At 47.6% G+C, this 123,128-nt stretch overlaps 3 protein-coding genes across 12 annotated transcripts in view; 2 read left to right on the top strand and 1 right to left on the bottom strand.

The window, feature by feature from the left end:
• Positions 1–4,365: 4,365 nt before the first annotated feature.
• Positions 4,366–27,934, bottom strand: CCDC77 (coiled-coil domain containing 77). 3 transcript variants are annotated; one of them, XM_075602346.1, is made up of 12 exons: positions 27,842–27,934; positions 22,435–22,486; positions 21,871–22,090; positions 21,493–21,635; positions 17,317–17,413; positions 15,818–15,890; positions 15,073–15,161; positions 10,339–10,487; positions 9,812–10,058; positions 9,387–9,512; positions 5,922–6,074; positions 4,366–4,700 (listed from the first exon to the last, which is right to left on the bottom strand). In XM_075602346.1, the coding sequence occupies exons 2-12, from the start codon at positions 22,470–22,472 to the stop codon at positions 4,554–4,556; spliced, it is 1,482 nt and encodes a 493-aa protein (XP_075458461.1). In that variant the 5' UTR covers positions 22,473–22,486; positions 27,842–27,934; the 3' UTR covers positions 4,366–4,553. The 3 variants fall into 3 exon arrangements, with proteins under 3 accessions (XP_075458461.1, XP_075458463.1, XP_075458462.1); XM_075602348.1 differs by lacking the exon at positions 27,842–27,934 and adding an exon at positions 27,776–27,815; XM_075602347.1 differs by lacking the exon at positions 27,842–27,934 and adding an exon at positions 27,378–27,429.
• A 4,230-nt stretch (positions 27,935–32,164) lies between these two features.
• Positions 32,165–73,183, top strand: KDM5A (lysine demethylase 5A). Of its 4 annotated transcripts, none has more exons than XM_075602340.1 (29): positions 32,165–33,233; positions 38,234–38,311; positions 39,955–40,077; positions 41,019–41,189; positions 41,810–41,941; positions 42,051–42,156; positions 45,175–45,263; positions 45,353–45,511; positions 46,576–46,695; positions 46,809–46,955; positions 48,345–48,503; positions 50,855–51,036; positions 51,614–51,776; positions 52,165–52,284; positions 53,197–53,391; positions 53,887–54,068; positions 55,895–56,019; positions 56,139–56,289; positions 56,787–56,904; positions 58,139–58,494; positions 60,914–61,052; positions 61,319–61,498; positions 61,781–61,933; positions 64,023–64,574; positions 65,718–65,861; positions 66,529–66,688; positions 67,374–67,603; positions 68,727–69,137; positions 71,789–73,183. In XM_075602340.1, exons 1-29 carry the CDS (start codon positions 33,087–33,089, stop codon positions 72,008–72,010), a joined length of 5,214 nt encoding a protein of 1,737 aa, XP_075458455.1. In that variant the 5' UTR covers positions 32,165–33,086; the 3' UTR covers positions 72,011–73,183. The 4 variants fall into 4 exon arrangements, with proteins under 4 accessions (XP_075458455.1, XP_075458456.1, XP_075458457.1 ...); XM_075602341.1 differs by having other exon boundaries at positions 32,166–33,233; positions 67,374–67,594; positions 71,789–73,173; XM_075602342.1 differs by lacking the exon at positions 46,809–46,955 and having other exon boundaries at positions 32,166–33,233; positions 71,789–73,174.
• Positions 73,184–120,962: 47,779 nt separating this feature from the next.
• The window catches only part of LOC142496048 (sodium- and chloride-dependent GABA transporter 2-like), a 31,356-nt gene continuing 29,190 nt past the window's right edge, over positions 120,963–123,128 (top strand). The window contains exons 1-3 of one of the 5 annotated variants that reach the window (XM_075602335.1): positions 120,963–121,271; positions 121,398–121,446; positions 121,724–121,939. In XM_075602335.1, the coding sequence (XP_075458450.1) occupies positions 121,729–121,939 (211 nt within the window). In that variant the 5' untranslated portion in view covers positions 120,963–121,271; positions 121,398–121,446; positions 121,724–121,728. Of the gene's footprint in view, positions 121,272–121,397; positions 121,447–121,723; positions 121,940–123,128 lie in introns of those variants that run through there. The other 4 variants (XM_075602337.1, XM_075602336.1, XM_075602334.1 and 1 more) reach the window with 4 other exon arrangements.

Genomic DNA, 123,128 nt, shown 5'->3' with positions numbered 1-123,128 from the left:
TCATGACGTCACGTAGCATCCCATTGCCATGGCAACGCAGCATCATATGACGCCGCACAGCCATGTTTAATGCAGTTGGAGGGGGAATTGCACAAGAATACCGGAGACGCCGCCACCACACTCTACTGCCGCCACCCGGAGATTGATGGGTTATACCGGTAGCAAGGACCCGGAGTCTCCGGGTCAAACCTGCTCCCAAGTCGCAGCTCTCCATGTTTCCAAACTTACGGTAAACATTTATTTTGTTGGTATAAAAAAGGTATCAATCTCCCAGATCTAACACCTTAAACGTGTGATGCTAGGAGGCGAGGCACTGCCCCTGTGTGGAAGATTTGTTTGTCAAATGTTTTCAGGCCAGCTTCAGGGATTGCTCCTTTACGACCCTGGAGGTAAAGTATCCACATCGCAACGCTGTGTAGTCTGACTTTCTCCGCCAGGCAGCACAGAGCTGTTTCTCCATGCGGATTACAAAGAGACTTATTAGAAAAGCACTCCTATCTTATGGTTCTCAGATAAGGTTCTTCCCCACTTGAGAAGGGACGAGCAGCCATATTCATTTAGTTTTTAGGCTCAGAGGAATAAAAAAACGAGCAGGGGAAAAAAAAACCCAGCAACAAAACTAGGCGGTGAAAACAGGTCCCGTATAATACAGTATGGGGCAGGCAGTGCAGCTCTCTGCAGGTTGCCGACCACCAGCTGCTGCCTCTGTCCCTCACTATCCTGGCGGGGGGTGCTGGTCGGGCCTCTTGGTGCTGCTGGGCCCAACGTCTCCCCAGCTGCTTGCCTGTACTATCCGAAGCCGGGATCTCATACCAGTGCATGTCACAATTTCCGGCGCGAGGCGACATCACAGAGTCCTGGCGTGGCACAGTACAGGAGAGAGGCAGGCAAGCAGCTGGGGAGACATCGGGCCCAGTGGCAACAAGAGACCTGACCAGCCCCCCACCCTCCCCAGGGGGTAGTGTGTGTATTTGGGGGGGTACTGTGTATTTGTAAAGAACACTGTTTTGCACAGAAAAATTATGGGAAAATAAATAAATAAAATGGACTTATTGTGAGATACATGTTATTCCCCCACGTTTTGCCGTTTGTTAATGCTTATACAGTATATACCTATTAGTGGGTACAGTATATTTGTGCGTTTGTGGGGATGTAATATTCATGGTTGTGTAGTGGCTCTCGGAATATTTTGGAGAAAGAGGGAGAGGTTGCAGACCCCTGGTATGGGGAGACATCTCTAACAAACAATAATCATGCAGGGGATTGAAACGAGGTGATCCCCCTTTGAAGGCAGTGCCTGGAAACGAGGTGATCCCCCTTTGGAGGCAGTGCCTGGAAACTAGGTGATCCTCCTTTGGAGACAGTGCCTGAAACGAGGTGATCCCCTTTGGAGGCAGTGCCTGGAAACGAGGTGATCCCCCTTTGGAGGCAGTGCCTGGAAACGAGGTGATCCCCCTTTGGAGGCAGTGCCTGGAAACGAGGTGATCCCCCTTTGGAGGCAGTGCCTGGAAACGAGGTGATCCCCCTTTGAAGGCAGTGCCTGGAAACGAGGTGATCCCCCTTTGGAGACAGTGCCTGGAAACGAGGTGATCCCCCTTTGGAGACAGTGCCTGGAAACGAGGTGATCCCCCTTTGAACGCAGTGCCTGGAAACGAGGTGATCCCCCTTTGAAGGCAGAGCCTGGACCATTACTGGGTGAAATAAAATGAAACCATTTAGAGGCTTCGGCACAGACTCAGGACGCCAATTTCTGGGAAATTATTCAGTGTCTTCAACAAATTATCTTAATAACAAACATTAAAGCCTTAATAAGCATCGCACTGTAGCCTCTTTGTTAGAGTAGCGTGCAGTGTATCACATTTAATTGCTGAATCCTGGCAGCTAAAGGGGTTACAGAGATCCCCACCTTTAACCCCTTCAGAGACAGAAGGTACCTTTGGAGCTAGATGCTCTGGCAGGTAGAGTTTGATTCATCCGTTTGTGACCCAATCTTGCACATTTGTTGCCTTATTTAGCATACATCCGCCAGATTTTCAGTGATCCCTTCCCAGATGGCCGAGGCTCTCCCGAGATATCCGTCGGGTGTATAAAATGGCTGCCTGTCTCAGGCATGAGACGAAGAATAGACTGGGAGGAAGAAGTATTTATACAGAAGAGAAACAGCTGGTGCTGCAATATCCTCGTCACAGATACAGGACCTGCAGGCTCATTATCAATTCCACTCAAAGGCCCAGGGACTCATTTACCTCTTATAAAAGACAGGTCTCTAATATTAACCCTTCACAGGCAGCAGTACCTGCAGTGTATCGCTCTGCACAGTGCTGCAGGCACCACAAGCAGCACAGGAGTAATGGTGCATTCAATCAGCTCCCTACATTATAAAGAGTTTTATGTTTAACTAGCTGATATACCCGGCGTTGCCCGGAATTTACCCCCCTTCACAGGTGGGTGTGTCCCCCCCTCCTTCACAGCTGCGGTCTCCCCTCCCTGCACCCCACATGACAGTCCAACCCCCTGTACCCATCACTGTCCACCCCCTGCACCCCACATCACTCGCCACCCCCCTGCACCTCACTTCACTCGTCACTCCCCTGCACCCCACATCTGTCTCTCCCCCACCTGCACCTCACATTATTCCTCCCCCTGAACCGCACATCATTCCCCCCCCCCATGCATGACCCCCTGGTCCTCGCTAGCAGCGGTTTCAGATGTCCCTCTCCTCGAAATGTAAGGTAAGGGATTCAGGGAGGAGAGGAACTCCGTGGTGTGGGGGGGCCGGCCCCGTCCTCCATCTGCGGCCGTAGTGCAGCATGGAGCGATCGGTGGCCGGGCAGGAGCAAGAGAGGGCCGGGACTCCAGTTGGTCTCCAGCGTGGCGCCACCCCTGCCCCCCACACCGCTGTCTGCAAGCGGGGAAGCCAGGGGGAGAGTGTGCTCGGTAGGAGCGTCTGTTAGTGTTGTGACCGGGGGGAGGGGGTTTGTGGTGGGGGAGAGGTGAGGCTGCGGCCATTTGGAGCGCACATAACATAAGTGCGTAGGTAATGTGCGCAGCGCACATGTCAGTTGGTGTTGCGGCCATTTGGAGCGCACATGTGAGTTGGTGTTGCGGGCATTTAATAAAACAATTATTAAGTGCGTAGGTAAAGCTAGCGGTGATGATTTAATGCGGGAAGTAGTGAATAATTTAGTACTTGAGCGGAGCACATGTCAGTTGGTGTTGCGGCCATTTTATAAAACAATTATTAAGTGCGTAGGTAAAGCTGGCGGTTATGATTTAAAGTGTTTACACAGGATGGAGAAAGTGGGCATATTAATATGTAAAGTGTGTGCTGTGTGTATGATGGGATGAGAGTGAGTGTGTGTGAACATATACAAAAAGGGGAATGTTAAATATGTCAAGTGTGTGTTGTGTGTGTATGATGGGATGACAGTGAGTGTGTGGTGTGTGTATGATGGGATGACAGTGAGTGTGTTGTGTGTGTATAATGGGATGACAGTGACTGTGTGTGTAACGGGAATTTAAAAGTGGGCATATTAATATGTAGGAAGGGGAATTTAAAAGTGGGCATATTAATATGTAGGAAGGGGAATTTGAAAGTGGGCATATTAATATGTAAAGTGTGTGTGTGAAACAGGACATATTGTGTGTGTGTGTGTGTGTACACACAGGGGTGAGAGTGTGAGATTAAGTTACCAAGGACTCTGCAGTGAGTGTGTGGTGTGTGTATGATGGGATGACAGTGAGTGTGTTGTGTGTGTATGATGGGATGACAGTGACTGTGTGTGTAACGGCAATTTAAAAGTGGCCATATTTTTGAAAGTGGGCATATTAATATGTAAAGTGTGTGTGTGTGTGTGTGTGTGTACACACACAGGGGTGAGAGTAACTTAGCAAGGACTCTGCAGGGCTTCTTTGGGGGTATGCGGTCAGTGCAAGTGTGTGACAGTGAAGTAGGTGTGTGTCAGTGATGTCAGTGTAAGTTTTGGCCAATGACAGCCGTGTGGGCGGTGTGTGTCACCGTGGGGCGTACCTCTTGGGCAATGACAGTCGGGCTGGGCACGGACCAATCACATTCACCGCAGCTAGTACCAACCTTTGATTTTATATATTAAGATAAGATCAGCAGGCTGTGTGCACAAGCTGTGTTCCGCACCCCCCCCCTCCCCCCTCACTCTAGTGTCTGCAGTGAGCGCCCCCCTCCCACTAAAGTTTCTTCTTTGATGACTGACAGAACTAAATAAAGGAGCAGTGCAGCTTGTTAGGATAGTATGGGTGAGGAGGAAGGTATGTGGGCTGACATCTTATGTGTGACCACCCAATTTGTCACATTTGCTGTTTTTTTTATTGACTTTTGTACAAATTAGAGATGGAGCAGAGTCAATTTCATAATTTAACCTTTAGCAACAATGCACCTTAACCCCTTCACAGCCAGAGCTGCACTAACCACTGCACTTCTCGATGCGTTGCAGGTACCTCAGGCAGCAAAGGGTTAACCCATTCACAGCCAGGGACAGCTCCCCAATTAATCCCGTCACAGCTGCAGTGTTCCTCCCTCATCCTATCCTCAGCTCGGTCTCCAGCCCATAGATTTTCGCCTTCAGCGTGCGCAGCTCCCCCTGGATTTTGTGTGTCCGTGCGTTCCCCTGCCGCACCGCACTCAGAATTGCAAGGTCCTGGTCGGGTCCGATGTTCAACGTGACCTGGGGGACGGGGAAGAGAGAGAAAACGGGACATGAGGAGGCTTGGGACACGCATGTACCAAATGAACCCTTCCTCACACTCAGCATAGCCAAACTGAACCCATTAGGCCTCGCTCAGACAGGCTGCTACGTCCATGCGCGCATCTGCCGCGCGCTCCTGCAGCCCAGCGATCTGCGCACAAACGGCAGGAGTTGCGGCGTGTGCATAACGAACACGTCACAGAGCTGGTTCGCCTTTATTAGCTGAACCAGCTCACGTGACGCCACTGCAGCCCCAAATTTCAATTTGGGTTGTGGCGGCAAAAGGTCGCAGCGTCAACACTGTAGTTTGCTGCCACAAGCACTTTCTAGCATGACAACTGTCATCCACTAGACTCAAAGAGTGACGATCGTGCGCACGTCGCAACGCGGCCTGTCTGAGCGAGGACTTAGGCCTCCATCCAGCGTCAATTGTATTCCCAGCAATGTGTGACGGTACCACAAGTTTGTATTTACAAACCACTCTATTTAGAGATTCCTTTAAGTCTCACCCCTCTATCTACAATACAAATATTGCTTATATCTTTTGAACATTCAGTCCAAACATCTGTCATAAATATACTGCTGCCCCCTATAATTTAACCAACTTGGGGGGTAATTTACTCCATCCTCCCCGCGGGACAAACCATCATGCCAAGCACATGGAAAACACCATATACAGTCCATGAGATCGTTTTCTTGATTTTGCCCCCGGTTTTGCAGCAGGGGGAATTCAGAAAGAAACCTCTTTGTTGGAGAAGTCTTTCAAAGAAAGATCTTTATCCTGTCTATGCCGGTTATTTTGTTTCATTAAAGCATCCATTTGCGCTGCTCAATATCTCATTATTAAAAAAGTATATATCTAGGATTCTTTGGTTAAATTGAGGGGGTGGTCTAAGTGTGGAACACCTACTGCGTGAGGTATGCCCTCTTCTGGGAATTTAAAATGGCCTTTAACAGGAAGCTGCGAGTGAGTCACTTCGACCCATTGGATCATGTTTGGCTCTGGTGACAGGGACTGGGGAGGGAGCGGCTCTTATTGGCACAGCAGCAGTGATACACTGGGAGATCTCCCGGTTAGGATTCTACCCCCTTCAGAAAAAAACAGGTGGTTCAATTAAGGAGACTGGCTTTAAAACCCCCAAACCATGACCAAGTGCCAGGAATCCTATCCCCGTGGTACTGCCCACGTGGCCTCCTCACCTTGAACAGCTGCTTCTCCACGTCTTTCAGCCGCTGCCGCAGGTGCTTGATGTCCGTTTTAAAGCCCTCCACCTCCATGCTGCGTCGTTTCTCCAGGGCCTCGTAACGCTTCGTCATCAGCTGCAGGCGCTTCGCTACCTTGTCGGAACGTTCCTGAAGAAGTAACTGTGTGTTACGAAACGCGTTGGTGTGTCATTGCTCATTTCCTGTGCCCGTTTGTTGCTGAGAGCACCCTGTTCGTTTCCCCCTGTCCCGTGACAGCCCTTGCTGCTGTGTGTATTCTGTGCCGCCCCGTGTACTGTGTGCTATAGCGCAGCGGTGCGCAAACTGTGGGGCGTGACCCCCAGGGGGGGCGCGAGACTGCCAACGGGGGGCGCGGGGTTTACAGAGGCCCCGCGCGCTTCCCGAAGGCACTTAAATTAAGTGCCGGGGGAGCTGCAGGGCCTCTGTAAACCTAACTTACCGTGGCTCCGGCGGCTTCCTCCCTGCGGTGCCATGGCAACGCGGCGTCAAAATTACGCTGCGAGGTCATGTGACGTCACGTTGCTATGGCAACGTGACGTCATTACGCCGGAGCGCGGGTAAGTTGGGGTTGGGGGGGGCGCGGGAGCGAGGGGACAGCCGTCAGGGGGACGCAGGGAAAAAAGTTTGCGCCCCCCTGCTATAGCGGATGCTTCCCTGCAGTGGAGGAGTGGTCCGTGACGTCATCAGCGGGCGCTCCACGAGGAGAAGCGGTGTGCGAGTGGCGTTCGGCTGTGTTGGCACTAACGGAGGCTGCTACACACTGGTGTGGGACTTGTTCCTCGGGACTTTGCACTACGGACAGACCAACCTACCACCCTGAGACGGAGTGTTCGGATTCTACATGCATAGAGGAACCACCTGTCGGGATAGATGACTGCTGGCCCACTGCTCCCCAAGATTGAGTAAAGAGTGCCGTCTCCAGCCGTCTTCTTGTGTGGTAGACCCACTAACCCACTGCTTGTTTGTATTTACTCTGATGTACGCAGAACTTATTACCCTTTAGTAAAATTCACTTTTTAAATTATACTTCACTATGTGCGTTGTGCGCCTCGTTCTTTTGTTTTCTCACATACATGAAGAGTCTGCTATATTATAGCCATGGCATCATAAAAGGACCCGCGCCACAATCAAGATCGCTCTGTAGCACCAGATAGGTGATATATTGTATCATGTGGATCCCCGCGTATATAGGATTAAGCAACTCACTTGCTTGGTACGCAAGGGTATGTATAAGGCAGAGGATAGATAGATCTATCTATGTAGCAGAATATAATGGCCACACAGAGTAAAGCCAAATAGGTGCGGATATTAGTTATGTGCCATCTACAAATCAATAAGAGGACGCAACGCAAATGGTTGCTCCTACGCTGGTCAGATATATAGCCTGTCAACAGAAAGATGTACTTTCCTGAGCTGTCGGCTCTACTGCGGCCCTGGGTAGTGAACAGTCATCGCTATACAACCGTTTGTGCCGACTTCCTGGTTCCGCCGTCTCAATCGTAGACGTCTGTGTGATGACGTCATAAAAGTCAGACAAACGTTTCGCGTGTCATAGCCACGCTTCTTCAGGGAGGAGGAATCAGTGGCTACTGATTTATCTTATAACTGTTTTAACATCAAGCAAAGCAAGGGGATGAACCATGTCTTAAGCATGTCCTGCACACAATCATACCAGAATTAGCCTATGATTGACAGCGGGGTGCGTCAGTTATGGCAGCAACAACGCCATTTAAACAGGCATCTGGATCCCCCTGCTTGCCCATCCCCGACGAAGCTCCGTGAAACGCGTAGGGCATAGTGACACGATCACAGCACTCCACAAAGTATTGGCTGGGAGAAAGCCTGTCCGAGTACTTAGGGCAGAGATCCGTGGATCAGCTACGATTACCTGCATACTTATTTATCAGCAATAGACAAATATAGGCAGCCAGCTAGAGCGGCATTAATTCAGGCTCTGGGAGGTTACACTCCTACTATTGGTTTAGCCACATTACTCCTACCCCATCAGAATTGCAGGGGGTTGTGAGCGCTAAGAGGGTTAAATGATTTCGTTGCGCTGTGATTTCATTCGTGACAATTAATCACTGCCTCAGGCAGCTCCACTTCCCAACCAGCGACCCAGCAGCCGGCTATAGCGGTTCTCATCTATAGATTGAGACACTGTATACACATGGGGTATGTGTGTTGCTGAATATCTAGCTCTATAGACCAATTACCCTTGCATGCCATTTTTGTCAAATCAATTAGGCACCAGTTATCTGCAGTGATTTCACAGAACTATTAAGGTGCTATTATTACTCTATCCGCATGGATCTATGACTACTATATCCACACACTATACATCTACTATTCATAGTCATTGGGTAACACTGCTCACAGGCACATTCATCTGCCTTTTCACTTATATGTGTCAACCAATACAGTTATCTATTGTATGATATATAGCTGATCCCAGATATGAGTGTTTATGTAAGTTTTGTTACAAATCTGAGTAAAGCTTACAAGGTTATCGCTATTGCTAGCGCGCGCACGCACACACACACACACACACACACACACACACACACACACACACACACACACACACACACACACACTTTTGAAGATCTGCGACTACGGTCATGGGATTTTCTACTTATCCTAACTCTGTGCAGAATGTCCAAATCCCCGAGGCCGGTTCCATGCATCTCACAGAATCCAACCTCTTTCCTCCTACCCCCTTTATCTGCAAGAAGCTGGAGAATGGCAGTAGTCTGAAGCTCTTGTGTGAAAGGGAGGGGGGGGGGGGGGGTGTCAGGGGTGTGACTCAGGAAATTAAATGCACCTCCCTCCTTCCCCTTGCAGCCTCACTTCTAGGGATGGTGCAACGAGCACACCCTTCTGTTACATAATAACCAAGTTGCTTCACACTTATTAACTTTAACCCCTCTTTTGCCTGAGGTCTCTGAAAAAATTAAAAAAAAACCCGTCACAGCCAAAACCGGGTGCGAAAGGGTTTAAAACGAGACCTCAGGGCTGCCCCCGGTTATTAATAATCTGTCTGGAAAGCAGAGGCACGTCGAGATCTAGGCCCAGGTATACCAAGCAGGGAAATGCTAGCAGACGCTTACGGCGCAGTCACTTGGCATAGCACCGCTTACTAAACATGGCTCCAAGTGTCACAACGTGAACTGTTCAACAACACGCGTGACATGTTGAGACGGACGCACAGGATGTAGTGACATGCACAGGGTGGGGACACGGTCATGGAGACTGTCAGGACACCTACTAGGTGGTAAATAGGGTGCTATTCTGGATATAACAACATCCCAGGAATGCTGTGAGCTGTACATATGTATCTATATATCTATCTCTATAGACAGCCACACGTAATATTTTGCCCAGGGCGGGCGGTGCTCTCTGCTGTGTTGTTTTTTTTATATTTCCGCCGGCATTTCTCACCTTGAAGATTTCTCGGCCCACGTCTCCCTCCTCGCGGATCCGCCCCAGCTCGTCCTCCAGCGCCACGCACTGCTCCCGGTACATGTCAGACAAGCGGTGAGCCTGGGCCAGCTGCTCAGACAGGGACTGGTGGGGGGGGGGGGGTGGAGGAGAGCGAGAGAGGGTTACAAGGACAGAGGGGGGGGGTGGGGGGGGAAGATAGTGTGCTGCCTCGTCCTTTTTTCAATGTATCCTACAATTTGAGAAACTAACTCGGTGAACCATAGGTCCGTGTTACTCAGGAGTGTGCGAGACACTTGGAGACAGATACAGAAAAGGACCCACAATGCAGTGTGTTGTAGGAGATGCAGAGTTTTCTGACCTGCTCCTGTACATTTACAGAGGGGACACGGAGAGAGGGGGGGGGAGGGAAGATGGGAAATCACCTTCACTTCTTCGCCGCGCGACGTTCGGGCTTCTCTCTCTGCCTGCGAGAGGCGCAGCATCTCCAGCTCGTGTACTCTCTCTCGCTCCGGCTCCCGGCTCGGGGTCAGCTGGTCTCGGCACCGGTCCAGGTCCTGCAGGAGCCGGTCCTTCTCTGCCATCCAAGACTTCTCGTTGGCTCGGCCCTCGAACTTCAGCTGCAGGAAGTCTCTGGTGCTCTCATACAGCAGGTTCTGAGTCTTGTTCAACCTGCGAGGGGCAAAGCACGTGAACTCCCTTACACCAGAGAGGGGAGGGAAGGAAGGAAGGAAGAGGGGGGTATGGGAGGGAAGGAAAGGAAGAAGAAGGGGGGGGGGGAGAAAGGGAAGGAAGGAAGAGGGAAGAAAGAGGAAGGGGGGAGGAAGGTGGGGGAGAGAAGGAAGAGTGACCTCCCTGGCATCAGGGGGGGAGGGGTAAGAGGGAGTGGGCAGAGTGACCCCCTTGGCACCAGGCGGGGGGGTTGGGGTGGCACACAGAAAGCCAGACTCACTTTTCAGTCAGCGTTTTGATTTTATCCTGGTCCCTCTGATGCTGCACCTGAGCTTCCTCCATCCGAATCCTTCGGTCGTCCAGCAGAGACTCCACCTGTTCCTTGGACAGACGTGTCTGCTCTTCCAGCTGGGCCTGCAGTGCCTCCACCTGGCGAGAGGAGTGAGAAGCAGTGAGAGGAGCACGGACCTCGTGGTGAGGGGGGAGATGCACAGTCCTGGTTATTATACTCAGGACAGACGCAGGAGCGTCCCCTGGAAACATAGCGCTGAATGATTTGATCTTCTTGACTGGGCACAGTCTGGACAGGAAGAGCTAAAAATTAGTATTGGTACTGTGCCAAACGTTAAAAATAATCAGATAGATAAAAAAGCTCTACTGACCAAATACAATGATGGATATTGTGGTGCTCTAGATTTATGCAGTCTTCAGGATTACAAAGCAGAAAGGGAGAGGCCCAAACAAATCATCAAATACCAAATAAGTAAATATGGGAAGGACGTTGATCCAGGGAGAAATCTGATTAATTTGGAGTCGGGAAGGAATTTATTTTTCCCTTATGAGAAAGCATTGGATTATGGAGTTTTTTGATTGAAGTCCTCTGGACCAAAATACTGTACATACAAATATAGGATAAAGTATCTGTCCTCTACATTTACTATTAGTTGAACTTAATGGACATAGGTCTTTTTTCCAACCTCGTCTACTATACGACTATGTAACCATTATTTATTTGTAAAGCGCCAGCATATTCCACAACGCAGTAAATTGGGGACAGAGGTTTGATCATTACGTAAACAGAATGACATATCAAATAAGGCCACACAAGTACAGAAGGGAATGAGTTCCCTGCCTGTTAGAGTTTAAAATCTAGAAGGAATGAGGGACAATGTTGAAATAAAAAGGTTTGGGGGTGGGGATGTTAGGAGGTGTTACATAGCGTGGAGATTGGTCCAGCCGCACAGCTAGTCCCAAATAGAGAGAGTTTGGGGGGTGGGTGTGAGAAGTATGCCAGATTATGGAGGAGTCTGATGGTACGCGATAGGGTATTCCAGAAAGGGAGCAGAACGGGCAAAGACTTGTAGGCGGGAGTGAGAGGAGATAAGGGAGGAAAGGCGGATGTCGTGGGCAGAACGTAGGGGGCGTTTAGGTATATATAGGGGGATGAGGGCAGAGATGTAAGGGGGGCAGTGTCGTTGAAAACTTTGCAAGTCAGAGTTAGTGTTTAAAATGTTATTCTATTTATCAAATGTTTTACAGTACCAGGAATTATAGGCTAAAGCAGTAAAAATCAGGGCATTATTGAAAACCCTGCACTCTGATTGGATAATGCCCGGAATTTTAACCAATCAGTAATGCCCGGAATTTAAGCAGCAGAATGTGTAGTTTTCAATGTGTTTATTTGCAGCCAATCAGCTTTCAGAACAGCTGAGACAGGGCAGGGGATTCGTCAGATTGAAGTAACAGCTCTGAGACAGGGCAGGGGATTGGGAGGGGGGGGGGGGGAGTCTGCAAAGTAGTAAGTGGCTGTCTGCAGTTTTTGTGGCTGCAGTTTGTGTGTGAGTGTGTCAGTAGCAGTGTGTGTGTGTGCTGTGCTGTTGTATATTTGTGTAGAGGTGCTCTGTGTGTGTATAGAGCTCCACTGTGTGTGTGTCAGTAGCAGTGTTTATGGGTGTAGCATGTGTGTGTAGAAGTAGTTTGTGTGTGTGTGTATAGAGGTGCAGTGTTGTGTGTGTGTGTGTGTAGAGGTGGTGTGTGTAGAGGTGCTGTGTATAGAGGTGCAGTGTTGTGTGTGGGGTGTGTGTAGAGGTGCTGTGTTGTGTGTAGAGGTGGGGGGAGTGCAAAGTTTAGTAAGTGGCTGCAGTGTGTGTGTTGTGTTGTATGTGTAGCAACAGTTTGTGTGTGTAGAGCTGATGTATGTGTGTATAGAGCTCCAGTGTGTGTGTGTGTGTGTGTGTCAGTAGCAGTGTTTATGGGTGTAGCATGTGTGTGTAGAGCTGCTGTGTTGTGTGTGTGTAGAGCTGCTGTGTTGTGTGTGTAGGAGGTGCCGTGTTGTGTGCCTAGAGCTCCAGTGTGTGTGTGTAGAGCTGCTGTGTGTGTGTGTATACACACAGAGGGGCGGCAGTGTGTGATATAGATATCTGCAGTGTAAGTGTATGTAGAGGTGGTTTCATGTATTTACCATTTTATTTTAATAAAACAATCTATTTAAACTATACAAAAGTGTCTATTATTTATGAAAAAAGTCTACATTTAGCCTATAATAGTAATAATCCCCGAAGAACAGGGCATTACTGGCCAATAATGCCCTGGCTGGGTTAAAGTCCCTCGGCTTCGCCTCGGGCCTTCAACTCTTCCAGCCAGGGCATTATTGGCCAGTAATGCCCTGTTCTTCGGGGATTACTTAAGTAATACATCTCGTTTTCAAGTATGTCCTGGGCACAGAGTTATGATGACAGATACATGGTTACATTAAGTGAGCAGGGTTATACATTATATACAAGACATTGCATGCAGTTAGAGATAATATATACACACACACACACACACACACACACGATTAAAATGTGAGACAGCTTGAGTTATGAAAGAACATTCATATTGCATATAGGAAGACAGTGTAGGGATATGCATAGTGGAGCAGCAGAAGTGGAGCGGTGAGTGAAGTAGATGAGTCTTGCAGCAACATTTTGGATTAATTCGAGTTGGGACAGGTGGACAATGGGAATGCCCGATAGGAGAAGGTGCAGTAGTCAAGGCAGGACAAGATAAGCGAGTGAATTAGGATTCTAGTTGCATACACTCCCATCGATCTGTAGATGAAGTACTCCTAACAGTTCCCAGAATCTCCCTGACTTCCTTTGGGAAGCTCTGTTAGCCACGCTGCTCCCACTCTGGAAGAGTCTGCCTCGAACAGTTCGAAAGGCCCCCTCTCTAGGAATCTACAAAAACAGGCTCAAGACCTACCTGTTTCCCTAGGCATTTAACCAATGAACCCCAACAACTGTCAGTGCTCTTCACTCTCTGATCCAGGGAGACACCCTGGGCTGATGTAGAGAGAACACTGCACTTATTGCTCTGATCCACGAAGCTGCCACGCTGGGTCGCTGATGAGACCACACTGTACATGGACTTTCCACCCCCGCCAGAAAGCAGCTGGGTTCCAAACTTTGCTACGCCTGACTTGTGTGTTATGGTTGATAAGGGGCTTAGCCCTCCAACTTAAAGATAGTGTAAACACTGTTATAGTCAGCGCTCCACCTGTTTATTTCTGCTCCTTTAAGCTGCAAACAAATAGTATTTATGTTGTTAAAGCTTCGGCTACTAAAAGCCTATATTATTTCCCCCTAAAATACATCTGTTTTAAACCTCTGCACGCATCTCCTACATTGGCAAATAGGTGTGGAGGGTTAGGCTGCGGGCATGGTCAGCGCTTGGCCACTGACCCGCGCTCACGCTTGCCAGTGAGCCCCTGTAGCCGCAATGAGAGCGGCTTTAGCAGGGGCTTCCGCAAGCGTAGCAGACATTTTTTAGTTTACGCGCTGAGGGGAGCGGAGGGCCGAACACGTGAGAAGTTCGCCCAATGAGGGCAACCCAGCTCTGTAACGTCCCTGGCCCGCCCCCCAGACGGCGCGCATAGTAAGGCCAGGGAAGGCGCGCATAGTAAGGCCAGGGAAAGCACCCGCTTTCCCTCAGCCTCCACACGGCTGGAGTCACTGTGGACTCAGCCTTAGAGGACAGAGATAGAATGAGTGAAGAGAAGTAGGTTTGCTTGGCAAGGGAAAGGGCTGTTATAGGACGAGACTATTCATTTATAGTGGAGAAAATCTGCTTTAGAGCGGACTTTCCTCCAGCAACGTCCCGCAGCATGCGAGCACTTTCTGATGTAGCAGCTATAGTGTGTGTACACCACCTTTGTGGCTTAAACTGTCCGGCGACGTGTGGTGGCAGGAACGGTCTTTTCCAAGGTTGATGAAAGTGTAGTGTCTTAGGCCGAGTCCATGGTCAACGCTTATCCCGTGCTGACGCTCGTCAGTGAGCCCCTGCAGCCGCAATGAGAGCGGTTTAAGCAAGGGCTCGCGCACGCTTCCGCAGGCGTAGCTCTTAATTTTTTTTCTCGTTTCGGCGCTCACAGAGCGCAGGGCCGGTCACGCGAGCGGTTCGCCCAATGAGGGCGAACCAGCTCCGTGACGTCACTGGCCCGCCCCCCGACGGCGAGCGAACTAAGGCCAGGGAAAGCACCCGCTTTCCCTCAGCGCGCCTCCGCACGGCTGGAGTCACCATGGACTCAGCCTTAGAGAGGTTGCTAGGTCTGGGCAGGAAAGGGGAGGAGATGGGACAGAAGAGAGAGGACAGGTTCTAAAAACTTTGAAAATTGGAGGGGTTCTGGGGCATGTAGGTTTCTGTAGGTGTGTACGGAAGTAGGTGTTGGAGGGTAGAATGAGAACATTTTAGGAGGTGGTGATCAGACAGAGGGAATAGAGTAAGAGTTACAATAAGATGTGATACTGTATAAGAAAAAAAATTGGTACCCTGTACCATCACAATTCCACCACTGGTGTCAGCCCATGCCTGCACCTTCAAGCAGAGCATCAAATGTAAACAGAGTTCCTACACGCGACACTGGCCTTGTGTGGAAACTCCACCTCAGACCGGATGGACGCAAAGTCTTAATGTAATCAAGGGAATAAACACGGTCCACTTCAGTGACCCGCAGGGCGGCAGGACCCCTCACCTGCAGCATGAGTGTTTGGGTATCCGTCTGCTCTGCGATTCCCACCGAGTCTTCCTTCCCAGCGGATTTTGATGAGCTGCGTTTACCGCCTATGGGTAGAGATAGGCGTAACTGATCACACAAGACAGATCTGTAAATACCATGTCAACAGGCACTCGGGGGAGTTACCCGTTGTATAATACCACTCGGATTGAAGGTACCACCTCTCCTAATCGAATTCACATTCAGTTTTTTTTTTTTTTTACTGATCAAGCTTTACCAAAAGCATTTTTCGTGCCATCTACCGTTATTCTCTCCTTTTATTCTTGTGCTGCATCCCCCACAAGAGAAGTCTACTCATAAATAGGCTTCTAACCACTCTCGAAACAGCTGCTGATTTTGTGTTTAAGAATGAAGGTAAAATTAGGATTTCAGACAGGAGATGTGAAATAACAATGCTCTACAATTCTTTAAAAAAAATAAAGGCCTATTAAAATCTGGGATTGCTTAAAAAGCTGCTACACTGTCGTGGTGCAATGTATGGTGCATTTGATTGATTTCAGGCCATTTCGGCTGGAGCAGGGGGATATGGATGCTCCGGGTAAAGTTGACGGTGTCAAACCAACACACGCAGAAATACAGTCACACCATGCTGTCTCTGACCTCTCACACTGGAGAGGCAAATAGTTGGGGGTTTACAGGTGATTGCCGATAGAATGAGCCGGCTCCCACGTGGGGCGGGGGGACAGTGTCAGAGCTGCCTCACCTGCCCTGGCCGTGCGCTGCTCTCTCCTCTCATACGGATCACTGGCTCGGACAGTGCGCTGGGGTATGGTGACCTGTCAGGGACAGAAAGCGGAGGATTAAGGGAAAACAGAATACAAAACCACAAGAAGGAAAAAAAGGAGGTGCACTGCTAGCCTGTCAGTGAAAACTAAAACAATCATTACAAAACCAATTTAAAATCAGAAAACACACACAGAACCAATCCAAACTCCGACGCGTTTCATACCACGCAAGAGGCTAGCAATGCACCGTGTTTTCTGATTTTATTAAATTCGTTTTCTAAAGATTGCGTTCAGTTTCCACGGACGGGCCAGCAGTGAGCCACTTTTTCCCTTATCTCTTGTGATTTCATTCTGGCTGGAGCACGCTTCCTGGTATACCGGCATTCAGCAGTGAGTTACTCTGACACGGCGTCTCCCTGCGAGTAAATTGGTACCCGTTCCGCGTGTGACATCAGGGCATTATGGGGGTCGCGGGGTCAGTGGTTTTTTTCCTCACCGGGCGTCTCACTTATCAGCGAGTGCTCCGGTCTGGCTACTTTCCCTTCCCTGCTATACTCACCCCACAACCTGTATCATTGTCCTCATGTACATTGGGCTCCGCATTTTCCTATACTTAATCAGCTTTGACATATATCTATGCTTTGCCGTATATCTATGCAATTATAGCCTTTATACACTTTATATAGTGTTGTATTCAATTTTTGGCCTGTTTATTTTTAGGCCAGGAGATGAATTGAAGCCATTTATAGAAACGGTCCATTCCTTCTTGTGATCTGACCATTTTCTGTTATGATCTGCCCTATGGTCTGTGACAAGTCCCATGCAGCAGAACAATAAGACACTACAGGTGTGGGTTACCATGTGTGGCCATAAAAATAAAGATTGCAGAATGCTTAACCCCTTCAATGCCAGTCTCCAGACAGTGGCTCATTAAGTCAAGAATGAAAAAAGTACTTGGGAGAGATTCCACAAGTAAAACATATGAGACTGTTTGACAGCCGTTTAGGAGAATGACTGAATTATGCACGAGATCTGCTGTAAGCAACTATGATCCCTAATAATTATAGTAAGAGGCAATTTAATAGTTAACCACATTAACTTCTATTTAAGTGAACTTGCTTTGCATTGTCAGCTGTGCGTTGCCCCCCCTTGAGATGCATTGCAGTAGATGGTCAAACGCACAAGTCCCGTCCAGGATTTTCAAAGAGGTTTCAATAAAACAGACACCAACGGAGCAGCCCCTCCCAGCCCCCGAACGTACCCTCCCCGGCTGTGCACACTGCCCCAACGTGCCTTCTGCCTCACATGGTCCTCTCACCACAGCACTTAGATTGTAAGCTCTTCAGGGCAGGCATTCCCTTCTTCATGGCTGATGTTCAGCTCTAGATCACCTCCCTCATTATCTGTGCAAATACAGAACATTCCCATCTGACCGCAGGTTGCACCCACTCACGCCGGCGCAGCCTGCACCCCTCACCTTGTTTGGGGGTTCCTTGTGGAAGTACGTTATTTCTCCATTGCCGGTTCCGACCAGAGCCAGGAGCTGCTGTACCTTCTTTCTATCCTCCAGCTCCCTGAGACAGCAGAGAGAACCATAAGATCCCAGCTCCCTCTCACTGGTGCCAGGTCAGCAACGCAGCGCCCTGCCACAATCTTGGCCCATCGGTGTCAGCCAGATGGGAGCACGGGGGAGTCAGGACTTACCTGGCACACAAATGATCGTTTATTACAATCTATTTAGCCCTTTCCTTGCATCAACTGTACCCTCTTTTCAACGGTGAAATAATCCTTGAACCCGGTTTAGATTGCAAGCGCTTTAGCAAGGAACTCTTCTTTTCAGGAGTTACTTGTACTTGGTGTGGCGATGTCCAAACGGTATCTATATTTAGATTGCAAGCTCTTCAGAGCATGATGGTCCTCCCTGTAAAACTGCCGCTCCTGTATTATACATTGTTTCATGATCATATTAGAGAGAGGCAGAAGGGCCTCCAATGGAGAAATACATTTAAAAATGCATTAACAACGCACTAACAAACAGGGAAAGCACAGCTGACAATTATATTCTGTTGATTTTTTTTTAAATTATTCATGGGGATGTGGGAGTCTTCACAGATCCGGAGGGATAATGTATACCAGGGGTAGCCAACTACAGTCCTCAAGAGCTACCAACAGGCCAGGTTTGCAGTATATCCCTGCTTCAGCACAGTTGGCTCAGTCAAAAACTGCACCACCTGTGCTGAAGCAGGGGTATCCTTAAAACCTGACCTGTTGGTGGCCCTTGAAGACTGGAGTTGGCCACCCCTGCTGTGTACCTTCCTAATATTGTCAGGTGACGTTGTTACACAGAGGACATATTACTGTGGATTAGGAAAGGCAGTGGGGAGGCGTTCTGTGGTTTTCCTTATCCGCATACCAATCATAAAAAACAAAACTTTTAGTCAAATAAGCAGGTTACTGAATTTTCATATCCGCTTCATGTTACCGCCAAAAATATTTTTGGGACCAAAAGAGGGGTGGACGCCAATAGTTATTTAATGGCAAGTAACCCTCCCTCCAAGATGTAACTTTCCACGTGCTCAAATCTACAGGTACAAAACAGAATTGTTCAGATGCAAAAATACGTTTTTAGTAAGGGGTCACTATGAATGTGCATAGAATGAGAAAAGTAGATGAGGCTGATAAGAAGGATAGAAGGAATAGTTAAAATCTAAGGTATTGGTAAAAAAAAACATTGGAATATTTGACCATGTGACCCCACCCTGAGAAACACTGATCATGGATTTCCCTACAACCGTTTTCAGGAGATCGAACGACATGAAATACGTTCTCTGCCTCACTATGCTGGAAGAACCGTTAAGGAGTCAGCAAAAGTGGCTGGGATTAAAACCACTGGGGATGCTTGAAACGGGACGTATGCAAGGTGTGTGAATGTATGGATACACGCAAGGAGGACAGAACAGGCTCTTCTGTTACAGTTCTCAGGAAACCATTTGAAATCAACTGGAAAAGCAGGTTTGTGGCTTACTTCCAGCTCTAGTATGTTGGCAGAACTAAGATGCCTTAAATGTTAGAATACTGGAGAATATAAATATCATCACAAGGGGATGTGTGCTGCAGTCTCAGGACATAAAACCAATCCTAGGAAACTGAAATTCACAGTATTGACGGGAAGAGAGACTACGCGGAGGTGACAGGTTGGTAGCGTTGTGTATACTGGTACTAATCTATGCAATCTTGATGTGTGCAGCAGTGGTCAGATACAATATGCTCAATAGCTGCATTAGCACTCTCTGCTTTACCATACTTGGAACATATCATATTTTCGTAGATTCATCATATTGTAGTCTGTACTACGTGCAGGGTTTATTTTGGATTTATTGCAACCTTATTACGGAATGAAAGGGTTTTAATGTACCTATTCATGTAGACTGCACTGTGGCTCCGGATACAAGCTATAATTGCTACAATACATCTAGGGACATATGGCAAGCTGCTTTTACTACACTGTAGCTAGCCTAGGTTGAATAAGTGTATATACATACACAACCAGCCTAAGGCCGAGTCCATAGAAGGACAGGCCGTGCTGAGCCGTGCGGACGCTCAGCGCTGAGCCCCTGCATCCTCAATGAGGATGCCTTGAGAGGGGGCTCACGCGAGCGTCCGCAGGCGTGCTGACGAGTTGGAGTTTTCAGCCGAGCGCCAAGCTGTTTTTCAGCGCGCTGTCGGCTGAAAACCTCCAATCACAGCACAGCAGTGTCAACGTCACGGCGCCGTGACGTCAACGTCAGTGCGTCGCGGGCGATTGGCCCAGCGACGTCACTGCCCCTCCTCCAACCACCTCCCCCCGGCTCCGATCGCGCCCACTGGCTCGCCTGTATGGGCATGAAATCGCGGAGATTTCAGCAGGCGAGCCTCAGCGTCAGCGCGGCTCGGATCTCCTCACCCCTCTATGGCCCGGGCCTAACTAGTGTTGCACTTTGATACAAGTACCGTGATCTATGAGGCTTATATACTATATACTGACGATTTTAGTCGCTGTATATAAGTGTGTATTACAACTAAACATATATAGATCCAGCTATTGTATTGTATGTCTTTATTTATATAGCGCCATTAATGTACATAGCGCTTCCCTGTAGTAATACATGGGGTAATCAAATAAATAACATAATATAAATAACAGATCATGGGAATAAGTGCTTTAGACATAAAAGTAACATTAAGGAAGAGGAGTCCCTGCCCCGAGGAGCTTACAGTCTAATTGGTAGGTAGGGAGAACGTACAGAGAAAGTAGGAGGGAGTTCTGGTAAGTGCGTCTGCAGGGGGCCAAGCTTTATGTATCGTGTTTAGAATATCCACAGTGCTATTCATATGCTTCATTAAGCAAGTGTGTCTTAAGGTGGGTCTTAAAGGTGGATAGAGAGGGTGCAAGTCGGGTACTGAGGGGAAGGGCATTCCAGAGGTGTGGGGCAGTCAGTGAAAAAGGTTTAAGGCGGGAGAGGGCTTTAGATACAAAGGGGGTAGAAAGAAGACATCCTTGAGAAGAACGCAAGAGTCTGGATGGTGCATAACGAGAAATTAGGGCAGAGATGTAAGGAGGGGCAGAAGAGTGTAAAGCTTTAAAAAAGTGAGGAGAAGAATGGAGTGTGAGATGCAGGATTTGATCGGAAGCCAGGAGAGGGATTTCATGAGGGGAGATGCTGAGACAGATCTAGGAAAGAGTAGAGTGATTCTGGCAGCAGCGTTTAGGATAGATTGTAGGGGAGACAGGTGAGAGGCAGGAAGGCCGGACACTATCCAATTATCTGCATTTAGAGAATATTATACTCCCACTGGACCGCAATAGTGGTGAACATACAACCCAAGGACAGAGAGAGGAGGGTAATATCTAGCTATTTGGCTCAAATATTGATATCTAGAGACCAGTTATCCCTCCTTTCCTTACCTCCCTCGTGTGGATAATTTTAAATATTTTAAACAATATGTGATAATTTTTTTTGTTTTACCTTACTTCCTATACCTTGTTTTGGTTTAATTATTTGGCTTTTTGGCCACTAAAAGTGTTTTCAAACATTGGTAGCAATGAGTGCAATTAATGGAGTTCTTTGAGCCTCTCTCTGGGTTCTATCTCCATTGCACCTGCTCCCTTAACACAGGACAGACACAATTACATAGGAGAGCAGTCCTTTTCACCTGTTTTTATTTATAAAGCACCAACATATTCCGCAGCGCAGTACAATGGGGGACACAGAGTGACCTACAAATAAGGACAGACAAGCGCAAACAGATGCAGACGGTAATGAGGTTCCCTGATCCTGAGAGCTGACACTCTAGAGGGAATAAGGGGCAATGTTGAAACAAAAAGGTAAAGTGGCGGCTCTTTGTTGGGATGTAGTATACATCAGGTTGGAGTATGGTCCAGCCACACAGCTGATCCCATTAAAGTTTGAGGGTGCGGATGTTAGGGGGTGTTAGATAGCGTTTGCTTTAAACGCACAGCTGGGGGGTGGATGTTAGGAGAGTGCCAGATAGGCTTCCTTAAAGAGGCGAGTTTTGCGGATGTTTTGAATGTCGGAGAGCTTTGATATTTCCCTTCTATCCTATACAGTGCTGTGTTTTTGTTCTATTAGAGAGCAGTGTGCCTCCCGCTCACCTGATCTTGAGTCGGTCATTCTCGGAGTACAGCCTCAGCACGTGTTCGCGCTCCTGGAACAGATAGACTTGCATATCGCTCAGCGCCTTCTGCAGCTCCGCTATCTCCTCCTCGCGCTGACGCATCTCCCACTGCAGCTTGTGCTGTGACAGGGAAACACAGGGGATGCGACGTGAGCAACCATGCAGGTTTGGGGGGACTCATAGGGGATGTGACGTATAAGCAGCAATGCAGGGTTTGGGGACACAGGAGCTGTGACATGTGAGCAGCCATGCAGGGCTTGGGGGCATGTGCACACACACACACACACACACACACCAATCCCCCATGCGTGCGCGCACACACACGCTGACCCTCCCTGTACGTGTGCACACGCACCTGCTCCTCGTACGTGGCTTTGTATTGCTCCAGCCTCTTCAGCAGATCCTCATGTTCCTCGTCAAACTCGGCGATCTTCCTTCGGTAATACTCCAGCAGCTCCCGGGACGGGCGCAGGAACGCCAGGCGCTCGGTAATCGGAGGCAGCGGGGTGGAGTCCCCCCGCTGCGGAGTGTGGCTGGAGCACACGGACAAATCCTGCGAGGAGGGCGGTCTGTACCTGACAGGAGAGGGGGAGGCTGTGAGGTCAGAGGGGTGTGACTGATACCGAAGGGTCCAAAACACCCCCAAAATTAAACTTTACTACAGGACCAGCCCCCCCACCCCCCTCCCCGAATATGACTCATGATGAAAGTAATCCCCATCGGAGGCCCTTTAAAGCAGGTTTTCAGTTCAGTATTTGTTTCAAAAGCCAACAACATGTTCCAGACAAGGGGTTAGAATGTGGGAGTGCTCCCCTGTATACACACTTGGTTTCACAAGAGCACACCTCTCTCTCTGTATGGTTCCTCGGCTCTGCTCCTCACAATCCCCAAGAATATGTTCATGTATTGGGTGACTCACCTGCCCGCCCGCGGGTCAATGCGCCGTGAGCCGTCCATCTCTCTGGTCCCCTCTGGAAAAAACACGATAAAGGACGTTACCCGGATGGGGGAGAGAAGAAAAAAAAACACAACACACACCACGGGCTCATGTACATAAATACCGCTGCTCGCTGCCCGCACCTGTACATACAGTCTGTACGTTGCCCGCGCAACCTCACCCTGTGCATACCGTCTCTCTGTACACGGCATGTGCCTGCATATACTCTCTCTGTACGCCGCACGTGCCGTCTCTCTGTACGCTGCACATACCTTTATATAATGTCTTTGTGGGCTGCACGTACCTGCACATACCGTCTCTCTGTACGCTGCGCGTGCCTGTATATAATGTCACTCTGTTCGCTGCGCGTGCCTGTATATGATGTCACTCTGTACGCTGCGCGTGCCTGTATATAATGTCACTCTGTACGCTGCGCGTGCCTGTATATAATGTCACTCTGTACGCTAGACGTGCCTGTATATTATGTCACTCTGTACGCTAGACGTGCCTGTATATAATGTCACTCTGTACGCTAGACGTGCCTGTATATAATGTCACTCTGTACGCTAGACGTGCCTGTATATAATGTCACTCTGTACGCTAGACGTGCCTGTATATAATGTCACTCTGTACGCTAGACGTGCCTGTATATAATGTCACTCTGTACGCTAGACGTGCCTGTATATTATGTCACTCTGTACGCTAGACGTGCCTGTATATAATGTCACTCTGTACGCTAGACGTGCCTGTATATAATGTCACTCTGTACGCTAGACGTGCCTGTATATTATGTCACTCTGTACGCTAGACGTGCCTGTATATAATGTCACTCTGTACGCTAGACGTGCCTGTATATAATGTCACTCTGTACGCTAGACGTGCCTGTATATTATGTCTCCGTGGGGGCAGTGGATATTCAAAGTTGAGTGCAAATAGCCGCACGGCTATTCGCACTCAGTAGGAAATGAAATGGAAAAAAAAAAAGACAGAACACTCCCCTATTGACATTCTATACCCCCTGCATCTGTAATCAGCGCGGTTTTAGGCTGAGTCCCCAGTCAGCACTGTGGCACGCGCCCGGCGGGGGGGCGGCGCATGCACAGCGCTAGACCGCGATCTGCGGTCTGAGGGGAGAGAGAACATTTGCGACGGGAGGGGGCGTGGCGGTAGGTTTGCAGGGGCGTGGCCATGACGTCCCGCGGCTGGTTCACCCTCTGGCTGAACCGGCGGGGGCGTGGCCACGCCTCCGTCACAAATGCCAATCTCAAACTCCCCTGCCTGCCTGAAAACCTGTCGCGCACCGCTGGGGAAAGGTGCGCGACAAGGTAGGGACTGGGACCGGAGGAACTGGGTGGGCGGGACTTGATCGCACAGACTGATCACATGCGCTGTAGTAAGTGGGACCGCAGCCTTAGGAGCCGCTTCCGCATGCGTGCGGAGTCGTGTGGAAATGCAGGCGACAGGCAAGTTGAAATATACGCGCTGAGGGGAGCGGAGGAGCGGTCACGTGACAGCAAACATCCAATGGGGATGAGGGACTAGCCCCGCCTCCCGCCCCACCTCCGCCACACCTTCGCCCCGCCCCCAAAGCGCGTTCACTGCCTCACCTGTCAGGCCACAAAAAAGCACCAGCTTCTGCAGGCGAGGCAGAGCAGGAGCGCGGCCCGAGGCACCATGCCCGAGTCCTCAGGCATGGTCATCGCTTAGGCGCTGACCCGAGCTGAGGCGCGCTGCTGCTCGGCACTGAGCCCCTGCAGCCGCAATGAGAGCGGCTTTAGCAGGGGCTCACGCACGCTTCCGCACGCCTGCGGAAGCGTGTCTTAAGAAATCTTTAGTTTCTTAGCTTGCCAGAGCGCAGGGCCGGTCACGTGAGCGGTCCGCCGAATGAGGGAGAACCAGATCTGTGACGTCATTGGCCCGCACACGGACGGCGCGCGCTCTAAGGCCAGGGAAAGCATCGCTTTCCCTCAGCCTCAGCGCGCCTCTGCACAGCTTTAGTCTCTATGGACTAAGCCTTAGGCTGCGGCCTGAGAGGGCGCGTGGCGTGCTGGCACACGAGCGCTGCGCCCTGCTCGGCCGTACAATTTGTGGCTAGGTGCACGCTCATCTGGGGGCGCGGCCACAACGGCACTGAGTTGGTTCGCCCTCATTAGGTGAACCGCTGACGTGACGCGCTTGGAGGCGGCAAATTCAATTTTGCTTGCTCTGCAAGCGTCTCAAGCCCCGATGCTCACCCTGGCCAGACACATAAGGCCTCGGCCAGGGTTCCTGCTAGCGTGCGGAGGCGCACTGAGGCTCAGGGAAAGGGGGTGCTTTCCCTGGCCTTAGACAGCGCGCTGTCCGGGGGCGTGTCGGCGGTCGGGCCAGTGACGTCACGGAGCTGGTTCGCCCTCATTCGGCGTACCGCTCACGTGACCGGACCTGCGCGCCGGCAAGCGGGGAAATTTTACATTTCCCTAAGACTTCCGCAAGCGCGCGGAAGCGTAGGCGAGCCCCTACTAAAGCCGCTTTCATTGCGGCTGTAGGGGCTCAGTGCCGAGCGGAAGCGCGCCTCCGCCCGCAAGCACTAAACGTGGACGCGGCCTTATGCATAATGATGTATACCAATTATAAACTGGGTTACGATATATGTGCTGTACACCATTGATCTAAATCAGGGCCACCAACCGCGGGGGAGAAAGGGTACAGGCATCCCTGGCCCCCGTGGGTCAGGGGGACCCGGCTGCCCGGGCCCCCTGCGCGGCCGGGCGCCTGTTAATTAAAAAAAAAAATAAGAAATCGCTGCAAAAAAAATTGCGGTGTCTCCCTGTGGTAGCGCCGGAAGTAGTCTGGGTTAAGCTTCCGGCACGCCGGCGTCAGAGGGAGCCCCGTATCGCGTGGGAGCTGCAACTGCTGTGACCCCCCCCCCCCCCCATCGGGCCAGCATCGGCCCCACCCCCGCAGCACACTGGTGCGCGCGTGAGTAGTGGCGTGATGCCTGCAGCGGGGCTGGCGGCAACTGCTGTGACCAGCCACCCCTCCCCCCGCTGCACCGCCACACCCCCCCCCTCTGCACTGCCACCCCTCCCCCGCTGCACCGCCACACCCCCCCCCTCTGCACCGCCACCCCTCCCCCCTGCATGACAGGGCTGTCCCGTCACCCACGCAGCCGCGGGAAACCCCCGTACCGCCGCAGCATTGTTCCCCGACCCCCAGTACCGCCGCCACCACCCTCACGCCGCGCCGCGCCTCCCCCTGCTGGTAAGTCTGATTTTTGGGGGTCATTGGGAGAACCGCCGGTGGGGGCGTGGCCACGCCTTCGTCGCAAGTTTTAATATCAATTTCATTGTGTTTAAAAAATCTTGCAGCACGCCGTGGCTGCACCTTCAGCGTGAAGGTGCGTACTGGGCCCTTCCCCATTGAGGGGCGGTGCTTAAGCGCACGCCGAGCCGTGCGCTGTGGCAGCGACTGGGACCGCAGCCTACCTAAGCGGTTCACCTAATGAGGGCGAACCAGCTCAGTGCCGTTGTGGCCGCGCCCCCAGATGCGCGTGCACCTAGCCACAAATTGCACGGCCGAGTAGGGCGCAGCGCTCGTGTGCCAGCACGCCACGCTCCCTCCCAGGCCGCAGCCTACGGAATCGGGCATGGTGCCTCGGCTGCGCTCCTGCTCTGCCTCGCCTGAAGAAGCTGGTGCTTTTTTGTGGCCTGACAGGTGAGGCAGTGAGCGCGCTTTGGGGGCGGGGCAAAGGTGTGGCTAGTCCCTCATTCCCATTGGATGTTTGCTGTCACGTGACCGCTCCTCCGCTCCCCTCAGCGCGTATATTTAAACTTGCCTGTCGCCTGCATTTCCACGAACTACTACAGCGCACGTCTGTGCGATCAAGCCCCGCCCACCCAGTTCCTACCTTGTCGCGCACCTTTCCCCAGTGGTGCGCAACAGGATTTCAGGCAGGCAGGGGAGTTTGAGATTGGCATTTGCGACGGAGGCGTGGCCATGCCCCCGCCGGCGGTTCAGCCAGAGGGTGAACCAGCCGCGGGACGTCATGGCCACGCCCCCGCAAACCTACCGCCACGCCCCCTCCCGTCGCAAACATTCTCCCCTCAGACCGCAGTCTAGCGCTGTGCATGCGCCGCCCCCCCGCCGGGCGCGTGTCACAGTGCTGACTGGGGACTCAGCCTAAAGCCGCGCTGATTACAGATGCAGGGGGTATAGAATGTCAATAGGGGAGTGTTCTGTCTTTTTTTTTCATTTCCTATTGAGTGCGAATAGCCGAGCTGCTATGAACACTGTAATGTCAGTAGGCTGCTATGCCTTTATTCACTACAAAAGCATAAGAAAGTCTTTATAGCTCAATGGTTATGCTCCAGGCCATTAACAGAGTGGACCAGGGTTCGATTCCTGGCTTGGATGTTTATTTTTTCTCCATTTTATTTCCTGCTGACTGCGAATAGCTGTGCGGCTATTTGCACTCAACTTTGAATATCCACTGCCCTCTGTGGGCTGCACGTACCTGTATAGTCTCTCTGTACGCTGTGCATATCTGTATATAATGTCTCTCTGAATTCAGTGGGTTTATATCCGCGGGTCTGCAGTCTCTCTGTGCGCTGCACGTACCTCTATATAATGTCTCTCTGTGCGCTGCACGTACCTGTATATAATGTCTCTCTGTGCGCTGCACGTACCTGTATATAATGTCTCTCTGTGCGCTGCACGTACCTGTATGTCTGTCTGTGCACTGCATGTACCTGTATATAATGTCTCTCTGTATGCTGCACGTGCCTGTATATAATGTCTCTCTGTGCGCTGCACGTACCTGTATATGTCTCTCTGCGCGCTGCATGTGCCTGTATATGTCTCTCTGCGCGCTGCACGTGCCTGTATATAATGTCTCTCTGCGCGCTGCACGTGCCTGTATATAATGTCTCTCTGCGCGCTGCACGTACCTGTATATAATGTCTCTGTGCGCTGCACGTGCCTGTATATGTCTCTCTGTGCGCTGCACGTGCCTGTATATGTCTCTCTGCGCGCTGCACGTACCTGTATATAATGTCTCTGTGCGCTGCATGTGCCTGTATATAATGTCTCTCTGTGCGCTGCACGTACCTGTATATAATGTCTCTCTGTGCGCTGCACGTACCTGTATATAATGTCTCTCTGTATGCTGCACGTACCTGTATATAATGTCTCTCTGTGCGCTGCACGTACCTGTATATAATGTCTCTCTGTATGCTGCACGTGCCTGTATATAATGTCTCTCTGTGCGCTGCACGTACCTGTATATAATGTCTCTCTGTGCGCTGCATGTACCTGTATATAATGTCTCTCTGTGCGCTGCACGTACCTGTATATAATGTCTCTGTGCGCTGCACGTGCCTGTATATAATGTCTCTCTGTGCGCTGCACGTACCTGTATATAGAGTCTCTCTATATTCAGCGGGTCTGCAGGCGCCAACTCGTCCCCAACTGTAAAACCGAATAGCCCGCCCTCAGCCAATCACAGAGCCCGCCTCCCCCCATCCGCAGCCAATCACAGAGCCCGCCTCCCCCATCCGCAGCCAATCACAGAGCCCGCCTCCCCCATCCGCAGCCAATCACAGAGCTCGCGTCCTCCATCCTCAGCCAATCACAGAGCCCGCCCTCCCGTCCGCAGCCAATCACAGAGCTCGCGTCCTCCATCCTCAGCCAATCACAGAGCCCGCCCCCTCCCGTCCGCAACCAATTACAGAGCCCGCCTTCTCCATCCTCAGCCAATCATAGAGACCGCTTCCACCGCCCTCAGCAAATCAGAACTCGCCTCCCCCCTCCTCAGCCAATCATCGATCTTTTTTTTGTAGACATCCACTGCACGCTGGGAATTGTAGTCTCCTGCGATGTCCTCCTTTCGTCCTATTGGCTGTGTGCAATAAATAGGTCACATGACACAATGTATGTCCACACTCTTTATTACAGATATATACCCAGGTGTATATTTCCGTACTGCACCTAATACAGATCCAACTGTAATTACATTACATTGATATAAATGTACATCATATATGTTATACTGGGTTATTATTGTCAGCTGCATGGACTGTCTTCGGGAGTAGGGTTGCAGATATAGGATTTGATATTCTGGGGAACTCGGGAAGTGAGACCTGGCTCTTATTATTATTATAATAATAATAATATAATTATAATAATATTATTATTATTAAACCAAGAAACGTCATATAGTGATTATAAAATGATAAGGAAATGGTCTGGATACTGACCCCGAAGGAAAGGAGTGAGTCTCACTCATTAGAAGGTAGTCTCATTAATAAGGAGTGAGTCTCACTCAGGAGGTAGTCTCATTAATAAAGAGCGAGTCTCGCTCAGTAGAAGGTAGTCTCATTAATAAAGAGCGAGTCTCGCTCAGTAGAAGGTAGTCTCATTAATAAAGAGCGAGTCTCGCTCAGTAGAAGGTAGTCTCATTAATAGAGAGACAAGTAAATTATTATGCACAAATATCAATGTATAGATGTATTTGTGTATAGCTATATGCATATGAGATAGCAGGTGACAAGTTCCATGTCACCTGCTGTAATTAGTTATAGGTTCCGAGCTTCAACCAATGGGAGACAGCCGTGCAGCAACACTGTATAATAGGTATAATCACTGGGCCATTGCTGAGCTGCACAAAACATTAGGAGCCGGATGTACTAAGCAGTGCTAAGACCCACACAACCTCCAGTGACGTCATATGAGTCTTATCAGAAATATAATGTAACAATAAAAACAAAACATGCCTAACACCTTCCTAAGGCTGCGCTTACAGTGCCAGCGACGTGACGTTGCGGCAAACCAAATGCATTGCCACCGTCGTGTGCGCTTATAGTAAGCGTGGCGCGACGGATTGATCGCTGGAAGTAATCTCTATTTGATTTTCCAGCGACCGTCGCATGACCGTAGCGTCGCCGGCACTATAAGCGTAGCCTTAGGCTGCGCTTATGGTGCTGGCAACGCGACCGATGACGTCGCCCGTCGCCACCAGCGAAAGTTGCAATTTGATTTTTAGCGACGTCGCTGGCAACAAGGCGAGTGACGTCACTAAAGAGGGTGAGCCGCGCAATCTGATTGGTTTAGAGAGTCACATGTGGCAACTGTCTAAAAAAAAATCAAATTTACACGGTTTCCAAATTTTTAGTCGCTGCGTCGCCGTCGCGCTTACTATAAGTGCTTGCGACGGAGTCAATGGATTTGTTTCGGAGCGACGTCGTGTCGCCAGGCACTATAAGCGCAGCCTAGAGCTGTGTTCAGTGTGGCTGCTACGCGACGTGCGCGTCCGTCGCAATTTCAGGTTGTTCGGTGGGAGTGTTCAAACTGAAAACTCGACCGGTGGCAAAGTGCAGCGCTGACGCAATGATATTTGGGGCTGCAGTGCGTCACGTGAGCTGGTTCAGCGAACCAGCTCCGTGATACGTTCGCCCCACCCACCGCCACGCCGGCAAACGCCGCGGCCCGACTCCTGCAGCCTGAACACAGATCGCTGGGCTGCAGGAGCACACGGAGGAGGCGCGCACGGACGCTCGCGTCCGTAGCAGCCACCCTGAACTCGGCCTAAGGTCCCTCTCACACAGCTACACGGCGCGCGTCACTGATGCATGGTGGCCAATGGTAGTGTTCAGTATTGAAACTTCCATTGGCTGCAAAGTGCGGCGTCGACGCTGCTGCAGTCGTGGGTGTCTTTTCAAACTGTGATCTCCGGCTGCAGCAGCGTGACGTCAATTTCAGCAGCCAATCAATGTCCAGACGTTTACATTGATTGGCTGCTTAAATTGACCAGACTCTGCATTACCGGGCAGTGAAATCGGAGGGTAGGAATTTTATTTTTGCCCCAATAAACGTGTGAATTTGTGTCATGTTTAAGCCTATCAGGGACAAATTCTCATGTCCTAAAATAATTGTTGACGCTCTATCTTTGGGCCAGGGTGTAAATGGCTTTTAATGACTGCAGCTGCTGGCTGGAAAATGTCAATGGAATTGGCTAATTCGGAGCCCCTGAAATGTTCTTAGCTTCCCATTGCCTAATGTATCTAGTAAAAATATATATTTGGGGTGGGGGGCTTGGGAGACTGGGTTAAATATACACACCACGTTATTATTTGGGGTTCATGTTATAGTTAAAATAGATGCATGGAAATGACACTCAAAAAACCTGTATAGGAGCAGACAAGCTTTTGGGGGGGGCCCTAAGGGCTCGCTCAGAGAGACCGCTATATCCGCGTGCTTGCGTTCGCGCCTCTGCCGCACACTCATGCAGCCCAGCGATCTCTGCTCAAACTGCAGGAGTTGGGTCGTGGTCTTTGGGGGCGTGGCGTGGGGCGTAACACACGTCACGGAGCTGGTTCGCCTTTATTGGCTGAACCGGCTCACGTCACGCGACAGTAGCACGAAATTTCAATTTTGGTTGTGGCGGAAAAATGTCGCAGCGACAACGCTGCACTTTGCCGCCGGTGGAGTTTTCAGTTTGAAAACTCTGACTGAACCCAAAATTGCAACGGACATGCGCGCGCGCACATAAGCGCGCGCTTATCCGTCGCAACGCGGCCTGTCTGAGTGAGGCCTAAGGCCTTGTTCAGGGCGCCAGAGGCAGGAGTTGGAGGGCGGGCGTTCGCGTGTGCGAGCGGCAGTCTGCTGGGCGATGCGTGCACATCATCCCCAGCATACTTTTTCAGGATTGAGGAGGCGGGGCTACAGACAGCAGCTTAGGTATCGGTGTTGCTGTCTTGAGCCAGCGTCAACTCCGTACTTCGGAGACAGGGCAGCTGCTACCCTGACAACCAAAAATCACTTTAAATACATTGTGTCGGACGGCCGCCCGCACGTAAGCACGCCCTCCCTCCGAAGCCAGCACCCTGAACGAGGCCTCAGGCAGCTGCCCTGTCTCCGAAGTACGGAGTTGACGCTGGCTAGTTTCAATAAACAAAAAATTCGTTTTTTGAAGCTGCAGCAGCGTCACTGGGACCGCGGCAGCCAATTAAATCATTCTTGAGAATGATTTCAAGACTGCAGCCTCGATCCCTAACCTGCCGTCTGTAGCCCCGCCCCCTCCTCAACTCCTGAAAAAGTCTGCTGGGAGGATGAACACACATCGCCCAGCAGACTGCCGCCCTCCCTCCCGAACGCCCTCCCTCCAACTCCTGCCTCTGGCACCCTGAACGAGGCCTAAGGCTGAGTTCAGGGTGGCTGCAAGTTCGGGTTGTTCGGTGGGAGTGTTCAAAACTGAAAACTCCACCGGTGGCAAAGTGCAGCGTTGACGCTGCTACACTTTACCGCTACAAACCGAAATGATACAGCGAACCAGCTCCGTGACACGTTTGCCCCGACTTCTGCAGCCTGGGCACAGATCGCCGGGCTGCAGGAGCACGCGGGGGAGGCGTGCACGGACGCAAGCGTCCGTAGCAGCCACCCTGAACGTGGCTTAAGGCTGCGCTTATAGTGCCAGCGACGCGACGGTGACATCAGCCTGTGGCTGCTGGAAAAATCAATATGAGATGATTTCCAGCGATCGACCAAGCCGCCGCGCTTACTATAAGCGTACACGACGGCGGCGGCTATGCATTTGTTTTGGTGCGACGTCGTGTCGCTGTCACTATAAGCACAGTCTAGTGATAACAATGATGTATCCCCCCTCCTCCTTCTCAACACAGCGCCCCCTAGTGTACGAACTGCGGCTCTTTAAACCCCATCACTATAGTGGCAGGCGGAGGGTCACATACAGCGGTTGTCGCCGGCCAGCATGGGACTCCCCTTCTCCCGGTGCTTCCCCCTTCTACCGGTGCTGCCTCCTCCCCAGGTGCACTGCTCCCGTCTCCCGGGGCTCACTCACGGACCTTGCCGCCGGCGCACTACTTGTCCCGGGTCGCGGAGGGATATGTAGTTCCGGTTTTCCTGTGAGCAGTGCCTGTGACCCCAACTTCCGGCCGGAGACTAAACACAGCGGTGTCCGGTGACATAGAGAGACCCCCCTCTTCCCGGGACCGGAACTGACACCAGCGACGGACCAGGAACTGACGGGGAACCCGGAGACCGAGGATAAACCTGGGACCGAACTCACAGACCTGTGGGGAACCTGGAACCGGAGCCTGAGAACCCGGACCCTGGAACCGGCGGAGAACCCGGACCCTAAAACTGGGCAGGCAGCTCGGGCCTGTGAGGAGCGAGAGCTGTCCGGGAAGGGGTGGACATGGGGACAGCATCCGGACAGTGACATACAGAGGAGATTAATGTCCCTGGAGGTGTGAGTGGGGCACTGTCATACTGTGTGTGACACAGGGCCCACGGTGTGACAGGGTGAGAGGCCCACGGTGTGACAGGGTGAGGGGCCTGCGGTGTGACAGGGTGAGGGGCCTATGTTGTGACAGGGTGAGGGGCCTGCGGTGTGTCACAGGGCCCATGGTGTGACAGGGTGAGGGGGACCGCGGTGTGACAGGGTGAGGTGACCACGGTGTGACATGGTGAGGGGCCCACAGTGTGACAGGGTGAGGGGGACTGCGGTGACACTGCTGGAAGGGGACCCCTGTGAGCATTGCCTAGTGATACCCCTGACCTGGATGGAGGGGTCAGTGAGCTGCGAGACCCCTTGAGCTTACTCCGGATCAACGGCCACATATTAACTTTGCGGCCTCGACATGGCCACTTACACAGAGTTTGTCCCCCCCCCGGAGTGCCCAGTGTTTGAGCCCAGCTGGGAGGAGTTCTCGGATCCGCTGGGATTTATTGGACGCATTCGACCCATTGCAGAAAGATCGGGAATATGCAAAATCCGGCCCCCCAAGGTGAGGTGGTTATAGGGACTGGTTGCACTGCTTGGATATTAATCCGCTTCATCACACCCTGCAAGACATGTTACACGTGTGGCCCTCTGGCCGTGCTGCCCACGCGTGTGGCTCTGCGGGCTGGGCTGATGTAGCGGAGTTGGATCGGGGATCTACCCGATATTAATTGCTCCTCGGATCACACTACCATGTTTACGAAGTGGTGCTAGTCTGTAAGACACCTGGTGCAGGAAGACAAGGGAATGTGCCGCATGGTATCTCCCGGTAACGGAGGGTGTTAGTAAATAGCATTTCTTTTAGTAAATATAACCGTAAATGTCCAGTCTGTCCCAGAATATTTTGTACCGGCGGATAATATGCTCTTAAAATTATTCTGAGCTAGATTTGATTTATTTTCTTTGAACCCCAAATTATGCTCTAAGGAAAACAAAATGAACCATTGCAAACAGATATTACTGCAATGGAAAGAAACGGAGGCCTTGGGGACATATTTACTATGTGTTGCTAAGCCATAAAACGCTTACGGCCCCTTCAGGTGAATTGAGGGGTCTTAAGGCATAGCCATGTTTAGTACGTTTGGCCCTTAGTGTTTGCAGCATAACAAATGACCGTAACAAAAATGTTGTTTGGATGATGGGTTCGTTCGCTCTGAGTCACTCTTTAAGACATGCAATTATAAACAGAGAGAAATAGCGATTGGCTGACACAATAAAACATACAGAAATGAGGGCAATGGATACTAACAGATTTAAATGGGTTAAAGAAATTCAAAAATAGCATATGTAAGAAGAAGAATGTAAAGCAGGGGCGGCCAACTCCAGTCCTCAAGGGCCACCAACAGATCAGGTTTTCAGGATATCCCTGCTTCAGCACAGGCGGCTCAATCAGTGGCCGCCCCTGATGTAAAGCATACATAGTATTTCATTGAGGGGGGGGATATGATTTCTTCTGGTTGGCTTTAAGATTTTTTATCCACTAGCTAATCATTACATAAAACAATTAAATAGGAAAGTAATATTCGAGTTTTACGCAAACAAGAAACCTAATTTGTAAATAGGCAGCTTAATAAAACTGACCATGATTAGCGGGCAGTCACATGTAGGAGGAAATTTAGCTGATGACAGTGACGTGTTTAACAAGTTAAATGTTGCTAAATTAAGCCTCGTCCAGGGTTATTGCTTGCTGGCGGAGGCGCGCTTCCGCTCAGCACTGAGCCCCTACAGTCGCAATTAGAGCGGAAGCGTAGGTCTTAGGAAAATATTACATTTTCCCGCTTGCCGGAGCGTAGGGCCGGTTACGTGAGCGGTTCGCCCAATGAGGTGACGTGACGTCACTGGCCCGCCCGGATTAAACATGGACGAGGCCGTTTCAAGAAGAGAAAAAAAGTATAAGTATTTGAAAATTATTTGTTAACTTAACATCTCCATGGTAAACAAAAGCTTTGGTTGTGTTTTTTTTATCTAATATCTTTTGGTGATCACACCTGAAAACTGCATGTAAATTGGAAGTTTTGCTCTCTTTTGTTTACAGAGTAATTATGAAGCTGCCATTGGTCAGATTAACAGAAGCAGTGGATCTGCTGCACTCGGTTATCCCGAGAGACGCAAAAAACATATTAATTTCGCAAAAGATACAAATGAGTAAAACAGAGATATTTTAGGGGAGCTTTTCACGGAGCTGATTGCCCTGAGAAGCTGTTCCTGGGGCTGACCTCTTTCAAGCAGATAACAGAACCACAAGGACTGAGCCTTAAACCCACGTTTTAATATACTGTAAAAATGCCTTCCCAGCTTCATTCAAACGGTCTGGGACTAAAATAGTGTCCAGCATGGGGAAGCCCTGCAACTTCCTATGCTGATGCTAATACATAAGCAAATGCCCTTATTCAATATACCAGGGGTAGCCAACTCCAGTCCTCAAGGTCCACCAACAGGTCAGGTTTTAAGGATATCCCTGCTTCAGCACAGCTCAATCGGACTGAGCCACCTGTGCTGAAGCAGGGATATCCTGGAAACCTGACCTGTTGGTGGCCCTTGAGTACTGGAGTTGGCCACCCCTAGCATATTGAATAAAGGCATTTGCTTCTGTATTGGCATGGTCATAGGAATTGGCAGGGCTAATGATGGAAGTGCTATTTGAAAGTAGTGGCACTGTGTGGATTGTAGGATTGTGCGTATTGTAGGATTGTGCATTTTGCACAGAGTTACAGTACAGAGGATGTTCCCTGCATGGAACCTCATTTTCCAACTTTTTCTTGTACGTTTTCTTGGAGTCAGGGCCATGTTTACTAAGCCCTACTATTCCATAAGATCGTTTCCGATGCCAGAAAACACCTTCTGGTCCATTTATTTAAATTCACTTGAATGGGCCATGATCTGTCCAGCCAGCTATGCTCTTAAACATGCAGATCATATGTAAATGCCTATAAATAATAATGGTAAGTAGGCCTGACACAGGCATCTCTGACATCTGCTGCCTTTGTGCAGTTTTTTTTGTTTTTATCCCGTTACAATTGTGCCCCTTTCTAGACTGTTTTTTCCTATTCTTGTGGGATTGTTACACAGTCCTGAGAGGCTTTCTATCCAGCTAGTGCTGGGTGAGAGGACACAAGTACATCTTGATAGAGAAGATGTTTCATGACTGTTTTAATTTAATTAAAGCTACAGTATATTTCTCTATATATGCACTTCAATGCCTGAGGGGCGGACAGTGAAGGAGTGACGTTGAGGGTTAAACCATGTTGGAACGGCACCTTTTGTGTTTTGTATCCGTCTTCTTTTAGAGGCAGTACAGCAGGTGTGGGCAACTACATTCATCAAGGGCCACCAACAGGTCAGGTTTTCATTATATCCCTGCCTCTATCTCTTACTGAGCCACCTGTGCTGAGGCACATTTGCCAGAGAAAGCAGCAATCACACATTACCAGAGCTCGGCAAATCCCAAATACAGCCAGCCAATTACACACATGGGCATAGTTTCACTGTGATTTCACCATCAGAGGAGCGAACACCTGTCCTACTTAGCAGCATTTATAGTGGGTGCAGTTAAGTAATAGACGTCAGACCTGGTAAACATTCTGTCATTTTTAAAGGTTGTTTTATAAATTTAAGATGTGTTTTAAAAAAAAAAAGGTTTGCAAGCTTCGACATGCTGAAGAAGACTGAAACCTGAGTATTTTCCTATATATACAACTCTCATGTACTTCTAATGCAACCTGCAGCAAACATGCAAATTGTGTTCCAAATGTGTAAATAAGAAAAGGACAATAAATATCACAGAATATACATAGTAACTTCTCCTGTATGTCCCCGAAACTGAGGAAAAAGGTGCAGCGGCCGGTACAAAGATACAGTGAGCAGGATTGAGTAAAAACAAATATGCATTCTAATATTTATTTTTATATTATAAGTAAATGACGATTTAAGGGGCCTCATGAACATGTATTTTTTCTAAGTGGATTTCACAATGAATATATAAAATGACGAGGGGATGTATGTAGGCAGGTGGTGTGAGACACTAAATCTCCTCGTTAGTGATGGTAAACGGCCTAATGCGGGGAACACTGGTGTGGCCCTTTCTCCTTCCACCTGAATTAAAAGCTACAATTCGGCACTTGCATTTTAAACGGAGCTATGTAACTCGCACTGTAACAGCCCTACACATGTCTACAAAAACAAAATAGTGGTAAGTGATAATACAACATTCATAGAGGCAGGAGGGCGCCTCGCGTCTTTCTGCAGAGAGATGGCCACAGCACTGCCCAGTTACAATATGTCATGTAAGAAGTTAGAAAGGTAGCTGCATACAGAAGTGCCTCTTATACAGGGCATATTACAGAGCCATCCAAGGGAGGAGGTAGTTGGGAATTTTCACCCCTGCAACCTGTAATTTTCCTTTTCTCCGAAGAGTTTAGTTTCAGCAACATGTGTGTTCGGTTCCTACCTGTGCAGAGCGATGGCAGAAAGGTATATTGCTGTTATTACAGGACAACCTGAGACTCCTTCCAAGGTCCTGTAGCAATGCTGGAAGTGAGCATGTTTTGGTGTTAGTGAGTCAAAATTAGAGGTATATGCGCCACACCAAAATGAGGTAAAAAGATAGTTACCGGTGCTCCTGATTCCAAGGAAAACCTGTGAGTAATCCAAAGTATATCCAGTTTAAGAGATGAATCAAGGCACTTTGGTTTTTGTAAAGCAAGTTTAAGACTTTGAGCCATGAGAACACAGCTCTCATGGCTCAATAAAGTCTAACACTTGCTTTACAAAAACCGAAGTGCCTTGATTAATCTCTTAAATTGGTGTTTGTGAAGACACCCAGCCTTGTAACATCTTCTCTGTCATTTTATTACAGCTTTTCCATAGTTTGAGATGTAAATGCAGGGGAAAATTCACAATAACAAATCTGATTATATTTAAACATAGGCCTGGTCACTAAGCTGTGATATGGGGTATCTCGCCCGGTCCGGGGGTTACTGCTATTCACGGCACTACTGCCAGATCAGGGAGTCGGACCCGTACCGCGACTTAGTGATTCCTGGCCATACAGTTTTGTTTGGAAATTCAAGTAGGTATATCCCCCCCCCCCCCACCCCCAAGCCACTGTGATCGGGCTGAAGTGCAACGCATTGGCAGACGTTTTTGAGTCGGTAAATAAATAAAATGTACCATCACGGAGTTCCCCGCTGGTAATGCATAGGAGACATTTGAATCTCCATCAGTATTACTCCGAAACAGGAAACTACGGGATAATTTCTCAGGTCATCTATACTGAAGGTTCCACTGTTTTAAGGAGATTATCATGAAAACCTCGCAAACGGCATAAAAATTATTATGCCGATTTTTTTACATTTTTTTTTTTTTTTTTTTTTTTTACGCCATCTGCCTTCTAGTTTTAAAACACGATGCTATAAATATAAACTAGGGACTTGGTATCTCTGTTTTGGGTGTGCATCCTGTGACTGCTGCGCGGCACGTTTTCACTGTCTCCTCTTCCTCTCTCAGGACTGGCAGCCCCCCTTCGCCTGCGATGTGAAAAGCTTTCGGTTCACCCCTCGGGTGCAGCGGCTCAATGAACTGGAGGTGACGTCTTTACTGCTATAATGCGCTCCGTTCCTATGCTGAAATAAACAGGAATTCTCTAACCGCCTTTTCGGACGTTTTCCTCGTTGAGATCTTCCCTGTTTTTCCCTTGGGTTTTATTACAGATTCACCTTTATGCTGGTTACAGAAAGGCTATATTATTATCACCCTTCCATAAATAATTGTCATAGATATGAACAATACAATAATTACATATGTAAGGAGAGCTTTTCTTAGATGAAATTATAGTGTACACAGCTTTCCAAACCTCATATTTTTCTTCAAATGTACTGTCACGATACACCTGCAGCGGGTCTCTTCTGGAGGCCGCGACACTTCAAGGAGAAATCTGCAAGGTTTGGAAAGCTCTGTATGCCTCAATTTCATCTTATTCCAACCTCGCAGTTCTCCAGGATCAAATTGAAGCATTAGAGCTGGTCATGCCATTACCCTCGAGCTGTAATGGGATCTGCATGTTTTACCTTGTCCTCCTTTATTTCCCATGGCCTAACGTTCCGCAGTGTTCCATTCCGGAGCAGCCTGCTCACCCTGCAGAGTGTTGCATTGCATGCCTTCTATTTACTGAAGGGGATAATATCACTTGTGTTGTTGCCATGTGTTCAGTATCATGTGGTGATGGGCAGATCCCACGGGATCAGCTGACTGAGCACCAATCGGGGCAGGTTAGCCTTCTCCCATATCACCAGAGGCTCCTCTCGCCAGCTTCCTGTTCTCCATACAGCGGGGTTACATGGTGTTCATATTCCAAGGTGCCATGCGTCTGTCACGTGCAAATTCTTCAAACGTGTTTTCTACAAACAAAACATTGTAAATATTTATAGCCCTGATGTCCGCTGGGGCTGGTAGCAGCTGAGATACAAAGTACAGTACATCTTTGTCTTGTGTACTCACTTCTGTTGCTGCAGCACTTTTCCAAGCTTTTTCAACAACTCCTTACTTTTTTTCCCCTGTTTTGCAGACGTGTCTGTATATGTGCACACTCTTGGCCACTTTTAAATTGGCTGCCGTTTCTTAAATAAATATATAAGATTCTTTGGCCACTATTCACTAAAGGCTGCAATGCTTTAGCACGCCCCAACTCCCATTCAAATGAATGAGTTTTAGATGGGCTAATGCTTGGCACCCTTCAGTGTACATGGGCCTATGAAAGGAAACAGCATGCATTTTAAACCTTGTCAAGAGCATGAACATTTATTAGCCAATATACCCCCAAGAAGCACCCCCTCAAATATTGTAATCTATCATATAGTGTGTCTCTATCAATATATATCTATCTAATCACGCAGAATCAGGTTGCAAGGGATGGACATCGAACATGATATTCATTTGAAGCATGAATCATGGACTTTATTTAATACACTTTATGCTCAAATGAATACAGTGGTGATGTATATTGTCTATAAACTTTTTTTCATGCACACACCTCTATAGGTGGGTTTACATTTTTGCGATATAGTGCTGTGTGTATCCTATCTATCTCATACATAAATGTATAGGTAGATATCGATCACCCCATTGCTTTGGCAGCACCCGTACCTGTACATGTATGTTCAGGACTGGCTCCGTTTTGCATGATCCCTCCCCCTGTATGTGCTGACTGCTGCCCTTCATGTACCGTTCAGGCAATGACCAGAGTGAAACTGGACTTCCTGGATCAGCTGGCAAAGTTCTGGGAGCTGCAAGGATCCACACTGAGGATCCCAGTGGTGGATCGGAAACTCCTGGATGTGTTTGCGCTGAGCAAGGTGCGAGTCTGAGAGGCCTGGCACGGCTGAGGTAGTGCATAGTGGGTGCCTTATTGCTAGAGTGATATACCTTCAGCTGACAATGTTGTAGGACTCTGGTAGCGAGGGTGTATACAGGTTTATAGTCACAAGCAGAGCATTGAAGGCCTCTGGTGGAAAAGGAATTTGCAGAATATTGGTTGAAGTGTTCATTATGTAAGACTTTTAGTTCTGTTAAAGAACTGTGTTTATCATACCACCAATTTAGAAAGAGGAGGGGAACACAAAATCCTTTAGACTGCTTAGACCAAGGGTGCTCTATGCCAATCCTCAAGCCCCCACAACAGGTTTTCAGGATATCCCTGCTTCAGCACAGGTGGCTCAATCAGAGGCTCGGTCAAAGACGGCCTGTGGTTGAACCACCTGTGCTGAAGACGGGACTGATTGAGCCACCTGTGCTGTAGCTGGGATATCCTGAAAATCTGACCTGTTGGGGGGCTTGAGGACTGGAGTTGAGCACCCCTGGTCTAGATTATGGGACTCTGAGGCCATGCAGTGATTACCATTGTTTGTGAATTGGACTAAAACTCATTACTTTCAGTGTGCAAATTTTGTACACAATTGAGCAACCGAGCACTGCTCTGCAGCTCAATCAGCCAAAAGTTAACTAATGCTGCCACCCTAAATACCCAGCAGAAAAGTTAAATACAATATCATTGCGATTACACGTTTTCTTTAATATTCCCAGTGACACAGGTAATCGGTGTGTTTTAGCTTTTATGGTAAATATGCTTTCATACATGCTACATGCATGAAATAGAGGAGATGTGTACATGGAAGTGCTTGTGGTCACGTGCTCTTGCCTGGCACTCTGACCAGAGAGGGTATCTGTATAGAGGAAGGGATCTGCAGAGCTCTCTGAGTCGGCTTCTTTTGGACACGTTTCTCTGCTTTTCACCCAGGTGGTTTCCAGCGAAGGAGGTTTTGAGATTGTTACCAAAGAAAAAAAGTGGTCCAAGGTGGGGACCCGCCTCGGGTACATGCCAGGGAAGGGCACGGGGTCACTACTGAAAACCCACTATGACCGCATCCTTTACCCCTACGAATTGTTCCAGTCTGGCGTCAGCCTTATGGTGAGCAAACGCAGCGAGCATAAAATAGTGACTGTGTGTGGAAAGATCGGACAGTGATGGCAAATGTGCAGTGAGAAACATTTCTCGCGTCAGTGTTGGACAGGGGATGGGGATGTGACGTAAACCGATCAGGATTTTACCAGTGTTTCCCCTTGCAGTGAGATTCCAGTAAATATCAATAAGAAGTTGTCGGCCCCTGCATATCACTAGTGCAGGGAGTGTGAGTGATGTCTGTGATATGAAATGGATCTCGCACACCATAAGCCTGCAGCTCTGGCCCGATAAGTCTGTCGGTTACATCTTCCTAGGAATTCAGTGTACAAATAGTGAGCGAGTCAATTTCCGACTCTCCCTCAAAGTATCCTTGGCTTCGATAAGCTGGCTCGTAATAGTCAGCAAATCAGGTTATGAGCGAGTGGCCTAGACTGCGCTCACTGACAGTGTGAGGAGGGTCTGAAGATGCCTGCGTTTTCCTCCTAGTGGGTATGTCACCACGTCTTCCAGCTGCAAGGAATAACGAAGCGTCAACTCCACCTGCAAGACTTATGAGTACGAATGTGCCCAGCGTTTGCACAGTTTCTTTACTCTGTAACCCCGTATATTCATTTGTGACCCCTCAGGGCATCCAGAAGCCAAGCTTAAAAGTTGAGGAGAAGGTGGAAGTGACAGAGCCCTGTGAGGACCCCAATGAGTCTGTGGCGAGTGAGAGGACAAACACCCCTCTGAAGAGAACGCGGCGTGCCAAGTCCGAGGTATGAGTTTTGTCTTCTACCCGCCAGACTTTGGGTCTCTGCTAGAATGCAGTGTGACGACCTTAGGTGTGTGTATGTATATATTACTTAACAGCTTTCTGTTTCTTAGCCGGAGACCTTGGAGATTAGTAAGAGCCCGGATCTGAAGAAGCTGCAGCTATTCGGAGCAGCTCCCAGAGTGATTACTGTTTCAGACGGTGTTAAAGACAGAGCTGGTGAGAGCAGGATGGGAGCTCCGATTCCTGGGGCATTGAGACACTGAGCTCAGTGGTGTTTTTAAACAGAGTGCAGGAGATGGACACCTTATATTATATTGTCTTCTATAAAATGCGGACGCATTGTACTGCATAGCGCGCAGGTGACGGACGCATTGTACAGCATAGCGAGCTGGAGACGGACGCGTTGCATTCTACAGCATAGCAAGCAGGAGGCGGACGCGTTGCATTGTACAGCATAGCAAGCAGGAGACGGACGTGTTGCATTCTACAGCATAGCGCGCAGGAGGCGGACGCGTTGCATTGTACAGCATAGCAAGCAGGAGACGGACGTGTTGCATTCTACAGTATAGCGCGCAGGAGGCGGATGCGTTGCATTGTACAGCATAGCGCGCAGGAGGCGGACGCGTTGCATTGTACAGCATAGCAAGCAGGAGACGGACGCGTTGCATTGTACAGCATAGTGTGCAGGAGGCGGACGCGTTGCATTGTACAGCATAGTGTGCAGGAGGCGGACGCGTTGCATTGTACAGCATAGCGCGCAGGAGGCGGACGCGTTGCATTGTACAGCATAGCAAGCAGGAGACGGACGCGTTGCATTGTACAGCATAGTGTGCAGGAGGCGGACGCGTTGCATTGTACAGCATAGTGTGCAGGAGGCGGACGCGTTGCATTGTACAGCATAGCAAGCAGGAGACGGACGCGTTGCATTGTACAGCATAGCAAGCAGGAGACGGACGCGTTGCATTGTACAGCATAGCAAGCAGGAGACGGACGCGTTGCATTGTACAGCATAGCGAGCTGGAGACGGACGCGTTGCATTGTACAGCATAGCAAGCAGGAGACGGACGCGTTGCATTCTACAGTATAGCGCGCAGGAGGCGGACGCGTTGCATTGTACAGCATAGCAAGCAGGAGACGGACGTGTTGCATTCTACAGCATAGCGCGCAGGAGGCGGACGCGTTGCATTGTACAGCATAGCAAGCAGGAGACGGACGCGTTGCATTCTACAGTATAGCGCGCAGGAGGCGGACGCATTGCATTGTACAGCATAGCGAGCTGGAGACGGACGCGTTGCATTGTACAGCATAGCAAGCAGGAGACGGACGCGTTGCATTGTACAGCATAGCAAGCAGGAGGCGGACGCGTTGCATTGTACAGCATAGCAAGCAGGAGACGGACGTGTTGCATTCTACAGCATAGCGCGCAGGAGGCGGACGCGTTGCATTGTACAGCATAGCAAGCAGGAGACGGACGCGTTGCATTCTACAGTATAGCGCGCAGGAGGCGGACGCATTGCATTGTACAGCATAGCGAGCTGGAGACGGACGCGTTGCATTGTACAGCATAGCAAGCAGGAGGCGGACGCGTTGCATTGTACAGCATAGCAAGCAGGAGACGGACGCGTTGCATTCTACAGCATAGCGCGCAGGAGGCGGACGCGTTGCATTGTACAGCATAGCGCGCAGGAGACGGACGCGTTGCATTCTACAGCATAGCGCGCAGGAGGCGGACGCGTTGCATTGTACAGCATAGCGCGCAGGAGGCGGACGCGTTGCATTGTACAGCATAGCGCACAGGAGGCGGACGCGTTGCATTCTACAGCATAGCGCGCAGGAGGCGGACGCGTTGCATTGTACAGCATAGCAAGCAGGAGACGGACGTGTTGCATTCTACAGCATAGCACGCAGGAGGCGGACGCGTTGCATTGTACAGCATAGCAAGCAGGAGACGGACGCGTTGCATTCTACAGTATAGCGTGCAGGAGGCGGACGCGTTGCATTCTACAGTATAGCGTGCAGGAGGCGGACGCGTTGCATTCTACAGTATAGCGTGCAGGAGGCGGACGCGTTGCATTGTACAGCATAGCGTGCAGGAGTCGGACGCATTGTACAGCATAGTCCGCAGGAGACGGACGCGTGGCATTGTACAGCATAGCGCGCAGGAGACGGACGCATTGCATTGTACAGCATAGCGCGCAGGAGACGGACGCATTGCATTGTACAGCATAGCGTGCAGTCTGACGCATTACATTGTACAGCATAGCGTGCAGGAGTTGGACGCATTGCATTGTACAGCATAGCGTGCAGGAGACGGACGCATTGTACAGCATAGCGCGCAGGCGACGGACGCGTTGCATTGTACAGCATAGCGCCCAGGAGGACACGTTGTACAGCATAGTGCGCAGGAGACGGACACTTAGGCTGTGTTGTATATTCCCTACATTGTACCAATCGGGGGAGGCGCCAGACTCCATAAACTGAAAACCATTAACTACTTCACTGTTAGAAGATCCCACAATGCATTGTTTTGTATACAGATACGTTGTTTTGTAATGTGTTGCAGAGCTAACTGGCATCTAAGAAATATATTTACTTTATTTTTTATATATGGTGCTGACATACGCTGTTCTGCATGTGAAGACAGAGGTTTCCTTCCACATTGAGTTTGCAATACAATTTTGGCATTTGGTACTGGGAGATAGAGGGACTTTCCCAACATCACACGGAGCTGACACTAGAACGTAAACCTAATTCACGAGACGGATGGTCCCACAATGCCACTGCTGTCAGTATGCAAAGTTATTTCTAGACTTACAAACCGAATTTACAGCATATCCTGTAGAGTAATACCTGTTGTAAATTGCTCTACACGGACACTTGATCACTGGCTGAAGACTTTACAATCTTACCCGAGGCACGGGGAGATGTTGTGTCGTCAAGGTGGAATTGAGTTCAGAAAGGGTGGTCTCTTATTTCAGAGACGTGTCTGTTCCCTCCCCCCATATCACTTACTTTGCACTCTTGAGGAGGCTCCCATTGTAACCACAACCAAGAATGTCTTATCTTTATATTCCTGGAGCTCTTCTTGTCCACTATTTCGTTCTTGGGAACATCTGCCTGCTGTCGCTCAATTCTTATTAGTCCTATATGCTGGGCATGTCGGTCTGTTCCACACACACCTTTGAATATCTGGCCCATGTGATTCTTGACACCAGGTCTGTGTTCCCCTTTCAGATGAAGTTTGCAGGAAGCGGAGAAGCTACAAGCTGGAAGCGTTTGGCATGCAGATGAGGCAGCGGAAAGGGGCTCTTTCTGTCAGCTTTGTAAGTGTCCTGGATCCAGACGAGCCTACCAAAGTCATTGAATTGCGAGACTGCAGGTTGAACCTCCCATCCCGTTCTCATCACTTCAGGTTGACCTGTACATCTGCCTGTTCTGTGGCCGTGGTGACAGTGAGGACAGACTGCTACTGTGTGACGGGTGTGATGACAGCTACCACACTTTCTGCCTTATACCACCCCTCTCAGAGGTACCCAAGGGAGACTGGAGGTGCCCCAAATGTATAGCTGAGGTAACTTCTATACCGTCCGTCCATAGATCAATGTTTACATGCACTGTATCCTTCATGTAATTGGGAGAGCACACGTGGGATCAGCGTTCAGGCCCTCTGCACCTTTTTCTCATATCTCCAGGTCTGGACCATTCCTCCCAGTTCCACAAGACAGGAGAGAGTTGTTCACCCAGAACCACATTATGAATAAGAAATGTAACACTATTATATGACTTTCACTGCAACTTTGTTTTGAAATGTCCCGGTCATGACACCACTAGAGTTGTATGCCTTTAACACATAGCCCTCTTATCACACTAGATTGTCTTCCGTTGATGTGATTAAGGGTGATCTGCTGGCATGGGAAGCAGGTGTGTGATGGAAGATTCAGACTTCTGTTGTAACGAGTCTGTTTAAGATCAAAGCATTCCCCTCCCTGTCATTACATAAAGTTCCTGCCGCCTATCTGTGCTGCTTATTGCAGGAATCTGCTAGTCTTTATATTCACTATTGGTTCCTTATTGTCTTTGTATTGTACACGTGCCACTTTTTTTTGACATCGTCGGACTCCAGCTTCTCTAGTTCAATGGTTCCGAAAAGGAGGTTTCTGAGGTTTCTCCAAGGGGTTTGCCAAAATAAATATGTAATGCCGGATCCCAGGCAGTATAGGGGAGACTGCACACATAGTAAGGCCCCAAACTGCACCTTAGTGGGCGCTATAGCGGTCAATTACAAGAGGAGCTTCCAAAGTCATTCCCCACAATGCATTCACAGCGGTATTGTGGGACGTGACTTTGGAAGCTCCCGCAGTGAGTGACCGTTATACCCCCATGCTGTTTACATACACTGATGTGCAGTTTGGAGCCTTATTAAGTGTGTTCCCCCCACGAGCTCAGGACATGATACTGCCTGGGGTCAGTCACACAGTTGTGTTGGCAATAATCTAATCTAGCTATAAGATTTTATTAATTAAGGGTTCACGGAACAAATATTTTCTAGAAGGAGGGGAGCAATGTAAATAAGGTTGGGAACCGCCGCACTAGTTGTTCCGTTACCCAAACCAGCAGTTTCCTCTCTCCCTGTAGGAATGCAGTAAGCCCCGCGAGGCGTTTGGGTTTGAGCAGGCGGTGAGGGAGTACACGCTGCAGAGCTTCGGAGAGATGGCAGATCACTTCAAGTCCGATTACTTCAACATGCCTGTACATGTGAGTCCTGCGTGTGCGAGGCGGCATCGCCCCGGAAGCTCGCGTGTTATCGTGTCTGTGTCTCCAACCACAGAGTGACCGTGACACGGACAAACCGGCTTTGTGTTCCATAGATTCTGCCACATGGTGGCACAGAAGAGTCTCACCCACCTCATGGGGACACAATGACCCTGCACCAAAAGGGACCCCTTACAATCCGATGCGGCCCTCCCATCGCAGGGCGACATAGAGGCAGAAGTGACTTATATTCAGATAGAAATGTATTTGCACCTTATGAAACGGTTGAAATGTTTTCTCTGAGTCTGTATTATTTTCTGGTAAAGCCCCTTATTGCTTATTTATTACTCTTCCGGATAATTTACTAGCATCTGCCCATCAATAATAATCCCCTTTTTTATTTTATTTTTTTTAAATTGCAAAATTACTTTACCTTTTTCTCTTTTCATCCAGGTTACAGGAGAGATTCTCTAGTAGTTTTGCAGTCTCTGTAAAGTGCTACATATAACTAGCAGCGCTATACAAGAACAAACAAACTATAATTATTATTTAAAAAAAAAAAAAAAAATAGACATGTATATTATTCTCTTCTTGACCTGCCCTGATCTCTGTAACGTCTGCATGGCTTTAACAGTCACAGATGTTTCTCCGATATAAGCCACAAACTAAACCTTCTAAAAAGCTTTGTATATTTGTATAGTCTTTAATATTTTGTGTTATTTTTTTTGTTTCTTTGTTTACTGGGCTTGGGTATTTTATGCTATTAATGGCCATATATTTATTAAGCAGTGCTTCATAAAATCCCTTTCCGCGCCAGAAGTCACCTTCTAGCCTATTCAAGTGAATGAGCCGTAAGGCGTCTTCTGTCACTGGCAGGTGTCTTATAGAGTAGCACTACTTGTTGAATATCCCCTTAAAGTAGCACTCCAGGCAACAGTATGTGTTTAAAAAGAAAGAGGTTTAAAGCAGGGGGTCTCTGGAGCTGAACCGAGCTGAATTAACCTCTGCGACCCCCTGCTTTTCAAGATGCTTATCTCCGAAGGTGCTGCCGGTATCTCTGCGCAGTTTAAAGCTCCCACATCGCTTGGGCCAACAGGTCCGTGGGGCCTTTAAACCGCCATATTGTGAACCCAGCCAGGGCTCCTGCCAGCAGCACCCACGGAGGTGTCTCAGGAAGCAGGGGGTCCCCGGAGCTGAAATCAATGCGGTTCTGCTCAGGAGACCCCCTACTTTATTAAAAAATTTAAATAAAAAACAGACCAAAAAGTGTCGCCAGGAGAGCATCTTTTTAGTCCATTATTGACTAAGTCAATAGCAAGATCCAGCTCCAATGCCTCTTCTTGGTGCTATAGTTAATCCCGGCCATCATATCCTAAATGATCAAACAACTTGTAATGTATGTGTGAAGTGGCTGAGACTTTCAATTAGGTGTACCTCCATTGTGTCTCAGTAAGAGGGACTTCACCTTTAATCGCTTTGCATTGTAACAAAGCATAGGTGTATTCCGTCATCGGCCTAGCATGGCAAAGCAGTAAATAACACGTGGGACAGTATAGCAGCACGGGGGGTCCTGTCGGGCAGGGATAGTGTTCAAGCCAGTCTGGTCCAAGCATAGCGATGTGCCCTGAGATCACTCCCCCTGTGTGCCCCAGATGGTGCCCACGGAGCTGGTGGAGAAGGAGTTCTGGCGCCTGGTGTGCACCATTGAAGAGGACGTGATTGTGGAGTACGGGGCGGACATCTCGTCTCGGGATTTCGGGAGCGGGTTCCCGGTGCTAGATGGACGGCGGAAGCTGACAGCGGATGAGGAGGTGAGGGGGGAGGAGTGTGAGCCCTGAGCCCACTGTCGGACGCTAGATCTTCTGAGAAGGTGGCACTGAGACGTAACACCAAGGTCAAGTGCAGGATATGGCGCGAACTACGTAGCTTGCGCCTAATCAAGCACTAGGACGCCAACGCGTGCACATGCGCTACAGGGAGAGTGGCGCTTCGTAATACAAACAAGTTTATTTTGCAAGTGCGACACCGGAAGGTGGAGGAAGCACGGAAGCTAGCGCGTTCCACTATGAACGTGGCCTTATATCTCTACAATATTTAACAATATTTAAACAACAAAAAAATAATAGCTACGGAGCTAAACTTAGAGCAATCAGCTACTTCTATTCAATTACTGTTACAGTAACTGTCTTAATTATTACACACACGAGAACTGGATAGGGTACTACTGCCCAACTGCTTAATACAGCATAATACAGAGAAATCAAAGGAACACACACACCCCATACTTGCAGCAGACTTGATGCTTTTATTTCTCGATGTTTTGTCTACTCAGCCGTAGCATCAAGTTTGTTGCAAGTATGGTGTGTCTGTTCCTTTTTAATTTCTCTATATAAATTCTTGTCTGGGACACTGGATTTAGGCATATCATCTACGTTATTTGTTTGGCTAATTACGGCAGCATAATAACTTGGCAAACCTAAGAAGAGCTGAGCTAACAATTTGGATGATTAATGTCCATTTGTGATATGTCCTAGAAATGTAAAGAAGCAAAAATCCGCCGCACTCGCTCCTTTTCCATGTATTGTGCGTTTTTGCTACTATACATTTCTAGGACTGGTTGGTGATCCTTGTACTTCTGCTTGCACCCCATACTAAGCTAAGTATTTACTATCTCGCACAATAGTGTGCACCAGGGACCTGTTTTATTTTTTTAATGTATGTATGTGTGTTGTTTTTCTCGCCCCCCCCAAGTTGTCAGTTAGCTACATTTAACCTAATTAACATGCCGCTGTCATTCGTTCACTTTTGTTCCAGACAGGCCTGCCCCATTAAATCTGTACTCTTTTAAAAATGGCACAAACGGCAGTATTGCCCCTGGTTTATCATGGTGATTTCATGCTGCCTTCCAGCACGATGCAAATACCTTTTTTTTTATGGTACAATTACCTGGGTTTTGGGGGCTAGCTGCTCCCGCTGGTCATAATAGAAATGGAATGCATGTCTCAGCAGAGATTCACTGACCCCAAGACACACACTGATGATGTTTAACATACGGAACATATGTAGCCGACACAGCTATTCCATTCTGAGAACAAGTATTCCAATCCTAAACTTTCCGTATGGTAACGATTTCTCCAGTGTACACACTCTGTATCCGCCAACCACCCTCTCTCCACAGCTTTAAGAAAAACCTTACAGGCAACCCAAGTGGGCCATTTCTTTTTGCGAATGTTCTTTTTTTTGTTTTGAACATAGGATTGAAGCAGGGGACCTCCGGAGCTGAACCCCGTTAGTTTCATCTCCGGGGACCCATTGCTTCTTGCCTCCGTAGGGGTAGCCACTTTCCGAGTACCTGCAGGCCAATAGGAAGCTGTGATGTCATCCAGTGCAGCTTCCTATTGGCCCGTGTGACGCTGGAGCTTTAAACTTGCACGAGATACCGGAGCCCCCTTTCGGAGGTAAGTATCTCTGTAAGCGGGGGGTCCCCGGAGCTGAAACTAAGGGGGTTCAGCTTTTGAGACCGCTCCCCCCTGCTTCAATCCTACAGTATGTTACAAATAAAAAAATAAAACTGCTAAAAAATGACCCGTTCTGATTGTTCCTTTAAACCCCCCCCCCCCTCTTAAATGAAGCATTCCAATAGCCTGGACTCCTATCTACTGTCCCACACCCACAGTCTTTCATACCAAGCAATGTGGCCAAGCACTGCATTTATTCCCTTAACGGCTGTCTCTGTAAGTTTCCCATCATACCACTTCGATTGTAAGCTCTCCGGTGCAGGGATTTTCTTTCCTGACTTTGTTGCACTTCTTGTACTATAATTCCCTTTACTGTATTATCTCTTTTTGTAAAGCGCTGAGAACACTGTGAGCGTTATATAAATAAAGATGCATGCATGCATACAATATTGATTAGCTCACCAGGTAGCTCCCAATTTTAAAGACTAAAAACCCCATAGAAAGACTCCCCTCTGCAGGCAAGATAATAACCTAGCAAGAAACGATGCTTTTCTGTGGTACATGCTGTACTCTCTCCCATTCCTAAACTGGGTTAAAATATATACCTGCGACCTGCACTGAGGGTCTCGGTGAGCATCCTGTGTGCGCGGATTTGGTTTCTCACCACAGGGGGCAGCAGATAACAGAGCGTCTCTGTCTCGTAGGATTACGCGCACAGCGGCTGGAACCTCAACAACATGCCAGTGCTGGAGCAGTCCGTGCTCACCCACATCAACGTCAACATCTCGGGCATGAAGGTGCCCTGGCTCTACGTGGGCATGTGCTTCTCATCCTTCTGCTGGCACATTGAGGACCACTGGAGCTACTCCATCAACTACCTGCACTGGTACGGCGCCGGCGCCTGTCTGGGTCTCTAAAGATTAATGACTTCGTGCTAAAAAGGAACCTTGCCTTACTGTTTTAATCTCTTCTAAAACGTTACTGGTCTGCTGTGATTCTTTCCTTATAGTTCTTTTCTTTATTCATTAAAAGGCTGGTATTGAATGATGCATATTAATGAATTCTAAGAAGTATATAAAAAGACAATTTTGTTTCAGAAGAATGCTTTTTTTTTTTTTTTTTTTAATGCTTTAAAATACCGAGACTGGTATATTTAGTGATGTACCAAGGAGCATATGAAATGATTCATTATTTTATAGCGCTGCTGCTCTGTTTATAGTAGAATAATATAGCCAGCAATCAATCTCAAACCCAGGTTCCCACACAGCAGTCGCTGACTTTACGCTTCATTGGGGGACCTTCCTCCTCAAAATGATCTTTTTATACCTTTTTTTTTGTTTCTAGACACATTTTGACCTCGTGGCTGTCAGACTCCTGCAGCAGATGCAGTGCATTAATGTGTTGCCTTCCTCTGTCTGGCTCGTCCTGCGGGTTTAATGGTATTGCTTTTCCCCTGGTGTTAGGGGCGAGCCGAAGACGTGGTACGGGGTTCCCTCCCATGCGGCCGAGCAGCTGGAGAACGTGATGAGGGAGCTGGCTCCAGAGCTGTTTGAGACGCAGCCAGATCTCTTGCACCAGCTGGTCACGATCATGAACCCGAATGTGCTGATGGACCATGGCGTGCCTGTGAGTACAAGTTAATGGCTTTGCAATGGAAGGCAAACAGAGCTATCAGCGATTGGGATCAATCCAAGTGGGAGGGGAGTGTTGGCAGAGCCGTGCATAGAACAACCTTCCATAGAGTCTGAATGCTGATGTCGGACTCATGCTGAGTGATGGAAAGCCGGCTATAAGATGTTACGAGAAGAGGCAGTAGTAAGTGAGATTGGATACGGCTTGCATTAAAATGTGACCGTCTGTGACAGGCGGCCCACGGTTGCCGATACCTGTGTATGTAGATCTGCTCCTGTGCTATGGTCCAGCGAGATGCAAGTGACCTTCACACCCACGGGTGTGCGACAAGGGAATGTTAAACAATGATGTTCTGACATTGACTCCTATTTACTGTCTGCAGGTCTACAGGACCAACCAGTGTGCCGGAGAGTTCGTGGTGACCTTCCCGCGCGCGTATCACTCCGGATTCAACCAGGGCTACAACTTTGCGGAAGCGGTGAATTTCTGCACTGCAGACTGGGTATGAGGGATGCTACTTCCCGACTACACTATCCTGTGTGCACAGTGCCACGAGAGAAGGAGCTGCGTGTGTATGAAGCTGAAATAATGCCTGTTATATGTTCTAATTAATGCACAAATCCAGAATATCCGTCTATATCAGCTGTCCCCAACCTTTTCGACACCAGGGACCGGTTTCGTGGAAGACAATTTTTCCACGGACCGGGGGAGATGGTTTTGGGATGATTCAAGCGCATTACATTTATTGCGCACTTTATTTCTATTGTTATTACATTGTAATATATAATGAAATAATTATACGACTCGCCATAATGCAGAATCGGTGGGAGCCCTGAGCTTGTTTTCCTTCATTTTGGCTAGGGTTAGCTTGTGGGCTTAGCCAAACTGTGACTGGGACAAGTGCGCAGTGCGGGAAAGAGGCGCGGACTAAAATAAGTGTCGGGTTCTGACTTCTCATAAGGAGTGCGCAACCCAGATCCCTCGCATGCGCAGTTTCCCGTGGGGTTCGCACTCCTATGAGAATCTAATGCCGCCGCTGATCTGACAAGAGGCGGGAATGGGAGAGATGGGGAGTGACTGTAAATACAGATGAAGCTTCGCTCGCTCGCCCACCGCTCACCTCCTGCTGCGCGGCCCTTTCCTAACAGGCCACGGACCGGTACTGGTACGCTCACTGCTGGGCAAGTTCTGGAGTGTGTTGTATTTAACCAGTCTGTTTTTTTTTTTTTATAGCTATTTTTAGGAACATAGGGTGGTGATCGTAAAGTAAATTTTCCCCATTCTATTAACTCCTTTGTTGCCAGAGAAGATCCAATAAGTGTGTGTGTGTGTGTGTTAGAGGAGGATCTTGCGGCCGGTGTGGCAGAAATGACTTGGCGCTCTCCTGTGACAGATCTCTCCCGTCTCTTTGCAGCTACCCATGGGCCGTCAGTGTGTAAATCATTACCGCCGACTGAGACGTCACTGCGTCTTCTCCCACGAGGAGCTCATATTCAAGATGGCGGCCGACCCGGAGTGCCTGGACGTGGGACTGGCGGCCGTAGTGTGCAAGGAAATGACCGTCATGATCGAGGAGGAGACACGGCTGCGGGAGTCGGTCATACAACTGGTGAGGAATAGTGCGTGTGTCAAATAAATCAAGCAGACATTGTTACGTGTCTGTACACATCTGTACACCGCGCTCCGCAGGAGATTTGTGTTGTGACACAACACTTATGTCCGATCAAGGGCACTATAAATGATTTGTTAACTTTGGGGGAGGGGGGGAGAGAAAGCTGCAGTATGTGTCCAGACAAGTAACCGTAACTGTGATTGTCTCTGCGGACAGCAGGTGGGGTGGTTTTGGTGGGATGTGGTTGGTAAAAGTTGCAGCAGTTTGCCATACTATAGAAATGCTTCTGATAAAGCCCCCTTAGCTTCTTGCCCTGTCCAGGGGGTGCTCTGTGCTCCTGGCCCATCCACAACACTTTTCACTCTTGCTGTATTTTTCCAAGGAGTTCTGGGGGTCTCCTCACACGTGCTCTCTGTTTCTGGGGGGGTCTGGGGGTCTCCTTACTCTTGCTGTCTGTTTCGGGGGTCTCCTCACTCTTGCTGTCTGTTTCAGGGGGTGCTGCAGTCAGAGGAGGAGGTGTTTGAGCTGGTCCCAGATGACGAGAGGCAGTGCACTTCCTGCAGAACCACCTGCTTTCTCTCTGCACTCACCTGTTCCTGCGACGCAGAAAGGCTCGTGTGCCTCCACCACCCGGGGGAACTGTGCCCCTGCCCCATGCAGAACAAGTGTCTCAGGTAGTCACACACCTCACACAATCAAGCCAGTTACACCCCAACTATGAAACAAGCAAGTGTGCAATAGTGATGTAACATAACGTGTGTCAGCACATACATACAACTAAGCTGCTGCACCTAATACCCACTATAAAGGCTGTCATAGAGCTGCAGTGTGTCCTAGAATTGTTCAGAAGCAAAGTTACAGACAGCGTAAAGCAGCAGAACGTGGGTTTATTTTTAATCTGTTTGAAGCAGGGGGTTTCTGGAGCTGAACTGCATTAATTTCGGCTCCGGGGACACCCTGCTTCCCGAGATACTTATCTCCGTAGTGGGCGCCGGTAGCAGCTCCGCGGGTTTAAATGTCCTGGTTGTGCCGGCCAATAGGAATCCGCAAGGGATGATGTTTCGGCTTCCTGTTGGCCCGTGGAACATGTAAGCCACCATTTCGATAGCCCCACAAAGCCCAGCTGGTGCTGCTACCGGCACCCCCTACGGAGGTATGTATCTCTGGAAACAGGAGCTGAAATGAACACGGTTCGGCTCAGGAGACACCCTGTTTCAAACCTATAATTGTATGCAGGATTGCTACCTTAAATAGACCACACAGTCTACTTACTGGCTCTTCATGAATGTAATAAGTGGGTTTTATCGTATTTTGGTGACAAAAATGACATGATCTTTCTGCACCGGGGTAACCCTGGCCGGTGAGTTCGGCTTAGAACAGACCCCCAGGTACAAGCAGATTTCCCTACATCTGGCTTGTTCTGAGCGGTTCCCACCTGCTTGATGCTGCTACAGAGATGCACGGACTGGCCACCGGTTTCTCATCCTTTTTTAGTTTGTTTTCATCCGCATAAAGATCTGCACATGGGGTGGCCAACTCCAGTGCCTCATTCTGACTGACCTAGCTGTGCTGAAGCAGGGATATGCCTAATTGCTGCCCTATTGGTGGCCCTTGAAGATTGGAGTTGGCCACGCCAGATCTACAAATATGTAGCCCCTCTTTGGGGGGGGGGGAAGCTGCTTAGCTCGATATCCATATCTTAACCCTTTCTCTGCTGGAAGGGCTGGCAAAGCTTCAATTGAAAAATCTTAAAATAAATGAAATTGCGGGGTTGCTAATTTTAAACCGTTTCAACTCCTGCTCAGTCTCCAGTTTAACATGACTTGTGGACCCTGCAGTTTTCTTACAATATATATATAGATATAGATATATAGATATATATATAGAACATAAAACACAGACAGAGCTCAGTGCACGTCCAGTGAAACTCATACACGGTACAGTGCCTAAATATATATGTATAAATAAAATAAAAGCTCTTTTGTAAATACAAAGTCTTCAGATTGTAACTACGCCACTGCAGGGGCTTACAACAATTTGGCCAAAATGTTAAACTAAAAGACCATTTTATTTAATAGATATTTATACATATATATTTAGGCACTGTACCGTGTATGAGTTTCACTGGACGTGCGCTGAGCTCTGTCTGTATTTTATGTTCTGTCTCTGGTTTTAAATATATATTGCCATGCTCAGTAGCACTACTCTGTGACACTCATATGCTTTTATATATATATATATATATATATATATATATATATATATATATATATATATATATATATTGTGGTTATTTTTGGGGTTCAATAGGAGCTTGTTAGGTGTCCAGTATGTTTTTTAATATATATATACACACGACATCAAGGGACAGCACGCAGGGGACCGAAACGTCGGTTTTTGTGTCTTGTATCAAATATAGAAAATTCATAATTTACTTACCTGCGTGCTGTCCCTTTATAATGTTTTTTTTTTTTTTTTTTACTTGCATCTCTCCCTCCAGGTACCGGTACTCCCTGGAAGATCTCCCCTCCTTGCTGCACGGGGTAAAGTCACGGGCGCAGTCTTATGATACATGGGTCAGTCGGGCGACAGAAGCACTGTCTGCCAGTCTCAACCACAAGAAAGGTGCCTCCCCCTGTTTAGGTTACACCGTGTAAGAGCACCGGCCTTCTGTGTGTCTGGTTTTTGGGGGATCGCGATGTGACACGTTTTCCACACCCCCTTTTCCCCCCCCCTCTCGGCAGACGTCATCGAGCTGAAAGTCATGCTGGAGGATGCTGAGGACAGGAAGTACCCCGAGAATGAGCTGTACCGCCGGCTCCGTGACGCAGTGAAGGAGGCGGATACCTGCGCGTCCGTTGCACAGCTGCTGCTCGCCAAGAAGCAGAAACACAGGTAAGATCCCTACAAGCCGTGTGATCTCTGACAGATCCTTTCACCTCCCTGCACCGCCCTTACCTTTGGGACTTGGGTGACCATGATGTTGTTTCTTTCTCCACTCTCGCCTCAGAAATGTGCTGCTTAAGATTCCACCCCCAGACATGGCTGCACAGACTCCTAGTGTAAATGGGAAGCACTATGGTGGTAAAAGGGAACTGTATAGTCCAGTGTTTACCAATTAAAAGCCGGCACAGTGAGTCCGGTAGGCGTAACCCCAGGGACTGCTCCACGGCACCCCAGGGTTCCGCGAAACCCCATTCGGGAAACGCTGGTAAAGTCTATAGTTGCTATTCTGCACAGAGCTGTTTGTTGCCATTACCAGTTCCCCTCTTGCTCACTGGGCCCCTGAGCCACTTTTTCTGCAGAGTGATCTCTCCTTACAGATAAAAGTTAGAGGGGGCGGGACTGCCTCTTTGGTTCCTGTAGCTTGTCACACTCCTGGTGTTTTGCAGCCGGCTGAGCCCAGAGTGTGGGAAGACTCGCACCAAACTCACCATGGAGGAGCTGAAGGCCTTCGTGCAGCAGCTGTTCAGCCTGCCCTGCATCATCAATCAGGCGCGGCAGGTTAAGGTGGGCATCCTCGTTGCTCTGTGTAGTTGTTATATATTTATATATACACATACACACAAAGAGTTGCTCAAGTTATAGTTATTAATATTCATATTATAGTATTTAAACCACATCTCAAAACTGATGATCGTAATCGTTCCAAAATCCGTAAGAATTGATACAGCTTATTTCGTCTTTAAAAAAAAAAAAAAAAAAGATTGCAATAAAGTATTAGTTCCCAATTCATGAAGTCCATCAAAGTGATCTCCAAGTTCATATAGTTCTCACCAGCGCTGTGTACAGACACACACAGACACACACAGACACACACAGACACACACAGACACACACAGACACACACAGACACACACAGACACACACAGACACACAGACACACACACACAGACACACACACACAGACACACACACAGACACACACACAGACACACACACAGACACAGACACAGACACACACACAGACACACACACACAGACACACACACACACAGACACACACACACACAGACACACACACACAGACACACACACACACAGACACACACACACACAGACACACACACACACAGACACACACACACACAGACACACACACACACAGACACACACACACACAGACACACACAGACACACACAGACACACACAGACACACACAGACACACACACAGACACACACACAGACACACACACAGACACACACACAGACACACACACAGACAGACACACACACAGACACACACACACACAGACACACACACACACAGACACACACAGACACACACAGACACACACAGACACACACAGACACACACACACAGACACAGACACAGACACACACACACACACACAGACACAGACACACAGACACAGACACACACACACACACACACACACAGACACACACACACACAGAGACACACACACACACACAGACACACACACACACACAGACACACACACACACACACAGACACAGACACACACACACAGACACAGACACACACACAGACACACACACACACTCCGAAGCTTTCCCATCGCTTTTGTATTGCAAGATTAAATAAGCTTTATTCATTTTAACAGACTTTTCGAATTAGTGTCGTTATCATACTTGAGACGTGCCTTGTGTGTATTTATATCTATATCCGCATTTTAACGTGGAATTGATGTAAAGTCTAAATGTTTATTTTGGGTTAATTCTTTATTTCCCTTCTCCCTGTCTGCGCTCCCCCTTAGAACCTGCTGGACGATGTCGAGGAGTTCCATGAGCGTTCTCAGGATGCCATGTCTGACGAGATCCCAGACTCCAGCAAGTTGCAAGCCCTGATAGACCTGGGCACTAGCCTGTACGTGGAGCTCCCGGAGCTGCCGCGGTTAAAGCAGGAGCTGCTGCAGGCCCGCTGGCTGGATGACGTGCGCCTGACTCTGTCGGACCCGCACAGGGTCACCCTGGACGTGATGAAGAAGCTGATAGACTCCGGGGTGGGACTAGCCCCGCATCACGCCGTGGAGAAAGCGATGGCAGAGCTGCAGGAGCTTCTCACTGTGTCTGAGCGGTGGGAGGAGAAGGCCAAGGCGTGTCTGCAAGCCAGGTAAATATCCTCTCTGTGCCTCAGTGTTCTAACTGTAAATTATGCCACATTGGGGGTGGGAATGTGACAAAGCAAGATAAAGTCTCTATTTACAAACTGCTCTGGCACTTATGTCTTGCTGCATTAAGTGTAGTTCAGAGATCCTCCTGTGATGTTCTTGAAACTGGCATATAATATTGAATCTACAAAAACGTAAGGGCACAGTTTTAACATCTGTTAAAAATACAGGTGACTGGTCTCGGCGCAAACCATCCACGCCATTCTACAAGTCTACAAGACATGACTGCCTGAGCGTCCTCCATGTGCGTCAAATATTTATACGTCATCAATGACAACTTTATTGAACACACATAGTTGCCAAATTGAACATGTTCACCAAAAAAGCTCAAATAATTTATTTGTTAAATAGTTTTGTTTTTAATCCATTATTTTGGGGTAACCAATGTAGAAAAACACTCCACTTGCATTCTGCATTGTGGCCATAAACACCGAATGCTCCCAGTGTCTGTAACCAATGTATTTCCCTACATCATAAATATTGGATATAAACCTCCCCAACAAGTCAGGTTTTCAGGATATCCCAGCTTCAGCACAGGTGGCTCAATCAGTCCCTGCTTCAGCACAGGTGGCTCAATCAGAGGCTTAGCCTTTGACCAACACGACCTCTTCAAAAAGGACGTATCTGTACATAAATAACAAAAGGTGTAGAACAGTTGATGAGTGTGTGGGAAACCCCCTTCCTGTTATAGGGTGATAATGATCTGTGCAGGTAAAACTAAGCACTATAACTGCCCTGAAGGGCACCACCTAGCCAGGATTTGCACATGGTGCTATTGTATAACTAAGTATATTACGAACACTATTCCCCTTTTTTATGTAAATCTAGGAGGTTTTTTTTATTTTTAAATTTGACAAGTTTCTTCATTTTGCATTTTTTTTAAAAAAATTTTTTAAAGTCGCTTCTCTAATTTTCTGAGATTCAGTCGAATAAGTGGACTTGAATATTCACTATCGACATTAAGCCTCTTGGTACTACCATAAGTAACTAGTGTTGGAGTGTATTCTAGGTGGACTGCTTCCCTATAACCCTGTTGGTCAAATCATTAGCATGAGTATTACATTCTTGAGGTGTCAAATCTTCTTAATTAAGTCAAACCTACGTATAGCAGTTACTGTCATGGGTTTGATAAAAGATAGTATGTAATATATTATCAATCCGACATGCAGTACAAATCCAGAAAGTGCATTGAACGGTCATTGTAGTTGTCCTTAATCCACTGTTGGAATTGTAAAGGTATAAAGATTGTATTATAAGGCAAAACAAGGCACAATAAAGAGACGTTTCGATCCCCAAATGGGACCTTTCTCAGGACCCGAGAAAGATCCCATTTGGGGATCGAAACGTCGGTTTATTGTGCCTTGTTTTGACTTATAATACAATGTTTATACCTTTACAACCTAAGGCTTGTTCTATAGTGCTCGCGTTTCCTCCGGCGTGCGCGCGTCAGTCATAGTTGGCTGTGTTTGGCATCCGTTTGTGTAGATGGGACGCGCGCACGGCCGTGAGCGGTGGTGCGGCAGACGGGAGACAGTATAATGAAAATTATATTTTTGCGCTGCTGCCAAGCCGCAGGCCAATCCGTGCGCACCCTAACGCTGACACGCCGCCCGCGCCACCGCCTGCAATTTCTAAACGAAACGCACGCGGCACCACGCGCACTATAGAAGAGCCCTTAGTGCTGTCTCCTGATCTCATGCAAATGGTATCGTGTTTTTTGATTCATTTATCTATGGGATATGCACCTACATGCTGATGCTTACATTTGGAGTGCCGGCTGCAACATGTGGTATATATGTATATGTGCCCAGCATCTCCCTCTGAGAGAGGTCTGCTGGGACTGAGATTTCTCATCAAGAGATCGCTGGCGAGTGACAATTCACTAAATGCTGTTTTTACTCCTACTCTTGTGAGTGCACCTTTTCCCCCATTAAATTGTATACAATTTTAAGCTGTGGGGCATGCACTTTCTTTCCTATTCTTTGTGTGTGTGGAGATAGATATTCAGATAGATCAGTTGGCACTCCCATAGGCAAAGCATGAATTGTTGGTGCATGTCCCATAAGAATAATATAGGTTTACGATACAGTTTCGGAATCCGGCAATCAAGAGACAGTACACAAAGGGTTAGTTAGAAAAAAAAGTGTATTGGTGAAGGCGGTACATCAAAAAACAAAGTTTCGGTCCTCGCAGAGGGACCTTCCCCTGGGTGATGCATCACCAATACACTTTTTTCTAACTAACCCTTTGTGTACAGTCCCTTGATTGCCGGATTACTTAACGGTATAATAGATATAGTTAGATATATCTATATCACACACTTGTGCAGTAAATCATTACTTTTCACTTGTGTTTCCCCAGGCCGCGACACAGCATGTCCAGCCTAGAAAGCATCATCATGGAGTCCAAGAGGATCCAGGCTTACCTGCCCAACGTGCTGGCTCTGAAGGAGGCTCTGCAGAGGGCCAGGGACTGGACCTCAAAAGTGGAAGCGATTCAGGTAAAAACCATTTCCAACACGGGACCTGATGGGGCACTATGTGTCATCCGTGAGACTGTCCCCTGTCTCTGTGTTATAGTATGAGACAGACAGAAGTGGCCTATGGCCCACAGTGTGTCTCACTGTGGCACAATGCGGTGGGAGGGACACACACTGTCCATAAGTGGTGGTGGTAAGGACGTATTCAATGGGCCACAGGCAATGTGAGATCCATGAGCATGATGTGCAGTGACAGCCGAGGTACCTGCCTCTCCTCCTCCCTGCAGAGCGGCCGTCACTATGCATACCTGGAACAGCTGGAGAGTCTGCTGGTGAAAGGCCGTCCCATCCCCGTGCGCCTGGAGGCCCTTCCTCAGGTGGAGTCCCAGGTGGCCGCAGCACGAGCTTGGAGGGAGCGCACCGCCAGGACCTTCCTGAAGAAGAACTCCGGGTACTCGCTGCTACAGGTAACGCTCACAATTGGTGCTTCGCCACACTCTCTAGCCCTGTCTTTCCTACTCGTGAGATGCCACTAGTAGTGGTGACCAGAGATCTGCAGCCCTCATCCTGTCACTCCTGTAAGTTGAGGAGAGGGGGGTGTGGTGCAGCAAAGAATTATGCAAAATCTAGGTGATGGTTGTGTTGAACGTTTTTCCTTCCTTTTAGAGGATATTTCAGGGATTGGGGGCTGATTCTCCTTCACTTGAGCAGATTATTAAGACCGGCTTTTTGCTTCGTCTCCGCTTCAGGTGCTGAGTCCACGAAGTGATATTGGTGTGTACGGGAGCAGCCGGAATAAACGCAGGAAAGTGAAAGAGCTGATGGAGGAGAAGGACTTGGACTTGGATTCCATGAGTGAGCTAGAAGAGCCAGCGGAGGAACCACAGGACACTGCGTCTGTGGTAAGGACTTACGCGGCACCACTATATGCAGCGGCTGGGGTAAAGGGCTCACGTCCCACCACTATACACAGAGCCTCTGGCGAGCTCACGTGGTACGAGAAGGAATATACACACAATTGTATAAAGCGTTGACATCTGCTACAATATTTGGTGGCGTACAGTGCAATGGGTGTGTAAGGTGGTAGTTTTCTTTGAGAGGCTCTGGAAATTCGGGTACGGTCCGCTGCATCAGAGGCCGCCCAGGAGGAGAGCGGTCTGAACCACTGTTGGCTCTGGCAGGGTGAGGGTTGTAGATTGAAGTCACATCCCGCAATTTGTGCCGCTGTAGTTTACACCCAAAACTCTCCGGAAGGAATTATAGCAGCGGGTCGGCACTGAAGGTTTTTGGATGCACCAATGAGGGATCTTTTCCTTCATCTTTCTTACATGATCTACACACGGCATGAGGCCAATCAGGGCAGATTACAGGACCTTAATATGTACATTTTAGGGCTGTAATATAGTACGCTACCGTGCGCGCGTCAATGATAATTGGCTGTGTAAGCCTGACGTATGTATACTTGAGGCGCGCGTGCGCATGGCCGTGAGCGGTGGTGCTGCAGATCAGAAAAAATGCAAGAAAATTGTATTTTCGTGCTGTTGCTGTATCACGTGACGCTATGAACCAATCACAGCGCGGCCTAACGCTGTGACGTCATAGCCACGCGCGTCACCGCTTGCGCTCTAGAAACTAAGTGCACGCGCAACATCTTGTACTATATTACAAGCCAAGGGCCGCGATTATAGCGCTGCCGTGTGTGCGGCCGCGTCACGTTGTGTGCCCGTGAAAAATCCGACGTGGCTGTGACGTCACTCATTAGCTCGTTGGTTCAACCAACGTCACTCATTGGCTCATTGGTTCACCCTCATTGGCTGAGCCGCTCAGGTGACGCGGCCGTCGCGTGGCAGGAACAAATTCAAAAGTCTGTTTCAAAATCGTGCGCTTGGCCGCGTCCACTATGTGCGCGCTCATTGTACTACATTAATTTGTTTTGGGCGTCGCACGCGCTCTCCGTCACTTTCATCACGGCCTTAGGGGAGAGAATGGAGAGGGGATATGATAGAAACTTTCACATATATGAAGGGTTAATATATTCAGCGAAAGCTACAAATATGCTGCGGGGTCACCCAATAGATAGAGAGCTACAATGTGAACTCCTGATAATGTCTCCGCTTCCTATTGGCTGCTGGACCTAGGATTACTAAAGAGGCCATAGTGTTTCCCCAGGTATGCATTCTCTGGGAAAAGTGGGAATTCGGGGATCTGGGGGTTCTCTTGAAGTCGGAGGAACGCGGTTCAGCTCAGAGACCCCCTGATTCACATAAAGGTTAGGGGGGTTTCTGCTTTAAGTGTCGGATGCAGCACCGTGTACGTGGTCAGGACACTTACAGTATAGGAACCTTATTTTGTACATGCCGATTGGGCACGCGCTTTATTTTGCTTACACGAAAGCAGAAATTCTGTTAATGTTTTACCTTAGAACAGGCCTGCACAACTCCAGTCCTCGAGGGCCGCAAACAGGGCAGGTTTTCAGGATATCCATACTTCAGCACAGCTCTCTCAATTAGTGGCTCAGTCATACTGATGGATCACATGGCTAAATTGTCTGGGAGATTAAGGGGTTAATTTAGCAGGAAAATGGGTTTCCCGGAAAACTGGAGCATCGAGGTCAAACTCTGAGGGATTGCTGCATAAATGGGTATCCACATCGCCCACTTAGAAGCAATAATAAAAAGCATCTTATCCTTCAAATGTATTTTCTTCTATGTAAGCTTTGAGCCTATTACCTGATCAATTCTGGATTGTGGAATGATGTACAGTATATTGCATTGGCTGATTAAACCATCTATATTTAAATGGTCCTTTAAAAAGTGTGTGTGTGTGTTTATGTTGCAGGTATGTAAAGCGCTTTGGCAAAAAACCTCATACAAATAACTATATCCCCACACCTTGTCACTCCTAAAGCTGCCATATTGGACTGTTTTATATGGGATCAGTAGCTAATGTGACTTTCGCAACGTGACAAGGACTGTTCTCTCCTCTGCGCAGGTTGCAATGTTCAAGGACCTGGAGCACAAGGAGGTGGATGCCATGCGCTCTCTGCGATCCGCTAATCTGGTGAAGATGACGATGGTGGAGCGCATCGAGGAGGTTCGATTCTGCGTGTGCCGCAAGGCAGCCAGCGGCTTGATGCTGCAGTGCGAGCTTTGCAAGGATTGGTTCCACAGCACCTGCGCTCCGCTCCCCAAAACCACTTCCCAGAAGAAGGGCTCTAGCTGGCAGTCCAAGGATGTGAAGTTCCTGTGCCCGCAATGCATGCGCTCCCGCCGACCGCGCCTCGAGACCATCCTGTCGCTGCTGGTGTCGCTGCAGAAGCTGCCCGTGCGGCTGCCTGAGGGGGAGGCCCTGCAGTGCCTGACGGAACGCTCCATGAGCTGGCAGGACCGGGCACGGCAGGCGTTGGCCACAAACGAGCTGTCCTGCGCCCTGGCCAAGCTGTCTGTGCTGAGTCAGCGCATGGTGGAGCAGGCGGCCCGCGAGAAGACGGAGAAGATCATTAGCGCGGAGCTGCAGAAAGCTGCGGCAAACCCAGACCTGCAGGTGTGATTTTGGATCAATTATTTAATGCTGTGACTTGATGAGAAACCACCAGTTACTGTACCATAAAGGACAGCCACGCATTGCTTTGCATATTTTATATTGCTCTGCAACGCATGACAGGCCCATCTGAATTTAGCTAATCTGAAAATGACCTGTTTGTTTAATTTCTCATCAGAAAGGCAAAATACAACCTCCCCTTTCTTCCACCATGCATTCTGCAGAATGCAAAATATCGTATCATTTTGAGTGTACGTTCTTTGTAGGTTCTATTTGGGGACCAACATATGAGAGCTCCTTTTTTATATATGAAAATGTAGTATACGGAGCTTACTCAGCCCCACAAGACTCCACTTCACATGTAGAGAGCTTTCCAAACCTCACAGGTCTCTTCTTCACGTGTACTGAGCATTCCAAATCTCACAGGCCTTCGTTTCGTATGTACTGAGGTTTGGAAAGCTCTATACCCTATGTAATGTAATCCTATGAGTAACTCTCATATTGGTACCTTAAAAGGCATCACGGCCTACAGTAAATGTACACTTTTGCAGGACCAATACAGCTACTAGAACTGTATCATTTTAAGTCAATTAAAATAATTGATGTAGATGAGTTGCACGGTTGATGAGGTTGAAAAAAGATATATGTCCATCGAGTTCAACCCCTGCTAAATTTAGACGACCGATACTTTTATCCTATATTTATAATACAGTATATTGATCCAGAGGAAGGCAAACAAAAAACCTCTGAAACATCGTCCAATGAGATCTCAAAAGGGGAAAAATAAATTCCTTCCTGACTCCAATAATGGCAATCGGATTTCTCCCTGGAGCCACATCTTTCTCATGTTTACTTATTTGGTATATCAGTGTATACCTTTCCTTTCTAAAAATATGTCCAACCTTTTATTGAAGAGATCTATTGTATCTACCCTCGCAGTCTTCATGGGTAATGGGTGCCCGAATACTTGCGATCTGTTGGTAGATCTGCTGCAAGTGTCCAGTCATAATGTGTATTTCTATTTATAGCAGCAAATATATAAAGATAGGGGGTTGGTTACCAAAGATCAGATGAGTTTTTTTCGGACGCGCCCCTCCTGTGCAATGTGAGGCCCTGTGCGCTGACCCCCTCACCCTTCTGTTACAGGGTCACCTGCCCATCTTCCAACAGAGCTCCTTCAGTCGGGGCTTGGGCAGTCTGGCTCGATCTCCTCGGCCCAATCCGGATTACGATGACGAGGAGACCGATTCGGACGAGGATATCCGGGAGACGTATGGCTACGATATAAAGGTACAGTTCCGAAGTGCGGGGGGAAACCGTTTCAGACGAGGCGAATCCTGCTTGTGCAGCCAACACGTGGACAAACAAATTCCTCAAAGTGCAGGTCTCTTCTAGGACAGAGTTCCTCCACTGTTCTTGGCTGTCACATGAAATGGAGAATTGCATTGTGATCGTGTGAGAAGAGCTCTACTTTGTAACTCTGTCCTAGAGGAGACCTGCACTTTGAGGAATTTGTTTTACGATATAAAGATGACAGAGGAACGTGTCGCACCTACTGCTCTGGGACTGTAACTGGCATTCACTGACACTCTGTTCCACTGGGCATCTCATTTCCATTGTCCTATGCCCTGAGGTGGCACTGTGACCAGCCCTGTGTGCCAGATCATTCCTGCATATGTAGTGGAAAGTGAAAGACACCTGCGAGGTTAAGGAGGCGGCAGCCGGTCCTTATGTTGAGATGAGTGGCAGAGTAAAATGTACTGACCGGGATAAAAGAGTAATGTATAAACCCTTAATATATGTAGTGAAAGGCGTCAGGGATTTGCTGTGCAGGATCCTCTGTGGCAGAGGGAACATTGTGGCAGTGCACGCTGTTACGTGGAGTTCTGCACGTGGCATGCGCTGTTTTTGCGCCTCCGTCCGCTCTAACATCATGTCTCTGCATTTCCTGTTGCAGGACAGTGGCAGCGTGAAGTCCTGCAGCAGCCTGGAACCCAACCTGTTCTGTGACGAGGAAATCCCCATCAAATCAGAGGAGGTGGTGACCCACATGTGGACGACTTCCTCATTCTGCGCTGAACACGCTTACTCCTCCGCCTCCAAGGGCTGCGCACAGGGTGAGAGCCTCTGCTTCAATCCATTCACTGGCAGTGGGCTCTGCAAATCACACGTCTAGCCACGTGTGAAAGCGCAATCTTCTCCGCCTCAGCTTTGTGGCTGCTGTTACTTATATCCTAAAACTGAGTTTTCCTTTTCTCCGGGGGACCCTGAAGATACAGCTTTTTGTAAATAAAAAAAGGAAAGAAGTTCCTCTGTTCCCCAAATGGTTCATTTTGGTGATCGGTGAGGCTGCACCTAATGTGTCCACTGTTTTTGGATAGTGCTCATAATTCCCCTCCGTCGCAGTAAATGTGAGCGAGTTAGTGGTTTTCTGACACACAGCGAGGGAGGGAGAGATTTGTACTCGTGTCATTTAGAGTTGTTTCCTCCTGTGATTTCGGCTCCCCCCGACGTAGACTTCCCAATCTTATTTTCTGTAATATTTGGATAGCTAGAGAGAACTATTTGAGCCTTTAAAGCACGTTGCTGCTAGAAGGGTCAGTCAAAGGGTTAAAATAACATCCCTCTCCCTCCCCCCTTTTTAACTCGGTGATGTAACTGATGAAAGAGACTTTTTAATTGCAAGCTCTTGCGACCGTGGTTTTTGTTTCCGTTGTACTGCGGCCATGTTTGTGTTGTAAAGTGCCGGTCTGTGCAGGATAAGCTGGTTACGTTGTTACCTCCTCCCTCTCTCTCTCTAAGCTTCGAGCACCCCCCGGAAGCAGCCACGGAAGACGCCCCTGGTGCCTCGCAGCCTGGAGCCTCCGGTCCTGGAGCTTTCCCCAGGAGCCAAGTGCCAGATGGAAGAGCTGATGATGCTGGGGGATCTGCTGGAGGTGTCGCTGGACGAGACGCAGCACATCTGGAGGATATTGCAGGCCACACACCCTCCCTCTGAGGAAAAGTTCCTGCACGTCATGGAGGTACAAGAGGTGTGCCAGCTCCCAGGGTCTGTGTGCCAGCAGAGCAGTGCGGCACCCAGGGGTGGGGGCACAGCTGGCAGTGTGGCATATACCATATATTTTTTGTTTGCCTTCTTCTGGATCAATAAGTAAGTATAGATATAGGATCAAGTATCTGTTGCCTAAATTTAGCATAGGTTGAACTTCTTTTTTCGACCTCATCTACTATGTAACGATACTATGTAGGAGGCGGTGCTGTTCAATGTATATTGCTCGTGTGGGTGAATTTTTACACCACTGAGAATGAACATGCTGCACTGTAAAATTATGCCGAGTATCTACACATGTTCAGCAGTATGCAGGTTATTTCCCTAGAGAGAATAGAATGTAGAATAGCTCCACCTGATAGTGCCACTCTGTGTGCAATATTCATTCTCTTACGTGTGTCACGCTGGAGAGGAAAGCAAACCTGATGGATAATCGGTCCCTCCTGCGTTCGAGGAATAGAGGACGGACTGACTGGATAGGTCGGATCCTTTCAGTTGGTTTTTGTGTCATCATATAGTTAGCAGCACAAGTTCCATGGGCCGTAGGTTCTTTCTTATTTCAGTATGTCACCCTCCAGTAGGGGTGGGGTGGGGTGGAGCGGGCAGGCTCAATGCATCTTAAAGGAGCAAAACATGTGAAGGTTTTTTATAGGTGGGAAGCAAGGGTTCTCCGGAGCTGAACCGTGTTCATTTCAGCTCCGGGACCCCCCGCTCTCCGACATATTTAATTTTTGTAGTGGGTGCCTGTAGCGGCTCCGGAGGTTTAAAGGTCCTAGTCACGCGGGCCTATAGGAAGCCGCAAGGGATGATATCACGTCTTCCTATTGACATGCGTGATCTTTAATGCGCCATTATGTTCCCCCACACACAGCCCAGCTGGAGCTGCTACTGGAACCCCCTACGCAGGTATCTCGGAAAGCAGGGGGTCCCCGGATCTGAAATTAATGCAGTTCAATTTCGGAGACCCCCCTGCTTAAATCCTATTTAAATAAAAATAAATGCTTGGTCTCTTCTCACTGTCACCTTGTGCTGGGAAGGGCAGAGTGCAAAGGTCCCTCCCATCTAACTGTCACTGATCCTGACTGCTGCCCTTTTCTGCCCTGCAGGATGACAGCCTGGATGAGAAACCCCTGAAGCTGAAGAGCAGAGAGTCCTCTGAGAAGAAGCGCAAGCGGAAGTTAGAGCGAGCGGAGCTGCTGCTGGCCGAGGGCAAACAGAGGTCCAAGGAGCTGAAGAAGCTGGACAAGACCAAGAAGAAGAAGCTGAAGCTAGGACACGACAAGGCCAAGGAGCTGAGCAAGCTAGCCAAGAGACTGGCCAAGGAGGAAGAGCGCAAGAAGAAGAAGGAGAAAGCAGCAGTGGCCAAGGCCGAGCTAAGCAAGGAGCTGGCCGAGAAGAAGAGAGAGAAGAAGATTCTGGACATCCCCTCCAAGTACGACTGGTCAGGGGCCGAAGACTCGGACGATGAGAACGCGGTGTGCTCCTCTCAGAGCTGCCAGCGGCCCTGCAAGGACAAGGTGAGAGAGGGGTCAGAGGGGTTGCCAGTGACTAACCAGTCAGTGCCAAGGTTCCCCCTTTTCATTATATTTTGAAGATCTTTTTTTTCTGCCAGCCTCCCACTTACCCTCTAACCCTCAAAACGCTTCCCGAAAGTTCAGTGAACATCCCCAACCACATGTTACAACCACGCCCTCATATCACGGTCACAGCCGCCATAACCGCATGTCACAACCATGCCCTCTAATATTACGGCCACATGCTCGGCATAACTGCATGTTACAGCCATGCCCTCTAATATCACCGTTGCACCCCTCATTGGTTCCCCATCACTCCTCTTAGATCATGAGTGAGAGATACTGGGCTGCTGTATCCTACAAAGCCTGTGGGAGTTAGTATTCCTACTCGACTTGTAAGGCCGCGTTTATAGTGGCCGCGACGGCGAGCGTGACATTGCGTGCTGCGAACAAAAGGCCGTACCTCCTATGAGGCAGGCCATAGAGCGCGCGATTCTCGGCCAGACACACATGGGACGTCATGGCCGCTCCTCCCCGCCGCGCAAACACCGTACACAAATCACGCGAGTGACAGGTGTGCGTGACATTACGCACTCCGTCGTGCGCGCAGACACTATAAACGAGGCCTAACGTATGTAGACAACGTTGAGATGAATGGCTGGGGCCTTTTATTGAAGTGTAACTTGAAAGAAGAAAAAAAAAACCCCATTGGTGCGGTCAGAATCCACGAGAGCCTAAATGTGGCAATCCTTTTGCTGCCGCAGGGATCAGCAGGTCAGCAAAAAAGTTAAATAAGAGGATCAAACTTTTTGGGATAAAGAAAAAATACCATATTTATCCTGTGCAATGTCTTTGAGAGGGTCCTTTTAACGTATTGCTTTTGTAAAGAAGCAAGCAGGGTAACCCCGTCTCTGCCAAGGTAATGGGTCGCAAGGCGCCTCTTGACAGTGAAGGGGTTAAGTATGAAAAATTCTGGAAATATCTGCCGTTAACGTGTAGTTTGAGCAGCATCTGGTTCTTAGCCACGTGGGGAGAAGATCTGCATTTCTTTTCGACTTCATAGGATCTCCAACTTTAGAAATCCTCTTTCAGCGAACAGAAAGAGGGGTGGGGGGGGGCGGCACCCCCCCCTTCCAGTGCCCTAAGCAGCGCGGAGCATAGCACGACTCATTGTCCAAATCATTCTCACTTGCAACAAACCCCACACGTGACCGGCTCCACTCCCTGTTACTAGAGAGAATCCCCTCTCAGGGCAGCTATTGCTGGAGACATTCAGAGAAGGAGCTGTGTATATTAACACCTAAATAGACTGGAATGCATTCACTTCCCTTCTAGCCTTTTTATACTGGGAAAATAAGAGTAGAATCTGAAATTAATTGGCAACCAAGCAAGATCATACATACATACATACATACATACATACATATACAGTAAGGCACTCTTATTCTGAATATGCCAAGGCACTGTGGCCAATGGGGTTAAATCATACAATATAGAGGACCAGCCCTCCTGTTTTAAAAGTGAATACAATAATTTATTTAGAGGGATCAACGTTTCCGTCCCCAACGGGACCTTTCACGAGATTGAGATTTATTTACAGCACTTGTGCCACCTTCCATCCTCACCGTGCCCACATATTACGCAGGTGTGCTATGTATCGAAGGGAACAGCGGTCTCTTCCCACCACTGATTGATTGGCCATCCTAGTGATCGTCATGGAGTTGGCGTATTGGCTTGTTAACTGCGCCCTTACAGCTGGATAGAAATAATTACCTTGTATAAATTATCTTTACCTGCAAAAGTTTTTTTGCTGCATCTTCAAATCCTCTAGTAGCTTTTAATTTTAAGGGAATATTGATTTAAAAGCAGTTTTTTTTTAGGCCTTCCTTTAAAAGGCTACTGTAGGAGTTTTCTGATATTTGCTGTATAAATCCAGTCGTGTGGAATCTATGATCTTCCACGACTCTAATCTTGAACAGAACAGTGATGCAGAACACCTATCTCTACACACAAGTAAATGGCTGCCCATTTCAGGTGCCTCATTAGTGCATTTTAACCAACCAGTCTATTAAAATACCAAGCTAAAGGCTAAAAGATTAGTGTCGCCTGTTTCTTGTGTTATGAGGTGAACCGCCTTAGGGTACGTTTTTATCAAAATTAAAAGCCAATCACAGGTTTGTTACTATCACAGGAGAACAACTGCCAACACCTCCTTACAACTAGCAGCCAGTGTACAGAAAATGTTAGTGACCCCGCTGCCAACAGTATACATCTGAACGGTCCTATTCTTTACTAGTCCTCATTGATCGCGTAGCACTCTGCCTTCCCCCACTCATGGTTCATCACTCGCCCTCCCTCCCCATGGAGGAGTAGGAAGTGCAGAATCCATAGGAGTGTGATGTGTGTGTGCTGGATTTAGCACTCGTACCTGTATCACAGCATGAGAGCGGCCCTCTCCTGTAACTCAAGCTTGTAATCTGATGTATTCGGACCCACATGGGCTGTTTTTTTAACCCTCCGCCAGCCGCCTCCTGCATTCACATTTCTCACTGTTCCCTCTCCTGTCATTGGGGTGCCCCTGTCGCCCCTCTCTACTGTCATTTGGGGAACCCCTGTGGCCCCTCTCTGACGGTGTGCCTATCCTGTGCTTGCAGGTTGACTGGGTCCAGTGTGACGGTGGCTGTGACGAATGGTTTCATCAGGTCTGCGTGGGCGTCTCCTGTGAAATGGCCGAGAACGAGGATTACATCTGTACGAACTGTAGCGGGAAGCGGGGGCCAGGTCTCTGTCCCCCCTTTGCTCCCTGCGTTTCCACGTTGACTTTCTCCCCCAGTTTTCCCCTACCCCCTGTGGAGGTGAAACAGGAAATAAGCTAGCAGAGCGGACACCTGAAACAGACCTGAATATTTTATTATTTCCCAGCATCTAAACTAGCACCCTCTCCCCCCCAATCTGCGCTAAGAAGGGGGCGTGTTTGTTGTTGCCCCTCTGTGCTGTGTAAGCTCTCATGGGTGGGAGGTGGGTGTCTGCGGAGCTCTCCTCAAAAGCACGCAAAGCCCCTCGGTGCCGTAGAAGCCTGCACAACATTGAGCAGCAGAAGAGTCAACGGCACTGAAGACGGGGGAGGGGGGGGGACTTTTTGGACCTTTTTTGCAGCCCGAGTTTCCCCCTTTGACAGAATGAGCGTTACCGTTCACACTGGCTGTGCTGTTCTCTTCCTTGTATGGCACGCTGGGAACCCAGGCTAATAGCAAGGCTTGATCGCTTGAGATTCTCGGTCTGCTGGAGGTTGGGCTAATACCAATACTTCATGAAGTGAGCCCAAGTCCCGGAATGCTGAGGCTGCTGACGGTAACACATTTAAGAGGTGTGTTCATTTGGACTTGTACCACAGAGGTTTTTGCTGTGGTTTCGTTTTGTGGGGTGCTGCTGAGTACTTGAGTCTAATTTTCAGAGCAGGCCCAACCTGTGTGCTTCCCAAACAAGGCACTGCGCCCTACCCTCGCTGAGCCTCTCCCTGTGTGAGCAGTGAATGCATACAGGTACCAGAGGAGTCGTGGGGGGGGGGGGGGCGGAAGCAACCTGTTTACTCACTGGCAGATGGGATGGGGTGTCTTTCCGTGTGTGTAAGCCAGGACGAAGTGCTTGTAGCCTAATCTCTAACATGCTCTGGTGTGGTACTAGCACAGAAATATGCCTGTCTGCTGTCACAAGAGATGGACTCACAGCAGTACTGGATGCAGTGTGAGGGTGGGACAGGGGTTCAGGAAATTCTGGGAAGGAAAGGCAAGCAAAAACAGACTTCCTTTTTTCTTCTTCCTGTGACTACTGACTGTTGTATAAATAGTTTTCACTCCCATTCTCTGCTACTTGTTGTGTGTTTTTAGACAGGTACATGCTGTGGGTGTTCAGGCATTTCCTAGGCCTTTGTACTGTCTCCATTTGGCGGCAAGAGGTGGCAGGTGCTCCTCTCATCACCACACTTTGTCCTCTGTGCACCTGCTTCATTACACCCCTCACCCTCTATCCTGTCACGGTGAGCAGGCAGCCACTGATGGACACACATCGCGTCAAAACAAATGCATTGAATCCGTCGCGTGAGCTTATAGTAGGAGCGATGGGACGGCTTGGTCGCTATCTCTGAAAGTCAATTCCATTTGATATTTCCAGCGCCCGCAGCGTCCCGTCGCGTCGCCAGCACTATAAGTGTAGCCCAAGAGTCAACTCCTTCGCTGCTGGGGGGCTGGGAACTGACCTAGCAGGTGTCGCTTGCAAGGGGTAACACTAACTCAGAGAGGCACTTCCACCAGTGGTGACATTGAGATGTCTATAGAGTTAAACTATTATTTTAAAGCTGCACTGGGTGGAATATTTATTTTATGGCACAGGTAGGCAGAATAAATAATCGCGTGCACCATTGGGAAATCGTTTCACATTATATGCACCTTTCCTAGCCACCAACGCTCTATGTAATAAAGACCCAAACCTTACTTGGCACTGCCCACATGTTTCACCTACTGCCTCAATTTCCCACTTCCTAATTTTCGCTAACCATCTCGTGTAGCTCTACAGTACCCAGTAAAGGTCTGTTCTGCGGGTATTAATTAAGCATTAATAATGCACAATATTATGAGTGTGTAAACGGAAAAAAAAACAGGAGCTCCACCCAATTCAGAAGTGGACGTCACAACCTGAAGGACACTAATGAAAGTGACCCTACCAAAGGGCACTTGCATTTAGGAAATCTGCATGGTGTCGCAAACGCCAAACCTGGGCAAATTGCGTCGTTTCAACTGTCTCACTGCGTCAATGTATCAAGATATTTCCTCCCCCACCCCCTACATTTGCGCCAGTGAGCGGTTACAGGACGAGTTAGAGGTAATGGTCAGCAGAATATTATAACTGATACGTTTTTGTTTTCTTTCCTCGTATGAATCCTCCAGGTCTGAGGTGGCATTAACCTCTGCTCCTAAGAGAGGAGCACGGTACTATAGGTCAAAAAAAAAAAGATGTCCACCGAGTTCAACCTTTTCCTACATTCTACGTGACAAGATGTTGATCCTATATGTTATAGGGATTTTAATCCAGAGGAGGCAAATGTCAGACCCCGGTGAAACTTTTGCCAAAAATGTTTCAAAATGGGAAATACTCTTATTCAACATATCCCTGCATACCTTTCCTTTCTAAAAAATATCAGAGGTTTGTAGGGCGGTGTGCCAGCTAAGGGGTAAAAATGCAGCTGGACTGCTCTCTACTGGTACAAAAATATTTGTTTATTGTTGGCACATAAAAACAGCAAGGGAAAAAAAACAACGCATTTCGCGCAGCGTTTGCGCTTTATCAAAACACTATGATAAAGCGCGAACGCTGCGCGAAATGCGCTAGGTTTTTTTTTTCCCTTGCTGTTTTTATGTGCCAACAATAACCAAATATTTTTGTACCAGTAGAGAGCAGTCCAGCTATATTTTTTCCCGTTAGCCAGCGCACTGCCCCACAAACCTCTGCTCTATGGATACTCTTTCAGCTGGAGCACGCTGACCGTTTACGAGAAGCCATGTTACAACAAAGTGAGTACAAGCTTTATTTTCATTACTCGTCAGTACTACGGATAAATCGCTATGCTATGATATCGCAGGGTTAACATTATTGTGCCTTCAAGGTTAGGCTAGTTAACCTGCAGGCTATGTGGAAAGATTTTTGAACACTATGAAATTGCTTCAATGAGATTCAGTGTATTACATTGACACCGTGGGATACATCCTCTGAACTTTAATTATACTGTCTGGCATATTATTATATGTGAATTCTTTTTCTGCATATATGGGCTTACCTCAGGGAAGCATTGCTTGGGGGTCTTCTCTCCCACCTTCTCTTTCTAAAAATATGTCTAGCATTCACTTAAAGATATCACCTATATCTGCCATCACACTCTTGGGGTAGTAAATCCCTCAATATCACTGCTTTAAAAAGAGAAATTGTAACGCTTTTTATTTGTAAAACAAAACAAAAACGTTTCAGCTGGGAAACAAGGGATACAACAGCGGTATGTATCGGTGCTTACAGTTTTTCAATGAGATTTACACTGGGGGAGTGAGGGGTGACGGGGGAACATAACCACAATAGAAGTGTGTATATATTATTTGCTGTGGGGAGTACAGATGAATGACTGGTTCTCAGGCTTACTATGGTGAGTAATTGATGCTATCTATTTAATACTCACCCAAAAACTCAGTGCTAGAGCGTGTCTCGGAACGTAGGGAGGGACACTCATCCCAGACCTACAATGGGACCTAAACATATAGGGGAACGACGAGGAAGACCAACAAATGGCGGCAAACACGAATGAGAGCAGGGAAGCTGCCGGGGTATTGGGGTCTGCAATGTTTTTGTTTATAAAGGAAGGTTTTTAACTCCATCCGGAATGGAAGTAAAGCTTCCTGGTTTCTTAGAGCAGCAGGGAGCTTATTCCAGTCTTGGGACGGTTCCTGAAAAAGCTCAGACTCCAGCTTTATGGACCTTTAAACCGAGGCTCAATCAAGTGATGGGCGATGGCAGAACTGCGGGCCCGATTGGGGGTGTTGCTGATTAGGCAGTTATGAAGGTAATGGGGGGGAAGGGGGCTAGTCCATGGATAGCCGTAAAGGTCAAGATCTTAATTTGAACCCTCCATCATGCCTACTATCTCATTATTGTACACTGGGGATCGATTTCTCTGGTGGCCAGGGCATGTCACTGCTTTTACTGTAAAGATCCCTTTTCTTTGTTGCTGGTGAAATCTCCTTTCCTCTATTCTCAGAGGATGCCCTATGTAATTTGTACTGTCCTTGGGAGGAAAGGTTCCTTGAATTGATCTTATATATTTGTAAATGGTTATCATATCCCCTCTTAGATGCCTCTTTTCTATTTTAAACAATCCTCATTTGAATAGTCTATCCTCATAAATGAAACCTTCAACCCCCTTTTTTTTTTTTTTTTTTTTTAAAGAGCGGTGCCCAAAACGGCCCTTTATATTTAATGTTTGATCTGTTTAAGGACGGATCTGCACCAAATGTTAAACAAAAAGCCACAAGATTAACAAGCGTCCTATAGATGCCGCTGATGTAGATTACCATTTATGGTGCAATTTGTCCAAAACATTTCAAGATCCCCCAGTTTCTGGTGACTGAGAAACGGTGTGAACAACATTCATAACAAACAAACAAATTATGTGTGTTTTGTCAATACCTCCAGTGAAATGAGCTCATCGGTGAAATCATAATGCACCTAGCCTGGTGGCAGATATGGAGAGTCAAATAGCTATAAAGATAGAAGATGCATAAAGAGTGTCAGTTGATGTGAGGAGAAAGCGAGAATGCTGAAGGATAGAGGTGGAAAGAATTGATGACATCATAGTGTTAAATGAAATCTGTGGCAGAGAGAGAAGGGGGGGGGGGAGAGTCAAACCTGGAATTGTTTTGTGTAGGATGGGGTTGTGGTTGGGGTCAAAGTGTGCATGGGCTGAGGAGAGAGTAAAAAATACCAAGCATGTCACACACACACACACACAAACACCCACACACACCCAGTACCACACACACATACCCAGCAACACACACAAACACCCCCCTATATAAACAGTATATAGATATACATACTCACCCATACAGGAGGGGATGAGGGGGAAGAGCCCTTCCGTGAGCATCACACACCCACTCCCTGTCTCACATGCACTTAAACATACTGACATACCCTGTATGTCTCACACAAACAAACACACTTACCCAGCATCTCTCACATGTACACACCAAGCATCTAACACATGTACACATACCCAATATCACACACCTCTACCCAGCTTCTCACACATACACACATGCCTAGCATCTCACACACACACGTACATGCTCAGCAGCTCACACATACACATACAAACGTGCACACACATACAGCATCTCACTATTCATATATATTATATTTGACACCACTATTTGGAATGGAGATGAGGGGGTTCTCAGATGCTTGTGTCCTTCAATGAGAATGATATGGATCTTAAAATCACCTTTACCAGTTCTATGATGGTGTTGGATTTTGGTGTTGGTGCTTTTATTGGTTGACGGTGAGTTAAACATCAATACTGACACACGTTTCAAACCTGTAACAGTGAACCGTTACCTCCATGCTTCCAGTAATCACCACAAGAAGTGGCTTGACCATATACCGTCGAGCCAATTCAGTAGGTTAGAGAAACTATTCTACTGAAACAGACTTCCTGAGACAATCTGAGGCTTTTACCAACACATGTATTGCTAAAGGCTACGATAGTCATCTAGTCATGGAGTCCTTCAATATAGTTGGACTCGTGGATCGGTAGACTTTGTAAGCCAACTCCAATGCCAAATGGAATGCTACCAGCAATTTATCCTCCTAAGTTAATCAAACCAGTTTTTGATCAGATTAGTGGCCAGTAATCAGCAGGAAGCACCTACATTTGTTACCAAATGTAATCAATCTGCACACTCAATTCGCAATATATTAAATAAACATTGGAGTGTTCTTTTGTGTGGCCCACTTTTGGGTTCCTAATTCCCAATCTCTGCGCCTCTTATTAGGAAAGCAAGAAACATCAAGAGCATATTGGCTCCGAGTAAAATCAACAATTTTGGTCTCTTTGGTTCTTTCTACTTCTGGATGTTCGGGCAATTTTAGTTGTGGTCAAAGGCGGATTTCCTACAAGGCTGGCCAGGCCATTTTTGTGGGGATGGCAATTTTTCAATGAGAGACCAGAGCTTTTAAGTGGATCACCGAGCATGATTTGTATCCGGCTCCCCGACCGGCATGAGCGCTTCTCTCCCCAAGGTAAAGTGTGTGTGTGTGTGTGTGTTGAGAGCGGTCTTCCCTTCTCCGGAGTGACCCCCCTCTTGCTGTGTTGCGTTGTGAAGGCGACCTGATGTCACATGACTGCATTGCCATGACATAATGACGCTGCAGGAGGAGAGCTGCTCTTCAAGGAATCACCCCAGGAGGTAAGTACCCTTGATTACTTCCACCAGGGACGGGGAGCTGCAAAGGCTAAGGATCGACCCTTTATCATTTTATCACCCATAAGCTTATTGCCGCCCCTTAGTTTATTATTTAGCAATTTTTTATTTAATATAAAATTGGGGGGGGAAAATAGGCCTCCGGGCGGCGACATCCCTCCCTGCAACTCCTTTAAATATGGCTGCATGGTGTCAAATGGCGCAGCGTTGCCATGACAACGGGAACGCTACGTGGCGTCCATTGTCATGACAACGGGACACTCCGTGAATGTCACGACGTGGCGTCACGTGATGTCTCGTCATGGCAACTTGACATGACAGCCTTGTTGTTGGGATTTGCAGGGGAGGATGTCGGGAGACGCTGCCGAAGGTAAGAGAAATCTACTATATATTTCTGAAAGCATTGTATGTATGTTTCACTGTGTTCCCTGTCCCTAGCGGCAATCTCATTGGTCCCTTGGGCCGCCTGCCCCCGCACACCTCTCATTGGCCTCACACACTCACACCACCCCCTTGGCCCGCCACCCACACCTCTCATTGGCCTGAGGCGGAGTGACGGGCAAAAGGTCCAAAATAAACACACACACCTCTCTCTCTGTCCTCTCCCCCCCCATCACACTCACCTCCCCCCCTCCCCGGTGCTCCACTCACCTCCCCGCCTCCCCTCCGCTCCATTCACCTCCCTCCCGCTCCACTCACCTCCCTCCCGCTCCACTCCCTCCAGCTCCACTCACCTCCCTCCCGCTCCACTCACCTCCCTCCCGCTCCACTCACCTCCCTCCCACTGCACTCCCTCTCCACTCACCTCCCTCCACCTCCCTCCCGCTCCACTCACCTCCCTCCACCTCCCTCCCTCTCCACTCACCTCCCTCTCCACTCACCTCCCTCTCCACTCACCTCCCTCCCGCTCCACTCCCTCCCGCTCCCTCCCGCTCCACTCCCTCCCGCTCCACTCCCTCCCGCTCCACTCACCTCCCGCTCCACTCCCTCCCAGGCGCGGGGACAGGCAGTGGACAGGGCAGCCTGCCGCTGCCACGCGGCACCTAAGATGGCGGCGGACAGAAGGACCCCCTTCCTCCCTTGCGGACTAAGTAGCATGGCGGCGGCCGGAAGGAGAGGTCCCGCTCCACTCACCTCCCTCCCGCTCCACTCACCTCCCGCTCCACTCACCTCCCTTCCCGGCGCGGGGACAGGCAGTGGGCAGGGCAGCCTACCGCTGCCACGCGGCACCTAAGATGGCAGCGGACGGAAGGACCCCCTTCCTCCCTCGCGGATTAAGTAACATGGCGGAGGGCGGAAGGAGAGGTGACGTGTGTGTGTGTGTGTGTGACACTGTGTGTGTGTGACACTGTGTGTGTGTGTGACACTTTGTGTGTGTGTGTGTGCCCCCCCTCCTGTCCACTCTCCTCCCCCTCCTGTCCACTCTCCTCCCCCTCTTGTCCACTCTCCTCCCCCTCCTGTCCACTCTCCTCCCCCTCCTGTCCACTGTCACCCCCCTCCTGTCCACTCTCCCCTCCTCCTGTCCACTCTCCTCCCCCTCCTGTCCACTCTCCTCCCCCTCCTGTCCACTGTCACCCCCCTCCTGTCCACTGTCACCCCCTCCTGTCCACTCGTCGCCCCCTCCTGTCCACTCGTCGCCCCCTCCTGTCCACTCGTCGCCCCCTCCTGTCCACTGTCCCCCCCTCCTGTCCACTGTCCCCCCCTCCTGTCCACTGTCCCCCCCTCCTGTCCACTGTCCCCCCCTCCTGTCCACTGTCCCCCCCCCTCCTGTCCACTGTCCCCCCCCCTCCTGTCCACTGTCCCCCCTCCTGTCCACTGTCCCCCCTCCTGTCCACTGTCCCCCCTCCTGTCCACTGTCCCCCCCTCCTTTCCACTGTCCCCCCCTCCTTTCCACTGTCCCCCCCTCCTGTCCACTGTCCCCCCTCCTGTCCACTGTCCCCCGCCCCCCCTCATGTCCACTGCCCCCCCCCTCCTGTCCACTACCCCCCTCCTGTCCACTACCCCCCCTCCTGTCCACTACCCCCCCTCCTGTCCACTGTCCCCGTCCCCTCCTGTCCACTGTCCCCGTCCCCTCCTGTCCACTGTCCCCGTCCCCTCCTGTCCACTGTCCCTCCCCTCCTCCTGTCCACTGTCCCTCCCCCCACCTTTTCCTAGCGGCAAATTTAACTCACGGGCAACGCCGGGTCTCTCGGCTAGTAAATATATAAATCTAAAAAAATATGTTCTCGGGGTCAGCCTTCAATAGAAGGTGCCAACCCTGGGGGCTCCCACGATGCACCGGTACCATCACAAAGCCAATATACCCAGGATTGGGTGGCTCACGCACCACTGACACTAATTTACACACACAGCTTTATTAGGGATTGTGTTATTGTATAGTGTATGTAGTGATCCTCTGCTGAGGGTCACAGTTTGCCAGAATTATTAGGAGTACAGTAAACCTGTTGTATAACCCATATACCACGTCTGTATTCCCCCCCCCCCTCACCCCCCTGCTGTCTGACCGTAGACTCAGATACGGTTGCCAGGTGGCTTCTTCAAAAATACTGGGCACAATCGTGAAAGGTGCGACGCCCTCGAGACACACACACATATACACACACACACACACCCCTCTCTCTCTGCTCCATGCTGTTTCCTCCTTGGCCACACCCCAGGCTCCTTACACCTCCTCCTGCTTGGCTGCTCCAGGGTAATGCAGCCAATCCAGATGGAGGAAGCTGCCCAACTCGCTAGCAACAGCCCTGCTCGGGGAAATCCTGCGGCCCCCAAAGCAGGACAGGTCACTAGGTCCAGAGATCTAATACTGGACAGTGTGTCCAAATACAAGACAGTCCGGTTCAATACTGGACATCTGGCAACCGTAGAGTCAGCCCCCCACCTCAGCAATAGTCATACATTTGAGAGCTAAAAGTGGAGGAGTTACATTGGACGCATTGCTGAGATCACAATTGTTTGGTGTAATTAGTGTGATACACACTATAAGTCCCCAGTTGTACGGTCAGACATAGGCACGGCTACAGAAGTCGCTAGAACTTTTGCCCTATAGTGCCCACTGCCAAAAGGCTGGCGCACAAAGCATGGAGGGGCTGAGCCCCTAGTGTGTGTGTGTGTGTGTGTGTGTGTGTGTGTGTGTTTGTGTGTGTGTATTTGCAGAAGCACAAAAAATGTGACTAATTATCCAATATACTGAAGGGAAAGACAAACACTGTCATTTCTGGAGTGACCTTGTAAAGAATTCACCTTTTATTGGCATGAAAGACGAGATGGTTGTAACTTCTCATCCGGGTCTCTGGACTCTGCAAGTACTGACAATCCAATGAGATGTGAAGCACTGAGCTTAGAGAAGGCTTGAGACTGGCATCAGAGAGGCGTTGAAGTGGAGTATTTGTCAGAACGAGGGGAGATGACAGAGGAAAGGTAAGGAACCCAAAGGTCAGAATCTCGCTTACATACTCTAGTCTATTGCATATCTCTATGCTAATGTATACCAGGGGGTTGGTACACTCCTCTACACGGTGTATCGGGAGGGTGGGGAAGGGGAAAGGAGTTGGTTAAAACATCCCCATGGTCTATCAGGGTCAGTATACATATTTCCACGGAACTTAAACGGGGAGGGGTGGGGGTGTTTTTTTTGGGGGGGGGTCCATATAAATGGTGTCTTGGGCGTGTGGGGGGTCAGTATACACATGTCTATGGGGGTTGGTATACCCCTCTCCATGGTGCACATGGTCAGGTGATGTGTACAGAGGGGGAGTCTCTTCTAGGCCAAAAGGGATCTAAAGACAGTGACTTGTTTCATAAGTTTAATATTGCTGATTGGCTCGCACAGGTGGAAGTGTTTTTAAGTAGGTAAAGTGTGCAAGTGTGCATCACTGTGCCTTATAACACAGGCATTGCCAATAGCAGAAGTACAGTATCAAAGAGTGTGTGTGTGTGTGTGTGTGTGTGTGTGTGTGTGTGTTAGGGTTGAAGGAGGGCTCAGTAAGTAAAGGCATTGACTCTGAAAGCAATTACACTGAGCCTGGTTCAAATCCTCGTGTCCGCTCCTTGTTGCCTTAGGAAAGTCATTTTCTCTCCCTGCGCCTCAGGCACCAAAAACCTGAACTGTAAGCTCATCTGCGTAGAACCAACAACACGTAACAAAGTAGTCACGCCAGATCCCTGTTAATTGCACTCAATGTACATATGTTTAGAGGGACTTAGTAAGTCTAAGGATACCAATATCCTAAGGCAGCAAATAAATAAATATATCTATATCTAGCCATTGGGATACCCATCAGGGAACCAGACAGAGAGCAAACTCCACCAATACAGTATCTGAAAAATAATACAATTTTAATATATTGTTATATAGAAAACGACGCAAGTGATAGTGGATATATACAGTAAATTTGTCATAAAATAAAAATCCCCGTGATTGAGGCGGCCATGGGTGTGAGGCAAGTATGGCTATAAGTAGCATAATTGGTCTCTTGACCCAGTAATGTCTGACTACACCTTGTCTCTAGGACCAATGTGCATAGTATATGTCCACCGGAGAGGGGTATATTTAGGACCCAGCAAGCGTCATGCGTATTGTGATAAACCTATGTGTCACACAAGATATAGGTGTGTAGGTAGAACCATGGAGTTAGTACATAAATGTATACACACACCACTATACTTATGACAAAGGCTGTCACTTTCTGGGTCAGCGTGGTGATGCCCAGTGTATGCAAAAAGATGCCTGATGCTATTGGGTTGTATTTGGATATTCCTGTAGTCAAAATAGCCTCATGGGTACTCGCATCTAATTAACATACACACATCCTTCCTTGTGTGATTGGAAACATATTTCGATATGATGGTGATTACAAACAGCCTCCACCCAGTGTGAAGAGACTGCATATACCATGGAATCTGTGCGTAAGAATAGGGGTATGGACACAGAGATATTAGTCATATAAACTAGCCCGTATATCTGCTGCTAGTAAACTAGGAATCATAGATAGACATCGCAATACAACTATATATAGTTGATGACTTCCTGGTTGGGCCGTCTCTCTCGTCGACGTCATTGTGATGACGTCATTAAAACCCGATGCACGTTTCGCGTGTCGGCACACTTCAGGGGAGGAGGAGCTCATCTGCGTACAATGCTGCTTACCGCATACTATATTGTAAATGGGAAGCGCGTTGAGTTCCATTGGGAGAAAAGCACTATATGAAATAAAGTTTCAGTAGCCACTCCTACTGTATGCAAGATGGCTAGTGATATCACCAGCATGGTATATAGTCTAGGGCAGAAGATTCTAGAACTCCGGTTCCTGGGAGTGAGAATTGGAAGGGCCTCACAGTTAGGTAATGTAAATATGTTTCAGGGGAGTGCAAACTTTTGGAGCTGCGCTCCCCCAGGTGCTCACGGACCCTTTTTTTACTGGCGTAAAATGACGCCGCTGGTAATGTAACATGACCCCGTTGCCATGGCAACGGCCATCAAATGACGCTGTGGGTCATGTGCCATGACGACATGGCACAACAAAGCTACTGATTCCCAGTAAGTAGGTTACAGAGGCCTCATGCGATCCCCTGGCATTTAATTTAAATGCCTTGGGGAAGAGCGTGGGGGCATCTGTAACCGCCCACGCCCCCCAGTTTGTACAGCTCTGGTATTGATAATGTAAACGGTTCTGTCCCTGTGTGTTCTTTTGTAGTCCAAAGCCATGATGCCACAGAAGTTTACAGGTTCCCACAGGGGAAGTCTATGCCCTATAAGTCTATGCTCTAGACGTAGCCCTGGGACCTAATCGGAGCGGCCCTGCTGGGAGGCCTCCTGTGCATTTATGAGAAGCCCACTATACAGTACCTGAATATTAATCCCGAGCGAATGAAGTGTATTTCATGGCTAAGTGAAGATCCCCTGCTACCTCAGCACCAGAGTGCTACAGATGAGCGATACCGGGCATTACTTCGGGATAGTGATGCCACGGTGAATAATTAGTAAGGGTAACATAAGATGGGGCCCAAAGAATGCAGAGAGTTACGGACGCTAATCAGAAGATGGCCACGTCAGGTGACAGTATCAAGCGTCCGTAGTTCTCTAGCGTATGAGTGAGGACCCCTGATGAAGCACGATCACGTGCGAAACGCATCTTGGTACATCATTGCTTGCGCTTACGGTTGCCCCTGGAGTTCCCTGCATTACTGGTTGGTCTGTTAGCTTGGTGCACCCGGCTTTCGAGGACATTTCATCCACCCATTGCGGGATCTGTCTGTGGAGCTCTGGCCATTGCCTATAATTGTAAGTCTGGATAATACTTTTACATTTGCTTGTTCATACACTTACCCCATGTGCTCTTTGTCTTTATGTTTTCTATATCTATTCTCCCAGTCAGAATGCTCTAGGGGAGGTCTATCAGATCTGTACTGTTCACATGCCCTCCCTGTCAAATAACCAACAAAGAGACTGAGTTATATGCTTAATATACCGTCCAAAAATAAGGCAGCAGGTACAGTACAAAACAAGATAAAGATTGTGAACCAAATCCCAATTTTCATTGTACTTTAACAAACATTTATAATACAAATTTCAAGATTTAACCCCTTAGATGATGAGTCTGGGCACTTAACTTATTTTAGGACAAACGGCTCAAATAGACTTAGTCCAAGTGCATGGTTGTATGTTGCTGGATGCAGTTCATAAATTGAGGGTGGGGAGTTAAGATTATAATTCTGTATAGCCTTTTTTTTCTAAAAAAAAAAAAAAAAAAAAAAAAATGGGAGAGAAATGTTTAAATGAAGTTGTTGCATTCCCTACATGTGATCAGCAATAAGGAGCAGTCCTGTACATTCACCTTACACTAAGACCACGCTGATCAATGCAATTGGTGCAATTAACTTGAATATGTTATACAATTAATAATTAAATGTACCACTGGGGGGAGTGGTGCTAGCATGTTCCTGAACACTTATTGCAGAGGTGGCCAACTCCAGTCCTCAAAGACTACCAACAGATCAGGTTATAAGGATATCCCTGCTTCAGCGCATGTGGCTCAATCAGTAGCTCAGTCATTAAGCTACCTGTGCAGAAGCAGGGATATCCTTAAAACCTGACCTGGTGGTGGCCCTTGAGGCCTGGAGTTGACCACCCCTGCCCTATTGTAATGGGGAACGGGACCCTCTGGCACCAAAGGGGTTAACATTGACAAATACTATGTGTTGTCCTTCGAACTGGGGCTGACACCAGTTAGGATCTAAAACCCGACCCGGTCTGGAAGTACGAGAGTGATGACTGGTGGCAGCTGTCTCTGACCGACTCGCCACACTGAAGTCCTTAGCAATGACCCGGGCGTCTCTCGGCTCATCCAATCACTACGGCCGCCACACTGAAACATTCGCACATCCTGTTCCGACGCTCTCCAGGGAGCCCATGGATTTCCTGCGAAGAGTTTGGATAAGCCAACACGAACTGACATGCTGCTGAACCCAGCTTCATTAAAAAGATTCCTTCACCCCCCAGCGTGATTATTCTACTTTATTTATGTTTTATTTTCAACGGGAACATTGTCCTTTTGTGTCCTACCATAAACGGCTTGTCCTCCACTCGTAGCTGCTCTACTAATTATATCATCATCATCGTTTCTCAAGAAGAACAAAAGGGAGGAAGGTGACACTGCAGATTTAACTAATCGTGTTGTCATGAATACATCTAGACATAATGTGTAAGAAATTCAAAAGCATCTGGTTACAGTGGAAACGATGAAGGTTTAAAAGTAATAGAATAATACTTCCATGGGTCCCCCAAGCGTGCTTCACCCCAAACTCACAAGTCACGCAGGGATTAAAACTCTTCCTGGAACATGGCAGCATCTTGTTTAAAGCAGTAACTCTGGGTCATTGAGGCATTTTTGCAAAATGCATGTTTTTTTAATTTTTTTTAATATAGTTTATAAACACGGTGATATTGCAGGGGTGGCCAAGAGGTGAGATTTTAAGGTTATCTTGGCTTCAACACAGGTGGCTCAGTATGATTGAGCCAACTGTGCTGAAGCAAGGTTATCCTTTCCTTAAAACCTGACCTGTTGGTGGCCCTTGAGGACTGGAGTTGGCTACTCCAGCTTTATTGGCTCTCTGATAAGGACAGGCTTGGGTAAGGAGAAATGAGAGCCATGTGATTGGCAAACACTTCTCCATTCAAAGGAATAGACGTAAGCAAACCAATTAGTTTGTTAAATTGTTTACAAAGGGATCTTTTTTGGCTATCGATGTGGGATTGCAAATGTAAACTACAGACAAGGCCCCAATAAAATATTGATCAGCAGAGGGCTTTTCAACGTATTTAAGTAATAATGCCATCAGAACAGGGCATTACTGGCCAATAATGCCCTGGTTGGAAGAGTTGAAGGCCCGAGGCGAAGCCGAGAGACTTTAACCCAGCCAGGGCATTATTGGCCAGTAGTGCTCTGTTCTGTGGGGATTATTACTATTATAGGCTAAATGTATGCATTTTTCATAAATAAGACACTTTTGTGTAGTTATAGAGATTGGTTTTTTTTTTTAAATTAATATAAAATTGTAAATACATGCAAGCACCTCTATATACACTCACACTGCTACTATCTATAGATATAGATACACACTGCAGCTCTACACACACACAGCACACTTCAGCTCTCCCGCCTCACTGTGTCCTGCACTGAGCTCATTGCACGGAGGGAGGGGGAGGAGTCACTGCCTAGCTGTTGCCTCCTGTCCAATCACCTCCCTTGTCTGAGAGCTGCTCTGACTAGGGAAAGCTGATTGGCTGGAATTAAAAACTTGGCAATGTGCCAAATTCCGGGCCATTACTGAATGAATAATGCCTGGAATTTTAACAGAGAGGAGGAGGGATTTCAACCATGCTGGAATGTAACTGTTTTAGCCTATAATTCTGAATAATGAGTCTCCCGTGGACAAGGCAGCACAGATAAAAATCCCATATTCAGAGACCAATGCTTTTGGACTCATCAGTTGGGTCCCGCTGCTCATTCTGCATCAATACAAAGGAGATTATAGGTGGCACACCACTGTTTTAAAGAAAACATTTTTAAGGAGTTTACATTTGGTGCTCACCTTCCGTTGATCCTGGCGTCCCAAAGCTGGATCCAAAGTAATAGCAAGATAGGAGAAAGGAAGAGGCACAAAAATTGTAGTGGAATCAAATGATTTCAAATGTATTGATGCATCAGAGCTAACAATAGTAACGTTTCAGGACAAGCAGTCCCTTCCTCAGACCAAACACCGAGGTGTTTGGTCTGAGGAAGGGACTGCTTGTCCTGAAACACCGAGGTGTTTGGTCTGAGGAAGGGACTGCTTGTCCTGAAACACCGAGGTGTTTGGTCTGAGGAAGGGACTGCTTGTCCTGAAACGTTACCATTGTTAGCTCTGATGCATCAATACATTTGAAATCATTTGATTCCACTACAATTTGTGTGCCTCTTCCTTTCTCCTATCTTGCTCATTCTGCATCATCACCGAAAGCCGTCCACACCTGACTCTTACTCGCCTTGTAATTTTTTCATTTATTATGAGAGTCAGTGGGCCAGATACACAACGCTCCGGTAACTCAGGGCTCTCGTAACGTCATGTTATCAAAACCAGCTTTATGTTGGCTCAAATAGACTTATTCCAAGTGCATTAAAAAAAAGAGGTTGTATGTTGCTGGTTGCTGGAGATAAATGGGTCGGCGGTGGGGTGTAGGATTGTAATTCTGCATATCCCCTTTAAAAATTTTAAAAAAATAATGTTTCTTAAAAAAAAAAAAAAAAGGGAGAGATTTTTAAATGAAGTTGTTGCATTCTCCAAATGTGATTGGCAATAAGGCGCAGTCCTGCTCAGTCCCTTTACACTAAGGCTAGGGCCATGGTCAAAAAGACCGTGCTGACCCGCGCTGAGGGGAACATCATCCCCATTGAGCACGGCTTTAGATGGCGCTTCCGCACGCGTGCGGAATTGCAGCCGACAGCACAATTTAATTGGCACCGTGACGTGACGCACTAGCCCCGCCTCCCGCCCCGCCTCCCAAGCGCGCACGCTGACTCTCATACAGGGACACAAAAAAGCTCCTGCTTGAGCAGGAGAGCGTGAGCGTCAGCGCTGTGAATGTCACCATGTCCGAGGCCTAAGACCACGCTGATCGATGCAAATGGTGCAATTTAACCTGAACAATTGATACAATTAATAATTAAATGTACCACTGGGGGGAGTAGTGCTAGCTCGTCCCCTGAACTCCTATTGTAATGTTAGGATACAAGACTGGGCCTGGCAGTACGAGCGTGATGAATTGTGCCAGCTGTCTCTGGCAGACTCTTCACACCTTTAGACCTTAGCCAGGGACCTGGGCGTCTCTCCGTTCATCCAATCACTACAGAAGTTAGCCCTGCCTCACGTTAGCTTAATAACATGACTTGCGCTACGCATGTCTTGCCTTCATGTGGCGATATCTCCCTCCAGACCCTCCCTTTACTAGGTATGACCTAAGTAGCGCATCGTTAAATCCCTGGCCCAACTCGAATGGAGCTCTGTGGATAGGCGTTATTACACGGAGCATGATTTTTGCACATCATTAGCACTAATGTCTGTTATATTAACGCAAGAGCCCATTACGGCTGAAAACAGCACTTGCCACTACGTTACTGAGCTTTGAAGATACCTGTCGGCACTTGATGATGCGTTAACGCAGGGGTGGGCAACGATATACATCACGGGTGGCAGGTGCAGCCCTTCAGTCCCTAAAAGGACCCCTAATAATCTATTGACATAATCTATAACCCCTCCTATTGCCCTATATAACCGTTCCGTATAACCTCTCTCCTCCCTCTCTCTCCGCCCCCTCTCTCTCTCTGTTCTTCTCTCTCTCTGTGTTCTCCTCCTTCTCTCTGTTCCTCCCTCCCTCTCTCTCTCAGTTCTCACCCACCCCCCAACCCCACTTTCTCACTCTGTCTCCCCCACCTCACCGGCTGCGCTCATGGTGGCGGCGCGTGCCACCGCGTGAACTCCTGCAGCCCCCGCGATCTGTGCACTTGGCTGCAGGCCATCAAAAAGACTATCCCTCCTGCATTAGGTTATAGCTCACTAAAGTGCCTAAACCCACCAATATTCAGTGGAAATATATAGCGCAAACAGTGTAGTACTAGCAGTACAGTCAAGTGCCTCTTATACTTCCTCGAGATTCCACCCACGCCTAACTGGGAAGATCGGAAACTACCTCCTATAGCTACAGTTGTCTTACACTTGCCTGGCTCTCTGCTGTAGTTGTGGAACACCAGGATCAAATACCAGCCTGGCTAAAGCGAACCCATGTATAATAAAGTTTGAACATTTTGATTAATTGCGATGAATATTACAATCAAATATCTCAGTCATTTCAAACATCTGCCATCCATCATCTTGGACCTGCCACCTACTATCAACTACATTTCCCAACTATCTCCGCGGTGTGTTCTGCCTGCCCGACGTCTGAGGAGCCTAACGTCATCCGCACACTAGAAGCAGCAAGTTTAATTCTATCTATTTAATTTTGCACAAGCAAAAGTGCCAGCACCTTGACCAAACGCCGACAAAAAGTCCCCAACCAAAAACCACCAGAACTACTAGAACTCCTCCTCTCATCCCGCCTTCAAGACCTCCCCAGTGTCTGATTTCCCACTAGGCCCGATAGGCCTGGGGTGGCAAAATTTTTTTTGGGGGGGCGGCAAAAAATGTTCGCCCCCATATACAATTACTGCGCTCTCAGGCCTTGATGGGAAGCCTCCAAGACGAAGCCCTATTCCAAGGGTGAAACACGTTGAGGGGGAGAATGCGGTGCTAGCCCTTGTGTGTTCCACGAATAAAGTTTTTTGAAGATCCCAGCAGCCTCTCTGAGTTGCGCAGTTGCGCCGAAATCCGCCATTGTTTCCTGCAACTCTTCTGACGGTGGCACGCAGGAGCAGCCGAAGTGAGCAGGCCCCAGACCGGAGAAGCAGGTGAGGTAAGCTAACAACAGCCCCCTGCACCGGTCAATTCTGTGGCCAAGCGAAGCTCCTTCATGCGCTGCCCCAGTGTCTGACATAATCTCAGACTGCCACTCTGCACACGGAAGCGCAGGACAGATTCCCACATTCCTTGATGGGAAGGCACTTACATGTGACGGCCGCCTCCTTCGATGCCCTCCTCCTTCCGAATCACAGCGTCAAATGTAGCCACAGTCGTCACCAACGTGACGTTGCGCCATCAAATGACATAGTGAGATCGCGTTACCATAGCAACATGACGCCGTGTGACATCAGTAGCATCAATTGACGCTGTGATTCGGAAGGAGAGGGAGGGTGGCAGCAAGGAGGCGGCCGCCACCGCTAAGTACCTAGGGGTGGCGGATCTTCAAATCCGCTGCTACACCTCCCCCTACCTAAGCAGCATTCTTACCAGCTGCCAATTTACTGCCCTTCGTTCCAGTTACCACATAGTTTTACCAAATTACCGGACATTCTTGCTTATTATTAGTAACTATATTTAATATAATTCTAACTATAATTCTTGTTGTAATATCTATTGGATTGATCCCTTCCCCAGTGGTCCCACTGTACATTGCTCCCCCTCCATCACGTTCACAGTACTAAGAAATCCATTGTCCTCTCCCCCAATTATTCATAATTGATTATAGTGGGGAGATTGTCCCCTTCCCCTTTGCTTCCTAATCTGATTGTTTCCTTTCCAAGTGCTCATAAATCCAGTGTTCCCTTCCCCAGTGATTAGTAATTAATTGTCCCTTCCTCATTGCTTCCCAATCTGATTGTTCCCTTCCTAGTGCTCTCAAAATATACTACTCGTCGTAAATGTTAACAAATGGCCGTCCCCATTACAAATTATTCCCCCATAAATTGTTCCTCCTCTGCCCATCACTAACTGACACCTCTATCAACTATCCTCACTACAATTACCCTTAACCCTCGGTGAACTACCACTCTTCACCCATACGTCACAAATCATTATCAGTCTTTCACCAACTATCCTCTCCTCAACCCATTCCTATCCATCATCCACTCCACAGCACGATCTCCTGTCCCTGCTTGCTACTCATCCTCCTCCCACTCCACTTCCCCGCCCCTCTCCCTCACGAGGCTCTGCCCACTCAGCCCTTCCTCCCATGCCACCATCCTTCTTAATCCCTGTCTTCACCACCCCCATCCCTTGTCACAAGTCAACATCCAGTCTTCATGCCAACCCCAGTAACCTCATATACCCTCTCCTTGTCAACTCCTCTCACCTCCCGCCATCATCCTCCACTCCCACACCAACCTCCATCAACCTCCCATTCTACATCTGGAACGCTACAATAAGACCACCTTTACCCTCGATCACTTCCTACAAAACAATCTTGCATTCTTCACAATCTCAGAAACAGGGATCCCCACCAAAAGCACTGTCACCCCTGATCCCTCACATCTGCACAATCATATTTCACCCATACCCCATGTCACATCGGCACTGGAGGAGGAGTTGACCTTGTCATTCTGGACACCTGCCCCCAACCCCCCTTCCTTCCCCTCCCTACCCCTTTCCTCCTTTGAATTCCATGCCTGCTCTTTCTCTTACCTCCTACCCATGACCATCATCATAATTTATTGTCTCCATGGCTCAGGCACACAATCTTTCAATGATTTTGACTGCTTCCTCTCTCCACTCACCCTCCCCCAACCCCCTCGTCATCCTCTGTGATTTTAACCTTCACTTCGACAACCCCACCTCTGCCTCAACCTTTTTTCTCCTCATCTCCTCCTTTGGACTCTCTCTCACAGAATCTCCCCCCACCCACATACACAGAAGCACCCTTGACCTTATCCTCGCAGCAAGATTCCATGCCTCCTCCTCCACACTCCTTGTCGCACCTGCCGATCACCTCGTCTCCACCATCCTTTGCATCACTCTCCCTGCTCCTCCTCCCTTCTCACCCCCACCAAATCCCATCCTTCATAGAAACCTTAAATCCATTGTCTTTTCCACCTCATCACTCCTCCCCTACTCACATCATTTTCTTCTCTCTCTCTGAACTCTGCCATATCCACCCACAACTCTGCATTACCCTCTTCATTTGACTCAATCACACCACTTCACCCTGTGCATCCCCCCACAAAGCCACCTCAACCCTGTCTCACCTGCCAACTCAAAACACTTTGTCACTAAATTCGCACAGCCAAGAGATCATGTAAATCTCTCCACCTTGAGCCACACCCATTCCCACCTTCCCATTGTCCAATCTGGCTTCCGTCCCTCACGCTCTACTGAAACAGCCCTCCTCACCATCCCCAACTTTCTCTCCTTAGCTCGCCACTCCAAATTCTCCTCAACCTTTCTTCAGCCTTTGACACCATTTGTATTGTATTGTATGTCTTTATTTATATAGCGCCATTAGTGTACATAGCGCTTCACAGTAGTAATACATGTGGTAATCAAATAAATAACAGATAATATAAATAACAGATCATAAGTGCTTTAGACATAAAAGTAACATTTCGGAAGAGAAGTCCCTGCCCCGAGGAGCTTACAGTCTAATTGGTAGGTAGGTAGAACGTATAGAGACAGTAGGAGGGAGTTCTGGTAAGTGCGTCTGCAGGGGGCCAATCTTTATGTATCCTGTGTTCAGAATATCCACAGTGCTATTCATATGCTTCTATAAGCAAGTGTGTCTTAAGGTGGGTCTTAAAGGTGGATAGAGAGGGTGCTAGTCGGGTACTGAGGGGAAGGGTATTCCAGAGGTGTGGGGCAGTCAGTGAAAAAGGTTTAAGGCGGGAGAGGGCTTTAGATACAAAGGGGGTAGAAAGAAGACATCCTTGAGAAGAACGCAAGAGTCTGGATGGTGCATAGCGAGAAATTAGGGATGAGATGTAAGGAGGGGCAGAAGAATGTAAAGCTTTAAAAGTGAGGAGAAGAATGGAGTGTGAGATGCGGGATTTGATCGGAAGCCAGGAGAGGGATTTCAGGAGGGGAGATGCTGAGACAGATCTAGGAAAGAGTAGAGTGATTCTGGCAGCAGCATTTAGGATAGATTGTAGGGGAGACAGGTGAGAGGCAGGAAGGCCAGACAGCAGGAGGTTACAGTAATCAAGACGGGAGAGAATGAGGGCCTGAGTCAGAGTTTTAGCAGTCGAACAACAGAGGAAAGGGTGTATCTTAGTTATATTGCGGAGGAAAATAGACAAGTTTTAGAAATGTTTTGAATGTGATGGGGAAATTTGAGAGAGGAGTCGAGTGTGACCCCTAGGCAGCGTGCTTGGGCTACTGGGTGAATGATTGTAGTTCCAACAGTAATGTGGAAGGAGGTAGTAGGGCCAGGTTTGGGAGGAAGTATGAGGAGCTCTGTTTTAGCCATGTTGAGTTTAAGGCGTCGGAGGGCCATCCAGGATGATATAGCAGAGAGACATTCAGAAACTTTGGTTTGTACAGCAGGTGTAAGGTCAGGTGTTGAAAAGTATATTTGTGTGTCATCGGCATAGAGGTGATAATTAAATCCAAAAGATGTTATTAGGTCACCTAGAGAGAGTGTGTACAGAGAAAAGAGAAGAGGTCCCAGGACAGAGCCCTGGGGTACCCCCACAGAGAGATCAATAGAGGAGGAGGAGGTGTTAGCAGAAGAGACACTAAAAGTACGATGGGAGAGGTAGGATGAGATCCAGGATAGAGCTTTGTTCCGAATACCTAGAGTATGGAGAATGTGGAGGAGAAGAGGGTGGTCCACTGTGTCAAATGCTGCAGAGAGGTCGAGTAATATGAGCAGAGTGTAATGACCTCTGTCTTTGGCAGCATGGAGGTCGTCAGTTATTTTAGTGAGGGCTGTTTCGGTGGAGTGAGCAGTGCGGAAGCCAGATTGTAGAGGGTCTAGGAGAGAATAGGTGTTGAGAAAATGGAGCAAGCGAGAGAATACAAGACGTTCAAGGAGTTTAGAGGCAAAAGGCAGGAGGGAGACAGGTCGATAGTTAGAAAGACAGGTAGGGTCAAGCTTGCTGTTTTTGAGTAATGGTATGACTGTTGCATGTTTGAAGGAGGATGGAAAGGTTCCAGAGCAGAGGGAGGAGTTAAAAACGTGTGTAAGCGTAGGGATTATAGTAGGAGCTAGAGGTTTTAGGAGATGGGAGGGAATGGGGTCAAGAGGGCAAGTGGTAGAGGGAGAAGAGGCGATCAACAGCGACACATCCTCCTCTGAGACAGTGGAAAAAGAGTCAAGGAAGGCAGGAGGAGAGTTAGGAAGAGGTGTAGGATGGGGGAAGAAACAGAGGGGATGTTCTGCCGTATGAATTCCACCTTTTCCTTAAAATAGTCAGCAAAGTCCTGAGCGGAGATGGAGGAAGGAGAGGCAGCTGAGGGTGGTTTGAGTAGAGTATCAAAGACAGAACAGTCGGCGTGGGTTAGACTTGTGCATGTTGATTAGTGCAGAAAAGTAGGCTTGTTTAGCTTGCGAGTGGGCAGAGTTGAAACAGGATAGCATAAATTTGTAGTGAAGGAAGTCTGCGAGAGTGTGAGACTTCCTCCAGAGGCGTTCAGAGGAACGAGTGGAGGAACGCAGCATGCGCGTGTGGGAATTTAGCCAGGGTCTAGGGTTAGAAGGGCGAGGGCGGCAGAGAGAAAGCGAGGCATGAAGATCAAGAGACGAGGACAAGACAGAGTTGTACTTTCTGACCAGGTTGTCAGGGTCTGTAGCAGAGCTGAGAGAGGAGAGGGAGGAGCGTAAAGTGGACTCAAAGTCAGGTAAGTGAATAGAGCACAGGTTTCTGCAGAACCGGGGGGTAGATGGAGGTGGAGAAGGGGAGAAGCGAGATAAAGAGAATGAGATGAGATGATGGTCAGAGAGAGGAAAAGGGGAAATGGAGAAATCAGAGAGAGAGAAGTTTTTAGTGAAAACCAGGTCTAAGTAGTGGCCATCCTTGTGGGTGCTGGCTGCAGTCCACTGTTGAAGGCCAAAAGAAGAGGTAAGAGAAAGAAAGCGGGAAGCCCAAGAGAGAGAGGGGTCATCAATGTGGCAATTGAAGTCCCCAAGGAGAAGAACAGGGGAGTCTGAGGAGAGAAAGAAAGAGAGCCAGGATTCAAAGTGAGAGAGAAAGGCAGAAGGGGGATGAGTAGAGGTAGGTGGGCGATAGATGACCGCCACATGAACAGGGAGAGGAGAGAAGATCTGGACAGTGTGAGCCTCAAAGGAGGGAAAATCAAGAGAGGGGGGAATAGAAAGGGTTCGGTAATGGCAGAGAGAGGAGAGCAGGAGCCCCACGCCTCCACCCCTGCCATCAGTGCGCGGAGTGTGGGAGAAGGAAAGGCCACTATAGGAGAGGGCAGCTTCCAGAGCAGAGTCAGACTGAGTGAGCCAGGTCTCAGTTATAGCAAAAAGAAGCAGGGAGTGAGAGAGAAAGAAGTCATGTACAGAGAGGAACTTGTTAGAGAGGGAGCGAGCATTCCAAAGGGCACAGGAGAAAGGGAGAGAGGAGGGAGGGTGGCAGGGGATGGGTATGAGGTTGGAGGGGTTGAAACCAGAAGGAGTAGAAGTTGCATGTGGGAGGCGAGGACGAGAGCAAGTGGAAATAAGACAGGGACCAGGATTGGGAGAGATATCCCCAGAAGCAAGGAGGAGAAGTATGGATAGAAAGAGGATGTGTGAGGAGGATTTGTAGGGGTGTTTTTTAGTGCAGGGGATATAGCTGTGTGGTGTCAGAGGACGCAGGTAAGAAAGGAGTTCATGTGAACTGAGAAGTGGGGAAGGAAGGAGAGATGGAGATATATGAATAGAGTTTGAGACATACTGAGGCTGGTAGAAAGAAGTGCATAATTTGAGAAGTGAAGTCACAGCAAATGTAAATGGTAAAGGCAGCATCACAGCAGTAATGATGCAGTCTGGTATTGATGATATCCACCATCATTCACTTCACTCTCATCTCCACCCTCGCCAATCTTGGCATCCTTGACATAGCCCTCTCATGGCCCTCATCCTACCTCTCACACCGCTCCTACTCTGTCACCTTCAACAATTCATCCTCTCCGTCCGCCAGCCTTCAAGTGGGCGTGCCCCACGGCTTCGTCCTTGGTCCTATCCTCTTTTCCCTCTACACTGCCCCCCTCTTTCACCTCATCTCATCCCATGGATTCAACGTCTATTTTTTCGCAGACATCCAAATCTATTTCTCCTTCCCACTTTTCTCACACGTACTTTTCACCTGTATCTCTGCCTGCGTTTCTGCCATTTCCACCTGGATGTTCTCCTATTTCCTACATATCAACCAAGCTAAGACTGAAGTCCTCTACTTTCCTGCTTCCTCCACCCTCCCATCCTCCCCAATACCCACCATCTCATTTCCCTCTCCCCCTTCACCATCTCCCCCTCTCCTTCTGCTTGCAACCTTGGAGTCACCTTTGACCCTTCCCTCCTCTTTGCCCAACACATCACCTCCATCACTACCACCTATACAACATAAGAAAAAAAATTGCCACTCATTTCACTCTCCTTGACCTAGCTTCTCATCCACTCATATTCACCCTCCGTTCTCCTCGGTCTCCCCCCTAGTTAGTTTTACTTACTAATGTACAGCACCCTGGATAAGGGCGCTATATAAATGTTGTAATAAATATAGCCATTGCCATTGTTAGCTTTGTGCGTTTGTTTACAAAGTATTTTTTTTACCACATAATTATGGGGCCCATTTTAATCAAACAGATAAACATAAGTAGCTGACAGGGATGGTTTCAAAGTTCCTGACAAAGTGTGATTTATTACCATAAAGTTGAATGTATCTAATAAGCTAATTCCACTGGTAAGTTATTTAAATGTAATCCTCCTTACTCGGCTCTAAAGGAGGTCACATCAGATTGATTATATACATGGCAATGCTCAGTCTCTCAGGCCTATGCAGGGAGCTAGGTAAGTGCAAGTAGGGCGTGGGTGCTTGAATATGACAAGGAAGGCCACCAGGAACTGTTATAAACAATAACATCCATCAATAATGCTTCACAGAACAGACATTGATGTACTGGTTACTTTACAGAAACTCGGGGCAAACACTAATATTCTGGACTTTATCTCCTGGAAGCTCTCACTCCTACACTGGGGAGGTACTCGGACTTGTTACCCATAGTAAGGGATACAGTGACAGTCTCTTGCCATTTGTTGTAAAGTGAAACGTTGGATAGTGAGGACTACCTGTACTCATATACTATAAGATCTGATTATACAAACAATGGGGATGTGTTATGTTCAAATGTTGCACATACTTCAACATATATATTTATACACATACTGGAAAAACAGGGACACAATGCTCATAAACATAATTACATTATTGAACACACACAGTATTTACATATGGTCAAAAAAAATCCCAAATGCGTAATATGAGGAAGGCATGAAGAACAAGATAACAGGGATTAAAGAGATGCACAAATGGTCTCGGCAATGCATGTATCTGATGGAATTAACTTAATAGCATAATATCAATGAGTTCCTGCACAGATATGACATGTCTATTTATACCCATTGATGTCGGGATTTTGAATGGAAATAACTCAAAAAAAGATGATGTGCTACTTATAGGGAGGGGAGAAGAGGAACTCCTAGAGAAATTCCTCCAGAACATCAATATTAATGATTCCAATTTGAAATTCAAATCTAAATTCGGCAAAAAAAGAACTACATTTTTTTTTAGATCTTACGAGTTATGTAGACGGAAACACACTAAAAATAAAGACTTACTTCAAACCAGTGGACACTAGCAATTGCATACTACGGTTAAGTTGCCATCTTCCGAGGTGGAGATGTTATGAAGAGGAAAGTGTGTTATCCATAAAAAGCTTTTTAATGGTCATAGGACATAGGACACAAAAATGGCAGCAAAGTCTCCTTTGGTGGGGACAACTTTGCTGCCATTTTTGTCCTATGTCCTATAGATTATATGATTATCTACATTTACTATATGCCAATTTGTGTTGCTCTGTATAGGTTTCTAGCATTACGCATATACTCTTTACACCATCTTCCGAGGTGGATGGACAATGTCCAGTTCGGACAGTTTCCAAAGTATCAAAAGGAACTGTTCAGACAGAGACAAGTTTTTAGAACAATCTGATGTAATTCAACAAAGATTTTTACAGAAAAGGCTATAAGAAAGAAACAATTCTAGAAGCTCTTAAAAAATCAGATCAACGGGAGAGGAAAGTCCTTTTAGATACTAAGAACAGGAAGAAGGAGAGAACAGGGAGTTTCGACTTTGCCTTTTTGACCAGTAACAATAGGGAAGCCAACAAACGTAGGAACAGTATCAATAAACATTGGGACATTTTGAAAAATTAGCCAATTTTGAAAAAACAACACCCCAGGTAGACCAACTGTAATTTTTTAAGAAAGCTCAGAATTAAAAAAAATAAATAAATAAAAATAAAATTTAGCTCCAAGTGCCATAAAGAGTAAAAAAAACACCAATGACCAACAGTCGGCTGGCCCAAAGTAAAGTTTTTTTGGGGGTGCACTTCCTACAGAGCATGCCACGTTCGAGCTAGAGATTACGTTTCAAATCCAACGTGAAAGGAGATGTGTATACCATTAGCCTGCATATCACATGTAAATCAGATCATGTGGTCTATTTGCCCGAGTGTCCGTGCGGTCTGTATTATGTAGGAAAGACCACAAGACCAGTAAGGACACGCATTGTGGGCCGTTTGCTAGACAAATTACAACACACGACGTATCCAATCATTTCCTCATTCACCATCAGGCGGGCCCAAAAGGGTTAAAGTTCACTGCAATCGAACATGTCCTTCAACATTGGAGGGGAGGGGACAGGAATTTGGAGTTCAGTAGACGAGAGACTTTCTGTATCTCCTACATTGTGAGTAGGCATGTTTTAGGAGCCAAGGCACTTATTCAATCCAATATCTGTAAAGACACCTGCATTATGATTCTTTCTTTTTTTCTCTATTTGGTGTCCTCCTTCACTACCTCTGGATTTTGAAGACTCATATTGTATCAGGGACTACTGAAGACAGCCCTTTCCACAGGGTTTGAGCACAAAGCCACCAATTAACAACATATTTATTTTTAGATATTTTTCACATATACATTGTATTCATTTGTTTATAGATTTGTGTGCATTTTTGCTCTTATAGTAGCACAGCTATTAAGCTATATTCACAGTTATTTCACAGATCACCATTGCACTTAGTCTAGTGGCAATTTAGCTTTACCACATAACACGTGTATTCTGTGGGAGCGCCATATTTTTTCCCTGTGTTGTTTGTTTCACATTACTTTGAACACTGTTTTCCATGACACAAGTTAAAATAGTCAATTCCCCCATTAAATGGAAATGAGGTTGTGACTTCACCCCTGCACTGCTGTGCAATTCATTGCAGGCCCGTCAGACTTTGGAGGGGTTACACTGCTGTCCGTGCTGCGCTGAACCGTTTCTTGCTTTTTATTTCCTATTGCTGAGTTTTCCCCTGATTTTTTCTTCCCCCCAGATTCTGCAATCACCACGGCATCCTCTGTGTCTCAATGTGTGTGGTTGGCATGGTGGCAGCCATTTTAACTTCCCTGGGAGGCAGGTTTCCATGAACTGACATCTGTAGCACGCTAAAGACAGTAGCAAATTGTGTGTGTGTGTGTGTGTGTGTGTACCAAACAAAACACATAGCAGCAGTTGTCTTTAATTACTTTTTTCTTCATTTGTAATGAAAATCTCCTGCAGCGTTACTCAGTGTACGCAGAGCTGTAGAGAGATATTATACAGGGGACATTTATACAAATACGTGTAATATTAGGAAAAAGTAGTCCCTGTCACAAACAGCTTACAATCTAATTGACAGCTATGCTCATTGCTTACTTCTGCCAGTGTGAGTTCAAGGGGCAGTACCACAGGTACATGGCCTGTCTAATAGGGTAAAGGTTGGCAACTTAATTTATTTAGTTATAATTAGGAGGAATGGCAATGTATGGAGATACATAGTATCATTATACACTGCAACATGGTGCATTTGCAGCCCCCTGGTATAGAAGGGGTTATTCACTGTTTACCACAGGCTCTGAGAGCCCTCCCGCCATCCTGCCCGGGGCCCGGGAATTGCAGCTCAGAACCGTGCTGAGCCGGCAGCTGCAGCATCAAACGGTCTGAGGAATGAGGAGTTGACGTAAGAGCGGAGCAGCAGAGCGGCGCCATGCGGGGAGGCAGAGACACTGAGAACTCTCACTCACTGCACCTGCAAACACACAGCTGGAAATTGTGCAGCGTCTGCAGGACGGCGAAAGAGGCCTCCGCTGTGCACCATGCTCTGCAGATTAATCCCTTCGTTACCAGAGGTGCCTGCAAAGCTATTTCTATATAATGTGCTGTGAAATTTAATAACACGCAGAGAGCGACATCATAACAAGGAGAATCATATAATAACATGCAGAGCTCATATAATATCCCAAAGAGAGATATAATAACACGCAGAGCAATACAATATGGAGAGGGATATAATAGCACGTAGAGATATAATAATATGCAGCGAAATATAACATGCAGAGATATAATAACATCCCGCAGAGCGATATAAACATGCAGAAAGATATACTGTACTCACATGCAGAGCAATCTAATAACACGCAGAGAGATACAATAACATGTAGCGAGATATAATAACATGCAGAGCGATTTAATAATATAGGAAGGACTCATTCAGTGTGAGATGGGCAAGCAAATGATTGGAGATAAGGAAAAAGCAGAGGTATTAAATAAATGATTTGCATCTGTATTTGCCAAGGAGGAGTAAATTGCAAAAATATTACAACAGGAGGAAGCCACAACCTCTATACTAACAAACAATTGGTTAACTGAGGAAGAAGTGCATAAGCGGCTTGATAAAATTAAAGTAAATAAGGCACCTGGCCCCGATGGCATACATCCAAGGGTTCTAAGGAGTTAAGTTCAGTAATAGGCAAACAATTTTTACCTCATAACGTGACGGTCACGAGATAGGGAACGGACATTATTTTTCTTATTAATGAGTATCCGCAAAGCTAATGAGATCCAAAAATAATGTCTGTAAAAAATGGTTTCAGGACTAGTAAGTGGGATTTTGGTTCAACAGACGCGGTAACCAATACACTGCGCATTTGTAAAACTTGTCCAAAGAATGGTGTTCCAGAACTGGGATGGCTTTTTTAGATATTGTTTGGCAAAGTCTAATCTGGCCTTTCTATTCTTGAGGCTTATAAATGATTTGCACCTTGTGGTGAACCCTCTGTATTTGCTCTCATGAAGTCTTCTCTTTATGGTGGACTTGGATAATGATATGCCTACCTCCTCGAGAGTGTTCTTCACTTGGCTGGATGTTGTGAAGGGGTTTTTCTTTACCATGGAAAGGATCCTACGCTCATCCACCACTATTGTCTTCCGTGGACGTCCAGGCCTTTTTGTGTTGCAGAGCTCACCAGTGCGTTCTTTTTTTCTCAGAATGTACCAAACTGTTGATTTGGCCACTCCTAATGTTACTGCTATCTCTCAGATGGATTTTCTTTTTTTTTGCAGCCTAAGGATGCCCTGTTTCACTTGCATTGAGAGCTCCTTTTACCGCATGTTGTGGGTTCACAGCAACAGCTTCCAAATGCAAATGCCACACCTGGAATCAACTCCAGACCTTTTACCTGCTTAATTGATGATGAAATAACGAAGGAATAGCCCACACCTGTCCATGAAACAGCTTTTGAGTCAATTGTCCAATTACTTTTGGTCCCTTGAAAAAGAGGGGGCTACATATTAAAGAGATATAATTCCTAAACCCTTTCTCCAATTCTCCAATTCGGATGTGATTACCCTCAAATTAAAGCTGATAGACTGCACTTTAAGCCTATATTCATTATTTAACTGTAACTTGAATTTATTTTGGTACACAGCCGAAATAACAAAACTTGTATCAGTGTCCAATTATTTCCGGACCTAACTGTATATTTTATTGCATCACTCTGCATGTAATTACATTACTTAGCATGTTATTATATCTCTGTTCCGCATATTATCTCTCTGTTGCATGGTATTATATCACTCTGCATGTTATTATATCCCTCTGTAGCATGTGTGGCAGGATGGCAGGATAGTGAGTAGGTGACACAATTCTTCCAGTGAAATAATACTTGGTGGTTTATATGTTCACAACAATAACAAAATATTACACACAATGTCTCTTTAAGGAAAAAACTAAGCGTAAAACAAAAGCCTACTCCACTTTAGGGAGACTATCTAACCGACTGGCTAGCTAAGCTAGTTCCAGTCTAACAGGATGGGGAAGTACAAATTAGTTCCTTACCTGGGAGCTCTATTTCTTAAAGAACAGTGGAAGGGTAGGCAGCCTGTGTCTGCTCTCCCCCTTCCCTTTTTAAAGCAGGTCAGCTGAATTAATTAGGTCCACTTGTGGCTTGCCTAGCCAGTGGAGTTAACCTCCCGCATACTGGAAAGCAGGCACAGTGCCACCTTCTACTAATATACATAGTCTATGTCACACATTATTATATCTTTCTGTTGCATATTATTATATCCAGGGCCGTCGACAGGGGGGAGAAACAGGGCAAGTGTCCTGGTGCCTGTGTCCAGCTGCCAGGCCCCCCGTGGCTATCCCCAGCTTCTGCTGGCCTGTCTCTCATTCCTGCCCGTGCTAGGCCTCCCTGTTTTTTGCCGGTGCGCGCCAAAAGCTGAGCTCGACTTCTGGGCGGGCCCAGCTTACGGCGGAAGAGAGGCCTGGCATGAGAAGACCACCAGCAAAATGTGTGTGTGTTGGTGTATTTTGTGTGTGTGGGGAAGGGGGGGTGGGAAAGGTATTGCATTGTATAGGAGGGGGGGTATTGCATTGTGTGTGTGAAAGCGGAGATATTGCATTTTGGGTGTGAAAGGGGGGATTGCATTTTGGTTGTGGGAAGAAGGGGCTCTTGCATTTTGGGTGTGAAAGGGGGGGATTACATTTTGGTTGTGGAAGAGGGGGCTCTTGCATTTTGGGTGGAGTTGTTGTGGGGAGGAACTGTATGGGGGATTGTGTGTGGGGGAGGGGGAGGAAAGTGTGTGTGGCGAGGTCGGAGAGGGGAATGTGTGTGAGGGGGGAATTGAGGGTGTGGGGTTGAGTGAAAGGGGGGTAATTAAGTGATAGCGGAGAGAGGGGGTGGGAGGTTGAGGAGAGTGAGAGAAATACATGGTGAGAGGGCGGGGAATAGAGGTGGCTCGCAAAGAGTTGTGAATGGGGGTTTGCAAAGCTGCAGACACGGGGGGCGATGAAAAATCTAGTCCTGGGACACGGGAAATCGGTCAGCGGCCGTTATTATATCTCTCTGCTGCATGTTATTATATCACTCTGCGTATTATTATATCTCCCTGCAGTATGTTACTATATCTCTCAGCTGCATGTTATTATATCACTGCGTATTATTATATCTCCCTGCAGTATGTTACTATATCTCTCTGCTGCATGTTATTATATCACTGCGTATTATTATATCTCCCTGCAGTATGTTACTATATCTCTCTGCTGCATGTTATTATATCACTGCGTATTATTATATCTCCCTGCAGCATGTTACTATATCTCTCTGCTGCATGTTATTATATCACTGCGTATTATTATATCTCCCTGCAGTATGTTACTGTATCTCTCAGCTGCATGTTATTATATCTCTCTGCGTGTTATTATATCTCTGCTGCATGTTATTATATATCTCTGCGTGTTATTATATCTCTGCTGCATGTTATATCGCTCAGCTGCATGTTATTATATCCCTCTGCACGTTAATATATCACTCAGGATGTTATTATATTGCTATGCGTGTTATTATAGCACTGCATTTTATTATATCGGTCTGTGTGTTATTGTCACGCCTGTAAGCCCGCAGACGTGGCAAGACCCCAATACTGAGGTGGGAACGGTATTACCACACACCCACAGCAGTGGGGGCAAGCGTGGGGTGTGGTATGGCGTTGCTGGGCCTGTAGAAAAGTAGTATTATACTTGCAACGTCCTTGATGGTAAACGTAAGAATGGTCGTGTCCGTGCGCCAAGGTCCAGGGGGTACAGAAAGCAGAGTAGTCAAAGTTCGTAAGCCAAGTCCAAGGGTTCCAGAGGTCAGCAAGGTAGAGTTCGTAGCAAGGTTCCAGGGGTACAGAGAGCAGGGTAGTCCAGGACGAGCAGGGGTCAAAGCCAGGGAAATCCAAAGATACACAGGAGCAGGTACAGGCTGGAACACAGAGAGAGCAAAGCATAGGACAGCACACACAGGGATAACAGGAACTATGCAGAGCGATGATAGAGAGGGCACACAGGGATTATAAACGAGGGAACACCAATGGAAGAGAGTGGAGGAGCAGAGAGGGAAGTGGGAGACAACAGGGATAGGTCAGGAGGAGAGAAGGAGGAGACAGAGGGGTCAGACAGAGAGCTTGCAGGGCATGGGAGGAGGAGTCAAGAGATTGACAGGCCTTAGAAGAGGAGCGTGTGCGTGCGCCCTCTGTAAACTGAGTGCGCGCGCACAGGTTGCATCACGAGACGCACGGAGCGCCGCGCCGCGGGCACACCAGCAGAGGGAAATGGAGGGACGGAGGGGACCGCCACCGGAGGTGAGGGAATGGCAGTGGGCACTGAGGAGGTCTGGGAGCGGGGAGCATTGCGCATTGCCGCAGGGGCTCGGGGACCGCGCGGGTGCTTGAGACTTGCGGGGCGTGCGTTGAGGCAAAGGGAAAGCATCAGAGGTAGCCGGAACGGCACAGGAGTGAGTAAGCGCAGGGAGGTTGGCCAGGGAAGGGACAGAGGGAGTGAAAGGAGGGGACGGAATCCCCTGAACCGTCACAGTATCCCCCCCTTGAGGATCGATCTCTGAGCGATCCAGCCAAGGTTTTTGTGGAAATTTTTGGTGGAATTGTTGGAGTAATCTTGGGGCATGAATATGATGTGCTGGTACCCACGAACGTTCCTCCGGACCATAGCCCTTCCAGTGGACAAGGAACTGGAGTTTGTTTTTTGACCAGCGGGAATCAATGAGAGATTGAACCTCGTACTCCTGTTGTCCTAGGGTGGAGACTGGGTTAGGTTTCCAAGAGGGATCTGGAAAATGAGAACTTTGTAAGAAGGGTTTAAGGAGGGAAGCGTGAAACACGGATGGAATCCTCATGGTGGGGGGTAGGTCCAGGCGAAAAGCGACAGGGTTAATCTTCTCTAAGATCTTGAATGGACCCAGGAACCTTGGAGATAGTTTAGGTGATAGTGTCTTGAGCCTGATATTTCTTGAGGATAACCACACCCTGTCAACCGGTTTGAAAGAAGGCCCAGGTTGACGATGACGGTCCGCCTTGGTCTTTTGTTTGGCAACCGCAGATTGAAGGGATTTAAGGATTTTTTTCCAAGATTCCTGTAGAGTAGTAACATGACAGTCGGCCACAGGGACGCCCGATGGAAAGGAAGAGAAAGGAAGACTACTGGGGTGGAAGCCGAAATTAATAAAAAAAGGGAGACTCCTGGGTAGACTCGTTTTTGAGAGAATTGATGGCAAATTTGGCCCATGGCAAAAGATCCACCCAGTTGTCCTGTGAATCAGATACGAAGCATCTTAGATATTGTTCTAGGGTTTGATTCATCCTTTCGGTTTGACCATTGGTCTGAGGATGGTATCCCGAGGTGAACAAGAGAGAGATTCCGAGTCTCTGGGAAAATGCCCGCCAGAACTTAGAGATGAATTGAGATCCACGGTCCGAGACAGTAGAAATGGGAACGCCATGTAATCTGAATTTTTTTTTGGAAAAAACATCAGCCAGCGTAGCAGAGTTAGGGAGACCCTTGAGGGGAATAAAATGTGAATGTTTAGAGAATCTGTCTACTACGACTAGAATGGTGTTCATTCCTTTGGAATTGGGCAATTCGACAATGAAATCCATCAAGATGTTTCCAGGGTTGTTCCGTAATGGGAAGCGGTAAGAGAAGTCCAGACGGTTTGTGATGGATCGTTTTACTCTGGGTACATACAGGACAGGCACTCGTAAAGTCGAAAATATCTTTGTTCATCTTCGGCTACCAAAATGTCCATTTAATGAGATCTGCTGTCCTTTTGAAGCCTGGATGACCGGCTGCTCTAGAAGAGTGACCCCAAAGCAAAATTTTATGGTGAAAGCGAGGAGCTGCGTATAAGCGTCCTTCTGGTACCCTGAACCTGCTGGGAATGTGAGCTTGAGCTTTGTTGATTTCATCCAACACATCGAAGTTGTTAGTGGAAATTATACATTTGGCAGTAAGAATAGGTTCCGTGCTTTCATTAGCTTCGATTTCCGTGGCGAACTGACGGGACAGAGCGTCTGCTTTGACATTTTTGGTACCTAGAATGTATGAAATGGTATAGTTAAAGCAGGAAAAGAAGAGAGACCACGAGCTTGGCGGGATCCCAGATGTCGGGCCCCCTCGATATACAGCAGATTTTTGTGGTCAGTGAGGATAGCAACTGGTTCCTTGGTACCCTCCAAAAGGTGCCTCCATTCTTGGAGAGCCAGTTTTATGACCAAAAGTTCACGATTACCAACATCATAATTCCTTTCGGCAGATGAAAATTTCCACGAAAAAAACCACAGGGGTGGAGTTTTTCTTGGGGAGAAGCACTCTGGGAAAGAACTACGCCAGCTCCCACGTCTGAGTCGTCGACCTCCAAAGTGAAGGCGAGGGAGGTGTCCGGATGGCGTAGGATGGGTGTGGAAACAAAAGCTTTTTTGAGCACCTCAAAAGCAAGAATAGCCTCTGGGGACCAGGAAGTAGTATCGGCGCCCTTCTTGGTCAATGCGGTGATGGGAAGAGCAATAGAAGAATTTTTTTTGATGAATTTCCTGTAATTGTTGGCAGAGCCGAGAAAACGCTGCACAGCCTTGAGTGAATTAGACAGCGGCCAATCGAGAACAGCTTTTAGTTTCTCTGGATCCATGGAGAAGCCTTGGCTGGAGATGATGTAGCCTAAGAAGGCAGTAGAGGTCTGGTGGAACAAACATTTCTCCATCTTGGCATGTAGGTGGTTAGAACGGAGCCTAGAAAGCACTAGTTTGGTATGTTGAATGTGTTCCTCCGGGTTTTTAGAGAAAATAAGAATGTCATCCAGATAGACTATGACGAATGTTCCCAACACATCGCGGAAGATGTCGTTCGTGAACTCTTGAAAGACGGCAGGAGCGTTGCATAAACCAAAGGGCATAACAAGGTACTCATAGTGTCCTGAACGTGTATTAAATGTTGTTTTCCACTCGTCCCCCTCCTTTATGCGAATGAGATTATAGGCACCTCTTAAGTCGAGCTTTGAGAAGATGGAGGCGCCCTGAAGACGATCGAACAGTTCAGAGATAAGCGGAAGGGGATACCGATTCTTTACCGTGATCTTATTGAGTCCGCGAAAGTCAATGCACGGCCTAAGTGATCCATCCTTCTTCTTCACAAAGAAGAAGCCAGCCCCGGCAGGGGAGGTAGAGTTGCGGATGAATCCTTTCTCCAAATTTTCTTGAATGTAGGACGTCATGGCCTCGGTCTCCGGAACAGAGAGGGGGTAAGACTTAGATTTAGGCAGGAGGGTCCCAGGAATCAGGTCGATAGGACAATCGTACAGGCGATGGGGAGGCAGGACCTCCACTTGTACCTTGTCGAACACATCCAAGTACTCATGATACATGGTAGGCAGGATCGATAGATTAGAAGGAACGGAATCAAGGCCGGCAAGCACCGCAACAGGAGACACTGCAGGAACAGAATCCGCAGACGAAGGCCACTGGAGAGGCAGAGTACCGGTCCAATCAATGCGCGGATTGTGGAGTTGAAGCCAAGGCAATCCTAAAATAAGTTGGACAGTAGGAGATTGAAAAATATTGAAGATTATTACCTCCTTATGACCGTTGGCCAAGGGCAGTGTGAGAGGAATAGACACCCAAATGATAAACACCGGGTTGAGTGGTCGGCCGTCGATGGCCTCGAGACCAATGGGAGTTCTCCTTCTGACCATAGGAATTTGATTCTCCGAAGCGAACTTCTGGTCCAGGAAGTTACCAGCAGATCCAGAATCGATGAAAGCTTTTACCTGCAGGAAAAGGTTAGGACCCTCCAAAGTGGCAGGAAGCAAGAACTTCTTTGGGAGAGTTTCGAGGAGAGAGGGGCAAGGAGAGACAGTGCCCAGTAGAAGCCCCTCTACCTTTACTGGGTGTGCCCGTTTCCCGGCTTCAGGGGACAATTCTGGAGACGATGATCCGGAGAAGCACAGTAGAAGCAGAGTCTATTAAAACGACGTCGCGCTCTCTCCGTGACCCAAAGTTGCTGACTGCCGACCTGCATCGGCTCCGGAGCCTCCAGTGCCAGGAGGGGTGTTGTAGGCGACCTGTGAGAGACAATAGAGGAAGAAAGAGAGCGAGAACAATGTCTCTCGTGCCGTCGCTACTGAGTACGCTGATCCAGGCGTACGCTCAGGGTAATCAACTCCTCCAGGGACGAAGGCCGGGCATGAGTAGCAAGATCGTCTTTCAAGGTATCAGAAAGTCCGTGCCAGTACGCGGCGGTGAGTGCCTCATCATTCCATTGGGTATCAGCGGCAAGCGTACGGAACTCTATGGCGTATTTGGCAGCAGATCTTCGGGCCTGAGAAATATGGAAAAGAGAGAATGCGGCTGTCTCGCGCCGTGCAGGAGTATCAAACACTTGTTGAAACTCGCGTCTGAACAGAGGGTAATCTTGAGTTAATTCGCTTCTGCGCTCCCATAGGGGGGAGGCCCAGGCGAGGGCGTATCCAGTGAGCAAGGCGTAGATGTACGCTACCTTAGAACGACCAGTGGGAAACAGGGAGGGGGACATCTCGAATTGCACCTCGCATTGGTTTAAGAAACCGCGGCAGGTGAGGGGGTCCCCATCATAGTGATTAGGTGAAGGAATACGGGGCCCAGTGCTGGCATAGGTTGTGGCAACTGGTGGTGCTGGAGCCATGGGACTCTACTGAGGGGAGAATTTGGCCAATTGCTGGGAGACTGTAGACAACTGATTGCTCACAAATTGTAAGGCCTCTATACAAATACATGTACCCACCTCAGGGGGGTCTGCGTTTGTTGGGCTCTGCATAATGTCACACCTGTATGCTCGCAGACCTGGCAAGACCCCAATACTGAGGTGGGAACGGTATTACCACACACCCACAGCAGTGGGGGCAAGCCCGGAGTGTGGTATGGCGTTGCTGGGCCTGTAGAAAAGTAGTATTATACTTGCAACGTCCTTGATGGTAAACGTAAGAATGGTCGTGTCCGTGCGCCAAGGTCCAGGGGGTACAGAAAGCAGAGTAGTCAAAGTTCGTAAGCCAAGTCCAAGGGTTCCAGAGGTCAGCAAGGTAGAGTACGTAGCAAGGTTCCAGGGGTACAGAGAGCAGGGTAGTCCAGGACGAGCAGGGGTCAAAGCCAGGGAAATCCAAAGATACAGAGGAGCAGGTACAGGCTGGAAAACAGAGAGAGCAAAGCATAGGACAGCACACACAGGGATAACAGGAACAATGCAGAGCGATGATAGAGAGGGCAGACAGGGATTATAAAGGAGGGAACACCAATGGAAGAGAGAGGAGGAGCAGAGAGGGAAGTGGGAGACAACAGGGATAGGTCAGGAGGAGAGAAGGAGGAGACAGAGGGGTCAGACAGAGAGCTTGCAGGGCATGGGAGGAGGAGTCAAGAGATTGACAGGCCTTAGAAGAGGAGCGTGTGCACGCGTCCTCTGTAAACTGAGAGTGTGCGTGCAGACTGCGTCACGAGACACGCGGAGCGCCGCGGGCACACCAGCGGAGGGAAACAGAGGGACGGAGGGGACCGCCACCGGAGGTGAGGGAATGGCAGTGGGCACTGAGGAGGTCTGGGAGCGGGGAGCGTTGTCGCAGGGGCTCGGGGACCGCGCGGGTGCGTGAGACTTGCGAGGCGTGCGTTGAGGCAAAGGGACAGCAGCAGAGGTAGCCGGAACGGCACAGGAGTGAGTAAGCGCAGGGAGGTTGGCCAGGGAAGGGACAGAGGGAGTGAAAGGAGGGGAAGGAATCCCCTGAACCATCACAGTTATATCGCGCTGCATGCTATTATATCATGCTATAAAAAAAATTGAATATGCGGGATAAGGATTTTAATCCCTACACTATAATATATAGACTCAAAATAATGAGAAGGAAAAAGTCACCAGAACACCCACATGTTATAGATTTGGGGCAAAAACAGCTCTGAATGCAAATCCTCAGATTCAAAGAAGTCGGAGAAAATCCTCTTCATGGATCCACATTAGGGTAATATCTGGCGTCTGCAGTTCTACTTGTGAGGTGCCTGATCCTCTCATCACTAGTATAGAAAACCAGAAGAAAGGACAACACGTCAATAGCGTCATTCCGTTTTCTTTATAAACTCATTAAAAGGTACTAATGCACGTACAATTTCCACGAGGGTTAATACACAAACACAGCTCGCAAGCTGCCCCACTTTTCACCCTCGCAAAAGTCCCTCAAATGAGTAGTATCTCCCCTAAATCCGTCCCCATATTCCATGTAAATGGTTGCTATAGAAACAAAAAAGGCTTGTTACATTAGAATACATAAAAATGTAATTGAGTTGTTTTAAAAAAATTTAAAGGTCAAGGTGATAATATATAGGGGGGCAATGTTTCGGGGCCTACAAATGCCTCTTCTTCAGGCCCGTTCCCACAAACTGGAATAGTTCATGGGATTCCCCACTCTATTGTTCACTTATTGGTCCCATGAGAAGTATCCTCTAGGCCCTTATTAGGGTTGGGTCCTGATCTATATCATTTTTTCCAATATATCGTTGCTATTTCGAAATTGACGCTTTTGTCTGGTTTTTCTTACTGAGTGCTGGGAACCACTATATATATATATATTATATACTATTGGCGTGTTGCGCTTTCTTCTCATTTTCTATGCTATTATATCACTCTGCTGTATGTTATATCACTCTTCTGCATATAATTACGTAATTCCACTGTATGTTATCATATCACTCTATGGGTTATTACATCGCTCTGCATATTATTATATCGCGGTGTATTAATATAGTACTCTGCGTGTTATTATATCACTCTCGCAGTTTAATGAATAACCTCCTTTGACTCTAACAGACGCATGTCACAAATGTTGCTATCGTCCTTACAACGTCAAAACTGTCATTTACGCTCTTTGATGTATGGCCGTATTGGCCATGAAAATGTGTAGATTTGTTGTAAATTGCAAAACCGATTCACTGACCAACATGAGAGTTAGGGGCCTGTGCTATAAGCGTTCATAAGCCACTTATTGAGCACTTATCAGCCAAAATGCCGACTACGATTCTGTAAACTTCGATAAATGGGTGATTGTAACAGGGGAGTAATCCCTGTTCAAGTAATGTGCCTTTAATCTAGCAGTGTGGTGGTTAACTGCTTGTAGTCAATTAATAAACACCACCTGCCTGATTGCTTACAAAAGCCTGTCTGTTGAGACAGGTAGTGACTCCTTAGCTCTGAATGAGAGCTGACCTTTGGAGACAGAGGAGTGTTCTTGAGTCTCCCAGGAGAGACTGACCAAGAGAACACACATCTCTGGAGCTGACCGATCTTGAGCTCTGCCCAGCATAGCTGATTGCAAGACACCAAATAAGACTTCTAAACCGGGATGCTGATATTTTCTGTGCACGCACGGGTGCGGTTCCAGGAGAGCAGAGAAGCTTACTCTACAGCAAGAAACAGATAAGACTTTCATTATTAAGAGACTGCTTATATCTGCTTCTTTCATGCTATATGTTTTGGGGCTGCGAGACATGCTTGACTTAGGGAGTTGTGAATTAATTGCATGGTATTTTCACTAGAGATACTGCCAAGTGAATAGAAGCTTTGTTCCCCCCTGTGTTTGGATGATTTCCTGATGAAAAGGAAAAGGCACAATAAAGCCTATTATAATTTCACCTTATAAAGTCTCCAATTGTGTACCTCTGTGAACGTCCGTCTACATATGGTGTCAGAAGTGGGATAAGGGGTGTCTTTGAAGTTAAAAAGGATTGGAGATTTTTATGCGAAATTTTTTTGTTATGCTTTTTGCCTACAAACAGTCTGAAAAAAACCCAAAAAAAAAAAACCTCATGCAGCAGAGATCACAGTTAAAGGGACACACCACTGAAACCACACTGCACTGAAACTTACAAAAACCCAGAAGAGACTGCTGAAGTAGCTAAACCTTATTTTGCCTATCACAAAGTGTAATATGGTCATTGAAATAGGGGTTTTGCCTTTCAGCCATAGTCAGGGTTCAAGAAGTGAGTCAGCCCTTAAAAAGGGATTGGTGTTTGTTGTTTTCAAAAGTTTCGCTGAAGCAGTGAATACAGATGGTGACCCACGAGTGGTACTGATTTTGCAAATAAAGGTTGCCACACCGCATAGGGCTACCACCTGTGAATGGAGTATATGCAGAAAAGTGTGAAAATTGATACAAGACTGTGCTGAAGCAGGGGAATTTTTAGCAAACAAATGCTGAGTGTAAAATTGCCCTATAGGGGAAAAAGTGATTTCTGAACTGTGTAAAAGGTTTTTCAAAACCAATTGCTGAATGTTGAGTCACCCTGCCGGGAATGAAAGAAATAGTCCACTGCAAAGAATGTTTTTTTTTCTGCAAGTAAAAAAAAGTCTGCCTATATATATCTTGGGAGCAAAAACAGACACCCAAAGTGTGAAGTGTGAATGCCATAATACCCAAAGACTAAAAATTACTGAACTCAGGCAGAAAACCAAATTCTGTTGCTGAAGCGGGGAGATTTCACCTAGCAAGTAAATGGTGTAAAGCAAATAGACTTTTTTACCTAGCAACTGCACATCTTGTATACCTGATGAGAGAAAATGCATGCACAGTACTGCTGATATTGTAAAACTTATCCAAGAAAGAAAAAGTCTACAGAGATGCCTGTGAGAGCTACGACCTCTACAAGCAAAATATGCCCACCTGTAGGACTATCACAATTGGGGGTTCTAGCAAATACAGTGGCAACAGCTGCAATAGCGCCTCCTGAGGTCAGGAAGAAAATTACACCTGATAGCCTAAAAATGGAGGACAAGATGCAGCGTTCCTGTAATGAACCCTACCCCACGGAAGAGTGGCCCTTCCAGTCCAATAAAGAGGAAGACATCTCTTATGGGGAACCCGAACTGAGTCACACCCACAAAACACCCCGAGAATGGTGGGGGTGCTTGAACTCGGCACGAACAGAAAAGACCGCTCCCTTTGATGACGAATATGATCAGCAGGAGACAGAGCGGGAGCAGCAGATCACCCAATATTTCTGTCAGCTAAAGCAACTGCAAGAAAAGCCTAGCGTATATAATGAAGCTGCTAAAATTTCAAATGAAGATGGAGACCCCAATATCCCTGAAGGGACGGTGTCATCCAAATCAAAAAGGCAGAAAAAGAAAAGCAGTTCTTCACTTACCGTGGAAGGAACAGACACGTCCGCAGATCTTGCGGAGGAAAAGGGGGACCGAGTTGCCCTGCAGCCTAGAGAAAATGGAAAATTTGTCCCGCGGTTAACCCGAATATCCAGAGGGCCCAAGGCAGAAGTCGTGTACCCCAAAGAAGTGTCTGTCCGGTGCCAACAGTGAGGAACTCTCAATCAGTCATCCCAGGGAAGCGGAGCAGGAACCAGTGAGTGACGATCCCTTGACCAGCCCTGAAGACGCCCTGAAAATTGCCAGGCGTGACTGTGATCTACTTCGAGAACAATGTCCGGACAGAGGTGGACGTATCTCAGAAAGAGGTTCAGACACTCCGCAGAGCACTGGATGCCTCACATCATGAGACCAACAGCTGCCGCACAGATCTGGAAGTTTCCAGAAAGGAACTACACAGTCTCACTGAGGAGCTGGACATTTCTAAAGAAATGATTGTCAATCTTAATACAGATCTCCAAGTCACCCAGAAGGAGCTTCAGACCCTCAACCTAGAGAAGGAAGTCTCACGCCAGGAGACTGTCATTCTCAAAGCAGATGTGCGTAAATGGAAGGAGGACTGCAAGGAGGCCCTGAATAGTACAGAGACTGAAAAAGGAGAAAATGTAAGATTACAAAGAAAAAACTTAAAACTCAAAGAAGAAAATTTTAATTTGATAAACGACGTCAAGGAAAAAAATGAAAAGCTGCACGAGCTTAAAGAAATAAATAGACTTTTGGAAGGTGAGAAGTTTGAAGCAGAGCACCGACTGCAGAACCAACTGCAAGGTCTGCGTACGCACCTCGAGAAGGCCGAAGAGAAGCAGCAAACTCTGCAGAAAGACAATCTGCAGGCTGTTAAAGAAATTCAAGTGCTGCAGGAACGTCTGATTACCCAGTATGTCCCCGCAAAGCAGCATGAGAAACTGAAGACTACCCTGAGCATCACCAAAGCAACGCTAAAGGCCAAGCTTAGAACCCAGGTAACGCGGCACAAAAGAGAGCACAAGAAGGTCCAGAAACTGAAACAAGTAACTGTGGCCCAAGCAAAGAAGTTCATAGTGCTTCACAATGCAATAAAAATGTGGAAGCAAGCTCAGAGAAAGCAAAGCATGCAGATACATTCCCTGAGAAGAGACTTGCAAGACGCACTCAAAAAACAGGGATCTCTCGCGGATGAGATTACAGTCCTACAAGGACAAGTATTGACCCTGACTAAGCGGCAGTATCCCACAGCCTCAAAAACCCATGAAGACAACGGTACAGTGAGAGTTGGGAATACCGCTCATCTGAAAGACAAGGTTGCAAAATTTGAACCACCTAAACAAGCACTAGCAAACCTTCAGCCACCCAACAGGCAACAAAAGAAGGTACATGTGCTGAATCAAAACCAGAAGAATCCTTAGCTGATGAAGCTGAAAAGATGGGACATTCTTTGGAAGTGGGTGTGGAATTGCAAATTAACCCCAAAGAGGCTGAACTAGCAACCCCATTGAGTGGGAAAAGGGCAGAGAGACAGCTTCAAGAGTGGAAAACTCAAAGGGCGTTTTTTAAACGCTCTGCAACAGCTGCCATACAGTATGCCTACAATAAGACGAGCACCCGACGCGAGGGAAATCTCATGACCGCGCACGTAGCAAAAAGACTATACTTAGAAAAAGTCCTCCTCGAGCGACTGAGGAGTGCTGATTTCAAGCACCTTCGGGAGGAGACACGAATAAACTGGAGAAAGGGCTCCAATCCCAGCAGGACTGAGGGTTCTCTTCCTCCATCCACTCTCATTCAAGTCACAGAGATATCTATAATGAGAGTGGAAGGATGGGCTTTGGCCGTGGCAAGCCCGAGCTTCCCACAAACAGGGGAGGTATGTAACAGGGGAGTTATCCCTGTTCAGGTAATGTACCTATAATCCAGCAGTGTGGTGGTTAACTGCTGGTAGTCAATTAACAAACACCACCTGCCTGATTAGATGGTTTAGAAAAGCCTGTCTTTTGAGACAGGAAGTGAGACTCCTTAGCTCACACCTGAGCTGAACTTGGAGACACTTGTCTTGAGCCCTGCCAGAAGAAACAGCAGAGCTGCTTTCAAGACACAGGGGAAACTTCTAAACCTGAATGCTGACAAACCCTGAAGAAAAGGTAGCAACCAGGGACAGAGAAGATTTTCCCTCCAAACCACAAGGAACAGATAAGACTTTTATTTACAAGACTTTTTATATCTGTTCATTTCATGCTATATGTTTGGGGCTTGGACACATGCTTATCTAAGGGTGTTTTGAACTGCATAGTATTTCACTAGAAATACTCCCAAGTGAATAGAAGCTTTGTTTACCCCTTGTTTGAATGGTTGTTAAGGAAACAGGCGCAATAAAAGGCTTATTTAATTTCACTATAATCAGTCTCCCTTGCATACCTCTGTGAGCGTCCGCCTACAGTCCTATTCAATGCAGAAAAGTTGCAGCCTCTCAAATAAGGATAACCAATCCTTAGTATATTGAAACCTCAAAGAGAAAAATATAGAGGCGCAAAAAAGCAATGAATAAAAGTGCCTTTATATATGATAATTGGCAATGTTAAAGCATAAACAATATTAAAAACAGAGACATAACATAAAACACAGACAGAGCTCAGTGCACATCCAGTAAAACTTATACACGGTACAGTGCCTAAATATACATGTATAGATAATTATTAAATAAAATGGTCTTTTAGTTTAACATTTTGGCCAAATTGTTGTAAGCCCCTGAGCCACTGCACGGCAGACCACATCTCAATGGTCCCTAACACTAATATAAATTCTTAATAACCTGTGCATTACCAGGAAAAATGATTTAGAATAAATCTGTCAAAATTAGTTGCAAAGTTCTAAGTCTGATTGAAGCTTTTATTAACCTGTACATTACCAGGAAAAGCACTCTGTATTAGATTTGTCACAATCACACTGCAAGCAAGCAAGTTCCCCTGAGAGTGGGAGATGCTATGGCGTGAGCTTTTAACCATTTAAATGTGGGAGGGAGTGAGCTTCAATTAGGTAGGAGGTTGCCACCCTCCAATCAGCTAAGACTAGCTGAACAAGAATTGTAAAACATACCGGACACCTACCAGCTCATATTGAACCCCCAAAATAACCACAACATATATATAAGCATACAAGTTTCACAGAGGAGGTCCCTAACACTAATATAAATTCTTAAAAACTTGTATGCTTACATATATGTTGTGGTTATTTTGGGGGTTCAATATGAGCTTGTAGGTGTCCTGTATGTTTTACAATTCTTGTTCAGCTAGTCTTAGCTGATTGGAGGGTGGCAACCTCCTACCTAATTGAAGCTCACTCCCTCCCACATTTAAATGGTTAAAAGCTCACGCCATAGCATCTTCCACTCTCAGGGAACTTGCTTGCTTGCAGTGTGATTGTGACAAATCTAATACAGAGTGCTTTTCCTGGTAATGTACAGGTTAATAAAAGCTTCAATCAGACTTAGAACTTTGCAACTAATTTTGACAGATTTATTCTAAATCATTTTTCCTGGTAATGCACAGGTTATTAAGAATTTATATTAGTGTTAGGGACCATTGAGATGTGGTCTGCCGTGCAGTGGCTCAGGGGCTTACAACAATTTGGCCAAAATGTTAAACTAAAAGACCATTTTATTTAATAATTATCTATACATGTATATTTAGGCACTGTACCGTGTATAAGTTTTACTGGGTGTGCACTGAGCTCTGTCTGTGTTTTATGTTATGTCTCTGGTTTTAAATATATATATATTGCCATGCTCAGTAGCACTCCTCTGTGAAACTTGTATGCTTATATATACAGTATGTTGTGGTTATTTTGGGGGTTCAATATGAGCTTGTAGGTGTCCTGTATGTTTCATAAACAATATTACATTAAAAACATTTCTGCAAAAAAATTAAAACAAAGACTTTGCCTGATAAATGTGGCTGCTGCCGATGTGCCAATGAGAGATGTTAAACAAATTTGTACTCTCCCACAGAGTCCATAGATCTTCTCCGGTAGGGGGAGGGAGGTGGGTGTCCTGGCTTGCTGATCTTTACCCCGCTGCTGTGCCAGTGTAGTTGTCTCCTGGGTGGTAACCTCAGTAGACTCCTTTGTCCTGGCACTTGCTTGCTAACAACTGCTGCGGCTGGTGCTCAATCCTCTCCTCCGTGAACCCCCGAAGTGACGTTAGACTCAGGGCGTGACGTCAGTCACCGGATGTAACACTCGCCCGTGTGTGGTGGAGTATGTTCAAAGGCTGGCAGGTATCAATCCGATTCAGGCTAAATTCGTCCCACAGTGAGCTGGTAAATCTCACAGATAGTGCTTGCTCTGTTAGTGGATTGGATCGTGACCCTCAGTAGGCATCTCCTCCTACAGGTTTCACGAACATGATTGGCTTCATCAGGGATCCTGGAAGGGCTTCCCCTTGCTGATTATATACCCCATGGTTTGATTAAAAAAAGGATATCAGGTGTGATAAGCCTCTAATGGGTACTTTAACCCCTAGTGTGCCTTAAATCACAAAGGGAGAAGGCCGCAGTAATAAAAGATGGTTCATGTCATAATTAAATGTTTTCACAATATCGTCTTGTTTTTCTTAAAATTAAATAAACAATAAACTTGGTCAAATCTTTTTAAGCTGTTAGCAATCAGATACCTTCTCTTTACATACATTTGTGTTAATTAAAGAATAGTTCATTCTGGTGATGGTGATTCAGTCCTTGTGAAATAATCTCTCGTGTTTTGTCATTTAAAAAAAAATAATATTTACTAGTTCATTGGACCTGCTTTGCAGTCTTGGGAAGTTTGTTGCAAATGGAAAAAGATACATAATATGTATAAAGACATACAATACAATACAAATAAATGTTTCACCCTAAAGAATAATGCCATGCTTGTTTTTGAGTGCTTGCATAAGAGGTGTTTAGTTCCCCCTGATAGGTAATGGTCTCCATAAATCCTCAGTAGGTTTTTAAGTTCCCAAAGTTAACGAGTATATATTAAATGATGATATCCCTCAAATTCAACATTGAGCATAAATTAAACTTGTGGTTCTTGTTTGATTGAAAAAAAAAAAGGGGGTATAACCTAAGATTCTAATCGATGGTGATTCAGAAGTTTGCTTGAAAAAAAAGGGGGGTGGGGGAGGGGGAAAATAATGTGTTTGTTACGGTTAAGTACAAATACGGATGGCTTTGAATGGCTTGTTTTTATTTCATATTCCGATAGTTTAGCGTTTTTATTTAATTATTTATTTTGTTGGCTACTGGTTTTAATTGATGTGTTGCCTAGTGGTTTCTTTAATTAATTGATTTGTTGGCTAGTGTTTTAAATTCATTGTTTTGTTGTCTAGTGTTTCAATTAATTAGTTGGCTAGTGCTTTTGTTTAATTCATTGGTTGGCTAGTGCTTTTGTTTATTCAATTGTTTGGCTAGTGCTTTTATTTATTGAATTGGGGTGTTTAGGTGCTTGTGTATATGTTTTATTAATGTGTATTTTTGGCCTTCATGCTTTTTTATTAGGGTGACCATTGACTGCTATAGTGGCCTATCATGCCCATATTATATAGGTATGATATACCACTATGCCAATCAATGGGTTGCGGGTGGGTATAGTGGTCCCGGGGTGGGTCCCCAGGCCTCCCGGGTGGGTAGCGGGGGAGGATGGGTTAACCCCTTAATTACGATAGCGGTTATTAACCGCTAAGGTGATTAAGGGGTTAGGGGCCATTAGATTGTATTTTTTCTTGTATTCTTTCTGGCAACGATATGGCCCTGCAGTATGCTGACGAGGACGTCCTTTATGATGGCCGGGGTAAGTAGAAGGTTTATTTACTTTATTTATGCTGGCTGGCTAATGTTTGATTTAATAATGAGCAAATGAGCTATTATCCATATCGGGATAATAGTTATTTTGACCATTACTGTACTGTATGTATTGGGGGGGGAGGGGGTTGTATTTATTTAAATGTTAGCCCAATATTTTTTCCCCACACGATTGGTACCGCAGGCCAGCGGGGATCCACGGGACCACCCGAGAGCCCACAGACAACCCGTGGGGACCACCTAAGGACCCCTGGACACCCACACCCTCTGGTATCAATCATGTGGGGGTAGAGGAGGTGGGTATTAGTGTTGTTGTGTTTTTAATGTTTGTATTGGGTAGCAGCTGTTTTAATATAATTGTTATTACTACTGTAGATAACCAGGGGGTCTCTGGAGCAGAACCGCGTTGATTTGAGGTCCGGGGACTCCCTGCTTCCTGAGATACAGGCCCCGTTATGGGGTGTCAATATCTCCTATGCATTTAAATCTCCCGCGTCACGTGACCGTGGGAATAAAATGCATAGGAGATATCGGCACCCCATAACGGGGCCTGTACCTCAAGAAGCAGGGAGTCTCTGGACCTCAAATCAACGCGGTTCTGCTCCGGAGACCCCCTGCTCATCTACACTAGTAATAAAATGTATATTAAAAAACATACATTTCGTCCGAGATTTGCGCAGGGAGAGGCGGCTCTCTCTGCAGCTGAAAGGAATCGCCAGGTAGGGCCTTTTCAGAGAGGCGATCATCAGGCCGCCGGTTACTCGCCCGTTTTGGGAATTTTGCTATCACAGAAAATCGAGGCTTCCTGAATACCGTGATAGCAACGCTCACAAAAATTGTGATTTAAATGGCCTGGCGATTTTTTTTTATGAACGCTTAGTGCATAGGCCCCTTAGTCTCGGGTCTAACAATGCGTTCAACTTTCCAAACAAAGCAGGTCCCTTCTTCACATGTACAGATATTTCCAAATCTCCCAGGTCCCTTCTTCACATGTACAGAGCTTTCCAAAGATCACGTTTCTTCTTCACGTGTGCAAAGCTTTCCTAATCTCACAGGTCTCTTCTTCACATGTAAAGAGCTTTCCAAAGCTCACGTCTCTTCTTCACGTGTACAAACATTTCCAAACCTAATAGGTCTATTTTGTACTGAAAGCAGGAGGCTTTTAATCAACAGGCACCAAAATCCCGATTTCATGAGAAAGGTGTCAGTCATCGTATAAACACCCTAACCAATATAAGTATGTATCTACAATGTGCTGAAACTGGAGTATTATAGAAATGCTTGTTAAATAAAAGCTTCAGTCATATGGGCCTGCAATGCATTGTATAGTGATGTGTTATAGGAACTCAGGCAACCCAGGGGTTAAGTAACAAAAATGTGTATTTGTATTATAAGGTATTTACAGATTGGAGGGTCTGGGCTCCCAGCTGCCCTGTAACCCCTCTGCCCTTGCTGCTCTCACTGCTGGACCCTGGAATGTGAGGGCGGGGTAAGTTTAGAATTACCTCCTTCATCCTTTAAATATCCCTAGCCTAGTGTCTGGGGAGAGCGTTCAGCGTGCGCCTGCTCTCCCTGTGCTCAGCGTGTGCCTGCTCTCCCTGTGCTCAGTGTGTGCCTGCTCTCCCTGTGCTCAGCGTGTGCCTGCTCTCCCGGTGTCCTCTTTCCTGGTGGTCAGCGTGTGCCTGCTCTCCTGGTGCCCTCTGCTCTCCTGGTGTCCCGCTTCTGCCTGCTCTCCCGGTGCCCTCTGCTCTCCTCGTGCTCTCTGCTCTCCTGGTGGTATCTAGGGCACATGTAGGTTATCTTCTGAACCTTCACCGGTCACCATTGTTTATCCATAGGTGAGCGGCTACTTCTTCATTTAGAATCGGTATCTCCACCTGCACCATGTCTCCCTCCTGACTCTGCTCCTGTGGGGTTTTCCACTGCTCTTCTCCGAGCTGGGATTATTCACGGGATTTTTCAAGAACACCTCAGCTGTGCCGTATCCCTGGTCCACTCCTGGCACCTGGAGAGGTATTTCTGTGCTTGGAAGGGGGTAAATCCAGGCCTAGGGCGGGGGAAGATTTGTGACACGTCTGGCAGCTGTAGAGCGTCTGTCAGGACTAATAACCAGTTAAAGGGATTTGTAGAGGACAAGTCATAGTCATTGAAGACCTCTGTGGAGATGCTCTCTAAGCAGCTCTCAGCTGCAAATTTGAGCCAAGTATGCAGTGCCACACACACACACTACTACACTGTGATGTATATACAGCATGGGCAGCAACAGTGCCAGCCTCCCCCTGTTTTGCAGATACGATGGATAACAAAGTCCCGGGAGAACAGGGGAATGGGGAGTTCATACCGGCCCAGCCTCCGATGGAGAAGGAGCAGGGTGAGGGGAGTCCCGGTATGATGGAGCGAGGGCACTGGAACAACAAGACGGAGTTCGTGCTGTCGGTGGCCGGAGAGATCATTGGACTTGGGAATGTGTGGAGGTTCCCATATCTGTGTTACAAGAACGGAGGAGGTAAGGGGGCACGTTGGGGTGAGGTGAAATGGTGGGGCAGTATGAACCATGGAGGTAGCATCTTGGTACCCGATATAATTAATTTTAATACAACGCCAACCATGTACACAGTGCATCCCCGTGGGAGAATGAATAATACTGGGAGTTACATATACAGATAGGGATCAGAGCCTTACAGCAAGAATAAACTGGTGGAAAAAATGGATCCCTGCCGCAAAGAGCTTACACTCGAATGGAACACATGCATGTTTCCTGTTAGGAGCTTCCCACAGTCACTATTATCTGTGTGGGTACGTCCGATGAATCCTGCTCATTATTAGCATTGGTCAGACAGTCTGACCAGCGCAGGAATCATCCAATGCAATTTCTGTGGGGTTTTTCCCTTTTGATTTTGCCGTCTATTTGTGAATTTGCATCTTTTACCAAAACAACAGCAAACTCATAAATGTATACATGAACCAACACACAAAGCTCTCTCTGAGGGGGCAGATACAATAAAAAAAAACACCAGGATGGGACAGGAGCAAAGAGAGAAGGAAGCGTGGGGGGAGGGGGATGCGTAAAGATTATGGTTATGGGCAGAACATAAGGGGACTTGTGCGACACATGGAAATATGTCAATGGGGTTCTATAGTAAGTAGGACAGGAGGCAAAGTGTTCCCAAATGGTCCTTATCTGCCGTCACTGTCTGTGTTTCTCTAAAAGTTGTTGTAAGGAGAGAATGTGAAAGGCGCTGGAGGAGCCTCAGCATCCAGGTGACGTCTCTTGGTGTTAAGACTTTCAGTTCTCTCCTGTCGGTAATAAAGGTCCCCATTGATCGCTCTGTTTGAGCCGGTTTGAATGATTAGCTTAGTTCTGTGCCATTTCTCGGTAATCTGAGGCTCGTTAGCGGGATTATCACTGTGTATAACGGGACTTGTTTCGCCTTTACTTTTTTCTCGGATTTCTACCCTCACAGAATTCATGCAGAATTCATACAGACCCTTTTTTTGTGTTATTGTGCCAACTTGTTTAGCCATACATCCCTTCTGCCAGTGACGTAGCTCCTTGCTGCTCGTATCATTAGTGGGTAATGGGTCACCTAATATAATGCATTAATTAGTCACCTAGTCACTTCTGCCCACGCAAGAATTAAATACTTGATGCCTCCTCAAGTGGCACCTTTGTCCCTTTTGAGGACAGTTTAAAG

Source organism: Ascaphus truei, chromosome 5, assembly GCF_040206685.1.
Source record: "Ascaphus truei isolate aAscTru1 chromosome 5, aAscTru1.hap1, whole genome shotgun sequence".
In the NCBI taxonomy this organism is placed as follows: Eukaryota; Metazoa; Chordata; class Amphibia; order Anura; family Ascaphidae; genus Ascaphus; species Ascaphus truei.
This window is presented reverse-complemented; position numbering and strand designations above follow the sequence as displayed.

Coding starts and splice junctions, on each gene's coding strand:
- CCDC77 (XM_075602346.1), bottom strand. CDS start 22,472: ATGGACGGCTCACGGCGCATTGACCCGCGGGCGGGCAG. Junction 10,488..15,072: donor CCCAAACACTCATGCTGCAG/GTGAGGGGTCCT, acceptor TCCTCTCGCCAG/GTGGAGGCACTGCAGGCCCA. Junction 4,701..5,921: donor TGGAGAAGCAGCTGTTCAAG/GTGAGGAGGCCA, acceptor CCCGTCCCCCAG/GTCACGTTGAACATCGGACC.
- KDM5A (XM_075602340.1), top strand. CDS start 33,087: ATGGCCACTTACACAGAGTTTGTCCCCCCCCCGGAGTGCCCAGTGTTT. Junction 58,495..60,913: donor AAGGCGTGTCTGCAAGCCAG/GTAAATATCCTC, acceptor GTGTTTCCCCAG/GCCGCGACACAGCATGTCCA. Junction 61,053..61,318: donor CAAAAGTGGAAGCGATTCAG/GTAAAAACCATT, acceptor TCCTCCCTGCAG/AGCGGCCGTCACTATGCATA.